The sequence below is a fragment of the Thalia democratica genome, chromosome 2 (assembly GCF_965202585.1).
Source record: "Thalia democratica chromosome 2, ktThaDemo2.hap1.1, whole genome shotgun sequence".
Lineage (NCBI taxonomy): Eukaryota > Metazoa > Chordata > Thaliacea > Salpida > Salpidae > Thalia > Thalia democratica.
In genome coordinates, this window is record NC_139166.1 from 44,325,440 (window position 1) to 44,469,618 (window position 144,179).

The window sequence follows — 144,179 nt, forward strand, 5'->3', positions numbered from 1 at the left end:
ATCAAATTTTTCTAAAAAAACAGTTTGGCTTTTTTTAAATTCTTTTAATTAAAAAATATTATGAAGTTTTTTTAAATAAGTAATACAAAACCTTTGTTTAAAGTACTCTGCAATAAATATCAAACACTTTACTATTTTATTAAAAAAAAAAATTAAACTATTTTTATTGAAAATTTGTACAAAATGTTTACTTATTAAGTTTCTTCTAGCTTTACCTACACAATCACTGAAATTACCAGATTTTAATCTTTTTTTTTCTGTACAAGACGATGTTTTCCAAATTTACAATTTGTTTCATAAGTCAAAGTCTTTATAATTTATATTTAAAGTCTTTAACGCCATACAGTACACATATAAGGTGTTACCAACTTAAACCAGGACAGGAAAAATATGCATGAAGGGTCATCTTTGCACAAGAGTAAAGTAAAAAAATAGTAAGATAAAAATAAGTCAATAAATTAATAAAAAATAACAAAAATTACCAACCAAGGGTAACACTTAGGGGTAACAGTAATAATAAAAGATAAATTGAACAAAAAAAACAGTATTAATTAAAATAAAATAAATAAAAACAAAAAAAAATTAATAAAAAATACGGACCAAAGGTAAGGGGTAACAGTGATAGTAAAAATATAGTAAGAAGAAAATAAAGTAACTGACCAAGGGTATCGTTTAGGGATAACAGTGATAGTAAAAAAAAGGTTAAAAACTTAATGAATAAAAAATAAATAAAATAATTAAATTTTCAATCAGTGCAAAAGTGTCTTTGTGCAAAAAGTGACTAATTGTGCAAAAAAGTCCCTTTGTGGGTATTTGTGACCTTCCCATCTTAAACATACTTGAAATAACTGTTGATCTCTAAATGTCTTACAAAAGTTTTGAAATATAATTACTTATTCATTTAATCATGAAGGTTGCTACTTAAGCTTCTTAAGTGACCAAAATTTGTCCTGAGTGATCTTAAACTGTTTTGCGTCATCCTGAGTTGTTTAGTTTCTTTTTTAATCTTAAATAATTTCTTTAAAACTTATTTAAAAACTTAATAAGCATTATCAAGAAATTACAATCAACGGCTCTGGCTAAATTTACTTTATTAAACAATACTGAATTCTTCGAAATCGAATGGCAAATATAATTTAAAATTAACTACTCAGTTCCCAGAAAAACAGACAATTGATCCTAGAAAGAATGGCCATTACTGAGGCGGACAGAGATAAAGCACTGAATGTAAGAAAAGAACTATCATTAAGGGCATAGGGGGTCCAACATTTTTTTTTGACTAAAAATAACATATGATCTTATATGAAAGCTTAAAGTACAATCTACAAGCCAGTTTTTATAGAATTTAAAAATCTTATTTAACTTTTGAAATATTGTGATTTTTATAAAAATTTTCCAATACAAATGTATGGACTGCAAATTTTTCAAGGTCAATTTTCTTGGAAATTTAAAAAATCACTAAAAATCTATCTTCTCCTTCATTTTTTGAGCTAGAGACCTCAAACTTTCAGGAAACGTTCCTTTCATAGTTTAAAAGACTTTGAATGTTGGAATTTTAAAGAATTTTTTTAATAAAAATTTTAGATAAAAAATACAAAAAAATAGGTGTTTTTATTTTAATTAAAGTTTATTTTTCAAAATTAAAAAATTCCTGCATTCAATCGTTTTAAAATTTAATTATACATTTTATGTGAAAATTTGAAGAAGATTGGTTGAAAATGAAGGAGGAGATAGATTTTTAGTGAAATGGTCTTTTTACGCGTTTTTAGTTTGCGCCTTCCATAAGGAACCTATTGAGGTCACCAACTTTGATCGCTCATATCTTAAAATTTTTTTTGAACTTTTTCAAGCGGTTAAAAATGTCTGATAGCTCAGATTAAACTCTATAAAATAAGATCAACTTATAAAAATCAAGGTGGACCCCCTGTGCCCTTAATAAGCCCCCAGTTCAGATCTAGTTATTTTTAGTGTCTTTTTTTGTTTTATTTTTGATATTTATTTTATTTATTGTTGTAATTTTTTGTTTATTATACCATCTTTTGTTTTATCTATTTAATTTTTGTATTACTAGCAATTTGTTTATAAGTTTTTTTTTGAAGATTGTTTTTGCTTAGTTTTATTTTACAATTAATTAATTAACTTCCCTTGCATTTGCTCAAGCACATAATTACTAATTGATTAATAACTAATTACTTTCTCATTACCTAATCTCATTATATATATTTGTGTGCTTCACTTTATTTATTGTCAATTTAAAAAAGCTCTAAAGAACCTTCTAGGTGAAACTGCATGAGCCTGAATTGACAATTGTTGAATAAATTATATTTAATAATCAAGCTCTTTATATGAAGCACTCTACTTCATATAGTTTTTTAATATATGTAGGCAATAAAAATCAAGTTTTTAAACCTAATTGATTATAAATTATCAAAATATTTAGACTTGAAAAACTAAATCTCATTCAAGATCTATAAAAAAAATGGACTGAGAGTTTTAAAGTCTCAAAACTATCTGGAGTTTTCTATAAAAAACTAACCTGGTCTGAGTCATTGTATGTATTTTAAGTTAAAACTAGACGTTACTCAAGTTAGACACACATTCAAATACAAGTTCTATATTCGACTTGCCCCTCCATTACTCACTTTAATCTTTGAAATATCCTTTTAATATTTTGTACATACAATTTAGAACTTCTCCTTTTTAGGATTAAGATCATATCAAGAAAAAATGAGGATAATTGACGTCGTAATTGAGTGTATAAACCAAATACTCGTAAAAACACCTAGTTATTGGAAAGACCCCTCCATTACTCCTTTTACTCATTAAATATCTTTTAATATTTCGTACATACAATTTAAAACATCTCCTCTTTAGGATCTAGAACATATCGAGAAAAAATGACAATTATTGACATCATAATCAACTGTATAAACCAAATACTCGTATAAACACTAATTTGTTCCGCTTTAACTTATTGCAGGGTTTTGGCATATTTTTTCCAGGTTTTAACGATTTCTTCCAGGTTTTTTTTCAATTTACACGTTTTAGGGTCTAATTTTGTTTTAAATTAAAGTTTAAGGTAAAAAACGGAAGTAAAACATTTAACAATATTAAAACGATATCTGATAGCTTCTTTAACTAAGTTTATAACAAAACAAAATTTAAAAAAAAAGGCTTTATTTGTATAATAGAACTTGGTTTCAAATTGGCATTTTATACGTAAAAGTTGTTTATAATTAAATATTTTTTTCTAGCTTTTCAGTAATTTTTGCTCAAAAATCTTTTTTTTTTATTTCTTAAATTCCAGGTTGTTTTTAACCAGAAAAAAATTAGTTTCTAGGTTTTTGTTACTTCTTTTTGGCAACGATGATAATTCTAAATTTATAAGTTCGTAAAAGCCTTCCACAAACAAAGTTTTGCACACAATATAGAAACTAATATAAACTTCTTTTTACACCGTAACTAATTTTAATTACTTAATTAATCTCAGCTTTTTGCATAACCGCTCTCACTTTTTTATCATACTTTTAGTTTATCACTACAGTTTTTTTATCTTTGCTAGTGAACCATTTTTGGTGAATATAACATTCTGTTATAAACTTATTAAAGAAGCTATCAGATATTGTTTTAATATTGTTAAATGTTTTACTTCCGTTTTTTACCTTAAACTTTGATTTAAAACAAAATTAGACCCTAAAGCGTGTAAATTGAAAAAAAACCTGGAAGAAATTGTTAAAACCTGGAAAAAATATGCCAAAACCATTTAGAAACCCTGCAATAAGTTAAAACAGGGTAAATACAACAAATTAGTGTTTATACAAGTATTTGATTTATACAGTCAATTATGACGTCAATAATTGTCATTTTTTCTTGAAATGTTCATAATCCTAAAGAGGAGATGTTCTAAATTGTATGCACGAAATATAAGGATATTTAAAGAGTAAATGGAGTAATGGAGGGGTCTTTCCTATAATTTTGTGTTTTTACCAGTATTTGGTTTATACAGTTGATTATGACGTCAATAATTGTCATTTTTTCTTGATATGTTCTAAATCCTAAAGAGGAGATGTTCTAAATTGTATGTACAAAATATTAAAAGGATACTCAAAGAGTAAAAGGAGTAATGGATGGGTCTTTTCGATAATTTGGTGTTTTTACAAGTATTTGGTTTATACAGTCAATTATGACGCCAATAATTGTCATTTTTTCTTGATATGTTCTTAATCCTAAAAAGGAGAAGTTCTAAATTCTATGTACAAAATATTAAAAGGAAGTTTCAAGGTTTAAAGTGAGTAATGGAGAGGCAAGTCAAATATAGAACTTGTATTTGAATGTGTGTCTAACTTGAGTAAAGTCTTGAGTTCATCTGATATCATTTTTTAATTTCAAACTATCCCGAGTATCCAAAATGTGTGGCAACCCTGAGTTATCTTATTTTATATACATGACTTTCATCTGTTCAAAATGTAAAACCTTAATTAATTATGCTACTTCTATGATAAAAAAATATCTAAATTGATGTCATAATAATTTAAATCAAATTTATCACCAACATTTTATAGCTAAAAACCAACTAAAAACCCTCTCTTAAAAATTCAAGTGGAAAATCTTTAAAAATTCGTGAAAATTTTAAAAAGTAAATCTATCAGAAGGTCTAATTAATAAAAAAAAATTAGGATGGTAAAACATTCCAATTATAATTTTTAAAAGAGATAATTCATAGTCCCTAAAATAGGCTTTTTCTAGTAACTAAAAAAATTATATGGGGCTCATTTTAAAAGCCATATTTAATTGATTTTAATGCTTCTGCTAAAACAAAAACCTACCACAAGAACAAACAAATATAGACTAAAATAGTCTAATTCAGGGGTCAACAAACTGCAGCCTGCGGGCCAAATGCAGTCCTCAAATTAATCTATCCAGTCTGATTTTATCCAGAAAAAAAACAATTGTGCTTATCATCATAGTTTAGTCATGGACAAAACTTCAAATGTAACCAAGTGGTGTAAGACTTGATAACCGAAAGGTTTTTTTTTTGATCACCAGGCCCTAGGGCCAGCTATTTTTGGCGCTTTGTTTTTTCATTCAATAAATTATTTATTTATTTCATATTTTTAATACCCTTTCGAGATCATACTTTTAGGGATAATTTATATAGTAAGATACAAAAGTACTTTGGTCTAGAACTTTTTAACGCAAATAATTAGAAATTTGATTTTAAGTTTTTTAATTTGTTATAAAAATACATTTGATGCTAGACATAAATTTATTATTTATTAAATTAACTAATATTCATTAAAACTAGCAGAGTCTAGTAAGCCTGATTGTTTAGATTACTAATTCTAAAAGGATATGGTTTAAGAATAGTAGTCTTGAAATAAAAAACTACCCTTAGTTGGTACAGCATAGCATTAAAAACTTGAATCTGAAGCAGCAATCTGAAAACTGTCAACTGCAGTAGTACTGCTCTATTTTTATATAAAACTGCAAATTCAAGGTTTACTGTGTTTTTAAGTTTTTATTAATTTATCAATAGAGTTATTTATTAAACTATTTTATAAAATAATAAATTTCACTACACGACCATCAACAACAGCATCCGAGGACCGAGACAGCTTACGACCGGTTTCGTCCCTATAGGCAGGCATGGTCGCTAGAAACCATTTTTGAGATTCAATCAAGCGGGATTAAGAGTAAATGTGCTGAAGCTACCCTTTGTGGGTAATGTCCAAAAAATTTACGCAGCCAAATCGTTCACAGCTTAATCTCTAAGACATTTATTGTGAGATTTTAAACTACGCTGGTTTTATCAGTTTTAACTAGTATTTATTTTGCCCACCATCAAATAAGTTTGAGATGTTCCGCGTAATCCTTTTTTATTTTGTAAGGTTTACAATTTTAAACTAAGGGTAAAGTAGGTTAGCACAATAATTTGCTGTTACTATTTCTCATTTGCATTATTAAACTCAATTGAAAAGTTTTTAAAGTATAACTATTGCAGCTGAATCATCTTCCGGTTATATAAATAAGGTTTTCCTTTAGGGTTCAATTGTTGCCCCGTTCCTCGAGTTTCTAAAAGATTTTTTTAACTTGGGGAATTACATAAATATATAACACAAAAAAAGTTTCCTTTTACCACTTGAAATTTTTGAAATTTTTCTGAAACAAACCATATGCAAGTTTTAGTATTTAGCTAGTAGAGTTTTTTACAAGTTACAATTATCACAAAAAATCAGTTTTCGCGTTTTCAGACGATTTAAAGAAAGTTTTATGAAAGCATCTTTTGATTTTTTTTTTTTTATCATATTTCCTTAATTTAATTTCTTTAAGAAAATCAAGAAGTATAAAGCTTTCTTCAAATAGTCTAAGTACGAGTAAAATGTTTTTTGTGAATTGTGATAGTTGTAACTTGTAGAAAACTTTCAATTCAAAAACTTTAAGTTCCCATACAATTTACACAGGCGTTGTTTTAAAAAATTGACAAAAGTGCTAAATGGTGACTAGAAAACAATTTTTTTTTATGTTCTTTTTTTATGCGATTCCCTACGCTGCAAGCATTTTTCATTGCGCTACTCAAAAATTATCAATTTTGAGGGGCAATAAATACACCGTATTGTCAATCTTCTTCTTGTTTTTGCGTCACTTGGTAAGAACAGTAGCTAGTTCAAACGTTGTTAAAGAAAACATGAGTCAATGCAATTTGAAATTTATAAATTTGTCCCAATAACTTAGTCTTAAATACAATTTTGCATCGATCCTAACCTAAAGAAAAAACGTTAATTTATATTTTGTTTTTAGTTGTTTTATAAGTAGTAAGCTACCTACGTGTATAACTTGTTTTCTCCATTAGTTTAATTTTCAAAAAATTTGTTAGTACTTTAAAAAATAAGTGGCTAAAGTTTAACGTATACTTATTGTAAATACAACCTTACTGTATAAAAATGTTAAATATTCAGAAGTAGGGCTTAAGACTACAATAGTTTAAGAGAAGTAAAGTTTAGATTGATAAGCTGTAATTAGTGATCAATTACCTGTCGCTTGATAGCGTGCAAGTTGCAAGACCAAAACCAAGTGGTTGACTAATGTTTTAAGAAACAGAATTGCTAATTATTCGCATAAAACTACGATTCAAAACTAAAAATTGAATGATATACTTTATTTAAACTGTATTTACAAAACCTTTTTTTAAACAAGGAGATTAATAATTAAAGTAATCTACCAGATAGGTACGCACTTTGAACACAGCGCAGAAGTGCGTAGCAAAACGGCAGTGCGTACCTAGGAAACTTTGGTTTTTAATTATTACATTAAGCCTAATACAAACTAGTTTAAAGCCACAAAAGCTTTAAACTGGCTATCAACGCAAAACTAGAAAATAAAACTTTCATCATAAAAGTAAAACATTTTTGTTAATATAAGAACTCTTGAGTATTTAGTTAATAATATGAGTTTATTTGCGTACCTTTATTTATTTTTATGTTCAACCCATAAAGTTTTTTACATACCTTGTATTTCCTTGCACAAATTAAATATAATTAAATTAAATTAAATAATAAATAGTAAATATAATTAATTACTGATATTAAGTATATAACCGTTTATAAAAACAATGATCGTGCCTTTTTCAAGTTGTGTTTATTGAAAAAAGCTTGTAAAGTGTTATTAAGTTTTACTCATGCTTACTTATTGTTTTATCAATGTTTGCATTTAAATTGGTTGTCTTAGTCGAAAACACAAAGTAAAGGATAAAGTAATGTGTTGCATTTACGAGGAAATGGTGTGGTGCTTATTGTAACAGCGGTTTCCTGATTCAACACTTGCAGTAATGGATATAAGAAAGATTGCTAACACTTAAAAAAAATTTAAGTTTACTTTTTACTTATTTTGTTAATACATATATTTGTCATGGTAACCTCAATTTCAGATCAATTAGGCTAACCTGAAATCTTTTATAAGCTCAGGTTATTTTAATTTAACTTTCTTATTTTTTAAATATAACACTTTTAATTCTTCTATTAAAAAAAACAATTGAATACAGTGTTATTCGACTAAAATATGCGTACCATAAAGGCAGTTCGTACCTAGGAAATGTGTACTTAGATGGCAGCTTACTGTACTTTATAGTTCCAGGAAATGGTTTTTTGCTACCAAATATTACTTACTGAGTTATTCAAAAGTAGTTTAAGTATTTTTGGACTTTTTATAAATTAGCGACCTTTAAATAAATTAGTTTTCTTTAAAAAAAACAAAATTAATATTTTTAATTCCATTAAAAATATCAATTCTTTAATCTAAAAATACAAACTTGATCTAAAGATAAAAACCTAAACTAACCGTTTAAGGCTGATCTAAAAGCACGAAAATGTATACTTAGCTTTAGAAATTACTTTCATTACAAAGTCATTTAATTTTAACACTTTATTTATAACAGGGTTTAAATTTTTAATTCAGTGAATAACAAATTATCTCAAGAACGAGACTTAAAATTAAAACATAGATTTGTTTATTAAGTACCTAGAGTTAAGAATTTTATAAATTTTGGAACCTTATTTTATTGGTCTTTTTTTAATTTAACTATAAATATTCTGTATGTAGAAAACTTTATATTTAAGTGTACTGCTTTATTATCGTCTTTTTGAGCTAAACATACAAAAACAAATACCTTTGCATAATCTTTACTAAAGCACATTCTAAAACGTATTACATTTCTTTTTCGTATAACTTTTTTTTGTAAAAATTAAGCTTCTTTAAATGAATTTATACTATATATTCAATTTAAATTATAAGCTTTTTTTATATATTTTATTTAAAAACTAAAAATTAATGAAGCAAAAACTAATATTTTTATTAAAAAAAGTGTAGTAATTACCGTAAAGAGATACAAAAAAAAGACAAAATTGCTTTAAGTAGTTTGATGCTATACTAGGTATCTAATTTATTGGCTAAATCTGAAAATTAAAACACATATTTAACACACATATGAAACACATATGTAGTTACATACTTGTTCACGTACATAGTTAAGTAAATACAAAAATGTCTTTTAAGAAAATTCTCTGTATAGTTCTAGAGTGTTCAGTTTAAAAAAAACACAAAATAAGTGTTATAGCTATAGAGGTTATTCTAAAAGGGTGCACGACTCAAACTCTGACTAGTTCAATAATTCTAAGCTATTGTGAGTTATCTGTTCAAACAATTTGACTTTTTTATGTTTTTAGTATTTTAATATTAATAGTTAGACCTACAGTAACTTTTACTTTTCAATTTTGAATAAACTTTTGAGATATGGCTATATAAAGTTTCAAAATCTACTAAAATATACTTTTTTTTTAATAATCTTCTAAATCCGACTGGATCCTAGCTAAGGCCGGATCCTGGTGCAATATTCAAAAAGAGTAAAATTCTTTTTTTTTATACAAAACGTTTTTTATAAAAAACATTGAAAAGACATAAAATTAACTACCAAGCAAAAATAATTAACTTTTAATAATATTTTTACAAATAGTAATTATGTTAGATAGAAAATTGTTATTACGCTTTTTAAACAATACAAAAAAGTTCTGCTCGAAAACAGTCAAGGCTTGACAATAAACATTACTTAATTCAGAAAGAGCTAACGTTAATCTTAATTAAATAAAGCAAGTAAACTTTATGTTGGTCATAAAGAAAACGATACAAGATTGCACAAGTGTTAAAAGTAAAACAACTCTAACAAAAGAATACTTAATATAAAGAATTAAGCATTACTTAAAGTTTGACTCAAAGCAAAAGAAGCTTCTTTTACAAAATAATTTTACAAAGAAAAAAAAGAACAACTTTATTAAAATGAGTAACATTTTTTGAAACTTTTAAGTGTGTTTTGTATTGGTAATTTTAAACAAATATCAACAGCTTATTGGTTAACAGTTTTACTCGAAGCTATTTTAAGCTTAAGCCGCAAGCATGTAAAGTTTTTTAAATTAAATTATTCTGAGATCCATAATTAAAAGCAAGCATAAATTATTTTAGGTTTGAGACTTACACCAGGTATTTTAAGCTCAGTAATAAGTTCAACCCATGAAGTATTGTTTTATTGGTATTTATAAATATTTAATTTTTATTTCTTGTAAATTTAGCCAGCTGACTAAAAACGTTACCTACTTCTGGCTAAAATATTTTTCTTACCTTAATTTACATTTTACAAAGTTAAGATTTATCATGTTTAATATATTAAAAAAACGTTGCAATATTTCATAATTTCTATTTATCACTCTTATTAAACTATTACAAAAGATTTAACTTGGATGTTTATCTAAGTTATACCAATTTTTTTTTATTCTATCTAGAATTTTTTTTTACGTATATTTTACATCAGTTTTTTTTTCAGATTTTTACTTGTATATAGTTTTTAAGATAGTTTTGTTGCTACTCTTAAAAAGCCAGTTTATGTTTATAAGTAGTTTTGGTACATAGCTTGAATTTATAGCTATATAAATAAGATTAATTATTTTGCAAAGTTCAATAAAAAAATTCTGTGACACAACTATTAGTCTCTTAAATTAAGTAAATGAATTTGTTTCTATTAAACAAAAAACTCTGTGTGTTTAATCACATAATGATAATAAGTTTAATTACAAAAGTTTTAATTAGTGATAATATACCCAAGTCCAAGACCCAGCTGAATCTGATAATTTTTTGCTTAAATCGGGATCCTAGTTTGTGGATATGGTAACTACTATTTTTAGGGGAGCCGATCATTTCTAACCCGCGTTCATTTCTAACCCGATTATTTCTACCCGGATCACTTCTAACCCGATCACTTCTAACCCGATCACTACTAACCCAATCATTTCTAACCCGATCATTTCTAACCCGATCATTTCTAACCCGATCACTTCTGACCCGATCAATCCTAACCTGATCAATTCTAACCTGATCACTTCTAACCCGATCATTTCTAACTCAATCAGTAAACTTTTAACTTATTTTTAGATTTCTTTATGTAGAATTTATTTTTAAAACAAACTAAACTTTACAAAAGTACTCTTTTTTTGAAATTTAAGTTTTCTGTCTTTTACAAAAATTAGTATGTATATTGTTCGATTTAAAACATACTAATAATAGTAATTTCAAATATATTTGTTATACTTTCAATCTATTTTCTTATTTTGAATTTTTTTTTTCAATCTGTTTAAATCGAATTTTTTTTGATTATATAAGATTTACTACAAGATTATCATTCGAAAAAATGAGAAACTAGGTTCTTCTTGCTTAAAATTTTCATACTAATCTAAATTCACAGACTGAAAAAATATCTTTGTTAATATTTATAAATGTTTAACTAGTAATTTTTAATGTGGAACGCAAACTATTTACCACAAAAGGTTTTTTTTTTGGTTTCAGTAATATTTAAAACAATTTTATTTGGCATTTCCTTTTATTTTATTTTTAACAAAAATATCGTTATTCGTCAGTGAACTTAAATTATCTTAACCTTTGTTTTAGACTAATTAAGAAGACTATAAATAAAGATAAAAACTGAAAAAAACAAAAATGGCCAATATCCTAAAAAATATTAAAGTGTTAAGTTGATATAAAAACGAAAACACTGACTATTTTATTTAATTCGCTGAAAAATATTGAACAGAAAATTAGTAAAAACTTATGCGTGTTTTTTAAGATATTCTCCGCGGACTAAAAAAAGTCAAAATGTCCCACTTTTCTATTCCTTTTTTTCATCATTACTGACCCAATAAACCCGAAATTGAAAAAAAAACGTAATTTTTAGCTATTAAATTCTGTAAATAATATACTTAAAGATTAAAGAAACTGTTGTGTGTAGAAATTTTTAAGTCAAGAAAAATGTCTAGAATTTTTTTCTTATCTTAAAATGATTGTCGTAATTAATAAACCGTGTAAAAGTTTTAAGAGTTCTGCTTTGCAGGGTTCTTCAAGTAAGTTGTTATAACTCTATTTAAGTTAAATCTTCCTCTTAATTACGTAGCTAGAACATTTTTAACGTTAAACGTAATTTTTTTAAGTTAAGCCTTTACAAATGTAATAGTCAGATACAAACATCTTCGTTTTACGGTCTATTAGTTATGCTGTAAGTGTAGTGCAAGCGTTGTACAGTTGTTGAGTAATATATTACAACTCCTAGTTAGTTTCAATTTTCAGCTTAAAATCTTGCACAATTGTTCTACAACTTGCACTAACCTATTTGATGATGAAATTAAATCAAACATTAGGTTGACCTAAACATTTTTGTTTCACATATCAAAAATAATAATTTTGAGATTTAACCTTTCTAAATAAAAACTATAAAATAGTTATGTCATTTAACAGACCGAAAAAGCATATAATGTCGCCTTACCGTCTAACTTTTACTTTGAGCTTTGGTTAAGATGAATATAAACTATACTTTGATATAAGAGCAATTTTGTTAACATTAATTTAGTTTTAAAATAAACACTGATTAAAATAAATCTAAAAAACAACAAATTTTTACTGTTCGGGTTAGATATGATCGGGTTAGAAGTGACCGGGTTAGAAGTGATCAGGTGAGAAATGATCGGGTTAGAAATGATAGTAAACCAGTGTAAGTGTTGAAAACTTAACTATAAAGACACTTATGAATTTCATAAAATATGAAACTATTTGAAGCAAATATTTCATGAAATTCATAAGTGTCTTTATAGTTAAGTTTTCAACACTTATAAAACTTTTTTAAATATTAAAAAGAGATGTCGATCTGTCCAGATGTTAATTTAAAAAAGAGATCCGAATTCGGCTGGATACTAATTTGTTGACCTAGTAGATCACTAATATTTTTTCAACGTTTATAAAATATTGTTAACAAATAATTAAAACAATAACGAACCAATTATGAAATTATTTTAAGCAAATAATTGGTTCGTTATTGTTTTCAATTATTTGTTAACAATACTTTATAAACGTTGAAAAAATATTAGTGATCTACTAGGTCAACAAATTAGTATCCAGCCGAATTCGGATCTCTTTTTCAAATTAACATCTGGACAGATCCACATCTCTTTTTAATATTGAGATGTTAGTTTGAGCTTTTCTGTACTGTTTATTTACAATTACAAATTATTTTTATTACCTTTTAATAGTACTTGTTCAGGATTCGTACGCGAATTTTTTTTTCATTTAGCCTGACTGAGACCAATTAAGCCTAACATTTATTCAAAGTAAGGAAAATTTCCTTTAGAAGTCATTTTAGGTATTGGGGGGTTTTGATTAGTACTATTGTAGTCTCTGACATTAAACAGCTTTATCTCAAAAATATTTTGAGCTTTAAAAATCTACAAAAAGCAACTCATAGCTTAGTTACAACTCAATAAAACAAGACTAAATTGTGAAAAAGGTGATTTACCCCCTCCCCTATGCCCTTAACATAACAAATTCAGTGATAAGTTTAAAAATAAGTGTTATATCTAATCTATTACTAGTGTAAAAATTTAATATATATTAAATAGTTTCTTTTCGGTACTAGCTTTATATAAAAATTTGAGACAACAATTCATTTTGCAGTATATTTTATTTTTTGTTAACTAAAAATTTTTCAATCTACCCTTTTCAATAGTTTTTGTAGATAACTAAATAGATTTTTCTAAAATAGTAAAATTAATAAAATTGTAAGATTATGCGTCATGATAGGTAAATAAAATTACATGTACTAGGCGATGCTAATATAAAGCTGTTTAACAAAATTTCAAGTATAAAGCTTAAGTACTAGAAATTGAAAGTATTAATAGCAATTTTAATAAGAGGAAACCGACTTATTTAAACTTTCTTAAAATTAAATTAAACAACAAAACAAAACTTAGTAGCGAATTCACAATAATTTAAACAAATTAGAGTTATAAACAAATTTTTGTTTGCATAAACTTGGCTTATTAGTTTTAATAAATATAGACTCTAAAACACTTAAATGATACATGTTACGTCCTTTACAAACAATTGAAAACATATTATCGTTATAGTTTTTTGCGCATTCTAAATTATTTAACAAATGTTCACCTATTGCAGATTGACTTTTTGTTGGCTTATTAGTCCCATTAATCATCCAGTTTCTCAAGGCGTTGGTCACGTGTTGGTCCCTTCTAATGTGAAATCGTTGCGAAGTTCTCCCAATATACTCACTATCACAGTGGCATTTGTATTTATAGATTATATTGCATTTTTCTGGATCAGGAGTGAGATCTTTAACAATTCCGTTAAGTGGTTTTCTGGTGGAATGAGTAATTCTTAAATTAACTGCCCCAAAAGTGTTATCTACGGTTTCTAAAACTTGGTTTTAAAAAAGCTTAGCTTCCTTTCTTAAATATGGAAGTCTTAAATATACTACACATTTATTTGGGCCGTGTTTTGTAGGGCTGACAAGCTTCGCGGTAGTCCTATTGATTGTTTTTTCAATAACTTCTAAAGGGTAACCTAAGTTGCCAAAAATACTTTTAATGTTATTGATTTCTTCACTTAGTTTCACCTTAGAACATATTTTATGTGCTCGAAAAACTAAGCACGATATTAAGTTGGTTTTTTGTGAGGTGGGACAAAAAGACTGCCAAGGAATATATTGGCCTACGAAAGTTGGTTTTCTATAAATGGATGTGTTTAAAGAGGTTGGTGTTCTTTGAACTACGACATCAAGGAAAGGTAAAGAGCTATCAGCTTCATGCTCACGAGTGAACTTAAGTGAAGGATGTAAGTTGGAGATTTGGTCAAGTAAATTATCCACATTGTAGTCTGTCTTGTAAGAAATAAAAATATCGTCAACATATCTAAAGTAATTAAGAGGTTTTTCTATATTCGTAAATAAAATGGACTCAAAATAGCCAACAAATATATTTGCTAACACAGGACCCAAGGGGCTGCCCATCGCGACACCGTCGACTTGTCTATAGATGTAATTGTTGAACCTAAATTCTACGTTCTTAGCTGCCATATAAAGCAAACTCTGGCATATCTCTTTTGGAAACATTGGTGGATTTAGATTTGAATTATAAAGCTCGTTTACACATATGATTATGGTTTCATCTACAGGTACATTTGTAAAAAGACTTTTTATATCGAAAGAACACATTTGGTCGGATAAACAGGGGTTATTACGTAGATTGTCAATTAATCTATATATTACTATAATGATAATATGTTTTCAATTGTTTGTAAAGGACGTAACATATATCATTTAAGTGTTTTAGAGTCTATATTTATTAAAACTAATAAGCCAAGTTTATGCAAACAAAAATTTGTTTATAACTCTAATTTGTTTAAATTATTGTGAATTCGCTACTAAGTTTTGTTTTTGTTGTTTAATTTAATTTTAAGATGGTTTAAATAAGTCGGTTTCCTCTTAAAAAATTGCTATTAATACTTTCAATTTCTAGTACTTAAGCTTTATACTTTAAATTTTGTTAAACAGCTTTATATTAGCATCGCCTAGTACATGTAATTTTATTTACCTATCATGACGCATAATCTTACAATTTTATTAATTTTACTATTTTAGAAAAATCTATTTAGTTATTTACAAAAACTATTGAAAAGGGTAGATTGAAAAATTTTTAGTTAACAAAAAATAAAATATATTGCAAAATGAATTGTTGTCTCAAATTTTTATAATATATATTACTTAACACAATTTTTCAATTTAATTAAGCACTAAAGTAAAAACATTATAACCAGAAGATTTATAATAAAACGACGTGGATTGTCGTGTTTTATTAAAATCTAAAATGAATTGCTTGCAAGAGTATTAAAATAAGTGAAAAATATTTATTATAGTACTTTGGCTAGTACTTAAAATTAAACTAAACTCTAAATAAATACAGTGATTGTTGATGTCATATCAGATTTAAAAAGCTTACACTTAAATTAAGAAAAAAACCTTTAATATTTTGTTCTTGGATAGAAAAATTAATTGTACCTAAAATTTGTAATCCCACAAAACTTAGTACTTATATCTTAAAGCTAAGTTTAAGTGTTGTGAATATCTCTAATAACTTTAAACAAACAGTAAAATATACGAATACACTGCTAATAGCTTTAATCTAAAAAGTATTTGGTATAAAGCCTTTAAATTGGAAATTAAAACAGTCCAACCAACTAAGCTCTGAAAAACATAGCTGATGTAAACAAATTCAATCAAACAGCTAAGTTGTTGAACTAAACTGTAATGCTTAAACTGTATTTTTTATTAATTTTCATAATTATGACATATATAATCCACTCAAAAGAAAATAATGAAGATTCTTAACTTTTTTTTAGAGATTCAACAAAAGGTGTTAATCAATTATTTTTACAAATACTGACTGATTTTGAATTTAATAACTAAATCTATATTTAGAAATAAATTCACATCTCAATTTGATCTTAGAAAGATTTCTCAATTTTTTTTTATCTAAAATTTTCAAGCATTTGAACTGAGAAAAACTGAGATTCTCAAGTTTATAAATAAAAAAACTGATTTAGCCTGACGCGCACGAACCCTGCTTGTTAGACTATATTGTTTTCTGGATCTAATAGCTAAATTAACTTGAATTTTATGTACATCGTCATTAAGACTTTCATCAAATGAAATTGTAAAAAATCGAGAACTATAACTTTCCTAATTGTTTAATTAAAAGTCTCAAAACAAAACTTATAGTGCATGTAAATTTTATCTTTGCACACAAGAACGTTTTAAGATTTCACAATCGTAAAACACTATACTAAAAATAAAAATTTACTCTTACAATTTTGTCCTGATATGTTACATTTAACTACTTCTCTAAGGCTCAAAATACAGGTAAAAAAAGTTGCATGAAAATATTAGAAAAGTTGAACTTCTGGTAGTACTTTCATGAACAAAGTAATCGCAAATAAATGTGACAGCTTTTTGAGCTGCTTGTGATTTCTAACAGCATCAATTCCCATGTTCGACAAATTCACACTATCCATGAACATTCTTAAGTTATTTTATAAAAATACAGGTAATAACTTTGTACAATCAGTTTTGTCTTCGTTTAAACAGGTTTGGTATTGTGGATTTTCAACAATATTTGGTGAATCTAGTCCAGGGGTTATTTAAGAATATTTGGGTAAAAAAAATAAATAAAACTAAAATTAAAAGTTTTTATTGTATTTATTTCATTAATAGCCAAATGTAATGATGAATTAAAAAAAAAGATTATAATGGAGGGATTAAAAAACAACAATACTACTTTTTAGAGTAGTGCTTAAGATAGTTTTTAACTAAAAAAAAAACTACGATACTGAAAATAAATATGATACAATTTTTTTTTTAATTTTGAAACTGAAATACTTAAGTAAGTGTTAATGCTTCATTATGGTCGTTTAATTATAAGAGAATAAAAAATAATTTTTCAAAATACATTAAGAAGTTTATTAAAAAACGAATAAAAATATAAACAAAACATCTAACTAAATTACAAAAGTTGCAAGGTTTTCGAACTTGAAAATTTATAAAAAAAAGAACTAGTATATGTATTTTAAACCAAACAAAATAAGTTTCTACTTTTAGGAATAAAAAACTCAAAATTACTTGAAAAAATCTAAATTATATAAAAGTTTTGTCACAAATAAATTTTGATTTACAGTCTTCTTATTTATCTTCACACCATTGATTTTCTTTGCGAACCTATTAAAAAAATTATGTGAAATATAACAAGGAAAAACATGTTAAACAGAACTATTATACGAATAGTAAAAATTTATGTAAGTCAATTACCATATAATTAATAATAAGCATAGGTGATTATAAATGTTTTTAATTTTTGCATGGTTGCCAGATACATAAAAAGGGGTAGATGTCAAATAAACACGGTGGTATTAATAATGAGAAGGAAAACAATTTACCGACTTTTATAAGCGGTTACTATTTTTATGATTAACAGTCTTTTTTATCCTTGCTATCCTAGAAATTTTATTTTCTAAAATTTCATTATTTACTTTAAAGAAACCTCCTTTTAGTTTTATTAGGTTGTAAAGAATTTAACGAGTCAGATAACTCTTGTTTTATCAGTTCTTTTTACCAAATGAAAAACATTTGTAAAAGCATCATTTCAAACAGTTTTAAAATAAAATTTACCCACCGAATGCATTATAAATACAAGATAGTAAGTTATATTAAATAAAAATAAATATATATACTTTCTGTATTTTACAAAAAAAAACTATCAAAAACTTAATTAATTTTTGAAAAGAAAACAAAAACATAATTGAAATTATAAACCTCAACTATTAAAACTTTTATTTCAATATGTTTTTAATTACTTATTTTATACCAAACTTAATTAAAAATACAAACATTACATTAATTCTGAACTCACAAACACAAAACATAATTCAAGTTTTTAAATCTTGTAACAATAATGTTATATATATTATATAAAATAAGGTTAATGTTCAAACTTGAACACCTTCTACTGAGCCCACTTGAAGGGTAAGAATAAGAGGAGCGAATTTATATTGTCTTGTCGACATATGAAAAAGCTCCTCTTAAAATACAACAAATTTTGAAGTATTTTATAGTCAATTAACTGTTGTTTTCGTTAATTTTAGTTGTTTGATTAGTTAGATGGTAGATCGATTTTTGTACTGAATATTTGTAATGTACAATGTTCAATTCTTACGTCATATTGTTTTTGTTTTTTTGTAAACTTTTGCATCTTTGTTTACCATAGTGATTTTTATTTTAAATTTGAACTGGCTGAAGATTAGAGACAATCTTTTTTGTCTTTATGAAATATATGTTCCAGCATTTTTTAAAATCTTCATTTCAATAAATTACATATATATATATATATATATATATATATAATTCAGTAGGGAACGGGTGAAATATGCACGAGATTAAAAAAATAAACAATCAAGTATATATAAAACAACAACAGATAAAATTAATTAATAAATAAACAAAGAGAAAAAAAAAAGTTACCGACCAAGGATAAGGTTTAGGGGTAACAGTGATAGTAAAAATTAAATAAATAAAAGTTTAGAACTAATAAAAATTTAAAAAAATCAAGCCGTGCAAAAATTTATTCGTGCATAAGTGACCCTTCGTGCAAAAGTATCCCTTCGTGCATATTTGACTCCTACCCAATTCAGTAAGCTTAACAAAAATTTAATCTTATTGATTTATTTCAACGGATTAAGTATAGTGTAATTTATTACTATGAATCAAAAGCTTACCGGTCAAATAAACTCATAATACATTCAAATAAATTTTACAATGTGAAAGAACTGTTAAACGAAAAACAAGATATTTGAAATATAATGAAGATTTTAATATATCATATAGTACAATTAGTATTAACTTCAGTATCAAAAAAGGGTATGAAATCACTAATTAAAACTTATAATTTTCTACAAAAAGTAATAAACATTTTACACAAGTTTTCAACTAAATTATTACATAAGTTTACGAAACAAAATTTACTGACAAAGTGAAAAAAAAAAACATTTAATCAGAAACACTTGAATTTAATGACATTACTGGACAATTGTCAAAATCTTTTACAGTACATTTAAATATAGCTAAAAAAGGATTAATTTGTAATTCTAATTTATTATAAGGTAGCTAATAAGATTAATTTCAATTTTTAAAAGAGTAAACAATTAGTGATTTAGTATTTTAGCTTTCAAGTATAATAGGAAGTATTATATATGTAGTCTATTCAAGTATACTTAAAAATAAAACAATATTCACTCTAGGTTTACCCGCATTCTTAAATTAAACATTTTGAAAATTAAGTCTTTTAAAGCTTATTTGCTTCAAACATATAAAACGACACAAACTGAAACAGTTTAAATGTTTTTTTTTAGAATATAACAGCTTAAAAATAGCAAAACCAAGTTTAAACTCAAGTATAAGTTTTTATAATGTAATACATTATTCATTTAAGCAGAAAATTTATATAAAATACAATCAAGTTTAGACAAACAAAAAAGCTTAAATTTAGATAGTATACTTGTTTTGTAAAATTTGATTTTATACAAGCACACAAAAAAAAATTTAACATTAAAAATCTTTAAAATAACGAGTAATGAAAAAAAAATTCACAAAATTTTAAATCAGTTACAACTTATTTTAAATTCAATTTGTTTGCACAAAACCTATCTAAAAAAATAAAATATATATTTTTTCTTAATCTACTGAAATGTACAACATTTAAATAAATGTTTGCTGCAAAATATTTCAAAACTCTATTCGATTTTTTTTTGCCATTTCAAGTAAATCGGCTTATTTTTAACCAAAAAATACTTTGATCATTGGTCTGCAATCAATATATATAAAAAGAAATTTGTTGCTATACTTGGTTTTAGGTTGAAAAAATTTAATTTTATATAAAAATAGATCAAAATACCATCCTTTTTAAACATAATAAAAAGTGATTATATCTAACTGGATATATTGTTTAAAAACAAGGCACATCTAAAAATATCAACTAAACTAATAATAATGATGCTAGCAAAATAAGAACAATTCATCAATTTAAAATGTTACGTGCTGTACATATTTAAGTGACGTAATATCGTTATCATGCAATATTTGCATGTGTTTACTAACTTTGTTTCGAATAAAAAAGCCAAAGATTGCATGAATGATTATCATTTTTAATAAGATTTTTAAGCATTACTACTATTGAATAACTATTTCACCTACTATAATACTTTTTATCTTTTATTTCATGTTAAAAGCAGCATAAAACTAATTTAAATATATTACAAATATTAACAACATCACCAATACTCAACTAAACTTTGACATTAGTATAAATTTTTGTATCTTTAACTTATTATAGTACAGTCTGATTCATTTTTATTTTTTACAATTACTATTAAAAAAAAATAAATGCACCTATGATATTACTTATTTTTAATATATTCATTTGCAATAATAATGGTAATTTAATAGAAGAAAATATATTGAAGCGTTTGTTCATTATGAAGAAAAAAAATTCTTGATATAAAATAAATTTAAGCAGGATACTTTTAAAAGTAAAGGTTTATATATATTATATATAAAATATTCTATAGTTATTTGCCTACAACAGTATAAGTAACTAACATTGTTATATGCAGTTTCATACTTTATTTTTGCTTGATAAGGTCGCAATCTCTTGCCACCGAAACCGGTCGCGAATAAAATATACAATTTGCATAAATCTATTTATATAAAATATTCAAAATTTTAAATTAAAACTAACTTGTGCTTCCTCTTCTTCAGTAAAGTCATTTTTAATGTTGAAAGTTTTTCTAATTTCTTCTGGTGATTTGCCTTTAATCATATTGGCTACTGTCTTGCAAGTGACATCCAGCAGACCTTTAATATCCAAGTAATTTGCTGCCTGTCAAAGAAACATCAACATTTGTTAATTTAGTTTTTAAGAATATATAAAGTATTTTGTGACGTTAATTTAAAGATAACAGCTATCTATCTAATAATATAAAACTAAAAACAAGTCATCTTAGTAAATACTCTATGAGGCATAGAAACTTAAGTTGCCGGCAACAAACACAAAAAAAAGTTATACAAGTACTAAAACAAATTAGAAAATAATAACTACACTTTTCAAGTTAAAAAAATCTAACTGTATAAAATAATAATTTCACAAATTAAGTGAAGTAATCTAAAACACCATAATTTTTGAGAAGCTGATTAAAATAGCTTATAAGTTAATCAATTTTCCGAATGCACGACTTTTCAAATTCGAACGATTCATATTCATCAATACCTACAAACACTTATCTATCTTTGAAATATTTCAAACATTATGGGCGATATGTCTCAGATAAGTTATGAAATATAGTAGTTTTTAAAAATCTATTTTTATATTCAATGGCAAGGTTTATTTTTTTAAAGAGCAACGACTATGTCGAACAAGTTACTACAGGATGTAGTATCATGTGAGAGGGTGGAAAAATTTCGCTTAAAACTGAAAATATTTAATTTAAATAAAACAAATATCAGTAAATTCCAACAACTTTCCATTAAAAAAAATATGATTTATCTCATCTAAACTAAGTACTGACTTATTCACTTATTTATTTGTAATATTCATAATTTTATTTCCCTACGTCTCCCCCTAACATACTAATCTATTTTTATTAACTTTTTACAATCACTTATTTATTTGGTTATACTTTTTATATGTATGTGCATTTATTATTTCTTTTTTGTATGTACTAAGTTATCGCCTTTTATATTTAGCAAATAAGTTTAAACTTATTAATAACCTGAATCTTTTTTAACTTATAAATAACAATTCAAGTTTTTCAAATAAAATTTAATATATTTTCACTGCAACTCTTCAGAAACTTACTGCAGATACTTGAAATAAAACAATAATTTTTTAACTAAAACAAATAAACTTTAGAAAACTACTTAAGTGATTAATAAAATTGCTGTAAAAAAAAACAATCAACAATAACTCGAAATTATTGTAAAATAGTAATTAATGCAAAAATACACATTTTAAATTACAAAAAAAAAATGGTTAAAACCAACAAAGACACTTTTAAGTAAATTAAATAACCAAAGACACTTTTAAATAAATAAAGAAACCTTGTAGTCAAACTCTTTTTGTTTACATAATTCACGTTTATTTAAAAATATTGAGACAGCTCCTTATTTAACCAAATCAATTCAATTGGTTCAATTGTTAATAACTCTAAATGTCAATAAATCAGAGTTGTTTGCACAATCAACGTAATTAATCAGATGTTCTGCGATCGAAAATGTTTTTGTCGCATTAATAACAGCGTTCGTCCAAGTTGAAAATAACAAATTTCCAAGAAAAATTTACGGTCCATACGTTTATATCGGAAAGTTTTTATAAATATTACAATATCTTAAAAGTTAAATAAGATTTTTTTAATCTATAAAAATTGGCCTGTAGTTTGTACTTTATGCTTTCATATATAATCCAATGTTATTTATTGGTAAAAAAAATTTCGGACCGCCGGTAAAAAAGGAAAAAAATTTTCATTTAGCCTGACATTTTTTCAAAGTAAGGAAAATCCCCTTTAGAAGTCATTTTAGGTATTGGGGGGTTTTGATTAGTACTATTGTAGTCTCCGACTTCAACCATTATTATCTCAAAAATATTTTGAGCTTTAAAAATCTGCAAAAAGTAACTCATAGCTTAGTTACAACTCAATAAAATAAGACTAAATTGTGAAAAAGGTGATTTACCCCCTCCCCTATGCACTTAACATAACAAATTCAGTGATAAGTTTAAAAATAAGTGTTATATCTAATCTATTACTAAGGAAAAAATTTAATATATATAATACTAAACACAATTGTTCAATTTAATTAAGCACTAAGTAAAAACATTATAACCAGAAGATTTATAATAAAACGACGTGGATTGTCGTGTTTTATTAAAATTTAAGATGAAACGCTTACACGAGTATTAAATTAAGTATAATATGTTTATTATAGTATTTTGACTAATTCTTGAAATTGATACATTATTATAAATCCTAAACTCTAAATAAATATTGTGATTGTTGATGTCAAATTAGATTTAAAAAGCTTACACTTAAATTAAGAAAAAAACCTTTAATATTTTGTACTTGTAAAAAAAATCAATTGTACCTAAAATTTGTTCTCCCACAAAACTTAGCACTTATATCTTAAAGCTAAGTTTTAGTGTTGGAATATCTCTAATAACTTTAAACAAACAGTAAAATATATGAATAAACTGCTAAGAGTTTTAATCTAAAAAGTATTTGGTAGAAAGCCTTTAAGTTAAAACAGTTTAACCAACTAAGCTCTGAAAAACATAGCTGATGTAAACAAATTCAAACAAACAGCTTAGTTGTTGAACTAAACTGTAATGTTTAAACTGTATTTTTTTTTATGAATTTTTATAATTATGACGTATATAACCTACTCAAAACAAAATAATGAAGATTCTTAAATTTTTTTAGAGATTCAACAAAAGGATTTTAGCATTTATTTTTACAAAAACTAACTGATTTTGTCTTTAATAACTAAATCTTTAATTAGTAATAAAATTGCATCTCAATTTGATCTTAAAAATATTTCTCTTTTTTTTTATCAAAAATTTTCAAGCATTTGAACTGAGAAAAACTGATATTCTCAAATTTTTAAATGAAAAACTGACTTAGCCTGACGTTTTTCAAATAATTTATTTAGCCTGACGCGCACGAACCCTATTTAAATCATCAAATAAATCAGGAAAGACACCAAATATTTAGAAAAACAATGAGTTAACTATTCGTCCTTTTTGAACTAATGAGAAATGAGATTTAGCAGACTTTGTTGGAAATAATTCCATGCTCTTTTTTTATCCTAAACTACAGTCATTCATTTCTTATTAAACCGCTAGAACAATGGACTAGCGACTAAGACTATTTAGAGGCAAAAAAATAATAAATTACAAGAGTGTAGTCAATGCATGGTTGCCACAGATCAAGCTGAGAAAAATTTACTGACTTTTTAATAAAATTTCCTGACTTTTCTAAATCAAGCTCTTAATTTAAACTTATTGTAGAATACATAATCAAGCACTTGAAACTATATAAAGCTTTCAATCTTGTTTTTATACAGGTTGAAACACCAGTTTTTTTGCTGAATTCAGTCATCTAACTTCCATTACATCACTTAAACCATCTGTGTATGATTGAGGTATTTGCAATAAACAGCTCTATCAGCAAAATACTTTTTTTTATAACTTATAAACACAACTTGTCTGAAAAAAAACACAATATTTTAGCATTACCTAACATAAATGTATCTAAATAAACGAAAAGACGTATAAGGAACGTTTACAATTAAAACCTTAAAACAATAACGAACTTTTACAACTAAAACCTTAAAACAATAAAGAACTTCATCAATAACATTATTTTTATTACAATTTGTACTAAAATTTAATTTCTGTTTCTTTATTAGCACTTCAACCTCTTCATCTAATGAAGATATGGTTTCTTTTATCTAGTCTGCATACCGCTTAATTTTCTTGGCAGTTTAAACCATTTGCATAGTATAATTTAAATCGTTCTCATCTGCTGCCCCTACACTTGTTAAAGAGAATCTTTTCTCTAAATCTAGTTACAGTTTTTTGGGCTTCATTTCCTTTCTTTTTGCACTCATTTTATTATTTTATACCAGATGAAGGCATTAGAAATTAATTTTGTAAACTTCTATAAATTTTTTCAATATTAGTCTGACTTTAAAGGATTTTTAATTAAAATTTTAACATTTGAAGGCTTAAGAAAATAAAGAATTTAGTAAATTTGAATTAACAAAATCTGACGTTTTTTCAAATTTTGTCAAATTTCCTGACTTTTTTAAAAAACCTCCATTTTTTCCTGACTTTTGTCTTTTTTTTAGTTTTTCCTGACTTTTCTTGATTTTCCTGACCTTGTGGCAACCCTGTCAATGACGCTGCCAAAAGAGGTATTAAATTGTCCAGCAATTTTGTAACTTTGTCGAGAAATGAAGACACCTATCAAGACAATCTACAACTAATCGAGGAGGATAGGAAGCAAGTACCAAACTAAGAATTATGAATAGTTCAAGAAATAAAATATTGTGTTTTGTTTTACTTTCAAGGTTAATAAAAAAATTCAATTCTCAACGAATATTTGTGACTATTGTTATTATTTTAAGCAATAAAGATCTGAATAAATGTTTAAAAATATTTTTATAAATAAGTATCAATATATTCTAAAAGTTATTTAATAACAAACTAATAACTTTTTTTACTCGATACCTTTTTTAAGTAAATCTTAAAATAAAATTAAATTAAAATTAAACTACAGTTAAACTGTTTACAAAACAAAAATAAGCTAAAATTAAATTACAATTAAATTGTCGCATTTAATCTACAAAGTTTTAAAAAAGTAAGAAACATATTGATTTAAAAAACCCAAAGTTAGAAACGTATTAAATAAGAAAATATCGAGGTGAAAAGCAGAGTCACAAACGTGTTTTGTTAGAAATGATGAAGTTATATAAGTAAAAGCTTAAATGATCGAACAAGAAATTTATAAGTCTTAAATAGTTGAGTAAAAAAATTAATGAATTTGACTTAAAAGTTACTATCTTTGAAAATTTAAAAATAAAAATACTAGCAGCTTAATTTAGGTATGTACTTATATATACTTGATTTTGAATGATTACTTCTAAATGATTACTCACAAATATACTTTTATAAAACATAGAAAATATTTAAAAATTTCACCATTGAACAACTTAACTTTTATTTAAATTCTCTTTTACATAAGTTAATTGCAATAAAAAGTATTCGAAATGTTAAAAGTGGTTGAATAAGTAGGTATTAGGTGTATATTAACTCTAAACTCTTTCAATATTTTAAATATTTTGAAACAGATTATTTAGAGACTAACCAGAATAAGCTCGAAAAGGGTTCCCTGGTCAACTTTAAGAAACTCTTGATCCCACACTGGAATATCATCTGTTCTTTTGTCTTTATGTTCATCATCATCAGGAGGGATTGGATCGTCTTTGTGTTGAGTGCACCATTGGATTACCTATATATTTATTATATTTGAATTCAACAAAACGTCAACAGCTTTTTAAATTTTGCAAACAAAAGATGTCAATTAGAATTTATTTTTGATAATATTTCTTATCATTGAAACATTGATCTTACAAATTATTTTTAAAATATTTGATCAATCAAGTTAAAAAGGGTTGCAAGAAATATTCTAAAGTTGACATGAATGAAAACAATCATTCATCTTATTAAGATTTTTGTACTAAACAAAAAATAATTAAAAATTAACCTAATACAAAGATGTGTTTATATAACCTATAATTTTAGCTTTAAACATTTTCAAAAATAGTAGATCAATTTTATAAACCAACTTCTAAATCTAAATACTTTAATTATTGATCGTTTTTTGCTATGTACAATGTACATAGTATCATAATCAAATTAAAAAAAAACGTTATTAAAATAAAGATGGTTTTTTAAGTATAAATTCATTAATTTAGTATTTTAATTAACACAACGATTAAAAACTCTATTAAAAAATATACTTTTGTTTACAAATTTATAAACTATAATATTTACAAACTTAAGATGTTTTAAATAGTAAAATTTTTAACATTAGTAACACTAATAAACTGTTAACAACTATGTTAATATCAAACTATTTCAACTAATTAGAATACATTTTAAGAAGAAAAGAATTTGAATCTACAAACTTAGTGGCAACAGAATTTGTTTCTAAAGAAATTTAAATTAAATTCTATTATAATAGGATAGCTTAAAGGTTTTAACAAAATAAAAATAGTATGCATTTAAAATATTTTACTAAAAACTATAGATTTAAAACGACTGAACAGCTATGTTGAGACCGAGTTATGGGTTTTGAACTTTATTAATACATATTCTTTAAATAACTGGACACAAAATAGTTTTGCATAATAAAAATGAATAGTAAAATTTAGTAATTTTATTTTTATATTTTCGCTACGAAAACTTTGATTTAATTGATTACATTATTATTTAAAGAAAACTATTTAAAAACTCAAGATTAGCTTATAATCCAGTTCATTTAAAAAAAATCTTTACATAATTCAACAACATCATATTGAAGAAGTACCAAATTTATTGAAAACCAACAACGTCTCGCTATGTTAAATCAGTAATACAATTCTACAGAGTTTGATATGTTAAACAGCAGTACAGCTACAAATGTACTTACCAAAAACAATCAAATCTGAAGTTTACTTAAATAACTTCATTTATCACTTTACTGCCATTAATTTTGTAGAGTATTTTTGTTAAACGCCTGGTTGATAAAAAAAATTTAAGAAATAAGTTTATAACCGAATCTTTAAGCAATATTTTAACTGTAAAACTAAAATATTGTTGTTTTTAGTCCTTACCTTATATTTTGCATAAAACATTGCTTTCTAAAAATATTTTATAAAAATTCTAGTTTTATAGAGTAATGTACTATATCAAATAAATAAAATCTAGCTAAACATAATAATACTACTGCAGCCCAATAATGAAATTTTGAAATCTATATTAGATTTCCTAGGGTTTGAAATGAAGAGCAAAACAAAGTTTTAGCTATTTTTTACAGGAAAATCGAAACTTACACTAGAAATTTCAAGTATGTTTTATTTATGTAGGTAAAAAATAAATATTTTGTTCAAAATTTGGCCCGCGATCATCAAATGCCTGCTGAGCCCTGTTAAACTAGAACTTCAAGTCTTTAAAACTCAGTAAAATATCACAACCAAATAATTAGTATCTATATAAAATTGGCAAAACTTAAATATGTTTTGGTTGTCTATGCATCATAGTTTATAAAAGCATACAAAAAATATTCATTTTTGAAAGATTTTATCCATATTTTCTAGTTAAATTTATGTTTGTAATAATAAACTTTACAAAAGCAATTATAAACTAAAAAATGTTTCATACTTTATCAAAACTTTATTCAAATAATTTCAAAATCAAAATACTACTATGAATTTAAAATATATTGTTCAGGGTTGCCAAAGGTTTTTGGTTTTTTTTTCACGTTATTAAAAGTAGAAGTTTTTTGTTCATTTTTAGTATAAAATTAAGTTTAAGGTAAAAAACGGTCTTAAATAGTATAAAAGTATTGAAAAGATTCTGCAATGCTACTTAAAGTATTTTTATAATAATTATAATTTTAAATTATCCCAAAACTTTTTTTTTTGTATATAATAAATATTTTGTACCTAATCAAAATTTCATTACTTTACATTTAAAACTGTTTAAAAATTAGGTTTTTAGTGATTTTTGTCCAAAATTCCAGGTTTTTCCTTTATTTTTTTTTTTAAGTTCCAGGATATTTTTTGCTTAAATTGTCAAACTCCAGGTGTTTTAACAACCCTAATTGTTTTACTTTATTTAGTGTAGTTTTAATCTTTACAAAAAAAGTAAGTTATTAGATATTATTAATCTACATTTTGTAATATTTTATTTGCTTAATCCCGAAAAAATTAATTTATATGTATTTAAAATACTACTTAAACATTTTTAACAAGTCTGTGTAAATATTACTAATAAAAATATAGTATATATAGCTTTATTTATGTGTTTTGGTAATAAGGACTTCTATAAAATATTACATAATAACATAACTGGTTTTTAAATGCTTTTACAGCAATAGTTTTTAAAAGGAGTTAGTAAAGAATATCATTTAACTAGATCGAGTAAAAACTTAAATTCAAAACTTATTGTAAAATATTGTAAGTTCAACTATTTTAAACAAATAAGCAATTAAAGTTACTAATTGTTTTAATTCAATAACTGAAAATAAATTTAAACTGTTTCTTTTTTATAAAAATAAAAACTGTTTGTACAACTTTTGATAACCAAATAAATACAAGCAATTAAAATTTTCAAGTTTTTCAAAGAAATCAACTCTAAAGAAAAAATCAAAACATCTTAAATAATTAAAACTATTTTAAACACTAATCTTTCAATTATTTCTAAAAGTTGCTTTTATAACATACAAATTGCAAAAACCTTTTTTAATATAGCAGCATTGACATTAGGCAAGGGGATTCCCTCATCATCGTCCTCCCCAATACCAAGATCATCCAGCATTGTTTTTATTGTGACTGATTGCTTGGCTATTTCGACATCCACCTGAGATAATAAGTTTAAAATACTAAATGTTCACTAAATGTTCCAAAACAATCTTAATATAAACAGGACTGCTGCTATTTAATAGAATAGAAATGTCTAAGTATTGCTAAAGATAGCCAAAATATTGCTACTTAGTAGAAACAGCAGATAAAAATAGTTGAGAACAAGGTTGGCATTGTTTAAAAGTAACTTTATTAATAAATTAGAATTTAAGCTCATTTTTAAATCAAATTGTTTATTGCTGTATAACTACAATGTGCAGATTGGTGGCATATGACTACATTTGCAAGTACTTAAAAGTATTGATTTTGTCAAAATTAAGAAATTTTGTTACACTAAAGAACTGAGTAATTTTGAATATGTAATTGCAAAACATTTTAGTAAAAATGAATATTTGTCATCTAATTATAATGGCAAAACGTTAAAATACAGAGATTGATAGAAATGATTTTTATTTTAAGACAATCGTTGATAAGAGTAACTATGATAAGAGTAACTATGGCGCCACTTTAAAAACTTGTTTTAGAACAAAAAACTGATTTATGGAATTAGTTTTTTACCTTGGTTTAATAAAAAAACGCAAATAATAAAAATTTGACATCTTAAGATTTGACATCTTGAGTTATGAATGGTCATACCTTATAGCAACTTGTATCATTTTAGTTAATTATACTTAAAGGGAAAGTTGCCAGAATTTTTGAATTTGCACATGTTTATACATTAGGGTGCGCTTATTTTTACAGCTTCTTTTGATTTTCCAGCTGGAAAAAAATTTATGTGTTGGAAATATCATAAAAACACTCTGTACAAAACTTTAGATGATTGGAAGAAACTTTCACCTTGGCACCAACCGATTTTCTAAAAACTACTCAAATGCAAAAGGCATGGGATCCAAAAATTGCGATCATGGACTTTTAAGCTCAAATTTTTATACATGTGGCTTATTGAAATACAAACATACTGTGAACAATTTAAAACGATTTAAAAAAAGTTTTGTAGTAGAGTTTCTTGTTTTTAGAAATAAAAAACTGAAAATTCAATAAAAGTTACAAAAAGTGATAAAAATTACATAAATCAAGAAATTCCACCTCAAATTTTCTTTGAATCATAGTTTTAAATTGTTCTCAGAGTGTTTGTGTTACAATTAGCCATGTGTAAAAACATTTGAGCTTAAAACTTAAAGGTCGCAAATATCGGATCCCATACATTTTGCATTAGGATGGTTTTTAGAAAATTGGTTGGTGCCAAGGTGAAAATTCATTCAAATCATCTAAAATTATGTACAGAATGTTTTTAAGATATTTCCAAAACATAAAAAATTTTCAAGCTGGAAATTAAAGTAGCTGTAAAAATAAGCACCCTAATATACATGTGTGTGAAATAGGTGTGATTTTTAGACGACTAAAACATGGCAACCTTAATTATAAATACTTAATAAATAAAACATTCATAAAATAACTATTATCTAGTGGCAGCTACAAAGTATAAAATTTAACTGATAGTTGAGCTTCAATAAAATAAGAACTACAAAAAAATAAAAAGTTAAACATAAATTGTAAAAGAAGGACGTAACATAATCAAAACAGAGAAAAATTAATGTTACTAAAATAAAAAATACTTTGAATTAGGTGAAAATAATTTAAACAAAACTAAGAAACCATACAGCCATATGGCAAGTAACTAAATTTTACTAATAAATATATAGTTATATAAATAACAATAACAACAATAATAACTTATCAGAACTTGTTATGCATGTACTAATAAAACTAACATCAAATGTTTCTCCTTCATGACTTTGTAACTTTATAACTGCCATTATACTTTTCCGATACAAATGCTACACAAGTATAAAAGTATATTTTTGCTGAAGTAGAGGTTGTGTTTTTATAAAAATGTAAAAGACAATACAAATTGAAATTAAATTTTGATAAACTTTTAAAAAAAACCTTTGAAAAATTTTAAAAAGTAAATAAATATACGCATTATGTGAATTCAAGTACTGAAACACACTATAAAAAATATAAATCTAGAGGCAAAAAGTACATATTTTACATGCACATTAAATAACTGACTTATTAAGTAAGACTTGCTTCAGCTTGTTATCAAATGGTGATGATTAAAATTGTAATTCTTAATTTGTTAGTCAATAATTTTAGTGTATACTATTTAAAAATATAATTTGTTTTAAACAATAAGTTGTATGCTAAACATGCAAACATAATTTATCATTAATTAAAATAGTTTGGATGTAGCCATGGTAAAAAGAACATAAGCAAAAAACGCACAGCAAAAAGCAGTAATAGACTTAATTGTAATATAAACTAAATAACAGTTTTTGTTTTTTATGTAAAAGAAGATAATAAATTTAAGGTTTTCAAAAATAATCAATTTTAACTTTCTCACTCAATCAAGTATAAAGGAATGTATTCCTGATACACTTAAAATTTACAGATGTAAAAAAAATAGTTACAATATGTTTTTTTATCACTCAAAAACTTTGACCATTGAGTCTGCTCCTGCACTAGCAATGAAATGAGCATTAGGATGAAAAGCAACTGAATGAATACTTTCATCGTATTTTTTTCTGTGTGAAGTCAGTTCTTGTGTACATGTTTTAGTTTCAAGGTTCCAAAGTCTTAAAGAGGAATCATGACTACCAGACAATAAATATGAACCAGTTGGATCAATAGCTAGACTGCTGACCACGTCTAAATGAGCAACCATTTCATGTATACATTTTCCTGAATTGTTATCATGAAACTTAATATGTTTGTCATCATGTGCAGATATTGTTAATGGCATACTAGGATGACTTATAACACTGTTAACCCGATCCTCTTTCATTGTACCACTTTCTTGTAATTTTAATAATGGTACTTTGCTTTCTATGTCTTGAATACAAATCAGACCATCTTCATAAGAAACAACAAATCTGCTATTGTCAGATCTTACAAAGTCTACACAAGTGGGAGCACATGAATCATTTAACTTAAAAGTTTCAATAAGTGGATCATTTATAAATGGATTCCAAAGTTTTACTGTTTTGTCGCTGCTTGCAGATAAAAGTGAACCTCTTGTTACTTTATCACTGAATGATAATGACCAGATAGAATCCGTATGCCCTATTAGTGTTTTAAATGAGACTGAACTATCATAGCTTTCATATGGATCTTTTGTTATAGGTGGAACTTTCCAGACTCTAACAGTAGCATCTGAACCACCACTAAAACAGTAATCATTATTCTCAGAACAACAACCAACAACACAACAAAGAACTTCACTCATGTGTCCTCTAAAACTATAAATAGGCTCAAGGTCTTGAGATGATGAGCTTTTTTTGTTATACTGAGAAGCGGCACTTTTATTTAAATTCCAAAGTTTTAATGTTCTGTCCTCGCTTGCAGTTATTAAGCCACTACAATTTGGAAGAAAACAAAGATCTCTTACTCCATCAAAGTGTGACCTTAAGGTATATTTAGGATTGTAGTTCTTTTTTAAAATATCATTTGAGGTTTGGCTCATGTTGAGACTTAAAGCATCAGCTTCATTAGATACTGTTAAGCCTGCTAGAGGACCTAAGCTCAATGAATTTACATCTATAGAATCATCATTTATACGAGCACTACCTCCGACTGTAAATGGAAGATTAGTGTCTTGATCTCCAGACACAAAATTTTCTACTGAAATTTGATCTATTTGATCTTTGGATCCAGAAATAATTAAATTTTGATCACTTTTTGATGAATTACCTTGAATTGTGTTTAAGTAGTTTTGTAAATCTTTTTTTAAAGGCCTTTTTGAAACTCTTTTTTTGTTGTTTCTTTTCTCTTTTACAAACTGTTCTTTTTTTTGGTCAAGCTTGCTTTTATCATAATGCCACTCACTAGTTTTACCTAAATCTCCTGTTCCTTCTTCATTTTTGTCTTCAGCTTCATCAGATAAAAAATCAAACTGAGCTAAAACTCCATTTTCATCATTACTGTTTGAAAGGGATGTTTCCAAATTTTTATTATTGTCATTAGATATATTACTTTCCATAACTATATCCTCAAAGTTGGAAGAATTATCAACGTCTTCAAACAAATTATCAATACTTGAAATATCTTTATCTATTTGATTTGGATTGTCATTTTCTTGATTCTCTTCAGTTATGAATGCTCCTGGAGAGCTTGAATTTTTTATTTGCATACTATTAGCTTGGTCACTCAATTTGTTAAGGTTAGCTTTTTCGGGTAAAACTGGATTACTGTTGAGCAAAGCTCTTACTCTTTGAGATCTTACATCAAGTATTGTATCACTGTAACCAACTTCTTGTAAGTACTGCCTTAAAAGTTGCCTGCCTTGTCTGACAGGAGTTGACATTACTTGTTGAGGTTGTTTGTAAACAAGTTGCTCAACTGACTGGTGTGGACTTACGACGTTGTGATTTTTAAAACTATTTTCATCTATATAAGGTAAACTGATACTAGATCTTTTATTTTCTAATAAGTTTGATTCCTTATCAGTGTCCGAATATTTATGTTTATTAAATTTAGCTCTTTCTTGGCGCAATGCAAATTCTAACATCTTAATTCTCCTAACTAAATCACGTTTTAGATTTTCTTGACCTCTGCGCTCGCCTTCTAAAAAAGCTATTTTTGCTTGAAGTTCAGCTCTCTCAACATCAAATTGAGATTTTTCAATTTCAAATTTACTCCATTCATGCTGAATAAAGTGTAAAATTCCTGGAATAGTGTAGGCAGGTTTTGAAGAATCTTGGTCAATATTTTGGCCTGATGAATCAGAACTACCATCTGTCGCGTTCATCACTTGATATATTTATATGAAAAATTACATTTAGACAAAACTATTCTGAAAAAGGCAAGATCAACAAAGGAATTTAAACTTGTACATAAAACAATTTTAAACTTAAATTAAAGTGTAATTATCTATTATCAAACAAGAGTCATAAAAATTCAAACTTTAAATTTAGATAAATTTTGTTATAATTAATTCATAAAATAAATTATTAACAATCTACTATTAGTAGCTATTTACATTTTGTTTATTCTAGTATAATAATTCTATTTCAGCTTTACTTTTTAATAATAATAATAAAAATTTTGGTATAACCTTATAATCAGGCTCTTCATTCAATAATACTAATTACTAGTACTAGTACATTGCTTATTTTATAACATTTTTGATTAAAAATAGTTTTTAATATCTATAACTTTAATTTTTTTTTTATAATTGTGGCCCGCACAAGACTTTTTATAGAGTATTGCCTACAAGCAACTACTTCTAAAAAAAAGGCCTGCAGCTTGTAAAAGGCTGCTGTCCCCTGATATAGAGTATGGATAGAGCTAAGATTTTTTATTTTATGTACTGACTCAACTACTAATTTGAAAATTCAGTAAAAAAAACTTTGAGCAAGAGACCCAAATTTTTCAGAAAGTATTTAAAATAATTTTCAAAGAATTACACATTACAATTCTATGATAATAAAGAAGTATAAATATTTGCCAATATATTCCATGGCAGTCTTTTTGTCCCACCTCACAAAAAACCAACTTAATATCGTGCTTAGTTTTTCAAGCACATAAAATATGTTCTAAGGTGAAACTAAATAAAGAAATCAATATTATTAAAAGTATTTTTGGCTCAACATTAAAAGTATTTTTGGCTCCTTAAGTTACCCTTTAAAAGTTATTGAAAAAATAATTAATAGGACTACAGCGAAGCTAGTCAGCCCTACAAAACACGGCCCAAATAAATGTGCAGTATATTTAAGACTTCCATATTTAGGAAAGGAAGCTAAGCTTTTTGAAAACCAAGTTTTAGAAACCGTAGATAACACTTTTTGGGTAGTAAATTTAAGAATTACTCATTCTACCAGAAAACCCCTTAACGGGATTGTTTAAGATCACTCCTGATCCAGAAAAATTCCCCTGTACAAATGCCACTGTGATAGTGAGTATATAGGGAGAACTTTGCAACAATTCCACATAAGAAGGGACCAACTAGGACCAACGCCTTAAGAAACTGAATGATCTATGGGACAAATAAGCCAATAAAAAGTCAATTGGCAATAGGTGAACATTTGTTAAATAATTTAGAATGCGTAAAAAACTATAACAATAATATGTTTTCAATTGTTTGTAAAGGACGTAACATGTATCATTTAAGTGTTTTAGAATCTATATTTATAAAAACTAATAAGCCAAGTTTATGCAAACAAAAATTTGTTTATAATTCTAATTTGTTTAAATTATTGTAAATTCGCTACTAAGTTTTGTTTTTGTTGTTTAATTTTATTTTGAAGAAAGTTTAATTAAGTTGGTTTCCTCTTATTAAAATTGCTATTAATGCTTTCAATTTCTAGTACTTAAGCTTTATACTTTAAATTTTGTTAAACAACTTTATGTTAGCATCGTATAGTACATATAATTTTATTTACCTATTATGACGCATAATCTTACAATTTTATTCAGTTTACTATTTTACAAAAATCTATTTAGTTATCTACAAGAACTATTGAAAATGGTAGATTAAAAAGTTTTTAGTTCACAAAAAATAAAAATAAAATAACAAAATATATTTGTACAAAGTGGACCCCTTCTCTAATGTCTTTAATTTATAGTAAGAATATTTTAGTTTTAAGTATCTCAAATCTTCCCTTGGTTGTGTGTTGTTCTTCGTGCTTTTTCAATTATCTTTGTAGACACCACTAAAAACTATTCAGACTTAGATTTTTTAGAAAGTAAATGGATCAATAAACTCGAAGCAACAATAAATATAAACAAAACTATATTACAACTTTACAGATAATTGACTAGGTTACTATTATTTAACATGTTTTAATGTATATAAAGTTTTTTGATATACATTTCTAAATATCTTAACATGATAAGGTAATACGCACTACTACTTTTATTGACTTATTTATTACGATTATTTACTCTATTTATTTTTGATTTTTTAACTTCAACCAACTATAAGCTCGATAACTATTTTTATTTTGATTTCACATTTTAAAGTATTATAAAACATTGAATCAAACACATCAAAGTTTAACAATTTAATTTCATTTAGTCCTTTGTCTTTGATTTGATGTTTTGTAGTTTTTGAATTTTAATTTTTAATGTTTTTTTTAAGTTAAGCAACCAACTAAGATTTTTTGGAGTCTGGTCTACAAAAAAAGTGTTCTAATAAATATGGCCTGTAAACCAAAACAATTACCAACCCTTAGTATGAATAATTTAAAAATCAAAACTTGGTCTGAAATGTAGCTTTATCTCAGCTACAAGATACATTTTTTATAGGCTAGAAAAATAAAAAGTAGTTTTAAAATGTAGAACACCAAAGTTGGTGAGTTCAATACTACCAAAGACAGGTACACCAGATGTATAAAACAGGTCACAAGTTCAAAAACAAAACCTCAGTTCTACACAAGATATGTAGATAATATATTTGTAGTCACACAAAACAAAACTGAATTAACAAACTTCTATCATGAAATGAATACTCTACACCCAAACTTAGAATTCACTTTAGAAAGATCAGTTGACGGAAAACTTCCATTTCTCAACACTGAAGTAAAACAAGTTACAAACCAACTACACAAAATGTGTACAGAAAAGCAACAGACACAGGTCTAATAATGCAATATACTAGTACTTGTCCAAAATCTTAGAAACTCGGTTTAATAAAATTTATCTCAACAGAGCACTAAATATATGCTCAAACTTTACAGCTTTTAAAAAAGAACTTAAAAAAATTAAAAACTTATTTCTTAAGAATCAGTATCCAAAAAACATTATAGAGTCCAAAATCAACAAATTACTTGAAGTTCATAAAATCAATAAGGTGTGTGTATAAGGTGTGTATAAGGTGCGTGTTAAATGTAAGCTTAATGAAGATAATAACAAAAGCAATAATAATGTTAATGATAATAATAAGGATAAAGTGTATATTGGTTTGACAGGAGGTCACTTTAAAGATAGGTACACCGGGCATAAGCATACTTTTAAGCATGTAAATAAAAAGAATAGTACAAGATTGTCAGATTTCGTTTGGCAGTATTTTGATAGGTATAGAACCAAACCAGAAATGGAATGGAGCATCCTCCACCACGCCAACAATAACATCAGTAGCGCAAGCAAGATCTGCCAAATATGCAACTTTGAACAAATGGCAATTTTAGCAGAAGATAGTAAACAATTACTAAATAAAAGACTTGAGATTTCAAACAACTATGCACACAACCGACGGTTTTTCTTCAAATAACACCTTGGCGCCTTCTCACCATCCATACTTTTCATTCACCTTACACATACACACACACATTCACTTAACATATATTAATATAATTATATATCCTAAGTAACATATAGTTTTATTCATTTATTATTTATACCTATTTCACACAAGTCACTTTCTATTCTCCAAAATTTCATATATTCACTTTACCCTCCGACTATAATTCTTCACACCTTTATATGTTAAGTTCCAAGTTTAATTGGAAGCCTGTATTCAAATCACAGATAAACCGTGCTTTTTTACATACTACACCCAAGAGAGCTAGTAGGTTTTTTACTGCAAGTTTATACTTAGCATATGACTACCTTGTTGTTTTACATTTTAATTTTCATATACAACACAACTTACTTATTAAATATTTAAAATATCTGTATGGGATATTTAAATTAAACAGCCGACTCCCACTTTACCAATTAATTATTTTATTAATTATAAAATACAATATATATTTAATTTAGTTCATTATGATTTTATGTATGTTGCTGTAAATTAATTATTGGTCAGTACATTGTAAGCCCAATAAACATTTTTGTATTTTTTTTGTGTTTTGGTTTTCTTTAAAGTTTAATTTTTCATTTTTGATTTTTACATTTGAACTAAATCTGCTTCCTAATTTTATATAATTTTGATTTAATCATTAAAAACATTCAATATATAACATACACGTTACATTGAGTTTCTGTGACTTTTATTGCCTTCACTGTCGTCAAATTTTATTAAATTTTATTGATTCTTTATCTAATGGTTAATGTTTGATTTATGTTCAAAATAGATTAGATAAAAACTAAATTAATGATCTTTGCAATACAAATTAAATAGTTTAAATAACCTCGTTTACATTGTGACATAATTATTAGTTGCAATGAAAATATTTTTTATTAGTTAACGACAATAAATTTTGAATCAGTTATCTTTCCCATTAACGTGAGTTGTTTGTTTATATTATAATTTGTTGTTTTGTTGTGTAATTTAGCTTACTTTACTTATTTTAGAAATAATAATCATAAATATTATATAGTTTTATAACAGTCGGATTTAAATAATTTTACCTATTAATAACTATTATCTGTAGAAAATATCTTATGAAAACATGTATACACATACTTTATTCTATGCTTCTATTCTCTCATTACAGTAATTATTTTTTACAGAACCCAGTTGAAGTGTGTTGATTTGTTGACACACAGAAACATATGTTGGTAGAATAAAGGAAGATTACTGTATAATTTGTTTTTATTATTATTATTAAAATCAATAACTCAACATTTAACAAGATCAAAATATTAGCACAAAAGATGAAAAGAAAACAGCTCTTATTTCACAACAGTTTACATAGGTAGTTGTTCAATAAGCAGGGCTGCCACTTGTTTTTTCAAAAATTTTTCCAGGTTTTCCAAATTTCTTCCAGGTTTTTAAAAGTACACATTTTTGGGTCTATTTTAAGTTAATTTCAATATAAGAAACTGTGTTAAATAGTATAAAAACACTGAAAAGATACTGTAAAGTTACTTTAAATGTGTTTTTTAATAAAAAAATTTTTTGATGATGACAAAAAATCTTATTTATACAATAGATTTTTAGTGTTAAATCAAAATTTTACCTCTGAAAATTTTAAAATTTTCAAAAATTCTAGGTTTTTCTAGGCTTTTTTCAAAAATCCTCAAATTCCAGATTTTTCCAGGTTATTTTTGCCTAAATTATCAAATTCCAGGTTTCCAGGTAAAGTGGCAACCCTGAATAAGATTCAAAAAACCAACAGCATCCATATTTCAAAAACACAACATTGTTATCAAATCGGCCTACACCAGCAAAAAAAGTTTCCGACTACTTCAGCAACAAAAGCAAATGCTCATAAGCATTTAATACAACTGCAGAACAGATAAAAACTGTTTTTTAATTGTTTTTTTTTTATATAAAACTTTTCTTTTTTAATTTTTTTAAATTCTGTTCCAACAGCATTTTCTAAATATATCAAGGAACATTTCCTGAAAATTTGAGGTAGTTATCTCAAAAAACGTAGGAGAAGATAGATTTTTAGTGAAATAGTCTATATTTGCTGTTTTAGTTTGCTCCTCCCATAAGGAACTTATTGTTGCCTCCGACTTTGACCGGCTATATCTCAAAAATTATTTTAAATCTTTTAAATCTGTAAAAAGCAACTTGTAGCTTAGTAAAAACTATATAAAATAAGATCAAAAACCAAAAAAGGATGTTTACTTCCCCCCTATGCCCTTAAAATTATATTTTTACATAATAAGAATTGAAAAAAATATTTTGAGATGATAAAAATCAGCTTTCGAAAAAAATTAGTATTAAAATCAAAGTACTAAAACTGGTGGAATAACTAAATCTAGTTCAAGACTCCAAAAAAATTGAACTAAAACATTTTATAACTTTTCAACTTTCTGTAATATTCTGTTAAAAAAATAAACTGACCTTAGTCATCTGGAGTTTTTTATAGTTTCAAACTATTTTGATTTAGCCTGAGTTATCTTGAGTCATCTTGAGGTTTTTGAAAATTTAAAACATTTTTGAGTTATATTAAATGGGTGGCAACCATGTATTTTATATAATTTTCATTATTTTACATAAAAAATTTGTTCAGAAATGTAGGTTTTTGAAGGTCATTTGTTTGCTTAATTTTTCAAATCTAGGTTTTTAGGCAAAATAGTTACCTTGCTTTAATGACTCATTAAGTCCTGGACAAGACGTTAATAGGTATTCAAGTGGTGTGCAACTTGATAACCAAAAGGTTTTTTGGTGCGCCAGGTCCTAGGACCAAATATTTTGAGCGCTTTCTTTGTCTTTGTCGTTCAATAGAAAATTTTAATAGGTCTTTAAACCCAAAATTACTACAAGCTTTATCATTAAGAAATATGAGTTGAAATGACATCATTATTGTTTGGCTTTGTGGCGTAGGGTTCCTACTAGGGGCTTTGAAAAAACTGACGAGTTGAACATTGTAAGACCAAAACACATGAAATCAAAACAACTATTAAAGACTTTTTTATTCAACCAACTTTGTATCTATACATACATTAGCTAATAAAACTGAAACATACTGTATTTAGTTAATGAAGACAACACTCACTCTATTTTTGCCTAATAAATACTTTTACTTACTAGTTTTATTCTACTTTTACTATAGTTTCTCATTTGTTTCTTGTTTTGGGCTGTTGCTTTCAACATTAAATCAACAAAGAAAAACAATAACCGAACATTTTGTCAATTTTAAAAAACTAAACTTGAACCAGAGCAGCAATGAAATATTTTTTAGCATGAAAGGTGGTAAAAATTTTGGAAAGATTTTATTTTCTCAACATTGAAGAAATATTGCTTTAAATCATTTTAAATGTATCCACTATATTTTTATATTTAAACATGTACATTAAAAAAATACAAAATGTGTTTTTTATAGTATTAGTATTTAATAACTTATTACTAATTATACAGAATATTGTTTATTGAACGATGTATAAAAGCACTCAAAATGTTTGGTCCTAAGACCTGGTGCACGAAAAATCTTTCAGTTATCGAGTCGCACACCACTTGGATACCTTTTAACGTCTTGTCTAGGACAGGAATAACTTTTTTAAAATCATTCATATTGCTTTTTTTTAACCATATTTGTTTTGAGTCCGCTATCAGTCAAAATCGGTTATGCGTGTTGTGAAAAAAAATGATTATGTTCAGAATAAACAATGCTTTAAAAAATATAAATGAAGTGAAACAACAGAATAAGATTTTAGAAAACAAACAGTCAATAAAAAAATATAATTTGTATTAAATATCACTTTCAAATGTTCTTTGGTATTTTAATTCTCCTTTTCTCTCTCTTTCAGAATTTTTGAAAACTAATGATTGCTACTTGTCGCAGTTGTTAGCAAAGTAAGCTCATCCCAATCATCAGTGTCGAAACTCAAAACTTTTAAGTCGCGCTTGCAGACTTCCTTTAAACTTATTGCTGGACTTCCAAAGCTGTTTTTGCCAACGATAAATTTTTAGTACAATAGATACTTTATAATTCGTTCATCGCTCATACTTAGAAAACCAGAGTAGCCTGCGCTGGCTTAAGGAAAAGTACATATTAATGTTTAGTCTTTGGTGATCTTTTGTTTCCATATATTCTAAGGATACGACAGAAATATCGTTTACAGAAGATGATGAATTTTTACTCTTATACTTCTGACAAGGTCCAAACTCCAAACAGCAGAGTAATACATACAAAGGAACAAAAAGCGTAATAGTATGTGCAAACACTTAATATTTTGTAACTCCAAGCTCTTCCATCAATCAGTAAAGCAAATGTGTTGGGTTACTTTTTTCAATTAATAAAAATATAAAAGCATTAGAATAAAAATCATAAAAGAACGATAAAACTACAAAAATTGAAAGATCTTATTAACTTTTAATTTTAAAATTTTAACTGACGCTAAACGATTTTAAGATTTACATTTGTAAGCAGCCAGTAATAGCAAAAAAATTTATTATTCTAATTTTTGAATTAGACTTAAATAAAACTCGTCATGAAAATTACTACATTATATTTGACTTAACCACAAATTTTAAGAAGTTTATACATGTACTGTTGAGCTTGTAAAAAATTTGCTAGAATGTGATTACTATAGTTAGTTTATAAATTGAAAGTTGTGTCCAGTATAACCTAGTTTAAAGAGGTTTTTTTTTTCAACTTTATATAGTTTTTTAACTTTAAACTTTTTTTTTATTTGCTAATTTTTATCTTTTTGAAACTTACTTTAACAGTTATTTTTTGTATAAAATATTTTTGAGATAAGTAAACTACATATATAGTTAAAATATTGAATGAAACTAATAACATGGTATTGAATAAAAGTTTTTAAATATAAAACAATAATTATCAAATTTTACCATTTCAAATTTATTTTTAATTATCTTTACATGTCCTGGACATGACATTAAACTGTTTTGGTGTACGAATCGATAACTAAAAGGTTTTTTCGTACACCAGATCCTTTGACCAAACTTTTTGAGCGTATTTTTTGCCGTTTTTAGCGTAAAATACTTTACTCTTGATTTAAGCTCCTGCCGTAAGAAACTTTTCACATCACTTGTTAAACAATGAAATAATAAAAGCTATTTAATTAATTGAACTTTTATGATGAAAACAGTTGCTTGACTTTGAAAACTATTACAAACTAGAAAAAAAGTTAGAAGTTAGGTAATTTACAACTCATGTCCATTGGCATACATACTTTTAACTCCACAAATTTGTCTCTTTCGTTTAATACATTTTCAATGACAGCTAGTAAAAAGATTTTGACCAATAATTTTTAATTTTTTTAAGTATTGCTGTGCTGAGACAGTAGACTATCTAAAAGTTTAATACTAAACTTCATCAAACAACAATCAGTGAAAAAACATTACTAATACTTAAAAGTTTATGTGTTCATGTTTAAAAAGTCTTAAAATTCACTGACAACAAAATTCATTTATTTTTAAGTTACAATGCTTGAAAATATTTCAAATCAAAAAAATACTAAATGTTATTTTTGTGTTTTCTATTGAACTTAAAAAACATAAATAAGAAAATAAGCATGTAACGTTTATTACAAAAAAAAAGTTTTACAAAATATTTGAAAAAGTTTTTAAACTTTAAAGTAAATTTAAATCTAGATTCACACTTTCTTTTTCGTAAAAAATGCTTAGCTAGAGAAAATAAAGGCTGTACTTATATAAAAATTAGTTAAAAGTACCTCATCACCATATTTAAAAAATCAGGTTAATACTTTTTGGTAGTCTGGCATTTGCTGAAAAAATAAACTGAGGTTTAAAAATCTTCGTGAAACTTTTTAGATGCTTATGTCAAAATTTTAAAATCAATTCAAAAGGAACAAAAACTTTTAATTTAGATATACCAGTATTTATTTCGGCCATCATCAAACAAGTTTGATATGTTTTGCGTTAGGACTTAAGCTCGCTTGGTTAGGTCTCAACAGCGATTTCTCGCGGCTATGCCTACCTGATGAGTCCTTATAAGGAAGAAACCGGTCATAGGTTATCTTGTTATGAACTTCATTATTTGTATAATAAACTTCATTATTTGTTTTGATAAAGAATTAAAAAAAAAAAAATCTATAAAAGTTATTTTGGGCATTGAAAATAGTTGTTTATACTTATTTAAATAGTGTCCGCCAGAAGAAAATATTAAATTAAAAAATAAACATTTTAAGATTACCCAAAATAAATTTAGCAATCAAAACATACTTAAAATCCAAAGAACGCAAAAATTTAAAACAACTTTTAGTGCAATTTTTGCTATGCTAAACATGTTAAAATATTTTTATAAGCTATTCTTTCGATTTTCCGAATCTTTAATATTTAAATTTCATCAAAAGCTTTTAATAAAAAAAAAGAAGCACACTGCATACAATTTTAAGCTTTAAATGTATTAAATGTTTATGAACACAAAAGAAGTAGTTAACCTTAAAATTTTTAAGGTAAGCTCAGTATTTTTAAATAAGAAATAAAAATAATTTAAAAAACAACTTACTTAAAAACGCTCACTAAATAAAATTTGCAAATTTTTGCCCACTTACCTGCTAATTAACCCAAAAGGAATACCACCACTTTTATGAAAACCTGCTTTTAAACTTTATTATGATAGTATAAAAAGTATATAAATTTTGGAACAGCTTACAATTTTATTTCTTTGTGCAACTAAACTTTGTGGCACAGTAAAAAATACTAAAAATGATTGTTAGCGTTATATATTTAGGAAGGTTAAAATAAACTCTGAATGAAAGTTTTTCTTACAAAATTAAATATTAGCTATGAATTTATTTTTAAAACACTACACTAAAAAAATGTTCAGAGATTAATTTTAATATGGATTAAAGATATTTCAAAAGTCCGTTTTAATTATTTTTGAATTGAGTTTAATTTTTGTTATTAACAACTTTCGACTCGTTTATATCAGTGAACTAAAAGTTCTGATCCAAGTTTTTTTTTTTTAAACAAACGTCATGTCCAATAAATGTTATAGTTTTTTTCAAAGCATAAATATTAGTTACTTTCTAATAAATACTTTCTTCTTATAGTTTTTAAAATATATGAATTTAATATTAATAGTAATTTTTCTAATTAACGAAACGACCTTTTTGGTAGATGGCAGTTAATTGTATTTAACAAAAATATATAACAAATTTTTATTTTTCTACTATTAGAATAATAAGTTACTTTGTTGAACTACAAAGATGCAACAGTAATTATTAATTATAAGATCTGTTAATTATTAACTAATCGTATCAGAATCTATTTTACAATCAAGATCTAGCCTGATACTAATATTAAAAAAAAAAAAAAAATAACTAACGCTAATTTACATTCCTAACATTACTTTATAATTTATTGAATTATTTACTTAGGTTTAAGTTGTAAGCAACTTTTCTAGTCGGCGGGCACGATTTATCAGAAAGGTCTTTTTTTATCCCGACTTATTCAGAAAGTACTTTGCGGAACGAGTAATTTAGATAAATTTAAAAGAGTAGAAAGCTAAATTATCATTTAATGATCAATTGATAAGCACATCTGTGGTATTAAAAATTTAAATAAGGCGTAAATGTATAAAATACCTAAGTATTTTATAAAACAATTCTAAATCTTAGTTGTTCCTTAACAGTTTCTTAGTGACCCGCTGGACGTAGGTTGCTCAACCCGACTCTATGTAATAATTAAATGTAGTTAGATGAAAATTTTCTTGTTCTATTTTAATTGAATTACCTCAGTTGCTAAAGATTTAAACACACCTATAAATGTTGAAAGTAATAAAAATTTTCCGTTTAATTTTAAAAAAAGTGTGTCATAAAAAAAGGAAGCAAAACGAATATAAATAAATATATCATCATGCTTTTATCGACCCAATTAAGAATAACTATGATTATATGATGGAATTAGTACTTGTTAGTGCTTTTTCTTACGACCATATTTCCTATTAGGGTAAATTTTGATATAAAACTATTGTTTTATCTTTTTATCACCGACTCAGAAAAAAAACTGATTTTTGCTCTTATAAACTAATTGAATCCGGCCGGATCTCGCTCAGCATCGGGAACCACTTGAAAATCTATATCTGTTCGGATCTAGTAGATCACTAACTTAAATACATTTGTAGATAACCTGTATTTTAGCGTTTTTGTTAAAAACCAGCAAAACAGTAAGTTGTTAACAAATTTAACGAAGTAGTTAATAAAACTTAGACCTATAAAACAGTTAGTCTTAACTTTATAATCTTAATATTTTTAAAATCAATGTCAAAAACAACATTTTTTCAAAACTAGTTTTCACCCACCTAGTCATTCCATATTGCTTCTCAGTCCTACTAGAACCTTTGAGCTTCTAACTTAAAAATCAATACAAACAGAGTTTATGTTTTCATAATCATTAATTTGATTTCTCAAAGGCATCAGTTGACAAGCGGCAAGATTCAACTTGTCGACTAGCGTTTTTTTTTTGTGAAAAAAACCAAAGTAAATTTAGACGTTATTAATAATTAATATTATATAATTGGTGTGTAATAACAATAGTATGATATAATTAAATAGTTGCATAATCACTTGTACAATAAAAAGAACAAATATTTTGCAATCTAGTATCAAAAAAATGATTTTTACCGAAAAAAATCTAGTTTCCAGTGCCAAAAAAACAGCTTTAGTTGGTTCAAAAATATTTAATTCAGGGTTTCCCAAACTTACTTTCGTAAAGCTTCCTTTAAAGGAATTAAAAAAAACTATATTCTCCTACAACAAGATTTCTCAAAAAACTTCCCTTAAATACGTCTAAGACTTTTTTTGCTCTTTATCATCAACTTCCCGTATATCTAGTGTACGTTTTAAATTATGACCTCATGGCTCCTTTTTTTTACAGGTTATGGCCACCTAAACTTCTGACATTTTTGCATTATATCTAATATAAGTTCTAAAGTTACTAACTTAAGTACCTGAGACCTTTTTTTTGCTCTTCACCATCAAGTCCAGAACATCTAGTGTAAGTCTAAAATTATGACCCCTTTTGCAGCTTATGACCCCAAGGGGGCATATGGCTCACTTTGGAAAACCCTGATTTAGATAAATACATGTTTTTAATGATTCATTTGTTGTACTACAAATGTAAAACTATAATATATACTTATATAATTAAGTTTTATAACGTTATTATATTTTTTTCCAATTTACTTTATTTTTTCAAATAAATGACCCATTTAAGTTTTCCTAAATTCTTAACATGTGATCAAGAAATCCCTCAAATTACGTAAACAAAAAATTTAGGTCAAACTTGTATGGGACATGGGTCATGTATTTAAAAAATATTAAAAGTTTGGAAAAAATATAATAATAGGGTTTCTTCTGTTGTAAGAAAAATTTCAGCTTTGCTGAAATTCGCCAAGTATTGCTGATGCATAAATTTAAGAACATATATTAAAACATAAAATAAACAATATTTTACTCTTAAAAAAAAAGTAAACTTTCAACTCAATTTGCTTTAAGTACATAGCTGTAATTTAACCGATAAGCACATCACGAGCCACATTTCACCAGCAGCGTTTAGAAGTATTTTTTAACTCCGTAAATATTGTTCTTTTATACAGGATTATATAACAAAACATTTTTGGTTAATAAAATTTTTTACCATAAATAAAAGACTCTTTTAGTTCGTTTGACGTTTTTGTAAGGGAGGTCCGATAGTTTGTAATATTTTGAATCTTATATTAATAATTTATGTTAGAAAGAGTTACAAGGTTGCCACTCGTTTTTTCGAATTTTTTTCCAGGTTTTCCAAATTTCTTCCAGGTTTTTAAAAGTACACATTTTTGGGTCTGTTTTTAGTTTTAAGTTAATTTCTTTTTAAAAAACTGTGTTAAGTAGTATAAAAATATTGAAAAGTTACTTTAAATGTGTTTTTCAATAAAATCATTTTTTGATGATGACAAAAAATCTTAATTATATAATAGATTTTTTGTGTCAAATCAAAATTTTACAACTGAAAATGTTGAAATAATTAAAAATTATAGGTTTTTAAACAAAATTCCATGATTTTCCAGGTTTTTTTCAAAATTTCTCAAATTCCAGGTTATTTTAGCCAAAGTTGTCAAATTCCAGGGTTTTCCAGGTAAAGTGGCAACCCTAGAGTTAGTTAAATTGTACAAGCTGAAAATTAAATATAAAAGTGAACTGAAGTTTTTAAGAGGAAAAGTTTATCAACTTAACAAACAAAAATATCAAATATATAATAAATTGACAATGTCTATTTATTGGATCAATATTATTTTTTTATAACCAAAAAAACAATATTATACTCAAACAGAATATACCAAATTGATTAACACTGAGTTTAATTTTCTTTTAGTTAAGCAAAACCAAAATTTTTACGGCGTAGATTTATATTAATGTACTACATAATTACATATATATAGTATAACAGCAACTTTTACACAAATAAATTTATTTCACAACTCTTGACGATAAACTAAAATATTACTTTTTATTTCAGTATTATAGGATTTGCTTAAAAACATTTGCTTTTTTCACTTATTAATCAATTAATAAAACAATATTTGGTTTTCCTTGATATACAATAAGAAAAATACTTATTTTACAAACACTTTTTAATTAGATCCAACTTTCATTCATAAAATAAAACATTAACTTAAAGTTAAAATGCATTTATTTTTTTATATTAAAAATGAATTTAACGAACTACTATAGATGAACAATATAAATTTTCTATACATTCAAAATCAAAAATATAAAGAAAACTTTCAATTTTTTTACTAAAGTCAACTAAAGAATTTAAGTATTACTATAGCCGTACTTTCTAACAATCAAACAGGTTCAGTAAAATTAGTCAAGTTATACTACAAGTTGTTACTACTAGTGATACCAAATACATCAGTGGCTGCTTCTTTCAAATGTTTGTAAGCATCATGGGACAACTGCATTACTTTTTGATTGGCTCTATATTTACGGACTTTCCTCAAAACTTGAACTAAGGGCCTAATTTGGTTTACATCGGTAACAGAATAGAAGTCTACTTTGAGAATTTCTTCTAAAGTCTTGATTACTTTTTGCACATTTGGTTTATTTACACGCAGAGAATTCTGGATTTTATCAGCATAAGAATGTGAAAGAGAAGCAATTTTCTTTCCATCAGCTTCATTGTTCTTTCCAATTTTTCTAATCTTATTCACAGGTGTAGAATTACTAGCTGCTTTGTGTTTACGGCTGTTATTATCAATAAATTCCTTTTTGTTGCTTTGTAATACAGTGCTTTTAGACTTAGTCTTGTCTACTGTTCTAGCATTTTTTATTACTACTTTTTTATTATTTGGAGTTTTCCTTGCTAACTTATTTGACAGCTTGGGTTGATACTCGTTTTCTTCATCAGGGGTTGCATCAGAATCAGAGAGAGCTGAATCATCAGGAGAATCTTCACTTGTAGATGAGTAGGATCTTTTTTTAGGAGCAGGTCTTTTTTTCTGCTTTGACTTCTCTAGCTTGATTTCTGAATCCGAACTATCATTAGAATCAGAATCCTTGATAATAGGTTTACTAATAACATGTTTCTTCTTGACAACAGTAGGTTTCTTAGCTTTACTCTTTGGAGTTTTGACAACTTTAGCAACTGGTAATGGATCAACAACTTCTGGAACTTCCTGAAATGTGTCACCAAAATTAACTTTAGGGTTTGCAACAATTTCATTAAGGCCTTCATTAAAAAATTTAGTATTTCTAAACTTCCCAAATCTCTCTTTATTTTCTTCATATGGCCATATATCGTGTACTGCAAGATGAGCAGTTTCATGTGTACCAAAAAAGAAAATATGATAACGCTTTACTTTAAGCGATTTCTCTTCATCTACCCTGTCAATTCTGCATGGCCAATGAGGATGACCCTTTACTTTGGCAAATATGAGATCACCAGGTTGAAAGGATTCTTTTTTCACAGGACCTCCTACTGACTGTCTTTTACCCTTTTTTGGAGGCATATTTTAAAATATCCAATTTAATTTCACTAAGGTGCTAAAAAATAACTATTTACAGTTTTTGATACATTCAGGAAAGAATTGAAAACATAAATTATTTAAGACACATTTTTATCTCTAACACTACTTAAAACTAAATATTTTTGTATTATATATTTAATTTTTAAGATGTTTAAACAAGTTCTAAATCAAAATAAAATAAAACTCATATCATCAGAAATGGAAATATTATGGGATAACAAATTCAATTTTGTTAACTTATTTTAAAATTTCAATGTTTTAATTAAAAATAATTTAAAAAATTCAAAGTTAACTCTGAAAACAGTATCAACTATATATCAAAATTTATGTTGTAAAACACTTATTAATTTTTTAAAAACTATTCATTGTTTTTTATTATTATAAAAGGAAAGAAATATCTTTAGTTAATATAATACTAGAATTTTCAATGTAGGTTGATTTGAAAGGGTTCTAGAGGATGAATCTAACACATTATAGATTATGTAGAAAATCTTGTAAAATATTTTTTTGTATAAACATTACAAAAGTCTAATATATGCCAAGACTATAGGTTATTAGTATAATTTGTGCTACTTGGTATAATATGCATTTTTTCTCAGAAAACAAGGTACTATGATGTTATACAAATGAACATATATATATTATATACGAAAACAGTTCGATTTATTTTTTATCCCATAGTTTGTTAACCAGTAAAAATATCTGTCTTTGAAAAAATTAAACAATACTGCATCTGTTTTTTTGTACTTATTTTTCTGTATTTTACCTTTTCAAATCATAATAATTTTTAGTACTGGAAAATAAATACAGAATAAGTATATTTTTAAAAATACACAGGTGCTTTTTTGCAGATATCTTAGCACCTGAAATTTTTTTTTTTTTTTTTAATCTGTAAAAAGCATCTCTAGTAGTAAAAATATAACTATACACTATTAGATCTTATAAGAATTACCCTCCTATGGCATTATTGTATATTGTACTTAGAGAAAACAACAACAACAAAAGAAAAAGAGTATACTGAGGAAAAAGGAAATTTTTTATAAAAAATAACATTGGATCTTATAAAAGTTTAAGTATTTCAAGTACAGTTTACGTTAAATTTATTTATAATTATAAAAATAATATTATAGTAGAAAGCTTAAAAACTTAAGAAACATTTTTAAACAATTAAAACTTTTCTTGATTAACAAAGTTTCGTCTTAACTAAATGAAATAAGTGAAGGTTTATTATTTTTCATAAAACCATATTTCATATTTTCATTTCAAATAAATACTTATTCAAATTGAAAACTACTACTTTATATTTCATTAGGACTATTAGAATAAGGTTGCCATTATTTAGAGCAAAAAAAAACTACATTGAATGACTAAGAACTAAACTTTGATAATTTTAACTCTCAACAGTATTAATGTAGCACAAATCTTAACAAGGGTGCATTATACATAGAGGTGTGTATATAGTATAGTTTACAGGGCTGACACTCATTTTTTCAAAATTTTTCCATGTTTTTCAAATTTCTTCCAGATTTTTACAAGTACACATTTTTGGTCTATTTTTAGTTTAAAATAAAGTTTAAGGTAAGAAATTGTGTTAAATAGTTTAAAACATTGAAAAGATACTGTAAAGCTACTTTAAATATGTTTTTAATTGAAAAAATTTTTGTTGATGACAAAAATTTTCTATTTATTTGATAGATTTTTTAAGTCAAATCAAATTTCACTACTGAACATATTGTTAAAATTCCAGATTTTTCCTGGTTTTTTTTTATGAATTTTGTTCAAAATTCCATGTTTTTCCAGGTTTTTTTCAAAATTTTCTAAATTCAAGGTTTCTCATATTTTTTTAGCCTAAATTGTCAAATTCCAGGTAAAGTGGCAACCCTGAGTTTATAGGGCACAGAATTAAATCTGTGTGGTAAAAAAAAACATGTTTTATATATGCATTAAGAGCCTTTTTTTAACCTATCTCATTGTTATTATTAAGTTATAAAATGAAATGCAAAAATATAGATAGACAATTAAACCTAAAAAAGCATTTTTATTAGTGGAAAACTTTAAAACCTACTGTGCGCAAAGGTTTTATTAGTGATTTAATAAGTTTTTCCAATATTTAAGAAAAAAATTAGTGTTATTTTCATTAAAAAAGCCTGAGTTTTTTAATATCTAAAAAAAAAGTTTTTTACTTCTAGCACAAACTAGTTTTACCTCATGTTCATTTTTCTTCTAAATAATAAATTGAAAAGCTGTATGATATATAGAAGCTTCAACATTGACGCTTACTAAACTAATGAGAAATACTGTTCAAATTAATTCAATGTATAAATTTTTAAACAATTGAGACTTTTTTTGAATTTGTGGATAATTTAATGTAACCATTGGAGTTAGATTACACATAACATAAAAAGAAGTTTAATTTTTTTTTTGATAATTTAATTGACAACTTTAAACTTACTTTTAAATCTTAATAAAAATTTCACTTGAATGCATAAATATAAACTTACATATCTTTTTAACAACTGTTCTGGAGACAATTTACAAAATTATAACTTCAAAGTACAATATTATTCTTAATAGTAGTGAAGAGCTAGCAAGGAGTATTAAAAAAATTCAAAAAGCATTTTAAAATCAAAAAAACAAAGTTTTTGAACAGATTGGTTAAATATAATACAGGGTTGCCCCTCGTTTTTTCAAAACTTTTTTTTAGGTTTTCCAAATTTCTTCCAGGTTTTTAAAAGTACACATTTTTAAGTCTATTTTAACTTGAAGATTAAGTTTAAGGTAAAAAACTGTGTTAAATAGTATAAAAACATTAAAAATATACTGTAAAGCTACTTTAAATATGTTTTTTAATAAAAAAAAATTTTGGTGATGACTATTTTTTTTTTTATATGATAGATTATTTCAGTCAAATCGAAATTTGACTACTTAACATGTGAAAATTGTTAAAATTCCGGGTTTTTTTCATAATTTCCTAAATTCCAGGTTTTTTTTGCCTAAATTCTCAAATTCCAGGTTTTTCCAGGATTCTAGGTCAAGTGGCAACCCTGATAATAGTATTAAATAAAAAAACAAAACTATCCAGAGAACTAATTGAAAAAAAAAAAGTTCTTATATCAGAATTGCCACTGGTTTTTGAGAAACTTCTTCAAGGTTTTCTAAATTTCTTCCTGGTTTTTGAAAGTACGCCTTTTTGGGTTTATTTTTAAACTTAAGTTTAAGGTTAAAAACTGTGTTAAGTAGTATAACAACATTGAAAAGATATTGTTAACCTACTAAAAGTGTGTTTTTTAATAAAAAAACTTTTGTCATGGTAATATATTTTTCATTTCATACCAAATTTTGTACATTTACCTGTAAAAATAAATTAATTGCAGGTTATTCTTGCTTGAATTTTCAAACTTCAGGTTCATCTAGGATTCCTGGTTTTCTGGCAACCATTGTATTTTAGCTATCATAGTTTTAAGTTTTCTTATACCAGGGTTGCCAATGTTTTTGGCAAATTTTCTCCAGGTTTTTAAATTACATGCTTTTGGGTCTGTTTTTGGTTAAAAATTAAGTTTAAGGTAAACAAAGTGTTAAATAGTATAACGACATTGAGAAGATATCTTAAAGCTTCTATAAAAAAAAAATTTTAATTTTTTTTGATGTGGACAAATTTTTTTATTTATATGATAAATTTTTTGTTTCAAATTGAAATTTCACTACTTAAAATGTAAAGTTGTTAAAAATTCCAGATTTTTTAGTGATTTTTACTTGAAATCAAAGGTTTTTTAGTGATTTTTACTTGAAATTCAAGTTTTTTTTAGCCTAAATTGTCAAATTCCAGGTTTGTCCAGGATTAGGTTTTTTGGCAACCCTATTATTTAAAACTATTTATTTTATAGAATTTTTTGTGAAGATCTGATATAATTTTTACTAGGGAATGGCAAAACTTATCAGAATAATTGCAGGCTAGAGATGTTTTAAAGCTGGTCCTGATTTTGAAAAATTGTTCTGTAAAAATTGAAACATCTCTTTCTAAACACAATAAAACTTTCTTTAATAAAACAATAAGTAGAATTATTTTAAAATATAATTTAAACACTTTACTCCATGTTTTCTAAAAAAACTTTTACTATAAAACATCTAGTTCTTTAATACTCTTTTTATTTAGCTTTAATTTATTTTTTGGATTTTAGCTTTTCAGGCAAAGCATTTGAACAAAATATAAGTTGATATTGAAAAACATGCAACTTTGTTTTTATCTTTAAGAATATTGTTTTTAATCCTTTTTTGATGCTAAAATTTTCTTGTTATTTATTTTAGTTGTTATAAATAATATATACAATACAAAAGAGAAAACTTAAATTGATTTTAAAATGGTGCTACTTATTGTCTTGAGGCTCTTTTAGACTAGTTTCAATTAAAATTTTATAAGTAGATTTAAAGAATAAAATAACATATAGTTGATGTTTTTAATAATAGCCTTGTAAGAAAGTCCTTGAAGACCATAAAAATAAATTGATGAAAACACCCTTTTATTTGAAAAAATTCTAATGTTGAGATTTGAAAAATATCAATTAAGTAAAATTTTGGCTAAAAAAAATAATAGGCTTTTTTTTCAACAAAAAAAAATGTGCATTAATCAACAATTTGTAAATATTTTTGTAATTAACTTAATGTAAAAATTTGAAAAGAATTGTTAAAAAACAAAGAAGATAAATTTATTTTTTTTTTTTTTTTTGTTTTTAGTTTGTGCATTCTATAAGGAACCTCTGACTTTTATCACTTATAATTTGAATGTTACTTAAGATTTAGTTAGGCTATTTAAAATTTAAAAAACTCTACAAAATAAAATCAACTTGTAAAAATTGAGGTTGACCCCCATTGGCTTTAAAATTACTGAAAAAGAACAACTATTAGACATAAATAGTTTAAAAATATATTTTTTGCTAAAATTTTTAACATTATATTTTTATCAATTTGTTAATTAAACTTTATTTCATTATTTACGCAATTTTACCTGTTTGTTTTTTTTTCACTTTTGTACAATTTTAAATTCTTACTTATGCTAAATATTATTAAGTTTTTTTTATATAACCTACTTTAGCACTAACATTTCATACTTCACAGTAAAAATTTATGCAGTAAGAGTAACAAATTTTAGTTTTAAACATAAGTTTATTAAATCATAAGCTTTTAAACCAAAGTTTTTCAATACCTTGTTTTTAATTTAGTTTTACTTGTTATTTTTTTATATACGTTCCATTTATTTTTTCAAAACTTTTTTACAGAATTATTTTAAAAACGGATGATCTCTTCTATTTTAGTACAAGAGTAAAACATTGTCTTGTTTAGAAACTGTAAAAAAAGAAAACTTAACTATAAAATAAATAAAGTAGGCTTTTTTGTTGAAATATGATTTTGATAATAAATTTTAGTTACAAAATGTTATTAAACTTAATAATATAAATTACATCTACAAAAAAGTTAATAATAATGTATTTTCTTGTTAAAGTGAGTTTTTTATTGAGTGACAAGTATACAGCCTGGGTTAAATCAAACTAGTCTGAGTTTGTCAGAAAATAAAATACAAGTAACTTGAGCCAAATGAAGAAAAATATTGTTAATCAGGCTTGAGTGCCTATAAATTGTTATTACAAAAGGTTTTGTCATTAAATTAATATCAAAAATTAAAACACAATTTTCTGGAATAAAAAGTATCTTTTTAATTCTAAAAATTAGCCTGAGGTTTATTAGTTAATCAAAAAAGTTTTGAAAAAATGTTCAAATAATTCTTTGATAATAAAGTTCAAACTAGCTGGAGGTTTTTTTTTCAAACTAGCCTGAGAGAGGCAAAGAAGATCAAGTTAAAACAAAATATTAATTTAATATTTCGAATCAATTTCTTAATCTTGATTAGCATTATCTACTGCCCTTATTATGAGGCAAACTTTTTAATGGTATCTTTTCAGCTACTTTAACAACTGTTTTGTTTACATTGACAGCATTCAGATTTGTGTAAACAATAAATTTAGGAACCTTCTACAGTAAATAATTTTTTGCTGTAAGGTCATTATTTTCAAATAGAAAATATATAACAAGTTTTCTTAATGTTGGATCAATTAATTGATAATAATGAGAATTGTTAGATAATTTTAGCCATGCTCTTAATGAATAGTATTATCATCTGGCGCCATAATATCACTATATGAGGTCTCTGTCACTAGTAGGATGATATAAATTGTAATATTACAAAGAGTAAACTAAGAAAATTTTATAAATTTTAGTACTGAAATTAAAAAGATGTACGTTTTGTGAAATTCAACAAATGATTTAAACTTTATAAGAATTAATCAAGAGTAAAGTACATTAGTTTATAAATTTTTATCACGGTTACAATTAATCTGTCTTTTAGAAGTTAAAAGTCTCCAAATCGATGATCTTTTGAGAACCTTAGAACTAATTAAATCAATCTATATTAAAAAAGTTTTGTTGACATTAGTTCGTAATTAGACGCATGAAGATTTAATTTTAAGAAACTATAATTTTTAAAACTACTAGATTTACGACATACTCAAATTCTGGCTGCTACTTTAATTCAACTATATTTTAAATAAATAACCTAAAGTACAATGACCTCTCGCGAATATACGCACATTGTGTCCACAGCAAAAGTACCTAACTAAACGAGAGAAAGTCAATATTAGATATGGTTTGTTGTGCTGGGGTAAAGCAAATAAAAAATGTATAAATGGTATAAATGTTTTTGTAAACAGAGCACTTAGTTGCATACGATAAAAGAAATATGATAATGGTGTTAGAAAACTAAACACCGTAAAAAATATTAAATGTTGAAAGTCTGTATTTGTGCGAGTTATTTAAATAAAACAATAGTTTGTTACCACCTAGGTTTAATGATTACTTTAAAAGTGTTAAAAATATCCATAACTATCATACGAAGTCATCAGAAACAAATTATTTCCTACCTAGATTCAACAACAATAGAGGTCACAAATTGCTAGCTTACAAAGGTAGTAAATTATGAACTGAGCCACCATTATGTTTAAAAAATCAAAGTCATTTTGGAAAGTTCCAGGATGAACTTTAAATTTATTTATCAAATAGTGATTAGCAAGGTTTCAAGTAATCATTGCTACTAAGAGTTAATAATAGTTTTTATCTATTACACAATAAAAGTAGTTCAAAAGTTGATTTGTTTAGTTACAATAACAGAGGTTCAGTCTAACATACAGCATTTTCTACCTGGCTATTCTTTACATTAATTTTTAAGATTACTATTTTTAACTAACTTCAGAATTTTTACAAACTTCTTTATCTATATACTTATTTGTCTAGTACGCCCATTTAAAAATTAAGTGATAGATGTACTTTTTAACAGAGAGTTAAGTTATAAATAAATGGTAAGCTAGAATTACTATCTTATTATCAATTAATGTAATTTTCTGGAAAAACTCAGAATTTTTTTTCTCTTTTTATGTATGCAAATATTATTTTCATCTATATAGTTACATTTTTAGGCTTAGAAAAGTATTCAGAAATACTATAAGTTAAAATTTTGTTGTTATTATTATTGATTGTTAAATGTTTATTTTAATTTTTGTTAGTTTTTTATTTTTTTTTATCATTAAGTGCATAGTGTATAAATGTTGCAGTACTTATTTTCATATTATTATTTATAAAAGTTAAATTGAGTTTATGGTCAAATTCACTTCTTTAAAAAATAATAAAAGTTTTATGATATTTTTTTTTCAAATAAAAACTCTTTTCAGTATTTCAATTAATTTAAAAAAGTTTAACTTTTAGAATAAAATACTGATAAAGTTCAACGTAAAAGTAAATTAGCTTTTCACAATTTTAACTTATTTATAAAATTGCGACTTATTTTTTAAATATTTTTATGTCTGCTATTAGGTTGATCTCGTTTTATAAATTATATTTTAGTAAAAACTTTTAAGTCGAGAAAATTTTATTTACTTCTATGTTTATTCTTTTGAGTTTTAGGCTTAGTTAGACTGTATTTTCATTACGAATGTGAAGTTAGCTTGGTAACGTTTTTCAAGAATTTTTAAAAAATGTCCAAACTTTAGACCCAATTATTTACCTTATCTTAATAGCTAAATAAAATCTTTTTTTATTTTAGAGAATGGTTCTTCGTCTTAAATTAAAAAATAATTTATTGGATTCGGGCTTGACTTTTAGTGTGGGCCCCTTAGAAGAAAATAAGTTTTTTATCAATTTTTACTAAGCTCGAATTTAATACAAAAAATTAATTTTTTTTTTTTTAATTTATACTTAGTTGTGAATAAATTCTGTTCAACATTTTTTTTCCAAGTGTTAATATTTTGTACTATTTAGCTTATTTTAGAACTCCTAATTCCGGAATAAGGCCAAATAAAACGAAATAATAACAGTTGAAAAAACTATTCTGTATAACATTATTCACATATAAATATAAAAATTAAAAAAAAAAAACTTAATTTTTTTTAATACGAGCTAAGTAAAAACTGATAACAAAACTCATATTTCGTACTATTTGGCCTTATTCCGGAATTAGGAATTCTAGAATAAGGCTAAATAGTACAAAAAATTGACAGTTGGAAAAAAAATGTCGTACAGAATTTATTCACTAATAAATATGAATATTAAAAAAAAATATTATTTTTATTTTTTTTAAATTAAATTCGAGCTTAGTAAAAATTGATAAAAAAAACTCATTTTTTTCTAAGGGGCCCCACACTAAAAGTCAAACCCCAATCCAATGGATTTTTTTTTAATTAAAAACAAAGGACCGTTATCTATAATAAAAAAAACTTTTTCTTTAGCTGTTAAGATAAGGAAAATAATTGGGTCTAAAGTTTGGTGGACATTTCTTAAAAATTCTTGAAAAACGTTACCAAGTTAACTTCAAACTCGTTTTTTCATTTTTATTTTATTAGCCAAGTTTTTGAATACATTATGAATAAAACTTTCTTCAGTAAACACATAAAATAGTTAATTTTTAGTAAATTTTTCTTTTCTTTATTTTATAGGTTGTTTTATTTCTTAAGATTTAAAAGAACTTTAGTTTTTTAGCACGTATAAAACTGTTGAAAGCATCCATGTAGTGTACGACTCGATAACCGAAAGATTTTTCTGTACATCAGGTACTTCGACCAAACTTTTTAGCGCTTTTTATATCGTTCAGTAAACAATTAATATTTTATGCCCTTGATATACAAAACAGGGTTGCCACTCGGTCAGGAAATCAGGAAAAGTCAGGAAAAATTTTAAAAAATGACAAAAGTCAGGAAAAAATGGGGGGATTTGAGAAAAAGTCAGGAAATTTGATAAAATTTAAAAAAAGTCAGATTTTTTCAGTTTAAATTTATAAAATTCTTTGTTTTCCAAAGCCTTCAAATGGTTAAAATTAATTAAAAATCCTTTAGAGTCAGAAGAAAATTCCAAAATTTTTCTAGAAATTTAAAAAAATATTTAATTTTATTTCCAATGCCTTCATCTGGTATAAATTAATAAAATTTTTAAAAAAACTGCAAAAATTTTCTATTAAGCTATTGAACAAGTACCCTACTTGAACAAGCAGATTTTGTAAGCTTTTTAGTATTGATGATCTGTAGCAAGGACACTTCCATAGTGAAACTGTGATATATACACAAAAGTTTATCTAGCATAAGTTTAGAATCAAAGTGTTTTTTGTTTAAGTAAATAATTGAGTGCTTTAAAACTAAGCATTTAGTTTAGTATTTGATGTAACAAGTTAATGTGTATACTTGACCTTTTTATAATTTTTTCAAAGTTGTTTAAATTTATAAAATAAGTTTTAAGAAAGGTATATGCCAAGATTAAGTTTACTTACTTATTATTTGTATTTTTTGTAGAGTAACTTAAGTTTTTAAAGTAAATAAGAGTATATTTATATGTTATAAATTTTATACTAAATGATAAGAGGAAATATTTTATACAACAGATATGTAGTTTACTTTTTTATGTCTTTTTTTACAGCTACTTAAGTATATTCTTTTTTAATTGATATTTAATTTAAGGATCTTATATTAAATAGTTTGGGTAGTATTTTATTAAGCTAAGTGAACAATTTATATAAGTAAATACATACTATTAGATATTTTTAACTTTTAGGTTGCTTTACAACTTATATGCTAAGTCTGGCTAAATTTTACTTTTTTATTTAGATAAATAGCTTATTACTGGTAAAGAATAAATTTATTTATTGAATTAAGGTGTTAGATTAGAATTATTTGTACAGAAAACTATAATTTTATGTATTGGGTTTTCAAACTCAGACTAAGCTTCCCTGAAACCCGCCCTTGATCTTGGTTGTGCAGCAACCAATTTGCTTTCAAATTTGAAGATAAAAGACCAAGTCGAGGAACAAAAAATCTTAAATTTTTATAAATGATGTAGAGTATTTGTTATAATATTCTCCGTTGAAATTCTCCGGAGCAGAATGGCTATTGGAACTACATTTGTTAAAAATATGTCATGACTAAATCCCCATAACCTACATAAATTAGGAGTCACAGTTCTGGTTAAGCGTTTTGTCAATATTGTGCAGTCCTTTATGAAACAAAAAATGTGCTCCAACACTGAAGGTGATGAGAGCATGGATCAATTTAGAACTTTGATAAATTGCCAAATGAATCTATTAAAGTTTAAAAACTCCAAGCGAAGTCAATATCGTTTGGACCAGTTTTATTTTGAAACATCGGGAGTTTGTACCAAATCTTCTCTCGGAAAACTGTTGCAATCATTGTTTGTTTTGCACAATGGACAGGTGGAGGTAGAACGAGGGTTAGTATTTACAAAGTTCTGCTTGAAGATAACATGAACGAAGAAAGTATTAAATCCAGAAGAAAAATTAAAGATTAAATATATGCTTAAAAACTAGAACCATATCAAGTAAACGTATCGAAAAATATTCAAATGTCGGTAGCCACCGCAACATCAAGGTATGTCGTTTTTTTTAGAGTGTTACGTTTTAGTGTTAGAGTAATATTTTATAATTGAAATTGGTTTAAGTATACTTTTAATATATATATTTTTTTTTAAACAGATACCAGGCATTTTTAAATTAACAAAGGCAGGAAGAGATGGAGGATGAGGAGGAATCAGAGGCAGCAAAATTGGAGGTAAAAATAAATGAGTGCCAAAAGAAAAGAAATGAAGCCCACAAGTTGTGCCTTGATTTAGAGAAAAGATTCTCTTCAACAAGTGTAGGGTCAGCAGATGAGAGTGATTTAAATAAAATGAGGCAAATGATTTTAACTGCCAAGAAAATAAAGCGGAATGCAGACCAGATGAAGGAAACCAAATCTTCATTAGATAAAGAGGTTGAAGTGCTAATAAAAAACGGAGAAAATAAATTTTAGTGCATACATTTAAAAAAACAGTATTTGATTAAGTTCTTTATTGTTTCAATGTTTCAACTGTAAAAGTTCGTTATTGTTTTAAGGTTTGAATTGTGAAAGTTCGTTATTAATTCAAGGTTTTAATTGTAAAAGTTCCTTATATGTCGTTTGTTTATCTAGATACATTATGATAGGAAATGCTTAAAAATTATGTCTTTTTTCAGACAAGCTGTGTTTATAAGGTAATAATACAAGTATTTTGCTGATAGAGCTGTCTATTACAAACATCAATCATATACAAATGGTTTAAGTGATGTACTGGAAGTTTGATGATAGAATTCAGCAAAAAACTGTTGTTTTTAACCTGTATTAAAAATTAGATTGAAAGCTTTATATAGTTTCAAGTGATAGATTCAAGTGATAGATGTATTTTTGAATAAGTTTAATTTAAGAGTTTGATTTAGAAAAGTCAGAAAAATTTTGGTAAAAAGTCAGGAAATTGTTTTCAGCTTGATCAGTGGCAACCATGACTAAAACTAGGCTTCAGTAAACGGAGACGAGCCAGTTTTTCACGAAAACACTTTTGCACTAACGGTCATTTTTTCTTGGAGGATCAATATTGCGCTCGTGACAATTTTCGACGAGAGTAAAAATTTAAAAAAAAATTACCAACAAGGGTTAGGTGTAACAGAAAAAAAAAAAAAAATATTAAGAATAAAAAAAGTCAAAGGGTAAAGGGGTAACAGTGATTGTATAAAAAAGTGTCTTTGTGCAAAAATATCTTAAGAGTAACAACGACCTTTTGTGCATTTTTGACACCTACCCTTGTGAACACTGTGTGTATCACATAGTAATTACTTTAGGCAAGCTACAAAGAGCATAACATTCGTTTTATAAACATTATTAAAAAACTAAGAAAAGTACAAAATTTTAACAAAAAATTATTAAAAAATGCACGGAAGCAATAATTCTATTGAAAAGTTATGTTTCGATGTAAATCTTATGGGAACGGGTGAAAATTGCACGAAGGGTCAAATTTACACGAACACAACTTTACACAAAGGATCAATTTTGCACGAGTGTAAAAAAAAACAGAAAAAAGAAGTTACAAAAGAAGTACAGAAAAAAACTAAAAAATAAATTAATAAAAAAAAATAATGAAAAAAAAAACCGACCGAGGGTAAGGATTTGGGTTATCAGTTAAAGTAAAAATAATGAAACTAATAAAAGTTACCATAATAAAAAACTAGAAAAATAAATTAAAAAAAAAAAAAAAAGCTATTGATCGAGGGTAAGAGGTAACAGTGACAGTAAAAATAAAAACAAATAATGAACAATAAAAAAATAAAATAAAAAACATAAATTAAAAAAAAAAAAAAAATTATTATTTTTTTTTTATTTCAACCCTTGCAAAAATTGACCATCCGTGCAAAAGTAACCTTCATGCAAAAGTGTCTTCGTGCAATTTTGTACCCTCGTTCAATTTTGTACGCTCGTGCAAAATTAACACATACCCTAATCTTATATATATATAAAATACCAAAAACGATGTTAAAGCAGTCATGCAAACATTAGCTTTTTCTCTACAAATATTTGTATTTTTTATGCGAATTTTATCTTTTCCATTTATTTAGTTCTCTAATTATTGTACATGTTTTGCTCAATAAAAAATTATTAATCAACATTTGTTGTAAATCATCGAGCAAATAAACAGTATATCTAAGTACTATGTCCGTTTATATCAAGTATAAAAAGGGGCAACGGGTCTAAATTGCACAAGGTTACTAAATTGCACGAGGGGATTAAATTTCACGAGAACAAAATTGCACGAGAGTACCAATTTGCACGAAGCCAAATTTTTACGAGGGCACAAAATTGCTTGAGGGAACAAAATTACACGAAGACGATTTTGCACCAAAGGTCAATTTTGCGCGAGTTACATTTTTGCACGTAAGTAATAATTACAAAAAAAACAAAACTAAAAGATAATTTAATAAAAAAAGCTACCGACCGAGGGTAAGGGCCAACAGTGATAGTAAAATAACTAATAAAAACTATTATTAAAAAAACATAGTAAGAAAAAAACTAATTACAATAAAAAAAGCTACCGACCTAGGGTAAGGGGTAACAGTGATAGTAAGAAAAAATAAAATAAAATTAACTCAAAAAGTAAAATTAACTTACTGACCGAGGGTAAGGGTTACGGGTAACAGTGATAGTAAAAAAAAAAGTTAAAATTGATAAAAATTATAATAAAAAATAAACAATATCACCGTGCAAAAGTGTCTTCTTGTAAAAGTATTGTCCTGAAATTTTGTGCACTCGTGCAATTTTGACTCGTTCCTATTTTTTTATGCTCAAACAGAAGTGTACAAACAATTTAAGCTTAATTATTATGTTATACAAGTAACTGTTAGTTCTAGCTAGACTTCTTAAAGTTCAGGTTTAATAGCTTTTTGCTGCTTTTTTAGGGTAGCTGTCAAAATTGCACGAGTGCACAAAAGAGGGGAAAAAATTGTGCGAGGTTACCAAATTGCACGAAGATAATTTTGCACCAAGGGTCAAACTCGCACGGAGGGTCATTTTCGTACGAGAGTAAAAAAAAAGAAAAATAAATTGATAAAAAACTATAAATTAATTTGATTAAAAAAAAGAAAAAAGAAGTTACTGACCGAGGGTACGGGGTAACAGTGATAGTAAAAAAAAGTAATTAGTACAAACTATTACTTAAACAAAAAAGAATATATAAAAATAAATTAATTGAATAGAAAAAAAAAAACTACCGACCGAAGGTAAAGGGTAACAGTGATTGTAAAAAAAAAGTTAAAAACTGAGAAAAAAAAAAGCTACTGACCGAAATTAGGGGTAATAGTGATAGTAAAAAAAAACTAAATTAAAACTAATAAAAACCAAAAAAAAATCAACCCGTGCCAAAATGTCTCCGTGCAAATTTTCTGTTCGTGCAAAAGTGTCTTCGTGCAATTTCATCTTCGTGTAGTTTTCTACCCTCGTGCAAAAGTGTCTTCGTGCAATTTTGTTCTCTCGTGCAATTTTGTACGCTCGTGCGAGTTTGTCAGCTACCCTAAAAAGGTGTATTAGGTTATCAAAGTTGGGACGGGTTCTTTTTTCACGAGACGTATATTTAGCACGGAGTAACTTTTTTATGAGTAGACAGTTTCGCACGAGTCGTCAATTTCACTCGAAATCACTTTTGCACGAAGCATCATTTTTTACGGCGTCACTTTGGCACGAGCGTTCTTTTTTTTTGCAAGAGGTTAGAATTAGGTTTAAGTTTGGGCTAAAGTTAATTTTAGTGTCAGGGTAAAGATGAATAAATGCAAAGTGACACCGTGTAATGTGATTACGGTGCAAAAGTGACGCTTTGCAAAAATGAAACTTCGTAGGAAAGTGATGCCGTTCTTAGGTGACACCTACCCTATCAAAGTATATAAGACAACTATTTGAACTACTTTTTACAAAGTATTTTAAAATTCTCTTTTGAGTTGTAATCTGTTTAGAATTATTATTAATTAAAATACTAACTATATACATTCAGGTTTTAACTTTCTGCGTAACAAAACATATGGCAATGACTCTTTACTTTGCTAGTTTATATACTTCTGTATGTCTTTTTCAAACTAATTTTCTTATAAAAACTTGTTGCATTAGCCCAACCTAATATAAATTTACGTAAACTAATTTTCAAAATAAATTACAGAAAACTTTTTGAATTTTTGGTGCAAAAACTTCCTAGCTAGCTTCAAATATCGTTTAAATTTTCTAAACGTGAAAACTTATATTTTTTAGTACAAAATTTTCAAAGTTATATCCTAATACTTAAGGTTACACTTTAATCCATAAAAAATCATGAACTATAAGAATCTTAAAAAAGTTAATAAAATTTTCTAGTTATTGTTCAACAAATATATCGATGAGTACTCACTACAATAAAAAAAGGTTTATGATAGGATGTACTAAAACAGGTATAAGTTAACGAAAAAATCTTTAAAATTCCATTAACGAATTAAACAAAAAGTACATGGTTGTGTCAGAAAAGCTCGGACATTTTTAGTACAGATATTTTAAAATAAAAGTACTACAACTATTTTATAGACAAGTGACGTTAAAATTATTTCTTAATTTGTGTTTACTACATAGACTTAAAACAAAACTATACACTTAAAACATTTATAACCTTAATACTATATTCAAATTGACTATTTTGTAATAGTTTTGAATCCGACTAGTTAATTTATGAGTAGGAAGATAGAACGCTGCTGAACTGTAAATATTTTACATTTCTTCTACTATTTAAAAAATAAATGCAAGTTACACATATTAGTTAAATTAGTATAGCTTATTGTATCAATCTTTACAACATATTTTATCCTTCTACTCACACCATTTTTTCTCGTGCACGAAGGAATTGATATTAACTTAAAGCATGGTGAAATACAACAGTATCATTAAAGGCAACTGTTTTTACTAAGGAACTTTAATTAAAAAAAAAATTAGTTAAATTTACTAAATTAACTAGTTTTAGTATTTAAGTTATTCAATAGTATACTTAATGTGAAGAAAAAGCATTGTCAAATATTAGTAACAATAAGTCGTTGATAAAAATTTAATGATGATAATAAATATGAAATCACAACAGAAATGTTACTAAGTACTACCATGCAATTTTAACATACAGCTTATATTATTTTTAATCTAATAGAAATTTACTGTAGCTTAAATTTATCAGAAAAAAAATTGTAAATAGACTATATCAATCTTTTATTTACTGCTCTTTTTTGTGTAATGTTAATAAATTATGGTACGTATACTATAGATGGAAAGTTTTATTTTTTAAATAATGTCGAAAAAACCAAGCAAGTAAAAAATTAAGGTAAACTGAATTTGAATAAAATATATGTAAATAAATTGATGCAAAGTTCAAAACATCATAATTAACAAGATGCATTCATGTTTAAAATATGCATAAAAGTAAACTATTGGAAAAATTATCATCATTAATCATTAAAAGCAAATAAAATGTTTGGAAAAGTGAAGCTCTACATTCCAAAGTTGAAACCACCGGCAGGATTTTGGGGAGGCACGCCCGACGCCATGTTCATGCCGCCCATTCCCATCTGCATGTTAGGGGGCATCCCGGCGTTGGGATTGAACCCAACCGGTTGACCCCCATACCCCGCCGGACCCGAAGTTATCATCAGGGTGGGGTTGTCTGTAACCAATTTGTTTTTGTTTACACTCAAGTAATTACTTGTGATAAATTGAAAGCCGTTGAAACTAATAAAAAAATAAAACAATGCTGAAAATAAACAGCTAACCGTATACGATAGGCTGCGGTTGCTGCTCTGTATTTTCTTCTACTTCTTTTCGTGAACTTTCGGCTTTTTCAAGCTTTTCAACCTGCATAATATCAGTATTTAGTTATATTGTCGGCTTTTTAGTCATTTTTCATATATCAATTACTTTTTTGACAATTAAGTAAAATTTGACTACAAGATTTTCTAAAACATAGAAGCGCTTAATTTTAAATTAAACAGCATGTTTAAAAATAAATTTTTATAGTACTTATGTATTAAAATTTTTACGTAAAAAGACTATGTTTTCTATGCAAAGTAGACTGAAGACAATACTGTTCTACAACAATAAACAATTTGACATTAAAAGAGTAAAATATAATTTAGAAAATAACTTTTTCTTGCAACTCTCTCGCGCACTGAATGTAGTATGGCATGGCAAGATCGCTAATTCCGTACTTCCAAGCCTGGAACATGACCACGTCCAATCTGACAAGGTCGTAGCAAGAATACAGTCCGGCGCTGAAGCACTCGTACCTTCCCTTCTCCAGGAACCAATCGAGCAGCTCCTCGGCCAACTCAGTGTCACGTGACTCGCCGGCGTAAATCATTGCGTCCTGGATATTATTTTTACTAACAAAAAGCACATCAATATAATTGAATTTATACTTGTGATTTGATTGGACTAGAAATTTTCGTATAAACTAATTAGGAAAATTAAGTTTAATGCCTACTTGTTTGTATTATGGCATGCATTTTCTTATTTATAAAAACTTTTACTACGTCTGTTTTATAATAAAAAAATAAAAATTTGAAAAAATTTATAAGTTTAGAGTAAAAAACCTTGTAGAGAAGATCTTTCTTGCACAATTCAACCGATTGCTTCCATCTATTGTTTCCTTTGTACAAATACGCGGCAATTCGCCTGAATTCAATTAACTCGTGCTTCTCCAAACGCTGTTTGTAATAAAAATTATTTTGTTATTTTTTTTTAATAAAAATTCGTAAATATCGTAATAATAAAACAATAAAACATTCAAAATTAAGCAAATAAAAACGTTTAATAAATATAAAAAATATTAGTATAATATTACTTGAGCAAGCATAATGGTATCAAAATTGTCATAAGCGTCAATGGAGTTTCTCAATCCGCTGTAATCTTCCTCTTCGATCAACAAATCATTCAATGCTTCATTAATTGCCTGTAAATATTTACACATTAACAGCTAACATCGAAACATTCTTACTTCAAAGAATGACTGAACTTGAAATGTATATCAATTAGGTATAAAATAAAGGTTATGTACAAGTTTTTTAACATTAAATTTTTTAAAATTTAACATAACACGTATTCATGAATATTTATGCTTTGTTTAAATCATAAACTGGTATAAATTTCTATTTTACTATAAGGTAGTGTTAATAGCTAAAATAAAATTAACAAAATTACTACCTTTTTTTTAATACTTTTCAACTTTTAATTAAATAAATAAATATATTAATCAATAGTAGAATATCGAAGTATCAGGCAAGTATATCTAAAAATATGATAATAACCTTGTTATTGTGAGATTGCACTGATCTGAGATAAGGTTTCACGAGTGCCATCCTGTTGAGCTTTCTGAAAAACGAAACAGCTCTGGTGTGGTCCATACGAGGTGTCAGAACAGTTAGCAAATCATTAATCAACATCGGTTTGTAATCCAAGTAAAATTTCAACGATTTGTAATACAACTCGATGTTTGCTACCTGTTTATGACAATGTATGTTAACTTAATAATTTCAGCAATTGTTTGTGTTATAAAATTAGCTTTTATTAACCAGCTAAACATTAAAAATAGCTATGTTGTAGTTAATACTTTAAAGTTTTTTTTAATTTATTGACATATATTATATAAAATTAGCTATTTTTGCGTATAAAAGAGACAATTACCATCTAAAAAGTTAATATTAAAAACACAATTTAGCTAAGAAAATCTAGTGGTTTACACTTAATTTGTGCGTACCTAAAAACAATATTTTGATAATGCGATTAGTATTATAAAAAAAAAACTATAACAAAACCTTGGTGACAATATCTTTATATTGACCTTCCTTCCAAGCATCAGTAGGGTGGGACATCATGGTGACGACTGCATTGTCGTATTCTTCATATTTGTCATACAAAAACACCAGTTCTGACCACAAATGAGCTTGTTCTGCTGCTCGAAGAACCTAATTGTAAAAATCAACTAAGTAAGACTGTAAAAACACAAAACAATAGCTTATATTTTATTTTTATTAAACACATATATAACCTTTTTTTAAATAAAATCTCGTAGATGTAGTTAAGTAATAAAGTTTCAAATTGCTATAATGTTTAACAAACTTAATTGAAAAAATAACATTTGCAAGTAAACAATTTTATATTGCACAAGCCAAAGCTAACTTTAGGGATGTTGACGCGAGACCAGAAAAGCTCGAGATGTTCTCTCATCTTGTTGGGTTTGTATTTGGAGTACAAAATAGCGAGTTCAGTGAACATTCCCATGTGGGCACGTTCCAATCCCAACCCAGCTTCTAACAAGTTGATCAGCTCCTCGAAATAACCGCGTTGCTAAAAAATCATAAATTTGTTGATTTACAACATTAAAATGCTCTAATTTTGACAGAGTTAACTATCGTTGAAATCTAAATACATTTCAATAACCCTACTTTAGTACATTTTATAAAAATTTCAAGTGCATGCAATATACAAAATTAACCTCATAGTAACCAATAAGTTCTTCCAGTTCATCAGCATGAACAACTATGTGAAGACCGCAGTTTTGTGCCATTCTAAATTCTTCAGAGTCAACACAAGCAAAACACACCTGTAATAACATGTTCAGTGTTTAAGATATTAATAGATTTTTTTTTACTCAAACTAAAATTTATTGTTAAGCGAAACATAGCCATTTCATTCAAAATATACATACTTCTTTCCAAGTCCTTGTGGAGTTTGCCTTTCTTGCAGCATCTACAGCATTCTGGAATTCTCCGAGATGCACCACTGTTGAAGCGAGTCGTGCGAAGTTGGAAATATTGTTGAAAAGAATCTTAGCTGCTTCATACATCTGCTCGTTGAAGCATCTATCTCCAACCTGTTGTTCGAAATAACAATTGTTCTTTATTTTTAGCAAATCCAAACGTTTCTTTTATTAAATTTTCTTTTTTTATATATTTTTAGGCAAACATGCTTTTTATAATAATCAACTACATACAAACTATTTAAAGATTACTAAATGACATACAAACTATTTAAAGATTACTAAATGAATATATTAAAAATCAAAGGTCTGTAAAACATAGATCTTTTAATGTTAATTTATCCAACCTTTATTAGGATGACAGGACTTAATTAAATTTATACATTACTAATAATTGTTTTTTACTATTAATGTTTTAATTTGTTATAAAAATTAAATATTTAAAATAGTTTATTATTCTTTACATCAAAACTTTTTCTATAACTAGTTTTAATATCTAAATTCTATTTTTTAAATTTATACCACAAACTAAAAACAATATTGTTTTAAGATAAATTAGAATTTGTTTATTAACAACAATTACTTGTTGAATATTGGCATTGTTAGGGCCAGAAATGAACTCTTCAAGATCAGCAAGGCGATTAGTTTTAGCAAAAGCAAATACAAGTTCAGTTTCAACGTAAGATTCACGAGCTTTCTTTCTAGCCATTTGCAGGTATCTGACTAAGTCCTCCCAATTTTCTATTTTTTTAAGTTTTCATAATGTTAATATATGCAAAATAATACATGTTGGTAACTATTCTAATAATTACTAAGATCTTACTAAACTGAATCAAACTATCGCTGAAACAAACCAGATTTGGAGGAGACATCCACGACCTCCATGTAGGACGAGGGATCGTCAGCTTTGATGTAAGAATCGATCGCTTCTTTCACCATGCCGCTGTTCAGCTGCGCTCTTGCCAGCTGGCTCCAAACACCCGGCTCGTTGCATCGCTCGGCAAACTCGTAAGCGCGGTCTAAATTTTTCACGTGATCGATCAACACCTGTTCGAAGCAGTACTTGTTTTAGCCTAAAAAGGTAGCTGTATAGTGTATACGTGATATGTATGCAAAGTTCAAGTGATTCATTGAAGATAGATTATCAATATAATATTTACATTAAGCTCGTAAAAAAACGTGTTAAAACACTGTTGAAGGAATGTCAGTGACTATATACTTTAAACTTTATTTTACTGCACAGTGTTTAAAAAATAACATTAGTTTGTTTTAAGAAACATCAATGTAATAAAATATCTATTGTATTAAAGTTAATTTAGTTTGTTATGGATATTTTTATTTTTAATAGTTTATTTGAATACTAATTTTATAAAAAATCATTTGAACACTGACATATACTCATTTTTCATTGGTTTTACAGAAATTAGTTTGCATATTATATTCTAGACATAAATATACTCATACATAAATTATATAAAATACAAACATATAGTTTTAAAGAAATTTAAAACTTAAGTTGTTTTATAACTTTCATAGAACTATCTTAATGTTTAATTCAGTTTTTATAAAGCCATAATTAATTTTATAATTCTGAACAAAGTTTTATACGACAGATAATTTAAAAATGTACAAACAGTAAAGTTGAGAAATTAAATTTAGCAATACTAACGCTTATTGCAGACGAATTGACATCAAATTTGTTGAAGATTGCAAAAGCCTCTTCAAAAAGATTAGATTGTATAGCGATGTTTGCTATGTCAGGGGCATCGTAATTGTCTAACTGAGTGATGTAGTCCATAACTCTTGACTGGTCTGCCTTGATTGCAGTCAGAATGAGCAAGTTTTGCAAGTTTCTGTTGAACAACACAAATTGAAAAAGTAAGTTCAAACTGATCAAGTTAAGTCATAAGCGTTATATAAAGCAAATCATGCATTACGAAAGTAAAAAAAAGTTTAAACAATTTTAAATATTAACAATACCTTTAAACTTATAAGTAGTTAAACCTTGACTTAGTAGCATTAAACTTAAAGTATATGTATCATGGTTGCCACTCATCAAGCTGAGAAAAATTTCCAGACTTTTTCCTGACTGTTTACCAAAATTTTCCTGACTTTTATAAATCAAACTCTTAAATTAAACTTATTCTAAAATACATAATCTAACACTTGAAACTATATAAAGCTTTCAATCTAATTTTAATACAGGTTAAAAACAACAGTTTTTTTTATGAATTCTATCATCAAACTTCCAGTACATCACTTAAACCATCTGTGTATGATTGATGTTTGTAATAAACAGCTCTATCAGCAAAATACTTATGTTATTACCTTAAAAACACAGCTTGTCTGAAAAAAGACACATTTTTTTTTGCATTTACTAGCATGAATGTATCTAAATAAACTAACGACATATAAGGAACTTTTACAATTAAAACCTTGAATTAATAACAAACTTTCACAACTAAAATCTTAAAACAATAACAAATTTTTACAGTTGAACCTTAAAACAATAAAGAACACAAATTTTTAGAATATGTAAACTTTGGCATAATTAAAATATAAAAAAACTATTAAATACTGATCTAAAAAAAAAACAATGGTTAGTCAGAGTTTGAAAACCCAATACATAAAGTAATAGTTTTCTGTACAAATAATTCTAATCTAACACCTTAATACGAAAAATAAATTTACTCTCTACCAGTAATAAGCCATTTATCTAACTAAAAAAGTAAACTTTAGTCAGACTTAGCATATAAGTTGTAAAACAACCTAGAAGTTTTAAATATCTAGTAATAAAAAGTATTTACTTAAAACATGTTTTACTTATATAAATTGTTTACTTAGTTTAATAAAATACTACCCAAACTATTTAATATAGAATCTTTAAATTAAAAACCAAGTAAAAAAGAATATACTTAAGTAACTGTAAAAAATAGACACAAAAAAGTGAACTATATATCTGTTGTATAAAATATTTCCTCTTATCATTTAGTATAAAATTTGTAACAATTAAATATACTCTTATTTACTTTAAAAACCTAAGTTACTCTACAAAAAATACAAATAATAAATAAATTTAATCTTGGCATATACCTCTCTTATAACTTTTTTTAATAAATTTAAACAACTTTGAAAACATATAAAGATGTTAAATATACACATTAACTTGTTACAAAAAATACTAAACTAACTGCTTAGTTATAAAGAACTCAATTATTTACTTAAACAAAATACACTTAGATTCTAAAATTATGCTAGAAAACTTTTGTGTATATAATATACCACAGTTTCACTTTGGAAGTGTCCTTGCTACAAACCATCAATACTAAAAAGCTTACAAAATCTGCTTGTTCAAGTAGGGTACTTGTTTAATATGTTAATAGAAAATTATTGCAGTTTTATAAAGGATATTTTCTAATTTATACCAGATGAAGGCATCGGAAATAAAATTAAATATTTTTGTCAATTTCTAGGAAAATTTTGGAAATTTTTTCTGACTTTAAAGGACTTTTAATTAATTTTTACCATTTGAAGGCTTTGGAAAACAAGGAATTCTGTAAACTTAAAATAACAAAATCTGGCTTTTTTTTTTTAATTTTATCAAATTTCCTGACTTTTCCTGACTTTTTTTCAAAACCCCCCATTTTTTCCTGACTTTTGTCTTTTTTTTTTTAATTTTCCTGACTTTTCCTGACCGAGTGGCAACCCTGATGTATAGTTGGTATTGATAAACTTAATCTCCATTGAATATTATAGATTAAGCTACCTATTTTTTTCCTTATCGTACAAAAAGTATGTGAACATTTAAATAGTCTAGTAATTTATATTTACCACATGCCATATTTTGAAATACCTAAATATTCAATCATCTTTAAATTTTAAACCTGTGATCACTAAACATTGTTCCATCAATGACAATCTTTTCAAGCAATTCAATAAGTTCCTTAGGCAAATCTGCAGCCATGAAAGACTTAACTGCCACAGAAATCTCATCAGGGTCCTGTGCTTCACCCAATGCTGTTTGTACAACCTGAAAAACGATTCTATTGTACCAAATACAAGCACTATACACAGTGAATGATCATTTTTTATTTTATTATTGATTCACTGTTAAAAACAATACCAAAATAAGATGCAAACCTAAACTTTTATCACATTTTTTTTAATATTTATACTTTAAATTTAAAAATTTGAAATAAATATTTTTATTTAAAGCTAAACAATAACAAAAAGCATTAACTTCTACTAAATAAATACTAGCTATACTTTGTTTTTTTTTTTAATAAATTAACTAAGTTATGAAATTAATCAACAATGGAACTTTAATTTATTATATTTTGTAAAGGTATGAACTAAACAAAAGCTTCTTTTTTTTTACCTGGTCAATAAGTTGTCTCCTATGAGTATTAGTTTCAACTAAAACTTTTTCCCATAACTCACTATCCTTCCTTTTAACAAGGTACCTGGCTTCAGACTTGAAAAGAGAATTTTCGTTGCATAACTGTTGATTTTTTAATAAGCTTTATTATTATTAACGGCTTATAGTTTTTTGCAATTAATGTATTTAAATCATTATCCCTAGTTTTTCTACTATAACTGTAAAAGAATTAAACTAAATATAACAATAAAAATGAAAACAAACATTAATGAGCTCATCATCACACTGCCCCCTTTCATAGCACACGCAAGCCATGTGGGGGTCGCGCTTTTCACAATACTTGCCAACCACTTTGCTATCATAGTGCGGGTTCTCACGCAGGAACCGTTCAGGATTGTTGTTGCTGTCAATGTAGATTTTGGCGAGGGCGTTGTGAGTGGCAGGCTCCTCACATCCTTCGCGAATACGGTTTTCCAGCCACTGAAGTAACAGCTTCAATCTTTAAATCAAGACATTACTCGGTTTGAAAACTCATAATTACACTATTCTATTTAATAAATTATTGAATTGTCGTACAATGTTTAGTTTAACTACACTTTTCGTTTATATTTCATATAAAATTTCATATAAAATCTTTCATACAAATCATATTAACTTTGCATCTAAATTTATGATTCATAGTCAGACCCTTACACAGTTTACATAGTATTACCTGTTTCTTTTTTCAACTTCTTCTACAAGTTCATCCGTGGAGAACTGGCCCTTGACAACCATGATGAGATTCTTGATAGTGTCTTCTTGACAATCTACATCCAACAAACCACCAACGACGACTGGCAAACGAGAAGGATTTACCTGATAATAAAAAAAAAAAAAATTTTTCTTTAATATTTATAACGTAGTTTTTTATCTATCATATTAGTTTACTATGAAAACTAATAAAATAAAAGTTAATAGTAACAATGTATATATAAACATTAAAAAAAAAAGTCTATAAGATTCCATAAACAAACCTTTTGTACATAAATTTCAATATACTTTGGGATGTTATTTCTGTACAAATAAAGTACAAGGTCATGTACAAAATCAAATCTGTCACAAACAATGATTAAAGGAAGCTGATCTGTGAGTTTTGCTTCTTTCAGAAAGTTCTTAACCTGTTATTAACGTTGTTAAGTGTGAATTTTACATTGAAAATAAAACAATTAAATGTTGTAGCTTTCTACAAACTTTTTAACTTTTAAATGTATTAATTTAGTTAAGAAACAGGAGGTAGTATCTGAGTTTTTAGTTGACCCATATCAAGCATAACTTCAATTAATAAAGACAATTTAATTATTTTATAAATTAAAAACATATTTCAATTTTAAACTTAAGTTATACAGTAGTATATATTAAAAACGTTTTTTTCAACCTGCAGTTATTTTTTGTAAATAGTGTACAAAATTATTTTAAATACTGTTATTTAAATACCTTATCTGGATCATAGCAGTTTGACTCTCTACAAATTCGTTCAACTTCTTTGATTTGGCCGGTTTTACAAGCAGATTGTATATACTTGAAATGCACATCTGCCTCTTGGCTGAAGTTAACAATAGATCCAAGAAAGTAGAATAAACCTGTAAAAATCGCGTATTTAATACTTGTTGCACCCGATTCTTTCAAATTACAGAATACATTTAAACATAAAACGTTTTAGGTCAATTTCTAAACAATCAAAAGATTTAAAATATAATAACTAAATAGTGCTTAGGTTAGTAATTGAATGTTTTTAATCATATTTTACCAAACACAATAAACTTGAAGACCGGAAATAATAGCTTCAAAACTTAAATTTAGAGACAAATATTATACAGTACACTACCGCTTAAGTACGCAAATTGAACCCGACCAAAAAGTGCGTACTTAGCACGGGTAGTGCGTACTTTTTGAAGACATAGTATAATATGAACTTTAGTTGTTTGTTTTCTTTCTTACAACTAGCCACCAAATAATTAAGCCAAATAAACAAGTCTTTTTATTTTAAATAACATTTAATACACAATTCTAATCTGCAAAACTTTTTATTAGACTTTAAAAAGATTTATTTTGTCTATAAAAAGTTTCTACATAATTAATACATACTATTAATATAGAAAGTCAATGTCAGTCAATGGTATAAAAAAGAATAATAAGCCATATTTTGTTTTGTTAGAAGTAAAGTACCAAACTACATTGTGTTTACCAAACATTTTGAAAACATCAATGTTTGTACATTTAAATTAAGTTATGACTTAACTATGTTGTATTTGTAAGTTTTTTTAGCTTTGTCATCAAGATTTATTAATTTAATAGCATTACAGCTCAAATATCATTATTCTTTTCACTTTTCTGCAACCACTACATAAGCATTTAGTTTATTAACATTTAACAACAGGACTGTCACAATTGGCCACTTAGACTACTCAGGATTACTCACTCTAGTTTAAAATTTGTGAAAGTCTTAGGCTAACTCAGCAGGTTGGCCATTCTACCTTTCTTGATAAGTGCGTACTTAAGGCGTGATGCGTACCAAAAAAAGTGCGTACTTAAGCGGTAGTCTACTGTATTCATGAAATTTTATTTATACTGCATAAGCATTATTGACATTAAATAGAGTATTGTAACATAAATATAAATAAACAAACTTAACAAAAAATTATAAACTCATCAAAACATACGTTTCATGTATAAATACTAATTTTATTATTATAATTTAAGTGAAAAAATAAAGGTTAATTTTAATTAACAAAAACAATAAGCAACAACTCATATACACTTGCCTTCAAAACTTTTAAATGATTCGAATATTTCAATAAGCTTATCAGTTCCCAGTTGTTCGTGGTATTTAGTTGCTACTTTTACACAGATTTGTAAATTTTGACGAATGTTCGCTTTCAGCATAGCCTAAATTTGTATAAATATAAGTTTTGAAAAACGTAAAACAAGATTAAAAATAACAAATCGTTTATTTTGTGTTTTAATTATGAATAACTCAAATTTGGACCAAAGGTTATTACTCTTTTATTTGAAATGTATTTAGTAAACATTCCTTCACAATACGCCATATTTTTTCCTATGTATTTTCTTTTGTCATATAAACAATAGTATACTTACACTTAAGTTACTAACAAATATCACCATAGCTTATTAATGACCAAATGAACATCACATTTAAAAAATATAACTTAGGTTGAATTTGAAGAAAATATTTGTTTAAAAATAATATGTGGGCCGTGTATTTCTACTTGACAGATCATAACCAACCCGGAGTTAGACAATCTTGGTGTAAATACTAAACATGATACCGGGATCGAAGACGAAAAAGTTAATAATTAAAAAAAATATAAGAAATATAAGATGTTGAAAAAACAGTATCTAAATGATATTGACCTTAATACATTCCAGAGAATCATCAACACTAAGTGATCCGAAGTAGTTAACAAGGAAATCTTGATTGAGAAGGTGCGTATGAATGATGGCACGTTGAATGTCATACAAATCGGTGTAATGTTCCAGTGCCCTCTGCAACAAGCCCGCTTTTTCACACAACTGTGCCACGTGTGCTTTGTCGTAATGTGTGAACATTTGGTTGCCCAGAATTGCATCAGCGACCTGTTCAAAAATTTATTTTACGAAGTTAAGTAAAACAGAAATTACTTATTAACTTAAAATCAATAAAATTTCACAAATAAACTATGTGAAAGTTATGGGTGTTTATAATATAAGAGGTTTAGTATGTTTGTAAAGAATAGTAATAAATGTAAAGAATAATAGTAATTATACAAAAATACAACTTTTTAAAAAATGATAGTACATATTGAACTAGTTTAAACTAAAATCATATATAAACATCTATTAAATTTTAGAACTGACTAATTTATCAAAAAAAAAACTTACTTGCGGAAAATGCATCAGATTCATTTCAAGCAGTCTTGTTTGCAATGCACCTTCAGAAGGTCTGTTGTTTTTTAATGCGTCTAACAAAAATGCTGTACATTGTTGAATCAAGTTTTGTTCCATGAAAACGTCAACTATCTGTTTTACATAATTATTTTAAACTGTGTAGCAGCAGAGAATAACTCTATTCAATTGAATATATACTGATATTAAATAAATTATTATGTTTTTAGTATCTTTTGAATAATAGCATACTTGAGCAACATCAGCGAGCGGTTCTTCATCTTGGACCAACATCATTGCGAACTCTTTACCAGTATCAGCACTGATTCTCATGACATTTCTCAACAGGAAAACGTAGTCCGGTTGGTATCCTACTTTCTTCGCATACAACACTATTTTTTGGAACTGGCGTGTCTCAGCAAAACACATAATTACCTGCCATTAATTTTATTTCAACTACTAATTTTTAAAACACAAACATAATACTACAAATAAGACGAAAATCTAGCTGAGAAACCTTAGTAAAAATCAAATATATGTTCAGATGCTCTATTTAGTCAACAAGTTTTTGGCAGTTCTTATAATAAATAATAATAATGCTTTAGTGTAAATTTTTAGACATTATTAGATAATGTTTATTAGTAATAGTATTAAAAACTAAAAAATGAGAAACTCAAAGCATTTTATAAAACCAAGTACATAATTGAAAAGCTAAAATCTAACATAACCGATATTACCTTGTTTGGTATGTTAGCTCTAAGATAGATGGAAAGAGCAAGTGTAGAATCAATAGGCTTGACAAGATCACCAAGTTCTTCTGAGCACTCTAATTTCTCCTCTTTCAGCCATTTCTCCATTAATTGCTTTCTGTTTTGTGCCAAAACTGGTTTGCACAGTTCCAAAGACTCAAGTTTGTTAAGTTTTCCCTTATAATGTAAGTAAACATTTTAGAATAAGCTATGCATGTGTCTAAATATCTTAAAAGTATTTCAACTTTAACTAAAGATATATTTATTTAATAAGTAACATTAAACAAGTATATGGAGTGTAAAAACTAAATACAGTAACTTTAAAATAATCAAATTCAAGTACAATCAATAAACAAAAGGTCGATTTATAGTAAATAACCACCTGGTCAAGCAGTATACCAAAGTATTGAAGAAGCGGTGGAGTATTTTGACCAGGCTGTGCCTTTACAGTTAGAAACATTTGGATCGTCTCGCTTGTACGTAATATTCCCTGTTTGAAGAAAACTAAATAAATCAATTGAAAAATTTTAAAAAAACTAAGCCTTTTGCTGTTGGAAATTTTTTTTTTCCTGAATATTACAGGCCTTTTTTAAATTACCATTCGAACATGCCAGTTTTAAATAAAAATGTAAGAAAGGATTTACTATTTTTATTCATTTTTTTACAAAGTATAGACGTAAAATATATACAAGCTTTACAATAAAACTACTATTTGTATCAACCTTTACTTTAAATTTTAAATTGGTAGTTTAGATAGCTCAAAGTCAACATTAAGTTTTAAAAAACTTAATATTGTTTAAATTTGTTGTTTTGAAGTAAAGATAACTTGTCATTCTTAAAACAACTTGGGTATTTTAAGTTAAAAAAATAATTTAATTTTAAAATTTAAAAAACGCTATTTAAATCAAAAAGAAATCAAGTTGAAATTTACTAAAAACTTAGTTTATCATAAAGTTAGTTTATAGTTGCAAAAAAATTAAATTTGAGTTATAATTTAAGTAGGCGTTTTCTTAAAACACATACAATTTAATGTAACTTTGTTTAACGGAATTAAAACTAAGTAGAGATTTAAATTATTAAGTATTAAACCTCTTAAAAAGAATAAGAAATAAATATCGATTTCTAAATCTGAATACCTTAGTTGCTTAGCTTTGAAAACTTTAAAACTTTGCTTAGCAAATGGAAAACTTGAACCTATTTAAATAATTATGTAAATGTATACAATTTTTTTTTTCAGCAAAAGAAACAATACAATCATGAACAAATAAACAAATGTTTATTTAAACAAATAACAATATTTGGTAAATACCAACCGGTGCAAAGTACTGAGTAATAAAAGCAGTTTAATTGGCATTTCATCACCAAATATTTTAGTGTTTGTATTTTTTTCCATTAAAATGCTAAAAAAAAGTTAAGTAATATATCTAAAAGTATTTCTTAAAACAAAAAAAGTGTTTTGTTTTGAGTTGAAAAATACAGCAACACAGTTTAACATTTAAAGGTCAAAACATAACAAATGAAAGAAAATTGTTTTTCAAGAGTTTATATTGCTAACCTAAGTATATAGAGCAGTCAATATCAATACATTAAACTTAAATTTAAAATTTTGTTATTAATTTTATCTAAAAAATATTAACAACAAAAGGTGTTTTTACGCTTTATAATAAACCTTGTTAACTTAAAAGAAATAAATAGTTAACAACGGCCAAAGAATATAAACTACCGATATTTTTTAAGTCTAAAAACAGTGTAAAATATTACATATGGTTTTTGATAGAATTTACAAAATAATTATAAATCACAATTAGACTTATCTTACCTTAGGTGCGTTTGCAGCAACTTTAGCTGCTTCACTGTAGTTACCGGAAGCAAACAGCTGGTTGAACTTAACTTTAAAAAGATCTTCTGCACCGGCAAGGTTGTTGCGAACAGCAAACTTCAACGCCAAGTTGGTGTTCTTCAGCGTGTTGGTGATGTAAGGCACAACATTTTCTTCGTCCACAGACACTGACAAAACCTAAAATTTAATTTGATGTTTTAGAAATAAAACTTTATTTTTTTGAAAATATAAACCCATTTATAATAACTTTAAGTAAATCATGTTTATTTTTCGAACCTGTCCTTTCCTGTTGACACCAATGAGCCCGGATGTGGCGTCGTGAGGAGCCGTTACGAAAATGGTGTCGGCAGAAATCCGGTTCATAAAAATGCAAACGGCAGTTTCGAGGTCGTACATGTGGATGTAACCATACTTCGTCACAACAAATATCACGTTGTGCTTCTTTGACACCTTTGTGTTAATTAAACATGCTATGTTAGCAAAATTTTATCATTTAAAATCTGATTAACAAATATGTAAAAAGATAATCAACTTGTTATGTAAATAGTAAAAAACACATCTACATTCATAAAACAAAAATTTTCAAGTAGTCCAAGCAGCTTTTAGTAATATTTGAAAATTCAAATTTTATTAATCTTAATTCAACTAAGAGCAAACTTTATAATAATTTACATTTGTTTGAACAAATACAGTTAAAACTTAAGGCCAAAATTAGCAGTACCTGCATTGCAACAGGAAAGTCGTTTTGAGCTTCAGGAGGAAAGAAGACATCGACAGTTTTTTTAGCAAATGGTTGGTTGCCTGCGGCTGGTGCACCCACTTCAATGATGTGAAGTTTGCCACCTTGTTGCCCTCTTACCGCAAAACAAAACAATGTTGATTCTTCCTGTGTTGTAAAAAATACCGAGTTTTAAAATCATTTTTAACAAATATAAAATTCAAAAAACACGTTAAGAAAAATAACTATTAGACAAATGATGATTAGAAAAAGTTTTGACAAAATAACCTAAGCATAAAAACCATAAATGCTCTTCAGTGAATTACTAAACTTACTGAAGATACTGGATAATTTTAACACACATAAAACTTAAACAGTTAAATATTAAAAGTTTAATTGAATGTGTTTATTTTTTTTATATTTATTTTTACCTAAATCTACATAATAGCAAATTATTTGTTTTTTAATTTATACTTATTAACAATTTTAACACCTTGTTGCCATCCAACTTAAGTTGAGCAAATGAAGCAGCGTGGCCTTCAATTGGCTGGCTTACTTTTCTGTCAACTGAATACAACTGCATTGCACCAACAACACGATTTGCCTGCGCCGAGATTCCAATCAACAGCAACCATTTCTGCTTTGCGTCAGTTCTGTTTACAAAATTATATATCTTTAAAATTACTTTGATATTGCCTTTTAAATTTTTTATAAGTTGACTATTTTAGACTATTTTAGTTAAATATTTTAGATGAAACTTTTTTTTATTAAATAGCTTAAGTTGCCCAAATATTTTTAAATAAATATCAAATTTTAGTATAACTATATTAGACATAAACCTTTACGGTTGTTTTTTTTTTTCAAAAATATATATACTTTTGACAAATAATATTTCAAAAAGTATCAATGTATATACAGATTTTATTTTAACACCATAGGAGGTAAGGGACTAATATTAAAGTTGATTTCATTTTATAGACCTTTAACTAAGCTAGCAGTTGTTTTTTACTATTTCTTAAAACTCAAAAACAAATTTTAGATATAAGGGTATTAAGTCGAAGAGGTAAATAGTATCTTTATGAAATGACCGAACTTATAAAGGCAAAAAAAGACAATTTATTTTTAGAAATCTGTCATCTCTTACTGTTTTTAAGCTATTATTATCAACTTACTTAGTCTAGTCTTTCAACTGAACAATAAACAACCGTATTGTTTTATTTTATTTTCTTTAAGTAAAAAATTTTTTTTAGCTTAAAATTAAAAAATAAAAATATATTTTTGTTAGAACAACTTCTTTTTACTTAATAATTTAAATTTTATGACCAAAAATTAAAAAAAAAGCTATTTTTGTTCATTTAAAAAAAAAATTGCCCTCAAAGATTTTGAGAGTTTTTTTTTTATTTCTCAATAATTGTAGGGTTGATAGATTTATAATGAAACGGCACTTTTTGCATTTTTAGTTTGCGCCTCCTATAAAGATTCTATGAAACTGTCTAACTTTGAATGCTGATATTTCAAAAGTTTATTTAAAATTATTGAACAAGAAAAAGTATCTGATAGCTTAGTTGTTATGTAAAAATTACGATTGAAAAAGAAGCAATTATCGATTTTAAGTTGTTTAAGAAAAAAAGATAACAATCAAAATATTTATCGAATGATTGCATAGCTTTTACTTAGCTTATTTTATATGTGTTTAGACTGAAAATAAAACTCACATTAAAAAAACTTTAAGAAGTTTTATTCTATTATAACATAAATAAACATAAAAATTAACTATGATAAAATAAATTTGTAAAGTTTAATATCGATAAGAGTTTTTGAGCTGTACATCATGCAAAAGAAGCTTTATAATTAAAACTAGTTAATACTGCTTATATTACTAGAAAAAATACTAATTAAATACAAACCTATAATTAATTATTTGACAACTAGCAAGACTTGTGTGTTTGTCAAACATCTTAACAGGCTCTTGTGAATCACCTAAACATTTTTTTTATTGAAAGTAAAAAATATATACTAATTAAGCTATTATTAAAAATCTTTTAAGGGCATAGGGGGGAGGTAAATTACTTTTTATCAATTTGATTATATTTTATAGAGTTTTAAATAAGGTACAATATATTTTTTATAGATTTTAAAATTTCAAAATAATATTTGAGATATAGAAGGTCAAAGTCGGAGGCAACAATAGGTTCCTTATGGGAAGCGCAAACTAAAATCGCAAAAAAAAGACTATTTCACTAAAAAACTATCTACTTTAACGTTTTTTGAGATAAATACCTAAAACTTTTAAGAAATGTTCCTTGCAGTATTTAGAACAGTTTTTCATTTAGAACAAAAAAACAGTTTTTTTTTTGTTTTTATGTCATAAAACTTATTTTTTTATTTTTTTAAATTTTGTTCTTACAGAATTTTATAAATATTACAAGAAACACTTCCTGAAAGTTTGAGGTAGCTATCTCAAAAAATGTAGGAGGAGATAGATTTTTACTGATTTCTAGTTATTTGATGTTTTAGTTTGCACCTCACATAACAAACCTGTTGTTGCCTCCAACTTTGACCGGCTATATCCCAAAAATTATTATGGGTTTAAAAAATTTGTAAAAAGCAACTTGTAGCTTAGTTAAAACTCTATAAAATAAGACTAAATTGTGAAAAAGGTTATTAACCCCCCTGTGCCCTTTTATATATATTGATAAACATTTTATCTGGCAAAACATTTTGTAAAAAGTATACAACATATAAATTATTATAAACTTGAACAAAATGTTTTATCTAAAACATTTAAAATCAAACCTTCCATACTCCAATGGTACACCGATTTATCAGTAACCATTCCTATCATATTAGTAGAAATCCACTTCCAAAAAACAACATCTTCTGTCATAGTGTGAGCCTTAAGTTTTGATTTCATTTCCATGTTAAATATTTGCAAAGTTCGGCCAGCTGTGTATTTAAATATATAATTTAATACCAAAGTTAGATTTGATATTATAAATTGTACAAAATAAAATATATATTACAAATGTTTTCAATAATTAAGTTTTTTTTTTGCAAAAAAAAAAAAAACATTTGCTTCTAGATGAATTTCTGGCTGGGGTTTAAAGACTTAGACTAAATTTTAGAGAACATAAAAAGATTATTTTTTAAGATGTAGTCAGTTTCATAAAGTAGTTTATTTAGTAACAAATGGAAGGCTTTGCAAAGTTTTCTTGAAAAATTTTCTTGGAAAACAAGGCTCATTAAATTAAGATGCTTTTAAAACTTTTTTAAGCTTTAGAAACAAAGTTTACATGAGATACTCTTTATATTTCTTGTTTAATAAGTAATTCATTTGAAAGCTAATTGATATAAATACATAATTTTATTAAAAACCTTGTTTAAAATGACCTAGGAATAAATGGTGATAAATTTTAGATAAACTTTTAAAAAAGTATTAGTAAACTGTTTTTTTTTTGCAGATTTTTTTATTATTTAGTTTCAATCTTTTAATAATGATATACCAGACTCCTAACCTATTACCTCACCAACAATAAAATTTTCAATAAATGTAGTTTATACAAAAATAAATAAACTTATAAAAAGATGGATATTCTTTATCAAAAGTTTTAGACAGAAAATTAGAGTTTAATTTATATATCTTATAAAATATGTTATTTTCTAATATCTAGTAAAACTTAATCAGCTAACACATCATTAACTAAGTTTTGCAAATACAATGTACTTATTAAAACTATAAATTTTAATATACTACCTTTCAAAGCAATAACTTTGCTAGCAGGATTCATAATTGCAGATTCAGCAGAAATAGGACGACGAATTGGGTTTGATGAATCGGCCATGTCAATTATAACTACTTGTGCTTGCTCCCCGACTTTTTCTCTTACACATATGTACTTGTCAGATTCCATTGTGAGAGTAGAAAATCCAATGTTAGCTGCATTGATCCCAATGTTCTGGAGCTAATTAAAAACATTAAACAAACTTGTTAATAGTTTTTTTATAACTTATGTGACTTTAGATTCAATTTAAAAAAAAATAAATGCAAAAATTTGCAAGCAAAATTATAATGTTTTTTCTAACTTTTGTACAAAAATTATACCTATATTATAATCTAACTTGCTTTTGATTAAATTTGTGAAATGGAAATAGTAAAAATGTATACAATAAATTTACTAATTAAAATCTTCAGGACATTGACTTTTTAATATCAATTTTTTATTTTAAATCAACAAAAAAAAAAACTTAGTACTAAGTTAAGTTTTTACAACTCTTTCTAATTTAAATAAACATAAAAACAATATGTTATAAAGTTAAAGTTATGTAACAGTAAAAATTTTTAACAATGGCTTAAATTTTTATTAAAACTTGCATATTGTAAAATACAAACTTAAATTTACTGAAGAAAGAAATATTAGAAATTTTATAACTATTTATACTCTTCCATTTAAAAAACAAATAAAATATAACTTTACTATAAATAATGTTTATTATAATTTATAAGATAAAATATTTAGATTTTTTATCAACTTTGTCATTTTTATTTATCAAACTAAAAAAAAATATTATAATAAATAATCTTTGTGCTAAAAAAAACTATAAACTTATTAACTAATCTAAAATTAGTTTTTACACAGTGTTTTTTACTAAAAGGAAAATAATATAAATGATTTCAACCATAGTACTTATATTTTAAAGAAGAATGTAACACTGAAAAATATAAGTTATTTTTTTGTTTTAATGTAAATAATCATATATTTACTTACCTTCATAACTAGCTTAAAAGCTTAAACATAAAAATATGCATTCAAATAAAACTGAACTTACTTGAACATGTTCTTGAAATTTTATTGGCAACTGCTGAGCCATTTTCAGTTATTTATGAAATTTTTTATATAATTTACTTCTGTTCTAGTTATTTTTGAAGTCAAGTTTAGTAAAAATATTTGTAAACAATTTAGTATCAATATGAATGATAAAAAATTATTTTATAAATAAAAATAATAGTTTTAAAGCATCTAAACATCACAAAAGTACTGCATTTGTTAAATTAACCAACAAAAATTGTACATCTACCCACATAATGAAAGTTATTTTTCATTAAATATTTACACAGGTTGTAACTTTTTTAGTCAAATAAACTGTCCTGAGTGATCAATAACTGTCCTGAATGTCCTTAAATTGTCATGAGTCATCCTGAGTTCTTGTATACTTAATAAAAAAAGTTCATTTTTAAAATCAATTCAAATGAAGTTCTTCTACAAAATTTGTTATAAAATAACAAAATATTAAAAATAAATCAACTAAATCTCATACATAATGTAGAAACAAAAAACTGGCCTTAGATTTTCTGAAATCTTAAAATTACCATGAGTTTAAAAAAAAAATTAAAACGATCTTGCGTCATCCTGAATTTAAAAAATTAAACTATCCGGAGTTAAATTGATACATCCTAAAATTTTTTAAATTTTCAAAATAACTTGAATTAAAAGAGTTGCCATTCTTTGAGCTAAAAAAACTGCCCAAGTGACCAAAAAGTGCCCTGAATCACCCTGAACTTTTACAAATGTTTAATAAAAACTTTTGTCTCTGGTGCAAACTACTTATGTGTCATATTCATTTTTCTTCTTAATAATTAAAAAAAGGTTGAATGTGTATGCTTCTGCATTAAATGTTCAGTAAACTTAAGAAAAATTCAGTTTTTGAAGATTAGACTTTACTAGTATATACTCATTTTTTACCTTTTTTTTGATAAAAATAAGCGTTTATACGCTATAGTAAAAAATCTTATACATGATATAATTTATAAATAATACAATTTTACTAATATACATAAGTAACTAGAATTATTAAGTATATTAAAACTTTTAAATGCCTAAGTAAAACTTTTATAACTCTAATTTGTTATTGTTTAATGTAAACACAAATCATGATATACATTAATTTCAGACTTAAAACAAAAGCTAAAATGTTATTTCTAAGCATAGTGAAGAACTACCAGAAAGGCAAAAAAATTAAATAAGCATTTCAAAATCAATAAAAATCATGTTCTTCTTAAACAAAATTGGGTAGATAAAATAACAAAATACTAAAACTGGATCAATGAAACCTCTTTCAAGATCTAGAAAAAAATATACCCCAAGATTTTTAAATATTTTAAAACTATCCTGAGATTTTTATTAAAAAAATAAAAACTGTTATGGGTGATATCCTGAGTTAAAAAAAGTCAAAATATCCTGAATTACCCTAAAGTCTTAAAATATAAGTCTTTTCTTAAATAGTGTTTGTTTGTCTTTTTAGTTTGTTCCTTCCTTAAACCTATTGAAGTCACCAACTTTGATTTTTCGAATCTTAAGAGCTACTTTGAATTTTGTTTAATGCAGGGTGGCCACTGGTATTTGAGAAATTTCTTTTAGGTTTTTTGAATTTCTTCCAGACTTTTGAAATTCAGGGTTAAAAAAGAGTATTAGCATATTTTAAACTTTAAAAAAAAAATAATAATGTTTATGTAGTTATTTTTTAAGTTTTTTATTTTTATTTTTTCATTATTGTTTTAAAGTTAGCTCAAAGTATCAGTTACAAGTAAATGGTTTGTAGCTCAATGACAGAAAGGTCTTTCTCCACACCAATCCATTGACCTTAGTTGTGAGTGTTCACATTTTTCTTTCTATCTTTCTAGATAACTTTTAGGGGTCTGCTGAAATATAACAAAGTTAACTTTAAAAATTATAAAAGGAAAGAAAAAAATAACACAGAATAATATATTCTTTTGTCGTGGACAAGACCAAGACGTTAAAGTGTATCCAAGACTTGTGCGACTCAATAACCAAAAGGTTCTTTGTGCACCAGGTCCTTAGACCAAATATTTTGAGCGCCTTTTTTTTTTTATACAGTTAGTCTATTTAAACTTATATTTTTGTTTTACTATACACTATAGTTCATTATTACAAAACTGATTGCTGGGAAATCTCTTTTATAAAGGGGAACTCATTTAATGGAAACCTAGCTTTACTGTTAAAATGCAATATTTTCATTGGTTTTTCTCAATATTTACAACTTTGTTTTTAAGCTTCTACGTCACCAGTAAACTTTAAAAAGGGAGTGTACAAATTGTTAAAAGTTAGAAAATCTTGGTAAAACTAATAAATGCAGGGATCAAAATAAAAAATATTAACAAGTGTAGTTTATCTTTTTAGGAATTTAAAAAAAAAGTTCTTTATATCAAAAGTAAGAGTAAACCCAGTACCTACCGGTAAAAAATTGTTTAGCTTTTTTTTAGTTTTAAATCAGTTTATTTTTACATGCTGTTTGAAAAATAAACGACTTTTTATATTCTTTTTCACAAGCTTTAAAACCTATCATACTTCTATAGATATATAATTTTTAGTATATAACTACACTAGAAATATTTTTCTCAATAAAGTCTCTTATTTTACTTAAATAGTTTTGTTAAAGTTAAAAAAGAATCAAAATTAAAGTTTTCATTGAAAAAATAATTAACTACGTTTATTTAAAATATCAAAGACTTACATAAAAGCTTAAATATTTTTGATTCAGTAATTGACTTAATTATTTTGTATCTGCTACAAATTCTTTTTTGTAAGTACAAACAGATTTAAAAATATTTATAGGTAAGAAATGATCAGATTATAATTAAACAAATTTAAAACAATTTTCACAAAAACTGATTAAAATGAGATCTCATTTTGATTAGAATAGATCGGATTAAACAAAAATACATCGGATCAAAGTTATTCTGATGGAAATAAACTCGGATATAATTTGATCTAATTAAATAGAACTGGGAAGCGTGTCCTGTTTAGTTTAGACAAAAGTTCAACTTATAATAAATAAAACTTAAATAAGTTTAAATAAAAAATGCTTGTTCTTATCATTGTTTCTGATTTTAATTAGTAATATTTGGAAAAACTTCAATCATAAATAGTAAAATCAACATTAAAATAAAAACTATTTGCACACTATTTTGTTCAACTGACGCACACTTCACTGTGTTAAAAAATTAACACAGTTTCACAGAGTTCTGAAAGGAATGAGCACTACAAAAAAATAAGAGTATGTGAATACATTTAATATAAGCCATAATTATAAATTATTAAAAACTTATTGTAATTACAACATGTAGTGATAATTTAAAGTGCAAAATTGCAGAAATGTAAGTCAATTTAAAAACATTAGCGCTATTTTACTACAAAGATTGTGGGTAAGTGTCAGAATTGCACAACGACACATTTGCACGGGTCATCTTTTTGGTATACTATCAAATCCACCCGCGTTAAAAATCCACTCTATTTGTTTTTTTTATTTTTTAATTTTTTTTTTTTGTATTTTTTAATTTTTTTTTTTAATTTAATTTTCATTATCACTGTCACCTCTAACCTTTACCCTCGATCGGTAAGCAATTCTCGAATTTGACTGGGTGGATTTGAACGTGTCCCATTAATTTAACACAGAATGTTTCTTTGAAACTAAAGGTCATTTTAGCACCGATTGGTTTTTTGCACCAATAGATGTTTTTGCATAACTCGACTTCAGCAAAAATTTTCACTTGTATAGATATATTTTAGGATAAACAAAAATCTTGCTTAACCAATAGCATATTAAGTTGTTAAAGGTTTTTAATACAAAAGTAAATATTTTATTAGAATTTGTTAATAATATCTACAATTCACACAATTTTTTTTTTTATTTACAATGAGTTTAAGTTTTTCTACAAAGAAATAAGATAACTATAGCTAGTATAATTTACTATACTAATAAAACTAGTTAGATGTTAAAATTTAAGGACACCAAATTATATTCGTCTAGATTTTATAAATACTATATTTATATAAAATTCGTAAATCTAATTTTATCTTTGTGGTAAAAAGGTTTAGGTTTTTTTTCACTTAGTCGTATTATAGTTCAAACACAAAGTTTTAGTTTAAGCTTAGATTTTTGACACATAAAGAGCTTGTTTACATTTAATTAATTTTAAACATTTGCTATTTAATTTTAAATTTTTTACGTTATAGCAGGGGCGTGTCTAGACTTTTTTTTAGTGGAGTAGCACTTTTTTTTCAAAAACAAGTTATTTTCTGTGGTAGCTTTTAATAAACACTTTAGATTTTCGCATGAATGTCTACTTTATTACTGTTTAAAAATTTCAAAGCTAAGTTATTTTTTAAAGAACTAGTCAAACACAATGCAAAATCTTGATAAGTAATACAGTTCTTTAAATTTTAGTATAACAATTAAAATATACACTTAGATCATTTACTATTGACAATGTGAAAATTTCACCTTAAATTGTGAAGCTAACATGAATAACGAAAACATTTATATATAAGAAACTGAACATGATGACTAACCAAAACTAGTAACTATCTTGTTTTAATGTTAGTAAAACACATTCAAATTAAATAAATTGATAAGTCAAACAATTCCAGTTAAAGTAATTTAGCTAAACATCAAATTTTAATTAAAATTTTATTATTTTTTTGAAAGCAAAATATAAGCAAATGTAAAAGTGTCCAAAGTTTAAAATGAAATCCTTTGAGTTGAAACAACATTTAAAAACAGTTTTTTTAAACAATTTTGATTGGTTTATTTTGTATTAATAGTTTTATTTTTCATATGTGCAACTTTTGCAATTATAACATTTTTTTACAGTCTTTACTTTTTTTCAGCATAAAAATTTACAAAACTAAGTCATATTAGTTCAACATTATTTAAAAATTTAGCAAAAAAGCACAACTAAATATATAAAGTCTGCGCTCCGGTTAGATAATGTTTTGATAAATTAATCGTGCAAAAAAGTCACTTAGTTCAAAAGTGACATTGTGCTAAAGTATTGCTTGCTGCAAAAGTGATTCTCTGTAGTCTGTGCTAAAGTACCACTATTTGCTAAACTTACACTCCAGGAAAAAGCGATACACCTTGCTAAGGTTACGTTGTGCTTTTCTGAACCGTTGCTAAAGATTATGTATTGACTGTTGAGTACCAATCAAAATATTTACTTAGAATATATAAATCTATTTAAGTTAAGAACAAAATAATACAGTTTTAATAATAACAAATATCAGTTTAACGTAAAATTACTATAGATATGAAATAAATAAAAACTATACTCATACTCATCAAGCTTTCATAGAGTAACTTTGATATGGGTGCACGACGATTCAAATTCCGACAATTCAAACTCATAAAAAAATAATTTAAAGGGACACAACTCAAAAAGTAATAAATACAATAGATAAAAAATAAACTTTTATGTAGGTTTTTATGACCGAGCGTAAGGGCTAAGGGTAAAATTGATAGTAAAAAAAAGAAACAAAAAAAAAATTTAATATAATTAAAACTAAAAAATATATAGAAAAAAAAAATCAATCCGTGCAAAAATTTCTCCGTGCAAAATTATCTGCTCGTGTAAAAGTGTCTTTTTGCAATTTTATCTGTGTGCAATTTTATTACCTTCTTCCAAAGCTTCTTCGTGCAAATTTGTGCCCTCGTGCAAATTTGACAGCTACCCACAGTAAATAGTTTCAAACAAAAATATAGGAATCACAAATCTTCATTCAACAACATTAACAAAAGACATACAACAGAACTGGCAAACTTCATTTGGAATTTAAAAGATAACAGTACATACTATAAAATTAAATAGGAAACAGTAAACAGAACAAAATCAAAATTCAATACTAAATTCGGCTGTAAGCTTTGCACTTATTAAATATAGAAATTGATAAATCAGACAAGAACATAACTTTTACAAGAAAATTGAAAGACAAAATATATGCATACTTTACCAAAAAAACTTTTTTAGCAAAACTAAAACTAGCTGAATATTAAATCAAAGTAAAGTTAAGCCGCGAACACGAACAGTTTTCTAATAAAACCTTTCAAAACTTTTCAAAATGTATAAATTATTAAACTAACAAAATCAGCGTATTTTTCAACCTTAGCTTGATGTACAAAAACCTTCATTATTACTACATCATAATACTAGTAAAATTTTTAAATTCTCTACTTCTGTTAAACATTGCTAATAAACTTAAGTTTTACTGATGAGTATATGAGGTAATATTGTTTGTTAATAAACGGTTGTATAAACCTATTGTTTATGTATAATTAAGTAGTTACATACATATATATATATAAGTTTATTACAAGACGTAAAAACTTGCAGAACTCAAGTTTCGTGCCTACGCACTCCTCAACTGCAAAACAAGTAAAAAATTTAGTACAAAACAAAACATTCAAATAAAATATTAAAATTTGAGCACAAATACATTATGACGTAATTTTAAAACTGTTAAAAATCATTCAAAACGGTTTGTGCAAAAGTTAATTTCCCATTCGACATTAAACAGGCAAAAATTCATATAACATCAGTGAGTGGCTACAATCTTGAACAGAAAATTGAACAAGATAAAAATAAGATAAAAAGTTAAATAAAAATTTAAATTTGAATCAATATAAGGTAAAGTTAAAACTTATTAAACTTCAAAAGCGATTTTTTTATAAAAAAGCGAATTTTTTTATTTGCTTTTTCCTAATAAACTATTCAAAAGCCTTTCATTTAGGCTCTGTAGAAAGTGATTAAGTTTAATAATCACCTTATTTTATATACATTTATTTATTTATAACACAAAAGAACAACTAATTTTCGTATTGTTTACTAATTTTCAACGTTTAAACGTTTCATCAGAACAATTTATACATTTTATTTTAAGGAAGGTTGTTTAAATACTAGGAGTGAATTCATATCGTCTTGTCAACTTATGAAAAAGCTTCTCTTAAAATACAAAAAAAATTAAAGTATTTTATGGTCACTTAAATGTGGTTTTTGTGAATTTTAGTTGTTTGTTTAGTTAGGTGGAAGATCAATTTTTGCATCGAAACTTGTAATGTACAATATTCAATTCTTACGTCATATTGTTTTTTGTTTTTTTGTATAACTTTTGCATCTCTGTTTACCAAAGTGCATTTATTTTAAATTGATTTAGCTGAAGATTAAAGAAATTTTTTTTTGTCTATGTATATAATTTTTCAAATTCAGCGAAACGTAAAGTAAACTGTACTATTACTACGTCATAATTATTATAAAAAATTTCAAAATTTAAATTTTTGTTTACTACTGTAATAAACTTTAGCTTACTGAGGAGTACATGAAGTTTTATTTTTTCATATACGAAACAGCTGTCTAAATTTTTTGTTTTATATAAGTAAATAAATAAATACATATATATACCACAGATGTTTTTGTGTCGAAACTTATTCCGACTAACGGCGTTTCACTGCTCTCAAATAAATTTAAGAACAGATCTACGGAGTCTGTAAAATATTAACACACATTAGAAAAAAAGCATGTATAATTATGGGTATACTAAAATTTCCAACCCGCGTTCAATTCCAACCAACACGATTCCAACCCGTTCAAATCCCACCCGAATCAAATCCAACCCGAATCAATTCCAACCCGATCAAATCCCACCCGAATCAATTCCAACCCGATCAATTCCCACCCGATTAATTCCCACCCGGATCAATTCCCATCCAAATCAAATCCCACCCGATCATTTCCCACCTGAATCAAATCCCACCCGATCAATTCCCACCCGATCAAATCAAACCCGAATCAATTCCCCCCCGATTAATTACCACCCGATCAATTTCCACCCAAATCAATTCCCACCCGATCAAATCTAACCCGAATCAATTCCAACCCGATCAAATCCCACCCGAATCAAATCCCACCCGATCATTTCCCACCCAAATTAAATCCAGCCCGCACAATTCCAACATTAATTAAATACCGGCCAAATCAAATCCAATCCAGGTAAATTATCACTCGAATGAATTCTCATTCGACTCAATCCAGTTTTTTTATTTTATTATTATTTTTGTTCAACCCAGTTTATAAGTATTTTAAATAAAATAATTATCAACCTTTATATATTTATGCGGTTAGTTCAGATCAATAGTTTTATGCATAAAATAGAATTCGTTTAATTTTTGTACATGTAAAGTTTAGAATAAAGATTGATTATAAGTTTCAATCAAGTTCCGTTCGTTTTAAGTTTAAAATTTCATATTACCTCATATATTTCGACCAAAAAAGTTTTTTTTAATAACGTTTAACAATTTAAAAAAAGTATTATAATAACTTTTAATTGCAGGGGCGTGTTTAGACTGGTTACCTGGAGCCTGTGCGAAGATGAAAAAATACGAGAAAGAGAAAAAGAAAGTTTCGTTTATTAACCAAAAAAGCTGTTTATTTATAAACTTTTACTTGTTTCGCTTGTGCTTTCTTTCCATAATTGTAAATGTTAAAACAACGAGCATTAAAAATGCTTTAACAACCAAATGCAATAACAAAATTAAAAAAAAAATTTTTATCGTAAAAAAAGGTTTGTTTATGTGATATGCGCTAATAAGAAAAAACTTTATTTTCTTTTCATTGTGTCATAAACGGCTTATAACTTTTGAAACTTTGTTTGCAACGAATACTTTTCATTAACTTAAGCGTTCTATACAACTGTATATTGCAACTTTACTTCTAACTACATATTTATTAAAGTTATACATGCTAATTCAAGCACATCTTTTAGCATGTTATATTTATAACGCGTTTTTTTTATTATTATTCCAGTTTTGATTCTTATACATTAAAAAAGACCTTAGACTTTACAAAACTATTCAAACACGACCTCTATATAGTGATATTACTACATGTACTTTAATTTGCCATTAAACTTCAATTGTCTCGTGTTATTTTATATTTTAAATCAATTTTGTCTTTACTTTATGTTTTGCTATTAGATAATGAAATATTTACAATATTTGATAAATTAAATGAGTTAAATAGTTTTTAAATTTATCTAAACTAACAAGATTATTAAGTGAGAAACTCTTTATGAAATAGACAAAAAAATATAGATATTTGACTGAAAAACGTTATTGATAGTTTAACATTATGTATTTAAATACTATGATTAACAAATGTGTTAAAAGTTGAGTAGATGCTTATACATTTAAAAGACAACTTTTATTTATAGTTAGAAGAAGAATCATTTTAAACTAAAGCAAAAAATAGTGCTTCTCCATTTGAAAAGGCCTAGAAATGTCTCTGCTACACTGAGATATCTTTTTTTTAATGATCTACACAAGGGCTCGGCAAACTTTGGCCCATATTTGTAAAAGTGTGGCTCGAGAGCATGTTTATATGTTATATTGCGACCAGTGAATACAAAAATTTAGTCCTCTGCTAAAGAAAATTCGCTCGGTTACGCTATAACTCAAGTTCTAATAGTTAAATATAATTAAGAATTAAGAATAATTAAAGAACATTGTTTAATATTGTAACATATTATTAAACAGTTTAAAAAACTAGATAAAAGTATAACTAAACTGTTTCAACAATTACAAGAGTGTTATCGACATTTCTGCCAACTGTATACTATCAACGGCGAAATAATGGAAATCACTACAGATAAAAAACCTGCGGTTTTTCCATTGGTATTTGCATTACTTGAAAATAAAACTCAAGAAACATACACCAGGCTTTTGACTACACTAAATAGAATTAAACCGCTTTCACCAGAACTGTGGATAACAGATTTTGAAAAGGCTGCGATCAATAGCATTGAATTCATTTTTCTTGGAACAACAAGAGGATGCTTTTTTCATCTCCAGCAATCTTTGTACCGCAAAGTAGTGGAAAAAGTGAGTAATTTGTTTTGTACTTACTTTCTTTAAATGAAGTTGTTAGTCAGTAATGTAACTAATGTAAACTGATTTATTTTTATTAAATTAACTTTATTTTTTAATTAATGTATTATAATATTATAAGAATTTTAAAGTATTATTTTTGTTTTATAGTTTATTTATATTAGTTAATTATTATTTATTTGTCATACATAAAAATGATGAAAAATATATAAAATTAGTATAAAGACTATGCAACAATTTTTATAGATATATATGTTAACAGGGCTGCAAAACGAACTATGAAGCGAAGATGGTTCTTTTGCACTGTATATAAAGCACATTTCAGCTTTTGCGTTTTTGCCGGTGGAAGAGGTAATTGAGGCTGCAGATCTTTTGCTTCGGCAAAACGACTGTCCAACTGAAGTGATACCAATTATTAGGTAATTTATTAATACCTATATTGGTAGCAATGGTGTTGACGCTCAACCACCATTGTTTCCTTTCACCTTTTGGAATGTCAATGAAAGAACGCTTTCAAACTGCATTCGGACTAACAATTGTGTGGAGGGTTGGCACAGAAATTCAAAGCTGTTATGCAGAGTGCCAAACCTGGAGTGTTTATATGTATTGATAAATTGATGAAAGAGCAAAAAAGTCAAACTAATCAAATTGAAAGATTGAACTCGGGTGAACCTCATAAAAAGAAACAAAAAAAATACAAAAAACTAGACGAAAGATTAAAATCAATTGTAACCGGGCGCAATCAAAGAACTGTTATGGAATTCCTCAGAGGTATTGCACATAACCTTAACTAATTATTATCTGTATTAGTTTTCGTTTATTTTTCGTCTTAAATTCGTTTTTTTACAAAGTTATTTGATAACTATTTTAGTTATTAATCTATAGCAAATTTTTCGTTTTTATTCATGTTGAACTTTAGTTGTATTAAAAAAGTAAAACTTTGTAAAAAAAAATATTTGATCATTTATGCTATGATCAAGTTGAATCAATTTTTATAAGAGGCATTTAAGCCCATAACTTCAACTTATTAGTATCTGTTAAGTATAAGTTTAGTTAAGTTAAGTATAAGTTTTTGTTCGTTTAGAAATTCTTTTTTTTACAAAGTTTATTGATAATTTGTTTGGTTATTAATATATATTTAATTTTTTATCTCTCCTTTTTCAATGATGTTGATATTTTAGTTATTTTAAAAATGTAGAACACAGCGTTAAAAAAAGTTTTAAGTTGTTTAGTAGGATTGATTCAGTTGAATCAATTTTTATATAAGGCATTTGATCCAATAACTTAAATGTTGTAGTATCTGTGTCAGTTTTCGTTTTTGTTCGTTATTGAACTCTTTTATTTCTGAAGTTGGTTTATAATATTTATAATTATAAATCTTTGGTTAACTCTCATACTACATTCTTAATGAAGATAAATTTATTGAAAGCGCTTTTAACATACATGTTTAAAAATCATTTTTTAAAAGTCCTATAGCGGTAGATATTAAGTTGTAATATTTTTAGGAGGTGTTTAAAAATAGCATAAAAGACAATTGATAAATATGCATTTAAACATATTTTAGAATATATTGATTTTAAATAATAGAGTAAGACAAATGTATTTTACCCTATATTATTTTAAACATTTACATCAGTCTTTGTGTAACAGTAAGTTTTTATTAGTTGTTTAAAATTTTTCTTTAACTCATCTATTTTCACATAAATAATAAAACATATGTTTTAGAAAAAAAAAACTTCATAGTTACAATCAAAATAAGCTCATTTTTAGGTAGATATAGTACACAATTAATTTCGTTGGTTTAAAAGCTAAGACTTAAAGAAAAAATTGAATAACAACCAAATAAGAACTTTTTTGAATAACAAGTATTTTTTTAAAAGACCAATTTTTCTGTAATAACTTATTCGCGCCGCAGGCATCAAATACTTAAAATTGTTGTTAAATTAAACTTAGGAAGTATTGTTTTAAACAAGAAATATGAAACATTAAGCTTAATAAAACAGAACATTTTCCGAAAATTGCACTTAAAAAAAATATGCCGAGCAATATTAATTTCTATAGTCGTTACCAAGGTAGATTTAATTGAACATAAATCAGTTACCATAGAATACTTTGTTATAAAAAATAGTTCGGATACTAAAAAAACTTGAATTTGCTTTGAACCTGATTTAGACTGAATTGTATTAGCCGTAAAAGCATTTTACAAAACATAGGCCAATTTTCCTTGCCGGCCGTAGTCACTTAAAAAAGTCTAGTAATCAACGAACAAAAGTAATTTAGGTCTAGACTTTAATAAGATAAGCATTAGTATAATTTTAGAATTCTAAAGTTCTTTTTAAAAAAAACTATGTTGTACAGTACTATATTATTTTGTTGTTTTAATTAGTTACATAAACTAAAATATAGTTAAGTGTCAATGTCAATTGTTTCAATTCGTACAAAAAAAATAATTGGACATAAATTAGTTAACATGATAGAAAATGGTTCCAATACTAAAAACTTAATTATTATCTAAACCTGATCTGGATTAAAGTTTAGTAACAATGATAGCATTTTACAAGTAACAGACCAACTTTCAGTTGCTCGCAAGTCGTAATTATTTAATTATCGTTATCAACAAACAAAAATGACATTAAACTAAAAACATGATAAAATAAGCAACAGTAACAATTTTAGCTTAAATAAAAAAATCGTTCTTACCTTACTAATTTCATATTTCAAATGATTTTTAAAATTACCAAAACTAAAGTTTTAATGTGAGTTCAAAACGTATTAAATTTTTTAAATTGTACGAAAATAAATATAATCGGGTTTGATAATATAGTGGGAATTGACCGGGTAGGAGTTATGTGGATGGGAATTGATTCGGGTGGGAAATGATCAGGTGGGAATTGATCGGGTGGGATTTGATTCGGGTGGAAATTGTGCGGGTGGCATTTGATCGGGTGGGAATTGATTCGGGTTGGATTTGATCGGGTGAGAATTGATCGGGTGGGATTTGATTCAGGTGGGAAATGATCGGGTGGGATTTGATTTGGGTGGGATTTGATTCGGGTTGGATTTGACTTGGGTGGGATTTGATTCGGGTTGGAAATGATCGGGTGGGAAATGATCGGGTGGGATTTGATTTGGGTTGGAATTAATCGGGTGGGAAATGATCGGGTGGGATTTGATTTGGGTTGGAATTGAGCGGGTGGGAATTGTGCGCGGGTTGGAACTAAACGGTTCCCATAATTATGTATAGTATTTATGTGAGTAGTAACTATAAACAAACTTTATGGTTTAAAAACAAAGTTTGGAGTAAAAACATAATAATATAAAACTGTCTACAAAAACTGCAAATTTAATAAAAGTATATACTAAACTCAAATTTATATACTTTTATTAAATTTGCAGTTTTGGTAGACAACTTTATATTGTTATGGTTTTACTCCAAACTTTGTTTTTAAACCATAAAGTTCGTTTATAGTTACTACTCACATAAATACTATACATAATTATACATGCTTTTTTTCTAATGTGTGTTAATATTTTATAGACTCCGTAGATCTGTTCTTAAATTTATTTGAGAGCAGTGAAACGCCGTTAGTCGGAATAAAGTTTTAACACAAAAACATCTGTGGTATATATTCCGATAAGCTTAGCTTATCATGATGTCCAGGATTTAACGCCTTCTAACGTTACATCTTGTATATATATATAGTTTATTAGAAAAATACGATTTTAGAAATACTAGTACATATTTCATAAAGCTAAGTGTTTTAATCATCAGCTAGTTAAATTTAAAATAAAAAGCAATAAAATAAATCGTATTTTTCTAATAAACTATTTAAAAGTCCTTCAAGCTTTCTAGAAGGTGTTCAAGTTTAAATAATCACCTTATTTTATATGTATATATATATAATTTTATGTAACAAATTGATAAGTTAATTAAGCGCATATATAAATATATTCAAAATACATATAAGTGTGTTCGGGCAAAAATAAAAGTAATATAGTTTTAATAGAACAGTTTAGGGCAAAAAGTATGCGTTAAGCGTGTACTCAACTAGAAGTGTATACCCGTTAGAAAGATTGCTGTGTTACAAAGTCGTTGTTGATATACTAGTTTGCTTTTACGTCGCAGCTAAGCTAAACACGAAAATAGATTTGTTTAAACCAAAATATTACCCCTTACACATATTTAGTTTATTTAGAATACTAATTATGGTTTTGTTTATGTTTTATAAACAGTTTGATAGCAGTGGCTTTATTTATTTATCAATTAGTTTTGTACCATCGGCAGAAAATTGAAAGAAGTTCTTTATAAAATCTGAAAAATATTATGAAAGTATCAAACAAATCTAAGAAAGCAAGTATTAAGGCTCGGAAATTAAGTAAAATTTTAAGAATTTGATAACCTCAGTTCAAACTAAATACTTAAGAAATACTTTTTTGTGGTTTATATAGTTATACAAATACAAGTACTTTTTATTTAATATTACAAAAATTTGCTTATTACTACTTTAATGTAAGTTTAACTAGTATTTTACAAATAAAATAGTTTTGTTATACTTAAATAAAGTTTCTAAAAGTTTATTTTAGATTAGAAAATTAAATTTTTAAAAGCTATAGTTGGTTAAGTTTCATCAAAATAACTAACTAAGGACAATAGTCAAGAACTCAATAATGAAAACATATTATCATTATTATCATTTTTTTTTAATGAATACATATATATATAAAACTCAGTAAGCTTTACGTGTATATTTCTAAAGGTTATAAATGAGCACAGTATTATTAAATTTTAAAAAAAGTTAACTAAACTATTTAAAAAAAAAACTCATAAACTTTAGTAGCTTAAATTTAAAAATGTTTTTTTTCGTAAAAAAAATTCTAAACTTTTCTTGCCTAACTTAATCTTTAACTAGTATCATAAATTAAGCGTGTAAGCTTTCTACTCTGACCGTGTAGTGCTTATCATCGTAAAATATTTTTTTAAAGGTTTTAAAAACTTTTGCGAGTTGGAAATAACTTAGATATTTTAATGCTAAGTTCTTTATGAACTTCTTCTTTTTAAAAGACAAATTAAACAAATTGTATAACCATATGCTTATTAGTAAAACGGTACAACAGTTTTATATTCACACCTATATTGTCACCATTATTGCTTAAAAACTTTGTTTTAATTTTTGTCACTAGTTACTAAAACTATAAGTCAGAGTGTTCTTCGCAATTAATTTTTCTTAATAATAAAAAATATTCTTTTTTAATAAAATAAGTACTTGCAAGTTGTTATAGTAAGGGCTAAGGAATAAAATGTCCAAGCAATCTTATACAGAAAGAAGTTTTGAGTAACTTATTTAATCAACGCGCTTCTTATACTTAACATATTATCAAAAAAATGTAACATATTTATTAAATCTTTTTTATAGAAAAAAAAAAGGATTAATTTTTTTTTCTACATTTCTATTTGAAATAAAACACAACCGCTTATAGTATCTCCATAGTTAGTTGAAAATGAGACAAAATCAACAGTTACAAATTTTGGTCAAAGGACCTGGTGTACATGAAGACCTTGTAGTTATCGAGCTACAGTCTACACACCAAACTATTTACTGGCATTTCGAACCCTCTGCTCGACTGAGCGTTTTAATTTATTTATATGCTTTTATTGTCGCATTACAAACCTTAGCAAAGCCTGTTATAAAACTATGCTAAAATGATTTTTTGAAACATCTTTAGAAAAAAAAAGTTTTTCCTTGTATAAATTAAAACGAGGTAATTCTATCAAAGATACTGCAATTTGATAAATCACTATAAATTAATATAGAAAAACTCCTTAATTAACAATTTGTGTATCAATCACATATAAGCTTTTTTTTTCACAAAGCAAAACTATAGTTCCTTTGATAGTTTATTGTTTCTAGAGTTACAAAATTTAAAACTATTTTATTTTTTATACTAAGTATAGTAAATGTTGAAGTTTTTCAACCATTTTAAAATTATATTCTGAAAACTTTGTTAGGTTAGAAGAGGAAGAAAAACGTTTAAACCAGTAGCCGGCAAGCTGCGACCAGCCATATAGTTTTCAGCTATAAGCATACTATAAACATACTTCAATTTTTATAATAAAACTTACAATGGTTATTAATTCGTAATGCTTTTATATTTTATGTTGTATTACATTTTTTTACATAAGTGTATTTTATTGATCACTACAATTTTTGAAATAACTGCAGCCCCGAAGACTGTTTTCTATACAATGCGGTCCACGAGCAACTTTGTTGACAAAAATTTGCCTTTGTCTTATAATAATAATATTGTTAATTGAACGAAAAAAAAAGCGCTCAAATATTTGGTCCGAGGACCTGGTGTACGAAAAAACCTTTCGGTTATCGAATCATACACCAGGATACCGTTTAAAGTCATGTCTAGGACAATAGGCTTCCGACTCCTGATTTAAACAATAGCAAATGAAATATATGTTGCTAACAAAGACTTTATTATTTATAAAAAGAAAATATATCAGATTAGAATTTAAGTTGAAGGTGTATGTAGTTAATACAAAAGCATGGAAAAATAATCATGGAAAAATTGTATAAAATTCATAATATTTAACAAAAAGATTAAAATTCTATAAAATAATTTATTAACTCAGTCAACTTCAATTATTGTTTTTCACGTTACATAATATTACTGTTTTAAATTTTATTTAGAGCCATTAAACTTTTCACTTTCATTTTATACTACATTTTCTGAAAATACTGAGTTTTAATATAATTCATCAAAATTTAAACGTAAATAACTTTTGAAGTTTTAAGATAAAAATTATAAGTTTTTACTATACATACACCTTTGATACAGAACTAACTAATTTACCAAAGGTCAAAAAAGAGTTTTTTTCACTAAATGACATTTACAACATTTTTTTACAAAAAACATGGAAACTAACCTACTGTAAAACAAAAAAAAACTGTTTTTGTATGTAATGTCAATTTCATTTTAAACACTTTTTCAAAATAAGTAGAGTAGTCCTTAAGCCATTCAACATTTTAAAAATTGACAGTAAATTTAAAAATATTGATACTTACAACGACTATCTCAAAAATAACCTTGATTTTGAAGAAAAAATATAACAAAGTATAACTTCTCCTGGACTTTTTAATTAAAATTATCACAATCTCATATAAATCCTTCAGAAAAATATCTTATGTTTAACTTTGTTAGATTTTTTTTTTTGTAAAATTATCTTTCGGTCTCTATAGAATACATAGAGTTCTTAATTAAATATTACAAACTTTTGCTATTTTACTAAAATGTTTGATCAAAAAAATTAAATAAACAATTGCCTAATATTTTAAACTAAACACAGTAGAATGCAAAAAGATATATGTATATAAATCAGTTAACTTGTTGAATAAAATAAAAAATACTATGGTTATGGTTTAAATGACTACTTTTCAAAAATATAATTTCCTTTTACTAAGCGTTTAAGAACAATCGTAATCAGAATCTAGAACTTTTATGTAAAGAGGTTTTTTTAAACTCTAGTCACACTGATGAAAAAATTTCTGAATGTCTTTGTGAGCAACGCGTACTGCATTAGGAAAAATAGACCTCTGTTGACTTTTAATTTGGTTCGTTTTCAAACGAGTAATGTTAAACAAACTTAAATTTACTAGTTTTAGTTATTTTTAAAGTATACAGAAAGTACCAAAGTCAGCTGAAATTATAAACACTTTAAACCTTATTATTTTTACATGTTGACACTGTTTATCAAAAATCAGACGCTAAAAAACCAAGAGCTACGGATTTTATATTTCTAAAACATACTTAAAAACACAGGGTAGTTTATTTTGAATATAATGACTAATTTTAATTAAGCTTCATTATGAACTTTTTATTAGAACTTATTCAGAAAATTTTATATACATTTGTAAGCTATATGAGTAAGCCTATGCTGAAGTCTTTACTATTTTGCAATAATTAGACGTTGATAAATCAAAAATTACGGCTTCTATTTAAAAGGATGTACATATAAAAAACATTATGAAACTGTTTAAAAAAATTACAAAGTTTGATCAAGGTTAATTTTGAACTTTTGAGAAAAATTATTTTTGAAAATCTTACTGCTTTAACATATTGTTGCTGTTTAGCAAAAATTAGACGTTAATAGTTATTTATATTGTTTATTGAACGACAAAAATAAGCGCTCAAAAATTTTGGTCTATGGATCTGGTGTACAAAAAAAAAAAACCTTTCGCTTATCGAGTCATACACAAGGATACATTTTAATGTCTTGTCCACGGCAAAACCTAAAATTATAATGCTTGATATTTATATTAGAATGCATTTACATCTAATACACAATTTAGTTATGTTTTATTTTAAAGCTTTCAAAAAGTATATCTTTGTTATAATCTATTTGTTAAACGTATTGATATAAATAGGTCTATAACCTGAACTCGTAAAAGAAAGGTGACAAACTTTTATGTCAATTGTTTATTTTAAAATAATAAGTGCAGAAAGTTTAATCAAAACAGTATAAAGTATTTACAAAAATTTAAGTAAAAAAAAACTATTTTTATAAAAAAGTTTACATTGCTATAATCAAGCTAAGATATAACTTATTAATTCTATATTAATTGGGTTTCAATGGTCAAGTCTAGATTGTAAAAACTTGTGATATTATTCATTATAGTTTTTTTTTTGAATTAGTATACTGTTTTAAGTGTTTTTGTGTCTGTTTACATAATTATTTTGGTTATAGCTAAACTCTTGGGTTAAGTTAAGACATTTATTCAAATATGCAAAACTGATAGTTTTAAATGACAAGATTTTTTATTTGATATTTTCTTTTGCTAAGCATGATTTTTAAATCTTACAGTTTTATTTGATTTTTTAGAACTTGTTTTAAGTTTATAGCAGAATCTAAACTTTTCAAAATACTTTTGTCTACTACTAAACATTTTTTACTTATAAAAAACTAATAAAAAAAACTATCTGTGAAATTACAGATAATAATTTAATTAAAAATCATCTCAGATTATAGCTGTACTTTTTAATAAAGAGATTAATATAACTTTTATGTTTCTTTAATATTAGACAACCTTGACTATATTATTATAAATAAAGTTATAATATTTAAATAGAAATACTAGAATTATACAATTTTTTTTAAGATATTTTTTTGTTTGGAAAATGTTTTGGCCTTTAAAATTAGATAACTTTTTTTATTTTTTTATTCAAAGTCTTCTACTTTTGTTAAGTTATTTTTTAATTAAAATAAGTTAATATAATTGAGATTCTACTTTTCAATAGGCTTTGTAAACAAGTTAATTGTTATTTTGTTTTTTTAGTAATATACAGTTAGAAAATATTTAAACAGGTATAATTACTGACAAATACTTAAATTTAAATTAATTGTTTTGTTCTTATTATTATTTTGAAAGAAATAATTGATTTTTTATGTTTGTATTTTTTTTTTCGCTTTAAGTAAATTTGGACTGATAGATATTATATTAACCTACTGTTGTAAAGTTTTCAGTTTGGTGAAAAAAAGTTAAAATATTTATATATTTATTTTTTGATATTGAATTCCTTGAGCGCTTGGTTTTAACTTTTGCATTGCAACCTATATTTTAGCTGTTTTCTTTAAAGAAGTTATTAAAAGTTGTAATAACTTAGTTTAAACTTTTTAAATTCTTTTACATTAGAAAAGTTCTACTCATGTAAATTTATTAATAAATTAGTTATCGTATTTAGTTTAAATTTCTTGTAACTTTGGTTAATAATTTTTTTTTTTTTTATTTTTAGCACATTATAATTTAAAATTAAGTGTGGTATGCGATTTGATGACTAAGAGACTCGAAAACTTAAACGAGTAAGTTATTGACTCTAAAAACTTATTATTAATTTTTTTTAAACGTTTTTCATGACATATAAATTTAGTCGATTTACCAAAAAAAACATTAAAATTAATAATAATATTGATATATGAATTAACCCCTTATATTCGGTTAGTGCTTAGAAATACTAGTCATGTTTATTTACATTTTACACTGTACAGAATAAACAACAAAATATATTAACAATTATAAAAATAGTTTTTCAACCATACAACAAACAAATAAGTTAAAAGTAAATCAAGTGAAATTAACTCTGATGCTTTTTTCTTTAACTTCTTTGGTGTCTTAAACTCTTGCTATTCCATTTCTTTTATTCTTTTTTGTATGATGATTGACATCTATGGTGGTCATTAGCAAGAATCTGTAATACCTCTGGCTAAATGAAATAAACTTTTCAATATTGTAAACATTAGGGGTTTTTTTATTTTGTATTGCCGCCAAACAAACAAAAGTTTCGGTAGTGTATAATCTTACTGTTTTGATTGGGTTTTTTTCCTTTTGGAGTTTTTAGATTGGATTTTACATAGAAGCGGATTATAAAACGTAGTGAGTATATTTAATATTGTTTTGGAATTGTTTTTGCAGTAAATTTCGTGTTATAATAAATTCTTTGATTTGTTAATACATTGTGAGTTGCATGAAAAACTTTTCAAAGTGTAAACAAAAACTGTAAACTGAAATATACTTGTTGCGTAGCAACAAGTATATTTCAGTTTACAATTTTTGTTTGATTTTAAAGTGGAAAATTTTATGAAAAAAAACGAGAATTTGGATTAAAACGGGAATTTTGGATTTAAACGAGAATAACCTATTGTTTAAATTTTATTTAAACAGCAAACTAAGAACAAATAGGGCAATTAAAATCTTGTCCTTCTTTTACTTTTGAACATGAAAGATGTACCCATCTGCAACAGATACTACACTGTGTCTGAAATTAGTTTCATGTAAAGCTTTAAACATTAAGATCAATAATCAATTAATATCAATAGAATAAAAGACCAACCCATAGGATCTCTGGGTTCTCTACATCTTCATCCACTTCGTCTTCCGCTTCACCACATATAAAACAGTGTGAAGATTGTATGTTGGAATCTGGATGTTTTGGACCTGTAAGCATTTATGTTATTTTTAAATAGGTTTGAAAAAAAATTAAAAATACTCCCACAACCTCCTAGTTGTAATATTTTCACTGCCATCTTTTTCTTAAAGACATCTATATGAGGCAGTGGTTTTTCTACTCCAAATAAAGAATGAGCGTACTGCAATTAAATTGTTTCATAATTTTATCAATATAAATTCAACTAAAAAAATTACTTCAAGGGCGTCATACAGTTCTTCATCTTTGCTTACATGGCTCACAGGTTTTGTATGTAATAATTTTATTTTTTTAGATACATCACACAGTTTTTTAAATTTGTTAGTCACAGTAGTGGTAGGATCAAGCTGATTTTCATTTCTACGGATACTCACGTCGTGCCGAGGACGCATACGAATTTTCATCAACAATTACCGAGTAACTTTGCTGGAATCGTGTTCCAAAGCAAAATTGTTGGATTATATTTGCAAATCCTTGTTTTCTACCGTGACGTCACAGTAGTGGTAGGATCAAGCTGATTTTCATTTCTACGGATACTCACGTCGTGCCGAGGACGCATACGAATTTTCATCAACAATTACCAAGTAACTTTGCTGGAATCGTGTTCCAAAGCAAAATTGTTGGATTCTATTTGCAAATTGCTATAGTGACGTCATAATAGTGGTAGGATCGAGCTGATTTTCATTTCTACGGATACACACGTCGTGCTTAGGACGCATACAAATTTTCATCAACAATTACTGAGTAACTTTGCTGGAATCGTGTTCCAAATTTTTTTTTACAATTTCCACTGTGAAAAGGTTTCTATGTGAGTTGCTATAAATAAATAAATTTTGTGGTTGCTACATTCACATTACTAGTTAAAAGTTTTTGCTATAGATTTAATAAGATTTGTAAACAGTTTGCTTCTCTTAAAAGTTATCTCAGTCAAGAATTGTTCTAAGAGTTTTAAAATAGTTGAATTCTTTGAGTAAAATATTCTAATAACCAACCGTTAGTTAATTTATATTTGGTTGTTGCTATAATTAAATAAGTTTTAGTTTTTGCTACCATGATTTATAAGTGTAAATCATTGTGATTTTAGTAAATAATTTTCACGCAGTCTCTCACTTGTTAACATTTTTCTATCAAACTAAGTTATATCAATTTGATACTAGTGGTTCAATAGTGTGGCTTAACACCCCTATACCCTGTTTAAATAATATCATCAGTGTAATTCAATAGTGTGGCTTTAGCACCCCTGTTCCCTTAATAACTTCCATCATGGCCAGTAATAGTAATGAGAGTGAGCTTAACTTTACAAGACGAGTCAGTAACCGACTGCGAGACCAAGGCGTCGAGCCCCGGCCTATTGACCCGCAATGCTCTACACTATGACAGGTCTTGTCCCACTGGACAAGTATTGTCCTTGAGTGTACGATAATCCTCTTATTTATCAGTGCTGTTATTTAAGCTTTTTGAGGTCTAACTAAGCTTGTGGTTTAAGCTTGTGGTCTTTTTGTGATTTCAGCTTATGGAAGTACTTAAAAAGTAGTGTATGACGACTCCGGGTGTTTGCCAACAAGCACTCGCTATAGCTCAGCTCAGACTTTCAGAGACTTTTATATTCGCTCTTCGTCCTTACTTTTATCATTTTTTTTATTAATATAGTATTTTTAGCTTTGAATATTTTTCTTAAAGAAAGTAGTTTAAATTCAAATTTTTTTCATTTAAAAATTCAAAAAAAAACCTTGTTTTAAGAATTCGAGTTCTAATTATTTTCTAAGTTATATGAAAGGGTGCTTAAATAAAACATTAAGTAGACAATTTGTACTTTTTACTTTTGTAGTTTATTATGGCGGGTTTGGTACATAGTTGATGACACTAATGAGAAAGTAGCTTTAATAATTTACTACATTACCTTTAGGATAACAAAAATAACAACAGCTCATTATCTCCCACACAATTTTACCAATTTTTGCTGTTCTTTCTTAACTCAGGCTGTAAAATGCTTGGTGTATATAAATTTACATTAGAATTGTTTATATTACTAATGTGATGAATATTGGTATTGAAAGACAAGTTTATATAAATTAAATGTTGATAAGTAGATTCTATGTTAGTTATATATTATTTTTCTGAAAATATATTTATTATTAAAGATGGAGTTGTTAATGTATAATCAGGGTTGCCACAAGGTCAGGAAAAGTCAGAAAAAGTCTGGAAAAACCAAAAAAAATGACAAAAGTCAGGAAATTTTAAAAAAAAAAGTCAAATTTTGTCAGTTTAAATTTACAAAATTCCTTAAATTCCAAAGCCTTCAAATGGTAAAAAATTAACAAAAAATCACTTAAAGTCAGACTAAAATTGCAAAATTTTCCTAGAAATTTACAAAATTATTTAATTTCCCTTTTGTTATCTGGTATAAATTAATAACATTTTTCTATTAATATATTAAACAACTACCCTACTTGAACAAGCAATTTTTGTAAGCTTTTTAGCATTGATGATCTGTAGCAAGGACACTTCCATAGTGAAACTGATATCTACACACAAGTTTATCTAGCATAATTTTGGAATTAAAGTGTTTTTTGTTTAATTAAATAACTGAGTTCTTTATAATTTAGCAGTTAGTTTAGTATTTTATGTAACAAGTTAATGTGTATACTTTACCTCTTTATAGTATTTTCAAAGTTGTTTAGATTTGTAAAATAAGTTAGAAGAGATAGGGGACTAGATGAAAGAAACCATATCTTCATTAGATGAAGAGGTTTAAGTGCTAATAAAGAAAGGGAGAAAATACATTTTAGTACATACAAGAAAAAACAGTGTTTGATTAAGTTCTTTACTGTTTTCGTTTTAGTTGTGAAATTTCGTTATTAATTTAAAGTTTTAATTGTAAAAGTTTGTTTCATTTATTTATATACATTTATGTTAGGAAATGCTAAAAAAATATGTCTTTTTTTAGAAAAGCTGTGTCTATAAGGTAATAATACAAGTATTTTGCTGATAGAGCTGTTTATTGCAAAAACATAAATCATACACAGATGGTTTAAGTGATGTAATAGAAGTTTGATAATTGTATTCAGCCAAAAAACTGTAGTTATAACCTGTATTAAAGTTAGGTTGAAAGCTTTATATCGTTTCAAGTGTTAAATTTTGTATTTTAGAATAAGTTTATGTTAAAAAGTTTGATTTAGGAAAGTCAGGTAAATTTTAGTGAAAAGTTAGGAAATTGTTCTCAGCTTGATCTGAGGCAACCATGTATATGTTCTACTTGTAAATTTTTTGTGCCTGCTTCTGAATTTTTTCACTTTTTTTTACTGATAAATTTCCTTTGTTAAAATCTTTGTTCTTTTGTACATAATCATAAGATTTTTATTGTAAAAATATTTTAGCTTTTTTGTCCATGTTCAAATTTTGTAAATGTTATTCAAATAGATATTAAAAACGTCTTTCTTATTTTCAACAATCTAAAAACATTGATCCTATTGCAGCATCAACAAATTGTATTTTTAAATAAATTTTGATTGGTCTATCTAAATATTTCATTAGTTCAAGCAGTAACTTTAAATTTATTAAGAACAATAATACTTTTTTTTTTCTGCAACAATAATACCAAGTTTTGTAATAGTATTCTAAAATATATTCTTCTTGGCCTATTTTTGTACTTTGTTAAGGCCATAGGGGGGGTAGGCCATGTTTTTTACAAGTTGATCTTATTTTATAGAGTTTTTACTAAGCTTCAAGTTGATTTTTACCGTTTTTAAAAATTCGAATTAGTTTTTGAAATATGACCGGCCAAAGTCGGGCCGCATAACAGGTTCTTTATGGGGAAGGAAAAACTAAAACAGCAAAAAAAGACTAATGCATTCAAAATCTATCTCCTCCTTCATTTTTTAAGCAATCTTCTTCAAACTTTCACAGTCTATTCTTTATACAATAACAAAAAAGCATTATTTGTGACTTTAAGAATTTCAAGTAAAAATACCTTTTTTTGATAAAAAATCACTTTTTTTTTTTGTCATAAAATTTTTATTTTTAAAAATTATTAAAATTCACAAATAACATTTTTTTTTCTCATAATGTAAGGAACGTTTCTTGAAAATTTGAAGAAGGTTGCTTGAAAAATGAAGGAGAAGATAGTTTTTAAAGCCCGTTTTTAAAAACTCGAGAAAAACGGCTTTAAAGTTACCCTTTATATACCCTTTATAAAGACAACCCTTTATATAACCGGTCATAAAAAAAAAGTTACTTAATATTTTTAAAATCTAAAAAAAGCATCCGAAAGAGTATGAAATTTACTATAATATAAGTCTATATGTTATTTTTGGTCAAAAAATGGCTTCTGCCCCCCCTATGGCCTTAATTCAAGCAGTGAATTTAAAAAACAATAAGCAGGGTTTGTGCGCGTCAGGCTAAATCAGGCTAAGTCAGGCTAAATCAGTTTTTTTGAAAAAAGTTGAAAAACGTCAGGCTAAATCAGTTTTTTTATTTAAAAGTTTGAGAATCTCAGTTTTTCACAGTTCAAATGCATCAAATTTTTGATAGAGAAAGATTGAGAAATCTTCATAAGATCAAATTGAGATGTAAATTTATTTCTAAATAATGATTTAGTTATTTAAAACAAAATCAGTCAGTAATTGTAAAAATAAATGCTTAAACCTTTTGTTGAATCTCTAAAAAAAATTTAAGAATCTTCATTATTTTGTTTTGAGTAGATTATATACGTCATAATTATGAAAATTCATAAAAAATATACAGTTTAAACATTACAGTTTAGTTCAACAACTTAGCTGTTTGTTTGAATTTTAATACTCATGTAAGCGTTACATTTTAAGTTATAATAAAACACAACAATGCACGTCGTTTTATTATAAATATTCTGGTTATAATGTTTTTACTTAGTGCTTAATAAAATTGAACAAACAAGTTTAGTAATATATATTATATTTTTACACTAGTAATAGATTAGATATTTTAAAACTTATCACTGAATTTGTTATGTTAAGGGTATAGGGGGATGAGGTCAATCACCTTTTTCACAATTTTGTCTTATTTTATTGAGTTGTAAATAAGCTATGAGTTGCTTTTTGCAGATTTTTAAAGCTCAAAATACTTTTGAGATAAAGCTAGTTGAAGTCGGAAACTACAATAGTACTAATTAAGACCCCCCAATATCTAAAATGACTTCTTAAGGGGATTTTCCTTACTTTGAAAAAATGTCAGGCTAAATTGGTCCCAGTCAGGCTAAATGAAAAAAAAATTCGCGCACGAACCCTGAATAAGTTCAGAAACTTTTAAGCAAAACTGTATGAAATAGTAAAAAAAAACTAACCTGAAAACTAAGGAAGTTTATTAAATTAAATATATTACATGCAAAAGAATATAAATAAAGTAAATTGTATACGATAAATTTTGTTATTAAGGGCATAGGGGGGGGGGAAACACTTTTTCACAATTTGTTCTTATTTTATATACAGGCAACAATAGGTTCCTTATGGGAGGCACAAACTAAAACATCAAAAATAGACTATTTTGCTAAAAATCTATCTTCTCCTACGTTTTTTGAGATAACTACCTCAAAATTGCAGGTAATATTCCTTGATATATTTAGAAAATTCTGCCAGAAAGAATTTTTAAAAAACTTAAAAATTAAAGTTTTATATAAAAATATACAAAAAAAAAAGCATTTTTTTTTGTTTTTTTGTTATAAAATTTTAATTTTTTTAATTTTTCTTCCGACAGAGTTTTTTAAACATATCATGGAACACTTCCTGAAAATTTGAGGTAGTTATATCAAAAAACGTACGAGGAGATAGATTTTTAGTAATTTCTAGTATTTGCCGTTTTAGTTTGCGCGCCTCCCATAAGGATCCTGATGTTGCCTCTGACCTTGACCGGCATATCTCAAAAATTATTTTGAATTTTTAAAATCTGTAAAAAGCATCTTGTATAAAACTAAACAAAATATGATCAAATTGTGAAAAAGTGATTAACCCCCCTATGCCCTTATAAGTATTTTGTCTTAAACAGTTGATTATGATGCTAATAGTAGTTTTTATATTTTGAAACTTTTACTGCAAACTAAAGAGGTTTATAAGATTAGCTGTACAAAATATTAGAAGGATAGTATAACTAAAAATTTAAATAAGCTAAATTGTATACAATAACTTATGGTTGTTACAAGTATTTTGTCTTAAACAATCGATTATGATGTCAATAGTATATTTTTATTTTTTAACTTTTTTTCAAAAATCAAGAGATTTATTAGTTTAGCTCTACAAGATATTAAAATGATTATTAGTAAAAATTGAAATAAACTAAATTTTGTGAAATACTGAACTTTGCCTTTGAGTATAGAGCCAACTATAGAAACTTACCTTATCAATGTATTTATTTTGTTAAAAGCACATTTTTAAATTATGGTTCAGTTAGATTCTAAATTAAATGAATATGAATATAATTTCAGTTTGATATTGGTGCACCATCATCCTTGTTAATTACCAAAAAGTCTGATTGAGCCAGTATACTAAATAAATTTAGTATGCTTTGAGTTTGTAATTTTGTTGCAAGCTGATGTTGTGTAACTATATTTATTTTGTATTTGCTAAATTTTTTGTTTGTACATATATTGTTAGATTTGTGTATATTTATCCTGTGTTTTATTTTAGCTGACATCAGAAACAAAATTTGATCAACTTTATAAAGGTTTAATATGTAGTTAAAAAGGTTTCACAATTTGTCTAGTGCAGGACCAATTTTTAATTATGTTTACATTTGTTTATGATGATTTAAACTAAGGGCATAGGGGGGGGGGGGTCCGACATTTTTTTTAATAAAAATAACATTGAATCTTATATGAAAGCTTGAAGTACAAACTACAAGCCAGTTTTTATAGAATTAAAAAATATTATTTAACTTTTGAGATAATGTAATTTTTATAAAAAGTTTCCAGTACAAACTTATGGCCTGCAAGTTTTTGGGGTCATTTTTCTCAGAAATTTAAAAAATCACTAAAAACCTATCTTTTTCTTCATTTTTTGAGATAGAGACCTCAAATTTTCAAGAAACATTCCTTTTATAGTTTAAAAGACTTTTAATTTTCAAATTTCAAAAATATTAAAAAATAGAGATTTTAGATAAAAAAAACAAAAAATAGTCGGATTTTTTTTTAATAAAAAAATTACTTTTCAAAGTTACAAAATTTCCTGCATTCAATCTTTTAAAAATTTAGTAATACACTTTCTGTGAAAATTTGAAGAAAATTGCTTCAAAAATGAAGGAGGAGATAGATTTTTAGTGAAATGGTCTTTTTTTGCGTTTTTAGTTTGCGCCTTCCATTAGGAACCTATTGAAGTCACCAACTTTGACTGCGCATATCTCAAAAAATACTTTGAATTTTTTCAAACAGTTAAAATTGTCTGATAGCTTGGATAAAACTTTATAAAATAACATCAACTTGTAAAAATCAAGGTGGACCCCCCATGCCCTTAATTTTTAATTGGCTATTAAGCCAGTATCAATATTTAGAAAATTCTGTCGGAAGGAATTTTGAAAAAAATATAAAATAAAAATTTTATATAAAAAATGAACAAAAAAAAAACAGTTTTTTTTTTGTTATTAAATTTTTATTTTTTAATTTTTTAAATTCTGTTCCAACATAATTACCCCCCCCCCCCCCCCCCCTATGCCCTTAATATGTTAAGATTGAGACTGTTCAATACATTCTGAAAGTCTTTGATATTCTATCCTATTATTTTGAAAACTAAAATGGTGATCCTGCACTTAAATCAATACTGTTTATAGTAAATAGTGTTATTAAAGATACCAACTATATAAAACATTGAATTTTAAAAAGTGAACATAAATTTAATGGTAAGAAAATACAAAAATATCAACTACAGAGCCACACACTCAGGATGACTCCAAACATTTTGAAGTTTTTAAAAATATCAGAATGACTCAGCATAATTTGGGATATTATGATTTTATTCTATTTTAGAATTACTCAAGACAGATCTTGAATAGTATTTAATTGATCCTGTTTCAATATTTTGTTATTCTATATAAACACCTTCGTCCAATAACTAAATTTTTAATTATTTTGAAATGCTTAGTTTACAGTTTTTAGTCTTGCAGCTAGCTATTAACTCAACTTAGAAATAACATAGTAGTTTTGTTTTAATTCTGAAATAAATATTTATCATTGTTTGAATTTATGATAAACAGAAAAAGTAAAGAGATTTAAATATATAACTATGCATTATAAAGTTTTAATTAACTTTTTAATTATTCAATTATTATTAAACTTAAGTAAATTTGCATTGTTTTATATTTACTTAAACTGAAAGGTAAAGTTTTTTGTATTAAGTTTTTCAAGGGTTTATAATAAACTTGATAACTCATGATAGTTAGAGGTCACTCAGGAAAGTTTTTGGTCACCTGAGTTGGTTTTTTGATTCAAAGAGTGGCAACCCTACTGCAAACTAGTTTAAAGATTATAAACAATAGCTGAATAATTTAATCATAAAGTTTGTAAACACTTTTAAATACAACTTTCTACAGTAACAAAGAATAGTATATATATATATATAGAACTAAAATACACAAAATAAACTTTTGCTTGGGACAGCTGTTTCTGAGTATAATACGCGTCTTCAGCCTAGTTTAATTCAATGAAAAGCAAACTTATAAGTACAGCAATAAAATTATACAAAATTAGGTATAATAAATATATAAAGACATTTTTTCTATCCATTACTGAAAGTTACAATACATATTTGTAATATTTCAAAACCAATAAAATACAGTAAAGAATACTGAGTAAATAATTTTTCTACATTATTTAAATGTATAGTTACATTTTAAACTAAATATCACACAGTTGGCTGAAAAGGGAAGTCATGCTGAAACTGACTTTTTGTTGTGACTAGGAAAACAATAAATAAGAAAAGTTAAAATAATTAAGTAAAAAATTCAATATATTTAATTATTAGTTATGCAGAGCCTTAGGCTTCTTCTTTCAAAAATAGTTTTGTTTTATTTTTCCTGAAGTGTTTCAAAAGTTATTCAAGTTTAAAGACAATCAGATTTGCTATTTTGAGTAAAAAAATTACTCAAAAATATCAATAATTAATATCAAAAAATGGCTAGCAAGTACTACAAAAAAGTACCTGAAAAAATTTATCTACCTACTTTTGTATTATATTTCTTTGATCTGGTAAAGTGTTATTCAATTATAACAAAAATTATTAAAAGCTTACAAATATTAATGCTATTAATTTTTTAAATGTTTTTCTTTTTTCAAAAAGAAAAGAAAACAAGGATAGATATTGCTTTTAAAAAGCTTAAAACTTTTTTGTGCTACTAGGCAGAATTATAACAATTTTAAGCTTCTCTAAAATAAGTACTATAGCCAGTAAAAAATATTAGAATGTTTACTGTGGCTTTTAGAGCTACATGGTTTAATTTTACTCTAAGTTGCCCTAATAGCACCCTTGATATTTACAAAACTGTTAAAAAGTAACAAAAATTCAAGTAATTTTAATTAAACTATACCAAATAAAATAAATATAGTAAAAGCAATGATCCTTTATAAATTTTTCAAATACCTTTTTGGAAAGGATCAGGCTTATATTTTAACATAAATTGTAAAGCAGTTTTAGTGAGGTAAAAAACATTAATTTGTCACATTTATATTTAAAATACTTATAAATTACAGAAGTAGAAATAGATCAAACATGATCTTAAAAAGAATTAACCCAGCTCAACATTAATATATATAGAAATTTGTTTGATTTTTTAGTCACCAAAGTCAATTTCCGCTTGACAGCCCACTGTAATACATGCATTAGAACAGTGTCCCCAAAGTTTGTAGTTAGGAACAGTAAATTATTTTTATTAACATTTTATTATGTACTTTGATTTTGGAAAATGATAGAAGTTTATTCTATTTTTATAATTTTTGTTAAATTTTTGTTTTTTCAGATTATTAAATATCAAAATTAAATTATGTTTTATTAATTTAAGTCTTGTTTAAACAGTTTTTACAAAAAACTAGTGCTCACAGAACTTTTCTTCTAAATTGATCTAATTAACACAGCTTTGTTTGAAACTTATTTTAAACATTGATTAGAGCTGTTCTATATAAACAGAATCTGTTGTATATCTACAAAAACTTAATTTTATATAAAAGTACATATTAATTAACTTAACTTTTCATTACAGGAACATTTTTGGCTTGTAAGTATAGTTAAAAAGGACATAATTACAGAAAAGATGACTGGAGAAGATGTACCTTCCTGTTCGAGCAGAACAAACATGGCTATCAAAGTTTGTGAGGAAGATGCTTCTGACGTTTACAATAAGGATTCGAATGATGATGATTATTGGTGCCCAGTAAATAACAGAGATGTTGATGGTTCCTTAGTTGGTGAAGTAAGCTCATTATTGCACAAGGTAAATGAATATACTGATAATCTTTTACAAGTTATGGACAAAAACAGGAAAAAGCAAGAAAAAAGGAGAAAGAAAAAAATAGAAAAAGCAAGAAGTCAAAAAATAGTGTCAAGTATTGATAGTTCAAAAGAAAAAAATCTTGTAGAAGGTAATTCAAAAAGAAAACGTCCAAACAAGCTAGCCTGTAGCCATCCTGTTAAAAGATACAAAGTTCCTGAAATATACAGAGATCTTTTGGAAACTAAGTATTACATGGGAATACCTCATGATGAAAGTTCATTTACTGTTATTGATGGTGTCCGGTATCTAAATGGAAAGCAAGTTCATGATGATCAGCCTGACTATTTTGTAGGCGGTGTAATGAGAGATTACCAAATTGTGGGCTACAATTGGCTAAAAGACATGTTTGATAATAACACTAATGGGATTCTTGCTGATGAAATGGGGCTAGGAAAAACTATTCAATGTATTGCTTTAATTGCAAGGTTGGTTAAAGTTGGCTTTCCTGGGCCGTTTCTTGTTTGTGGTCCCCTTTCTACCATATCAAACTGGTTTGAAGAGTTTAAAAGATTTGCACCATCCTGCCCTGTAATGCTGTACTACGGTAGACCTGATGAACGTAAACACCTTTTGTCAGCAATGAACGCATCTGATAATTTAAAGAGAACAACGGTTATAACTTCTTATGAAGTGTTAATGAAAGACTGCCACTTATTATCTAGAAAGACTTGGAGTTACCTTGTTGTTGATGAGGGCCACAGGCTAAAAAACAAAAGGTGTAAATTTTTAAGAGACTTACGTAAAATTCGCTTTGAAAGTAAACTTATTTTGACTGGTACTCCGTTGCAAAACAACCTTGGTGAGCTATGGTCTCTTCTTAATTTCTTATTGCCTGAAATATTTTCTAACGATGAAATTTTTCAAAGTTTTTTTGACTTTGATAAGCTATCTGAAAAGTTTGGATCAGCGGGGGAGCTAAACTTGGTAACAATTTTGCACAAAACTTTAGCACCTTTTTTGCTTCGCAGGATCAAAAAAGACGTTGTTCTTTCTTTACCTAGGAAACGAGAAATGATTGTATATGCACCTAGCTCATCATTGCAAATACAGTGGCATGTTGATTTAGGAAAAAAATGCATGGCTTGGAAAAAAATAAAAATAAAGCTAACCAGAAAACAGTTGAAAAGTTCTCATTTAGATCTAAGTCTTTTGAATTTAAGTAGAAGTGATAGACTTAAACCACAAGTATATGTAAGAAATGATGAAGAAATAGACGAGGAAAAAGAAAAAAGAGTTACTTTTAACAACTTAATAATGCAGCTTCGGAAATCTTGCAATCATCCATACCTTCTTGAATATCCCTTGCTAGAAGATGGTTATCACTATAAAATCGATAGTCAAATAGTCACTACGTCCGGAAAAATGATTCTTCTTGATAAGATGCTACCTAGCCTTTTAAGATCAAATCATAGAGTATTAATATTTTCACAGTTTGTTATAATGCTTGATGTTATTGGTGACTACCTCAAAATGAGAAATTTAGAATATTTTCGTTTAGATGGCCAAACCAAACAAGAAGAAAGGCATAAAAATATCCACAATTTTGGTAAAAACGATGTGAAAATATTTCTTATATCAACTAAAGCAGGAGGTCTAGGCATTAACCTTACATCAGCTGATACAGTTATTATATATGATTCTGATTGGAATCCTCAAAATGACTTGCAAGCACAAGATAGGTATGTATATTTAATGTTATTAGTTATATAAGTTTTATTTTTATAAATAAACTAGATTGGTTGACTGAAGTTAACACTTAACTTTATAAATAGTGTAGAAATTCTTGTGATGATGACTTAATTTGCAAAAAAAAAATTAAACATAATTATCTATCATGTCTATTAAACAAGTTATGGATATGTTTAAAAGTGTAAAAAGTTCAAAAAAAGACTTGTTTAACATTTCTAAGACCATTTAAGTCGTTTTTCGCACCTTTGATTGTTTGTAAGTTTTTAAACAAGCTATAAGTTGATTTTTACTGTTTTTTATTATTAAAATTTCCTAAGAGATATAAAGGATCATGGTTGGAGATGTAGAAAGGTTTTTTATAAATATGCAACCAAAACAAAAAAAATCTACAAAGTCTATCTGCTATTTTGTTTTTTAAGCTAGGGACCTCAATTTTTTCACAAATGTTTTTATTTAAAACTGTATAGCAATTAAAGAGTATTATATTATCAAACAAAAATTTTAAATTTAATTTTTTTTGTTTCTAAATTTTAGACATATAACAAGTTAATATTATAATTATCTTAGTTTAGTGAAAGAGGTAAGTAGTAGATGAAATATTTAGGTATGCTGTTTTAGATTCCTCCTAGTATAAGGAATTTCATGAACTCTCCAACTTAAATCGCTTATATTACAAAATATTTTTGAAATTAAAAAGAGCTATTTTTAGTTTAAAAAATAAGATAAAAATCTTATCTATGGTGTTAATGTTAATATATAGTTTAATGTACTTGGGTTAACTAAATAAAAAATTATTTGGTCAATCAAAATTGTCAAACTTATTTAAACCAAGTATTTTATCAACATTTCCTTAAGTATGATACATAACTGTAGTGTATTGTTGTGTTAAGTAGCAGTAAATGAATTTTAAATTAAAAATTCTAAAAATTTTAATTGAAATTTAATCCTATCAAAATGATATAATTTTTTGACGAAAGGAAGTGTTGTGCATATTTAAACTTTTCGATATATGTAAAGCTTATTTATGATAATTACGAAATGTTTTCTAATTTCAATAGCGTTTTTTTAATTTTTTCAAATTAAACTGTTAATTTGCTTACAGGTGTCATCGAATTGGTCAAGAAAAGCCAGTAGTGGTTTACAGGTTCGTTCTCAAGGATACTGTCGATGAGATGCTAGTAGATAGAGCTCAGAAAAAGCGAGCTTTCGGACAGGTGGTCATCACTGATAAAAAATTTAAAGGTAAAATTCGTGATGACCTTAGCAAGGATTTGAAAGATGACAAAGAGTTCGAGTCGTTGCTAAATCAAGCTTTTGCTAAAACAGAAATGACCAAAAAAGATGGATTTAAAGGTTAATTGTTGGTATAATCAGTTGTTTTATTTAGAGAACGATGTTTTATAAAGTTAAGTGAACGAAAACATACAAAAAATGTTCGACTTTAGTATACACTTCATTTAAAACATTTAAAAAATTTTAGAAACAAAAATTTTTCTTATAAATTAATTAAGACTTATATTCATTTGAAGTTTTTTATTCTTAAAACCCTTAATTGCCTTAAGTACTAGTACTAAAGTTTTTTAAATTTTGACAATAAATTTCTTAATACTTTAGTAATATTTATTAAGACTCTGTTCTGAACTGTCAGTTTTTTATTTTTTTTAAATTAGCATATAACACTTAAAAGTATAATTTTTGTTAAGTGTACTAAAGTGTATTTTTATACAATGATTAGTATTTTTTTACATGTATACTAATGTTTTAAAAATAATTTAGGTCAAATAGACGAAGATGCTATGCATAGAATTTTAGATAGGAAATGGGTAATGGAACAACCTGAAGTTAAAGAAAATTCAGAAAACTTGGTTGATAACAGTTTGTACAAATTTATTATCTGACCACAATATTTAAACCGGGCTGCCAATATTTTTTTTGCTTCAAATTTTATAAAAATCATAAACTGTTTGTTAGGTCTTATTTTTCATTTTTACTGGTGTTTATAGTTTTATATTTCGTTTTTTCTATTGAAATTCATTCGTTAGTTTAATTGTTCTAAAAGTTTAATTATGTTAGATATACAAAAATATCTAACAAAATTTATTTGAAATCATGTTATGATGGATGTAATATAAGTTATTGTTAGATTTTTATGCTAATTTTTGTTATTATTTATACAAGTATTAATGTTTAACATTTTTGTGTTTTGTTTAGATTTACATTAAAAAAGCATTCGTTAATTCGATTTGAAAAAATAAAGATGAATATAAAGAGAAAATATTACTAAGTATTTATTAAATGACTATTTTTCTAGTACTAGAAAATTATTATTTTATTAATGATTTTTTATTTAAGTTGAAAATTGTGTTAATAAAAAAAGTTAAACTTGTGAGTAAATTAAAAACACATATGGTGATTGGTCTGCATTATCAGCAGATAGGGATAGCGTTTTTTGTGCTAAACCTCTATTTAAAATGCTTAAAGTTATTTTTATAATCTTTATTTCGAATTATAACTGATTTTTTAGTACAAGAAATTTTTTAAAAGTAGAGAAATAGGTAAAATAATTTATTTTATACAACAATAGGTTTTTTTAACTTAATTAAAGTTATACAACACTAAAAAATACTAAGCAAATTTAGTTTAGGCAATTAACTTGAAATTCAAATCGACTAATATTAGTTTCTTGTGAAAACTTTGTGGGCTTAATTTTAGAATAAACATAATTATCGACTAAATATTGTGAAAAGTGAAGTATTGATTTAAAAAAACAAAAGAGCAGGGCTAGAAAAAATTATGCCGGTTCCGCCAGAAAAAGATCTCTGGTTCACGACATTGTTTTTTGCTTTTAAACGACCTTTCAAATATTTTATAGTCTTCAAATATTTGAAATGTTGTTATAAATTATAGTCTAGTACAGTGGTCTCGAAGATAATTGGAAATTGCACACTTTACTAGACAAAACAATTCTTGCCCGTAAGCTAAATTCTTTCCAAAAATGCAGTAACCACCATAAAAATTTACACCTTAATATCAAGAGTAAGTTACGAAACACCCCTTATATATGCCTGAAACCTTTTCTTAATCATAAGCTCCAGAATATCTAGTGTAAGTTTCAGAGTAGATTTTTACGCAGCTTGAAATTCTGTTCTCTTACATTCAACAATAAGTTTCGTCGTTAAGACCACTGATCTAGTGTAAGTTTTAAATATTTTCCACAATATTTAGTGTCATAAGCCCCCTAAAACATGCCTCAGACTTTTTTATGTTGCTCTTCATCAGTAATTATGGAATACCTATAGTAAGTTTTAAATAAAATATTTATGCACCACAAAATTAACTTCGTGCACACTAATTTGCACGGGCCCACCTTTGAAGACCACTGATTTAGTACAAATAAGTACTAGTGATTATTTATTGCTGCAAACTTTTTTAATTGCTCGGCTCGCAAAGACTTACAAGTACGACCCGTAAAATGGTAAGTATAATCCGATTATACAAAAAGTTGCCCGTTCCTAAGGTAAACGTTTTAGGTTAATTTCAACAAAGTTGAAACTTTAAAAAGGTTTATTACAAGCAGAATTAACTTTTTTAATTAATGCGGTAGCATACATTTAAACTTAAAACTCTTTAAGGATTAACATACGAAGGATGCAATTTAATTACAAGTTGTCATAAAAAATATATATTTCAAAGATGGTTAATCGTCAAATATGTACGAGAGGTCATTTTTTCACGAAGACACTTTTGCAAATTCGAACACCTATTTGGTTTAAACACGTTTTCGTAAAAAAAAATGCTGTGTAGATATGACACTTATGGTTTAGATTAGGGGTGGGCAACGTAAATAGTTAAAGGGCCGGATCCAAAAAAATTAGACCTATGCGGGCCGGAGCATTTCGAGTTAGTGATCTACCGGATTCAGCTGGATCCTTTTTAAGATCCGGATCCTAATTTCAAAATATTAACCTGATCCGGCTAAATACTAATTTTAGACATAGATCCGGATCCGAATGGAAGCTAATTTGAAAAAGATTTAGATCCTGCTGGATGCTTATTGATCGGGTATTTCAGAATTTTGAATCAATTTATTAATTACCAAGGTTTTTCAGTATGTAAGTTATATTGATTTTTATTAAGTATTCATAACTCTATATTTGTTTTAACTATGGACCAAATTAATACTAGTTTGTCGTATAAAAACAATAACTTACTTAATAAAAGTTACTAGCGCATTATATTTAAAGCTAAAACATCAAATAATTGTTAACTATTCGAAAATATTTAACTTTGGCAATCCTTGGCTGGAGTTTTTATTAATAATATTATTTAGAAGTTAATTAACATTACAATATTAAACTACTACCTTTCAATTCAAAAAAAATAATAAAGACCCATTACATATTTTTGCACGTATATAAGAAACAAAACAACAAATAATTCTGATATAATAAATAATTTACCATAAAAGCGAAAAAAAAAATAAAACATCTCGATGAAACACTTAAGGTTAATCATATATTACAGTTGTTTAAATCTATTTGCATGACGGTTTGGGAAAATCTGCAAGTTCACTGGAATATTGATTAGGTTTGAAATTAGCTTATCCTTGTTGATGTTTATAGTCGGAAATGTTTGTTTTCAAATGTACGAACAAAACAACTAGTTTCATGGTCATATTTTGAAGTTGAGAAACTTTGGCTCGTTCAATCATACATAAAATCTATCTAAATATCTACTAAAATCAACGAAAATTATATGTAAGATTTAAATTTTCAAATCAACATAAATAAAAAATAGTTAAATTATTAATAAGATAATAATTTGAAGAAATAAATAGATAAGAAATTAATTTGGCTAAATATTTTAATATTTTTATTTTCAAAATATCAAACAGTAATGATCAACTTATGAAAACAAACTGAGTTTTGTACTTTAAATACTATATTATCAAACAATTCATTTAAAATACTTTTATAAAAGTACAAACAAAAAAATAACGAAATACTAAAATAAAACAGAGATTAGTTTATATTTAAACATGATAACCATATAATTCAATAGACTCTTATATTAAGATAAATTTCACTAATAAAAATATTACTGAACGAAAAAATGACATACAACTGTCATATTTTATTTTAAATATAAAGATTAAAGAGTTTAGAATGAATAATTACACTAAAAATAAGTCAATAAGACATTTGTGGGTCATTAAAGTTTTTAACAAATTGTTTGAAATCTGGAAGTATATTTGAAGTAGATATTCTCAGTAATGACTGCAGATTGGTATCAGTAAGGTTTGAACGCAGTTAAGTTTTCTTTATATCCATGGTTGAGAATGTTTGTTCGAAAAATATACGTAGACCCAAAAGGAACAAGTAACTTCATTGCCATCTTTTTTAAATTAACAAACTTTGACTTGTTAACTAGGGCATAAAATCTGTCAAATTTTTAAATTTAGAACTTTTCTTTTAGTGTACTGTCACAAAAAAGTTTAACAGTTCTAAGTGTATATTACTAAGTGCGTTTTCGGTGTCAAACGTCAACTATGATGATAAAATATCAAATTCTTCTATTAGTTATTTAAAGTCTGCAAAACGACGACCAATGATTATTAAGTGAAACTATTGTCATCAATTGGTTACTACTAAACTTAACCATATAATTAACCAAAAAGAAATTAATACAAAAATCAATAGCAGAAAAGAGTGCAAATTGTAGTCTCAACTTGAAAGACTTTACTAAAATTTAATGTTGAGCAGTTTGAATTAAAATAATTGTCAATGTTTAAAAAGATTATTTTCTACTTTTCTAAACAAGTATAAAAACAACTATCTACACATCTGGGAAAGAGAGCAATTTTTAACACGTCCATTTTTTACGAAAGTCATTATGGTAGGTAAGATCATCAAAATTAATTCAGCAAACAACTGTTTTTGGATAATTTGAGAAAGGATTACTTCAACTGATTCAAAACAGAAAAAGATACTTTAACAAAAGAGTTTTTTTATCACCACAAAAATAAAAACCCAATTTTACAAACTTTTTCAGGGTCAAAGTCTTACATTTTAGTTTTATGAAAATAATTCTAAAAAGGTTTTGTACAAGTTTTGTAATATTTACATTGGCTGGCCGGATTTCATACAAATTTTGAAAAATGCTTAGCGGGCCGGATCATCTACTCGGGGGCCGGATCAATTTTGTCCGCGGGCCGGATTCCATTTAAATTTGAAAAAGGTTTGGGGGCCGGTCATTTTCACTCTGCGGGCCGGATCCGGCCCGCGGGCCGTACGTTGCCCACCCCTAGTTTAGATCAAATAAAAACATCAAAAATAATTATTTTTGACTTTTTAGTTAATTTTTTTTATTTTTACGAAACTTAGTTGTTTTATATAGAATACACAAGAAAAAAATATTTGATATTTTTATTTAATCTAAACCAAAAATGTCAAATCTACAATGTAAAACAAATCGTTTAAGATGTTTTTTCTCTAAAATGAACAAGAATTGTAAGATCCATTATTCTTTTACGAAACTTAGTTTTTTTGTATAGGATAAACAAGAAAAAATATATTTGAATTGAACTTTTAGGTAAAATAATACTAATAATAAAAAAATAATTATGTGAGGTTTTGTAAATCTAAACCAAAAATGTCATATATACAAAGCAAAATAAGCCGTTTAAGATGTTTTTAGTCCAAATTGTATAAGAATTGTGTGCTCAATTAATTTTTTACGAAACATAACACTGTCTGCTAGATGCGCACTGACTGTTCAAAATGTAATCAAAATGATTAAAATGGTTTTTCCAAAAGAGTGTTCTTTTTATGTTCTTGGTGATTTTAATATGCCAAATATAGATTGGAGGATTCCTAGCACAGATTTCAATAAACCCCATGAGTGTTTTCTTAATTTTTGTACAGACAATTTTTTAACCCAAGTAATTGAAAATCCAACCCATAAGAATGGTAACATTCTTGATCTCATAATTTGCAATCATTTTGGTCTAGATAGAATCATATCACACTCAACTAATTTTCCATTAACAAACACTTGTGACCATAACTTGCTTTCACTTAAAATTAAAATTGAAAATAAAATAGTACCTATTGCTAAAGAAGTCTCATATGACTATAAAAAAGCAGATTTTGAAAGCATCAATGATTTCCTGTCAAAAATTAATTGGACCTCTTTATTTAAAAATTCAGAAAATCTCCAGCATTTCTACGATCAATTCATCAGCTCAATCCAAATCTCAATCAAACGTTTTGTTCCAATTTTTTCTAAAAATAACAAAAGTAAAAAATATCCATCTCATATTAAAAAGTTATTAAAAGAAAAAGCGAATCTATACAAAAAAAGTAAGACAAATAAATCACTTTTGATAAAATACAAAAACAAGTCTAAAGAATATCAATTAGCTGTTAAAAAATACAACTTTGAATATGAAAACAAATTCTGCAAAAACCCAAATTTAAAAAAGTTTTATAGCTACGTGAAATCTAAACTTAAGTTAAATAATTCCATACATCTCTTATATGATAATGATAAAAACAAAACAGTAACCTCAGATTTTGAAATAGCAACACTTTTTAACATAAATTTTCAAAAAGTTTTTAAAAAAGACGAGAGTTACCAGTCTTTTAAGCTACCCCAAAAGAATTGTAGTAAGATGCAAAATTTTTTCATAACCTATGAAGACATTATAAGTTCAATTAACCACTTAAAAGATAAAATCATAAGAACGCCAGAAAACATTCCACCCTATTATATCAAGCATGTTATCCAATCAATAATATATCCACTTTCATTAATATTTAATTGCTCTCTAGAACTATCTGATGTTCCTAAACAATGGAAAACATCTTTTATTATTCCTGTGCACAAGAAAGGTAATATACACGATGCATTAAATTACAGACCAATATCTCTAACAAGTGGCTTTTCAAGAATTTATGAACATATTGTATCTGTAAAAATTCTCAATCACCTCTTTGATAACAAATTATTAACTAACAAACAGTTTGGTTTTGTTCCAAACCGCTCATCAACCATTCAACTGTTAACATGCTTACATTCTTGGTTAGTTCCTTATCTCAAAAATGAATTTACTAAAGTAGTTTATACGGATATTCAAAAAGCCTTTGATTCAGTATCACACAAAAGATTATTAAAAATCTTAAATCAGTATGGGCTACATGAAAGCTTAATTGATTGGTTTGATAACTTTTTAAATAATAGATCACAAAGAGTACTCATCAATAATACGCTTTCTGACTCTTTAACAATCTACAGTGGAGTACCACAAGGTGGTGTAGTTGGTCCCCTTCTCTTTTTAATTTATATTAATGATATTTGTTCAAACATTGATATTAAAAGTGAGTTAAGCTTATTTGCAGATGATGCCAAAATCTTTAGTCAGTCAAATACTTCATTACAACTATCTTTAGATAATATTTACATATGGTTAAAAACAAGAAAACTAAACTTAAATCCTAGCAAATGTAAAATTCTAACCATTAACAAAAAAGAATCTTCTCCAACTGACCTCTTAATCAATAACATCAAGTTACCAGAAATTAAAGTTTTTAAAGATTTAGGAATTTATATTTCCAAAGATTTGAAATGGAATGAACACATCAACTATTTATATAAGATTGCAAAAATTACATGTTATCAAATATTGAAAAGTTTTAAAACTAATTCTGCTTCAATTCTGACAAAACTATTTAAAACATACGTTCGCCCTAAACTTGAGTTTAGTACTCAAATTTGGTCACCCCATTTAAAAAAGGATATTAACAAAATTGAGTCTGTGCAAAGGAGTTTTACCCGTCATATTTGTAATCGTTGCAACATATCTTACACGTCATATAATGATAGAATGATTAAATTTGGATTGAAATCACTGGAATATAGAAGATGGGAATTTGATTTATTAATTCTTTACAAAATTATCAATGGCAAATATAAAAGTTTTTTTGACCAGTTTTTTAATTTTTCCCAAAATAAATATCAACTAAGAGGAAATAATTTGAAAATAAAATGTAAACATGATTTTCAAAACAGTCAGTGGCAAGGTGCATTTTTTTACAGAGCAAAAGCTATGTGGAACAGACTACCTCAGGATATAGTATCTTGTGAGAGGGTAGAACAATTTCGTTTAAAGCTAAAAAGATTTGACTTAAATACGATAAATACCAGTAAAATTAACTAATTTTCCACTGTAACAAAAGGAAAAATATTCGTTTCCCTACGCCTCCCCCCTACAAACTATTAGTTTACTTATATATTTTGTAGTTATGAATATTGTTTTATAAGCCATGATTTTAAACAAACTTCTTTACTGTGTTTACTAAGTAATATATAAATTTGAATTTTTTGAACTGAATTTTCAATTTAGTTCATTTGTTTATCATATTGTGTTTAACTTTGTGTTTCCATTTAAATTATGTTTGTATATATATATATATGTATAATTTATCTTAAAGTTTTGAATATAAGTTTATTTTCTTTTTCTCTTTTTGTGTGTCCTGTTTAAGTGGCTCAGGTTTTGATGCCTGAGTCCAACATTGCACAATAAACAATATGATAATAATAATAATAATATTTGTTTTATATAGAATAAAAAAGAAAAAAAAAATTGAACTTTTAGATAAAAAAAACATTTTTGATGTTTTTATTTAATCTAAACCAAAAATGTCATATTTACATAGCAAGCCAAACCGTTCAAGATTTTTTTGTCTGAATAAAAAAATAATTTTAAGCTTTACTAATTTTTTACGAAACTTGTTGTTTTATATAGAATATACAAGAAAAATTTTATTTGAACTTCTAGGTAAAAAATATTAATTTTGTGAGGTTTTTGTTAAATCTAAACTAAAAATGTTGTAATCGCTATGTGTCCCTGCGTTGTGATAATAGTTAGTAAGTTTACAAATTAACTAGTTGTAAACACTGACAAGTTTAAATTTATTAAAGCACTATGACGTTTGCTTAACGACCAATTTTTAATACAAAATGCTATTCTTGTTGTAGCAACGGTCAGTTATTGATGAACTCTGATTGATGACAGAACATCCACCTTATTGAATTGAATCTCTGAGTGGAATTCAGTTAAGCGTTTGAACTTATGTAAATTTGTTGCTTTAAAAGAAAGTACCAAATTATAGATTAAACTTTGTTGCTTATTAAAGAAATTATTGAATTAATTTTTATCTTTTTAACTTTTTGTATAATTTTACTTGAGTTAGTACGTATTTTTTAAATTACATTTGTTTCAAATATAGTATATTAAATTGTGCTGTGTAACTTATAACCAGTTGTTTTTGATTTAAGCTACTATTTAAGTATACTATACCATTAGAAATGATTAAGACTAAGAAGGGCTTAAGACAAAAAAATAAGTTAACGGGTCCAGCAGATACTGAGCCATCAGTATCTGCTGACTTCAATGGCGACTCTGACTTGATATCGAACTCACAATCTCCCAGCAATATTCAAGCGACCATAAACAGCGCTCATGATACAGAAGTAAGCGCGCAGACTAGGGAAAATAATGAAATTGTAGATTTTAATGCTCTAGATGAAGTTGATTTAGACGTTGAGGATTTAGCACACTTATTAGAGCAAGCTAAGGTTATAGAGAAAAAAAATAAACTAAAAAATGAACTAAAAGCAATTTATAGGAGATTAGATACAAATAAGACCATAAATGACAGCGGCCTCACCCTTAACAATCAGACCTCGCACGCTTTAGGCGAAATGTCAACACAAATAAGTTTCAAGAAAAAAACTCTTGAAAATTGTAAGCTTTTTCAAAAAATTGATGTCGTACGTGATCCGGCTGTGGAGTTACGTTTTTTTGCAGACCGGTGTACGGCTTATGGTATAACCTCTGAAATGGAGAAGTTTGAAATTCTCCAGAGAATTTTGCCCCGTTCAGATATAATAGACTTTGTTGAAACACATGACGAAGACAGAACGTTTAACAGTCTTGTTAACTTTTTACAAGGCAAAGGTAGCAAATTGCCTCGTATATTAGGTGCAAGCCCATCATGGCCAGAGCCAGTTCAATTCCAGGACTTGTTTTTGGCAGCTAAGCAATGGGCAAAGTCTAAAGAGGAAGACAGAATTAAATACTTTATGCACAGACATGCCCCTAATAATTTAAAAAACAAAATTAAGGAATGTTTTGGGCTCGAATATAACGAGTTTATTAGGCGCACAGAGTTTATATGCGATATTGAACAACAGAGGGTCTTTGAAAATTCTAAAAACTTTTCATACGAACCTCAGCGTTTCAAGCACAATAAGAGATACTCTTACAAACAAAAATGGCATGAGAACATCCCACAAAAAAGGGAACATTTCCGCAGCTATGAACACAATCGTAGTCAGGGGTATTTCGGGGAAGGGTATAACAAGCGCACGAATTACGAACAGAACGCGCTTTGTCACAAACATGCAAAGTTTGGAGATAGGGCAGACTATTGTGCTGCAGTTGCAACTTGCCCTATGTCCTCGTTACGGCAACAACACGATCAAAAAAACGATTTCCCATCTTCAAAACAATGAGAGGACATGAGGATGGGAACAGAGTTCCTCTTAATAAGCCTGTAGAAGCCGTACCAATTCGTCCCTCTGCCAAACCATGGCAGCCTAGTAAGCCGTCACCTGAAACAAACTCTCACTCTCAATTGCGTAATGATATCACGACAAAACCAACTGTAAAAACTAATTGGTCGTTTGCTATTTTAAATAAATTGTCTATTAATCCGAAAACTTTGCATCGAAGTCTATTATTTGCAAAGGACAATGTTACAAACGTTCTTTTCTTAATTGACTCTGGATGCGAAGTTTCTATATTGCCTAAGAATCTAACAAATGGCATAAACCACTACTTTAAGCCGTTCAGTAGAACTATAAAGGGTATTGGCGACAATGAAATCCACCCCATAGGGAGTGCTTGCGTTGACCAAAAGCTAGGTAATTTAAAAACCATGAAACATAATTTTTGGGTTACTCAAGAGTATAGGAGTTATGGCATTTTAGGTATGGACATTTTAATGTAAAACAAACTGATAATATGCCCTTTCATGTTGGAATTGACGCATCAGTTGTCTAAAAAAACGACTAAACTGTTTAGGGCCGCTGACTTGCCTGCGTCGGTAGTTGTGTCGATTAATACGGGGGAAGTTAGGGATAGTAATAACATAACTACGTTAGAGACCAAGGATGAAACACTACTGTTGAATTACCCTGAGCTTACAAAAACTCCTGATTATACTGCTCCAAGAAAACACAACCACATTTTTAGTGATTATAGTTGACAACTAAAAACCGCGAATGATTAAGGCGCGAAGATGTAATTTAACTTGTCAACAAAAGGTAGATAAAAACTATTCAGACCTAATTGCGAGAGGTGCTGTTGTAAAGGGGGATGCCAACATGTGTGCATCACCAATCACGGTAGTGCCCAAAAAAGATGGTGATTTGCGTATTTGTGTTGATTATACAGTTTTGAATGCCCACACACGCCCATTTTCATACCCGCTCCCGCGCATAGATACGCTCTCGGAAAGAATTCCGGGAGGTACCCGTTTTTTCAGCACGTTAGATCTTAAAGAAGCCTACTATAGCTTACCTCTTCATCCAAACTCACGAAAATATTCTGCTATCATAACTAATTCCGGGGTATTCGTCCCTAAGGTGACTTCTTTCGGGTTGCAGAATGCACCAACACGTTTCCAGCAGTTTATGGACAGTATCTTGTCCTCATGTGGGGCTTTCACTTTTGTATATTTAGATGATATTCTTGTGTTTTCAGATTCTGCGGACAGTCACATATCACATTTAAAACAAGTTTTAGAAACATTATCGACAAACGGTCTATTTTTAAAGAAAGCAAAATGTTCTTTTGCTATAACTAAGGTAGATTTTCTAGGTCATACAGTAGGTGTTAACGGGGTTGATGTTATGGAATCTAAGGTAGAAGCTATAAAAAAATTACCCTTACCAAACACGCGCAAAGAGTTAAAAAGGGTAATTGGTATGATTAACTATTATCATCGATTCATACCAAACTTGGCCGAAGTAATGGCACCGCTTAATGAAATTTCGGGGGGATCTAAGGCAAGCAATAAGGCAATTATTAAACTTACTGATGGTCAAATCAAAGCTTATCATGACACAATAGCTCTGTTAGTTGAAGCAGCAACAATAAGCTATGAAGACCACACAAAACCCCTAGTTCTCTTCACGGACGCTTCCGATAGCCACGTTGGCGCAGTTCTGGAACAAGAAGGGAGAAATGGGGGAATGCAACCGCTTGCGTTTTTTTCAAAGAAGCTCCCTCCATTTAAGCAAGTACGTTCTACTTTTTATAAGGAACTTCGCGGGGTGTATTTGTCTCTTAAGCACTTTCAAAGCAGAATATTGGGGAGATCCTTAATAATACGTACTGATAGTAAATCAGTAGAAAGGGCCATTAAAAACGAAATGGGTAATCATTCTCCAGCGGAACAACGTTGGATATGCGCAATCAAAGATAGTTTAAGCCGACCCCCACAGTCGGCAATGCATGTTCGTGCGTATAACCAGGATTCTGACTTTGTTTATACGTCTGAGTCAGAGGCTGAAGACAGCGAGTCTGATTACGGTGATTTAGACGGTGAAGAGGAAATTTTAGGTAGTCCGTTAAATGAAGTGATCGGGGAAAATATGACTAGCTTTAATATGATAAATAGGGAAGTTATTGCGGTCTTGCAATGTAATGAACCGGGGCTAGTAGATACCGCGCGTAATATGAAGAAAACGGTCGAATATTTACAACCAGAAAATTTAGCGGTAGTGGTAGACGAAAATAATAAGCGCATCATTCTGCCCGAATCTATGCGCCTAACAGCATTTAATGTGGCCCATGATAGGTTGCACCTGGGTATTGATATAACAATCGAGTCTATTGCAAAAGACTGTTACTGGCCTACATTGATAAAAGATGTGACTCATTAGGTCAAAAGCTGTGTGGTATGTCAAGCGACCAAAGTAACAAGATATAATCGTCCAAAAATTGTTTTTTTTCTAGACAATACGGAACAATTCCAGTTCGTTCACGTAGATCTTGTCGGTCCTTTAAATGTGTCATCTTGTAGTAATAAGTATATTTTAACTGCCACAGGGTTTCTTGTAACTATGCCGATCACAGATAAGAAAACTTTGACTGTCAGGAATGCTTTTTTTCAATGCTGGGTAGGTCCATTTGGGGTCCCTCAAGTAGTTGTTTCCGATAACGGTCGTGAATTTGTTAACACCGTGTTACCAAAGCGTTCGAGCAGTTAGGAATAGATCATCGTTTGGTATCCCCATACAGCCCTCAATCTAACGGTTTCATTGAGAGGCAACATAAGGCTATCAATGTTGCACTTCGCGCGTTATCTGATAAGACAAATTGGGCTTTGCACTTGCCTCTGATAACGACAGCTTTAAACAATACCTTCGTTGAAGGTTCACCTTATACCCCAGCTCAATATGCTCTCGGGACGGCCCAGAATCTCTCGGGGAGAGTAATGTTCAACAAAATTGAGGGTACTGACGTTATCACCACACCCAACACTCTAGAAACCAAAGTATTTTTGAATATGATGGCTAAAATTGGTAGGTAATTTAAGCGCCACAATAATAAATCATACTATGAATCAGGGATTTTCGAATGCGAATGGGTTTGGCATAGGAGACAAAATAAGCGGAAACTTAGCACACTCTACCATGGTCCATATAAAGTGTTTTCTTGTTCAGAGCAAAGTATGATTATTCAAAAGAATTCTGGGTTGGTAAAGGTTTCTATAAGGAACGTTAAAGCGTATGTTCCCAGAGTTACGACTTGTGAGGAAACTAGAACATACAATTTAAGGGAACGAAAAGTCCCCATAAGTTATGCCGAAGCATCTAGCTCGGATGAATTCTAAGCGTTCATTCGGCATAAGTATCTTTTTTTTTTTACTGTTTTTAAGCGTTTATGCATATTTAAGGGTAGTAAATGAAAAACAACTGGTTATAACTTATTTTATTTCTATTTATTGCTATTAGTAACTAGTTTTTTTGATGATTCTATTAGTAGTTGACTTTTTTTAATAGTAATTGCAATTAAAATATGATGTTTAAATAAAATACATGTACAAATTTAATACAAGTTTTTCTCTCCTTTTTAAATTTTTTTTTTCTAATATCTTCAAAAGTGGTTTAATTTTTAATTTGGCACTAAAAAAAAAACTGACATGTCATGGATTCGTGACATTTGTGAAATCACCAGCAGTGTCTAGAGAAGTGTGACTAGTTGCAGGCGGGCAACCTGTTTCAGCTGCAAGAGAAAAGAAGCAGTTTAATGAGTTACGTCAGTAGTTGTTTAGCGCAGTGGTCGGCACGCTAATTTGAATCCGTGAACCCTAAATCACAAAATTAAAATTTGGTGCACCCCAATTTCCATTCTTTAGCGCCGCTAGTGTTGAAGAATATGTAAATACTTTAAATCGATTTTTTTACTAATAATTCGGGAACACCTAATTACTTTTTACAAGATAACTTAAAATTGTTCACTTTACCCTATCCATTTTAATAAACTTATTCGGTGATCTAATTTTTACAACAATATTTTACTTGTATCACCCAGGTCTAAAATACTAACTAGATTAATTTAATACATTGCCACAATCCCAATTAACAATTAGCAGTCTTGGTACTTTTTATTGCATGGTAAATTTAATTATTTAGTTAACTTAACTTAATGATTTTTTATTAATCACTTACTATATGTGTTTAACAAATGTATTGCCACGAAAAAAATAAGGAAACAAAAATTACACCAAAAAGTAACGACAAAAAAGACATGAAAAATTTTATCCTAGCTAAATCCGTTTTGTTGATCTGGAACTGTATGTGTTGGTCTTGTACTTGTTGCTTGCACGAATCTGATCAAACCTAAAATTAAGGTTTTAAAGTTAATGCTTAGTAATAATTCAGGTCTTAATGAGGTTTATTGAAAAAATTACTCAAAAATTATTTTTGGTTGAAGGACCTGGATACACAAAAAGACCTCTCGGTCATTGAGTTGCATACCCAACTTTAATCAAATTTATAATGAGCTAAAAAATTATAAAAATACTTAACAGTTAAAATCAAACTCTAAAACAAAAACTTTTTAAAATGAGACTATTAAAATTTAAAACATCAACTATTTTTTATGAACAAAAATATCAATAAAAAAATAATTATATAATAGTATCTAACATCATACACACATAAAATCTATATTGAACTTTACGTTAAAAGGTAAAGTTTTAACATGAAATGTTTTTAAGTTTAAAATTTATCAATAATTTAATTTTTTACATGTCTTAAAAAAAAATTATAAATATTTAAGTTTTAAAAAGTATGTTTAAGAATTTGGACTCTACTATTCAACTTATTAAAATAAGTAAGAATAAAAATGAGCTATAACCAAAAGAAAATAAAACTACAATGTTCAAAAAACATGCCAAACAAAGCTGTTACTAATAAAAACAAGTAATTTTTTAAACTAAATAAAATGTTTATGATTTCAAAAAAAAACAATTAAATTAATGAAAATTAATTAAATTTACATATTAATAATTAGATTTGTCTCAAGAGTTGTTAAGCACCTATAAAAATGAATAAATCAATTTAGTAAAATTTTACACTTTAATCAATATTAGTAGAAGAGACATTGACTTTTAATTTTTTTTAGTGTAATATAAGAGACTAAAATACCAAGAGACCTATTATTCTAAAACTATCTTACCATAATGAGCTGTTTATTGGAACTGCTACTGGGTTGTGGTTTAACTTGTCAAGTAAGTTCTTCAATTGAGGTATAATGTCTCAGCATAAGTATTTTTTAAAAAGTTACTTTGCCAAAGTTTTCCAACCTTTAAAATAGCATAAGAGTTATCCTAAGTAGTTTGAGTGTGTGAAAATTTTATCAAAAAACTAATGTCATTACTGATTTCTAATCTAGTTTAATCAATATTAAAAAAAACCTTATAGCTTTAAAAAAATTGTGCTGATTTAACTTACAAAACTTTTTATATCTATAAAAAATATAAATAACCATTTCAAGTAAAACATTTGGTTTAAGATAAGTATTATACAGTAAATTTGATATCTTACTGTAAATATTTAAAATTATTTTTGTGTTATATTTTTTTTAGCTTAGTTTAATAAAAGTTATATTTAAAGTCAGAGTTCTAGTAAGTAAAAGTTGTAAAATGCAAGAAAAAAGTCAAAAAGACAATCAATAATTCGCAAAGTAAAGAATTTAATTATATTCAGACCAGAGTTGCTTCTCTTTGAAACAAAAAAACATTTTTTATTATGTCAAACATTTAAAGTAGATACTGTTGAATAAGCTTGACAGGATTGTAATCCTTTTGGTTAAAACTGATTTGACAGATCAAGACTGTCCTGAATGACTTTAAACTGAACTGTAGTCATCTAAGTTTATTTCATTTTTTTATTTTCAAAGGCAAGAAAAACATATATCTTCAGCAAAAAATACTGTAAGTTAAAAAATAAATCATTGGGACTATATTAACTATATCTCATTCAAAATGTAGAAAAAAAATGCCTGAAATCTTAAAACTATACTGAGTTAAAAAAACTATCTTGAGTCAGCCTGGGTTTAAAAAACAAATTCAAAATTTTCTAAGTTATCTTATGTCCTACTGAGTTTTTCAAAATTTTAAGGCATCCAGGATTATTCTGATTGTGTGGCAAACTTTTTGATAACCTGAAATATCAAATTTATTACAAACATACATTTTTAAACTACAGTTTTAAGGTAAAAAGGGTTGTTAATCAACAATCAAAACCAGGCTCAAGCTCAGGAAAAACATTCTAACCTAAAATGGGTATTTTTTGAAATCCTTACTAGTCTGAGATTGATAAAGTATCATAATACCTTTAAACTGTCTATATTTTTGCATTTACATAATAAAAATACTGAAAAAGATATCAATTAACAGTATGTTTTCTTTCAAAGTATTCAAATTAAGTAAAACAACTGAGGAACTGTACATCATTTTAAAACATTTAAAAAAAAACTATTTTCAAATAAGCACAACTAAAACATAAAAAAAACTAGCTTAGCATTACACAAATAATAAATTTTTGGTTTTTAATATAAAATTATAAATTATTATAAAAATCTAAACAAAATTGTTTAGTCTTTTTTTAAATGTTTGGTAGGCATAAAGAAAGATTTACATCTTAGAAACACATACTATAACTCTTCTAACAAAATTATTAAATTACTCTTAGTATAATTCATAAATTAAAGATCAAGCATTAGCACTGTTGTTACTCTTTGAGTTAAAAAACTATCCTGACTCTTTAACTTTGAAATTTTTATAAAACATAATATATAAATATTCAATATAAATAAAGTTTAAAAAACAACTCAGGTTATTCATCAAAATTGGAATTTGAAAAAAAAAATTTTGAAACTACAACAAAGAAATTTCATTTAATGAAATAGAAAATATTGGAACAAGATTCAAAAAACAGATTATCCTGAGAATTGTAAAATATTTATACTGTCCTGAGTTGCACTAAGTGTAGGACTCTGTATTAGTTACAATAAAACTAGCCTTGGTCATTTTGAGTTTAATAAAGAAAAGAGAAAGCCAAAGCTCAAAAGTAGCAGTATAGTTAAATTAACATTTTGATAAATGACTAAATAAATTTTTTATATTTCAAAAAAAAAAATCATACATACATTCAAAGATTCTACACAAGTCCAAAACTAGACTAACTTTTGCAAGAAAAATAACTTGCTTAATAAGACTTTATTTCTAATAAAAAAAAAACATTTAGGCTGAGTGTGTGGCAACCTTGAATCATACAACAGATACAACATATTTTGTTAAACCAACAGATCAAAATAGCTAGTAAATAAAATAATTAAGAGAATAACATTTTCAACTTTTATGTCAATAAATTTAAGTAACAAGTAGTTTAATAAAAAGCATACCTAGCTAGCCTGAGATTAAAAAAAAAAACAGAAAAGTTCTAGCCATCTTGAGATTTTCAAAAACTTTTATAAAATTTAAACTATCCTCAGTGTGTGGCAACTCAATGTCAATTTAAGCCTATATTTTCTTCAAACTTTATATGTACTATTCAATTATGGATAGGTTAATTAATTAAATAATAAAATAAATTCAAAGGTATAATATTTACTTAACTTGTGTTATTCAAAACTTAAAGCTGTTACTTAAAACTTGTTCATTACTACTGTTATGAATCTATTTAGAAATTTTTTTTAATATACTTTAACTGTTTTTATCTTATTTGAGTATTTTTTATTGAACATAAATTCTTTAATTTTCCTTTAAGTATAAAAATATTATAATTATCATGTGAATATTTTTAAAGAAATTATTGTTTTGTTTTAAAAGTAGGTAGTATTAATAATTTATAAAAGAAACTTTCTTCACTAAGCAAAATACTGTAATCTACTAATACTGTAAGTAAAAAGAAAAATACTAACCTTTTAATATATTCATGATCTTAGCTGGATGAAAGCTTCCTCCACATCAGCCAACTGATTTCACAAGATCTTCGAGCTTTCTCTCAATTCTTTCAGATGCAAACTGCTTCCTCAATGTTGATATAAAGAATGTTATGTGATTTTCAATACCAAAAAAGATCATGAGAGTAAAATGGCCAATAAATTAAAAGCTAAACTAAACACCAGGGCTAGATTTAACTTAAATATTTAAGTATGTCGCTTAAACTAAATAAATATAATAAAATTAAGACAAAAAAAAAGTTTTATGTAATCTCAAAATTTTGTGCACCCCTAAATGACTTTCGTGTACCCTAAAAGTTTCGTGCACCCTAAAATAAATTTCGTGTACACTAGTGTGCACCAGTGTACACCGTGCCGACCACTGGTTTAGCGAACCAGTATGTGTGATTTTTTTTCCTGTATACTCATGACCTAGAGGCTTATCATTGGAGCCTGGCCAAGAATGCCAAAAAAGGGTAAAAAGAAAGGAAAATGTAATCGCTATGTGTCCCTGCGTTGTGATAATAGTTAATAAGTTTACAAATTAACTAGTTGTAAACACTGACAAGTTTAAATTTATTAAAGCACTATGACGTTTGCTTAACGACCAATTTTTAATACAAAATGCTATTCTTGTTGTAGCAACGGTCAGTTATTGATGAACTCTGATTGATGAAAGAACATCCACCTTATTGAATTGAATCTCTGAGTGGAATTCAGTTAAGCGTTTGAACTTATGTAAATTTGTTGCTTTAAAAGAAAGTACCAAATTATAGATTAAACTTTGTTGCTTATTAAAGAAATTATTGAATTATTTTTTAGCTTTATTAACTTTTTGTATAATTTTACTTGAGTTAGTACGTATTTTTTAAATTACATTTGTTTTTAAATATTGTATATTAAATTGTGCTGTGTAACTTATAACCAGTTGTTTTTAATTTAAGCTACTATTTAAGTATACTATACCATTAGAAATGATTAAGACTAAGAAGGGCTTAAGACAAAAAAATAAGTTAACGGGTCCAGCAGATACTGAGCCATCAATATCTGCTGACTTCAATGTCATATCTACAAAGCAAGATAAACCGTTTAAGATGTTTTTTGTCTAAATTGAATTTGAATTGTAAGTTCAATTATTTATTAACTTAGCTTAGTTGTTTTATATAGAATAAACAAAAAAAGTGTTTAAAATTTTAGGTCAAAAAAAAACTATTTTTGATGTTTTTATTTAACCTAGACCAAAAATGTCATATATTTAAAGCAAGATAAATCTTTTAAGATGTTATTTGTCTAAATTGAATAAGAATTGTGTGCTCAATTATTTTTTCACGAAAATTAGTGTTTTTATATAGAATAAACATGAAAAAAATATTGAACTTTTAGGTAAAAAAAATATTTTTGATGGTTTTATTAAACCTAAACCAAAAAAGTCATATGTACAAAGCAAGACAAATCGTTTAAGATGTTTAAATAAAAATTGTAAGCTCAATTAATTTTTTACGACGTGTTTATAGCGAATAAGTGTTCAAAAATGCGAATTTCTAATTTTGAATATCTGTGAAACTTCAGCTTCCCAAAATTAACCATATTGATTTTATTTTTTAGTTCATATATCATTTAACGTAAGTTTTTAAAGAATAGGTGAATAAATATTTAAATCAAATTAAAATCTTTGAAAACTTTGTAACTAAACTTTTAAACAAAATTTTAAGGTAAGATAAAAATAAAAAAAAACGATCAATATATTCTAAACAAGGTAGACACAGACATCATTATTTATTTATAATTTTGAATTTTATGATAAAAAAAACCGTTGAGACTTGGTGAACGAAAATTTTGTTAGGTTATCGAGTCAAACTTAAAGGATACAGTTTAATGTCTTGTCCAGAGTTTATTGTAATTTCTAGACCAGAACTTACTTATCAATCTCTCCTAATTAAAAGAAAAATAACAGTAAAACTTACTCTATGCAAAATTTGTTAAACGAATATTCAAAGAAAAATTGAAAAAAAAACAAAAATTTATTTACAAAAATCGTAATTATTTAACTTAAAACAAAATTTAAAACAGTTTTCAGGTCTTTATTTCATTAAAGAAAAATATTTTAAAACAAGCGTAAACAAACAGTTTAACAACCTATAAAATACTACTGCTTAACATGCAGTTTTTTTTTTAAACATTTATTAGAACAATAGAACAATATCTTTAACTTATATGTTGTTCTGATTTCTTTAACACTTGAGTGATAGTGAAAAAAAATTGAACATTAAAACAAAAACAGTAAAAAGTTAGTCTTAAAAGATAAAAGCAGCTTTGTCCTAGTTGGTTTCAAAAAAAAGGTACCGAAAATATATATAGATGAAAAATCATTAATTACAGCTGTTTTTTACATACACTTTTAGCAGGCCACTAAATTCTACCCGCAGTCTGTTTTTAGTTTTAGTAATTTTTTCAGTTCGCTTTAAGTTAAAAAATACAAGCTAGAGAAAGGTGCTCAAAAGTCATATACTTATTAAATATATTCAAAAATTTAGCTACACACAAGAGTTTTAACACTTGTGTTTAGTTTTTAATAATTTTTGTAGTTGTTATGGTGATAATTACTGTAAAACTGACTTTAATATTACTGTAAGTCATTTGTAAGTGTTATACTGTGTATGATTGGTACGCTTGAGTGCGTTCGAGTTATCTCTTTACTAGTTACTTGTTTAAATCCTACTGTCGGGTATTTTTTAACATCAAACACACTGCTTTTTACCAAGTATGGAACCGTGTTTTAAACCTACCCGCTTTTAATTGACTAAATAGTGAGGTGAGCTTCATCTTTATAAAAAATGTTTACCCTCTTAATAAAAATTTAAAGGTTACATTAGATATCTGAAGTTAAAAATGATTACGGCTCACTTATATGCTATAAATTATAGCTATCATAAAGTTTTTATGTGACAAACTGTTTAGCTCGTAGGAAAATTGATAAGCATGACTCAGCATTGTAATATATTTTTCTCATTTAACAATATAAGTTACCGCTAGTGAGCAGTAGAAGTAACACGTTTTAATTTTTTTCAGCATATTTGAAAAAATAAGAAGTATTTACAAGATTACAACATCATTTATTTGTTTAAAAATTATTTTGTAATTTAATGTTCTATCGTTTCTAAGAACAACAAACTTTTTAAGTATATATATACATTTCAAAATTAAAGTTTATGACATCATAAAAGGATTTTAATTGCATATTATTTTTTTGCATTCCTGGGCAAAAACTTGTATTGTACACCAAGTCCTTATAGCAAATGTTTTGAGGGTTTCTTTTTGTGCAATGAATATTATTTACAATTTAATTGTTCAATTTTTTTTGATACAAAGAATGGCATCTCTGTTTTTTACTTATATGTCATGCTTAAGTAATTTTTGTCAATAGTTAAGATTCAAAATAGCAAACTTGCTTTATATGACAGTATTTAAACATCTTGACAGGATGAAACTACTTGATGTATTTTTCATCATATTTTCAAAGAAACTGTTATAATGATATTGTTGTGGTAAACAAAATATTATCAAATGAAATGACATCATCAGTTTTTAGTGAAAAGACAAGAATGATAAATAGTGGTATACCAGATCCAAATACTGCATCTGGCCATAGTTTGCCAAGAACTGGATCCAAATAGATTTTAATTTGATAACAAGATTTGAATCTGGTTCCAGCTGGATGGTTGCCAAAATAACTAGAATCCTTGAAAAACCTAGAATTTGACAATTTAGGCAAAAAAAAACTGGTAAGACTTGGAACTTTGGTCAAAATCATTAAAAAATCTGGAATTCTAAACATTTTTTACTTCTTAAATAATAAAACTATGATTAGATTTAAAGAATCTGTCATATATTACAGTTTTTTTTCTGTAGCATTCAGAATTTTATGTTAATAAAACACATTTAAAGTAGCATTACATCTTTTCAATTTTTTTATCCTATTTACTTGACACAGTTTTTTACCTCAAATTCAGTTTTATACTAAAAATGGACAAAAAACTTGCACTTCAAAAACCTGGAGGACATTAAGAAAACCTGGAAAAAATTAAAAACCTTAAGCAACCCTGTATTTTGAAATTGAGACTTGCTAGAACAAGATTATATATTTATTTTTTGAGATAGAGACCTCAAAATTTCCTTGAATTTTTAAAGCATTCAAAAATTCAGGGTTGCCACTTTACCTGGAAACCTGGAATTTGACAACTTAGGCAAAAAAAACCTGGAACTTGAGAAATTTTGCTAGAACCTGAAAAAACCTGTAATTTTGAACAAAAATCACTAAAAAAACCTGGAAAAACTTAAAATTTTAACAATTTTCACATGTTCAGTAGTAAACTTTTGATTTGATTAAAAAAATCTATCATATAAAAAAAATTTTTGGTCATCATCAAAATATTTTTTCTGACATAAAACATATTAAAAGTAGCCTTACATATCTTTTCACTGTTTTTATATCATTTAACACAGTTTCTTACCTTAAACTTTCTTTAAACTAAAAATAGACCAATAAATGTGTACTTTTGAAAACCTGGAAGAAATTAAGAAAACCTTGAAAAGTTTTTTTAAAAACGAGTCTCAACCCTGAGTATTTGTATCACTAGAATTATAAATAGATTTAGAAATAAGTATGTTTCTTCTTTAAAAAACCAAGAAAAAATTGTTTTTCAAAAAATACTTTTGAAAACTATTATTGTTTGTAGTAGAACAATTTGAATGTAAGTAATAGACTTACTGTAAAAAAATTGAAGAATATATTGTTTTAACTAAAAAAGAACATATATTTTTAAGGTAAAACATTTTTTTGTGCCCTCCTGAGAAATCTATAGAACTTACTAATTTTGATACTTTTAAATTTCAATTTTTTTTTTTCATTTCTTAAAAGTTAAAAGTGTTCTATACCTAAAATAAAATTTGTAAAAAACAAAACTAAGTGATTTTTTTAAAAACAAGATGGGTTACACGGATCCAATTTGGAGTATATTGAAATAGTATAGCTCAAAATGCTACCTAGAAACCCCACCAAATTTTTTCACAAGTAGAACACCTATAATGGGTAAAATTTAAAAATGTCAGAGAACTTGTGTCATTTTTTTCAGATGTTTTTGTAAAATATCTTAAAGCTATTTGTTTTTTTTTTTTTAATTGCAATTTTTGAGTTCAATAAAAATTATAAAGTATTCCAATTAAAGTTAAACTATATTATTCTTCAAAGAACACTTTACCCCAAATCAAAATATAAAGAAATATAATTAAGTACTTCCTGTAAATTTTGGACAAAAAATTGCAAAAACTGGTTGCATTTTTACTAATACATCTTTGAAATATTTTAAGCTAAAAAAAACAGTTTTGAAAAGAAGAAATTCAAATAT

The 144,179-nt window shown here is 26.5% G+C and overlaps 5 protein-coding genes across 5 annotated transcripts; 1 reads left to right on the plus strand and 4 right to left on the minus strand.

Moving 5' to 3' along the window:
- Positions 1–17,372: 17,372 nt before the first annotated feature.
- LOC145849897 (S-phase kinase-associated protein 1) lies at positions 17,373–31,594 on the minus strand. The gene is made up of 5 exons (XM_082954999.1): positions 31,423–31,594; positions 29,526–29,648; positions 26,392–26,535; positions 21,213–21,353; positions 17,373–17,641 (listed from the first exon to the last, which is right to left on the minus strand). Exons 1-5 carry the CDS (start codon positions 31,465–31,467, stop codon positions 17,606–17,608), a joined length of 489 nt encoding a protein of 162 aa, XP_082811125.1. The 5' UTR covers positions 31,468–31,594; the 3' UTR covers positions 17,373–17,605.
- A 106-nt stretch (positions 31,595–31,700) lies between these two features.
- LOC145849896 (striatin-like) lies at positions 31,701–34,498 on the minus strand. Its single transcript, XM_082954998.1, has 2 exons — positions 34,054–34,498; positions 31,701–33,996 (listed from the first exon to the last, which is right to left on the minus strand). The coding sequence occupies exons 1-2, from the start codon at positions 34,455–34,457 to the stop codon at positions 32,136–32,138; spliced, it is 2,265 nt and encodes a 754-aa protein (XP_082811124.1). The 5' UTR covers positions 34,458–34,498; the 3' UTR covers positions 31,701–32,135.
- A 13,936-nt stretch (positions 34,499–48,434) lies between these two features.
- On the minus strand, positions 48,435–50,004 carry LOC145849798 (uncharacterized). Its single transcript, XM_082954856.1, has one exon. The coding sequence runs from the start codon at positions 49,972–49,974 to the stop codon at positions 48,844–48,846; it is 1,131 nt and encodes a 376-aa protein (XP_082810982.1). The 5' UTR covers positions 49,975–50,004; the 3' UTR covers positions 48,435–48,843.
- A 16,024-nt stretch (positions 50,005–66,028) lies between these two features.
- Positions 66,029–86,197, minus strand: LOC145830072 (clathrin heavy chain 1-like). Its single transcript, XM_082937958.1, has 33 exons — positions 86,112–86,197; positions 85,039–85,246; positions 84,081–84,230; positions 83,192–83,264; positions 81,778–81,937; positions 81,288–81,452; positions 80,843–81,016; positions 80,546–80,743; positions 79,109–79,216; positions 78,715–78,903; positions 78,230–78,412; positions 77,975–78,112; positions 77,468–77,689; positions 76,858–76,981; positions 75,530–75,675; positions 75,070–75,213; positions 74,769–74,911; positions 74,321–74,555; positions 74,057–74,179; positions 73,563–73,708; positions 71,348–71,531; positions 70,533–70,725; positions 70,262–70,419; positions 69,628–69,792; positions 69,415–69,522; positions 69,099–69,266; positions 68,735–68,884; positions 68,228–68,419; positions 67,765–67,872; positions 67,514–67,627; positions 67,066–67,287; positions 66,695–66,776; positions 66,029–66,588 (listed from the first exon to the last, which is right to left on the minus strand). The coding sequence occupies exons 1-33, from the start codon at positions 86,151–86,153 to the stop codon at positions 66,416–66,418; spliced, it is 5,088 nt and encodes a 1,695-aa protein (XP_082794084.1). The 5' UTR covers positions 86,154–86,197; the 3' UTR covers positions 66,029–66,415.
- Positions 86,198–117,219: 31,022 nt separating this feature from the next.
- On the plus strand, positions 117,220–121,163 carry LOC145830142 (lymphoid-specific helicase-like). Its single transcript, XM_082938033.1, has 3 exons — positions 117,220–119,179; positions 120,292–120,542; positions 120,966–121,163. Exons 1-3 carry the CDS (start codon positions 117,261–117,263, stop codon positions 121,085–121,087), a joined length of 2,292 nt encoding a protein of 763 aa, XP_082794159.1. The 5' UTR covers positions 117,220–117,260; the 3' UTR covers positions 121,088–121,163.
- The last annotated feature ends 23,016 nt before the right edge of the window (positions 121,164–144,179 follow it).

What these genes read in the sequence shown, in the direction of transcription:
- LOC145849897 (XM_082954999.1), bottom strand. Translation starts at nt 31,467, where the DNA reads ATGGCAGTTATAAAGTTACAAAGTCATGAAGGAGAAACATTTGAT. An exon ending in ATGAAGGAGAAACATTTGAT is followed by an intron (nt 29,649 to 31,422) that starts GTTAGTTTTATT and finishes TTATTATCTCAG; the next exon opens with GTGGATGTCGAAATAGCCAA. An exon ending in ATGCTGCTATATTAAAAAAG is followed by an intron (nt 26,536 to 29,525) that starts GTTTTTGCAATT and finishes ATAAATATATAG; the next exon opens with GTAATCCAATGGTGCACTCA.
- LOC145849896 (XM_082954998.1), bottom strand. Translation starts at nt 34,457, where the DNA reads ATGAACGCGACAGATGGTAGTTCTGATTCATCAGGCCAAAATATTGAC. An exon ending in AACGTCGTAAGTCCACACCA is followed by an intron (nt 33,997 to 34,053) that starts GTCAGTTGAGCA and finishes AACTCCTGTCAG; the next exon opens with ACAAGGCAGGCAACTTTTAA.
- LOC145849798 (XM_082954856.1), bottom strand. Translation starts at nt 49,974, where the DNA reads ATGCCTCCAAAAAAGGGTAAAAGACAGTCAGTAGGAGGTCCTGTGAAA.
- LOC145830072 (XM_082937958.1), bottom strand. Translation starts at nt 86,153, where the DNA reads ATGGCTCAGCAGTTGCCAATAAAATTTCAAGAACATGTTCAA. An exon ending in TTGAAATTTATGTACAAAAG is followed by an intron (nt 74,912 to 75,069) that starts GTTTGTTTATGG and finishes TTTTATTATCAG; the next exon opens with GTAAATCCTTCTCGTTTGCC. An exon ending in ATAAAGATATTGTCACCAAG is followed by an intron (nt 68,420 to 68,734) that starts GTTTTGTTATAG and finishes TGTCATAAACAG; the next exon opens with GTAGCAAACATCGAGTTGTA.
- LOC145830142 (XM_082938033.1), top strand. Translation starts at nt 117,261, where the DNA reads ATGACTGGAGAAGATGTACCTTCCTGTTCGAGCAGAACAAACATGGCT. An exon ending in GACTTGCAAGCACAAGATAG is followed by an intron (nt 119,180 to 120,291) that starts GTATGTATATTT and finishes ATTTGCTTACAG; the next exon opens with GTGTCATCGAATTGGTCAAG. An exon ending in CAAAAAAGATGGATTTAAAG is followed by an intron (nt 120,543 to 120,965) that starts GTTAATTGTTGG and finishes AAAATAATTTAG; the next exon opens with GTCAAATAGACGAAGATGCT.